The sequence below is a fragment of the Bufo bufo genome, chromosome 6 (genome assembly GCF_905171765.1).
Source record: "Bufo bufo chromosome 6, aBufBuf1.1, whole genome shotgun sequence".
Lineage (NCBI taxonomy): Eukaryota > Metazoa > Chordata > Amphibia > Anura > Bufonidae > Bufo > Bufo bufo.
In genome coordinates this window covers 135,002,282-135,135,377 of record NC_053394.1, presented here as the reverse complement: position 1 = coordinate 135,135,377, position 133,096 = coordinate 135,002,282, and the positions used below count along the sequence as shown (strand labels likewise).

The window sequence follows — 133,096 nt, the reverse complement described above, 5'->3', positions numbered from 1 at the left end:
CTCTGCATATAGGGTCTCCTAATATGCACACACTATGGTGGCAGCTGAATATCTTTTCCATATTCTGCTAACCTTGGCCTGTGCGCAGAGAAAGTCCTCCAGTCAGTCATACGGTCAGTGGACATTATGCCTGTGCTGTCATTGCTAGTTTTTGAGAAGCAACTGTTGGATGACCAGAGCCTTGTACCGTCTTTCTAATGAGACTATGTACAGTACGTATCCATCAGAAGCTGTGCCTATTGTTAATGCTGGTAATATGTGTTTAGACTGAATTTGATTGAAGAACCTTCAAACCAAGGAAGGGAACTTGCACTGGTCTGCCTAATTGGAAAGTACAGTGCACTGGAGAGAATTCCACAGGCACAGCCTTCTGGTGTATCATAGGATACGCCACTTTATTACTAATGGTAGGTGTTGGTCGTAATACATCCAATCAGCAAGCCATCTCCTTATGGCTCATGCACACGAACGTATTTTCTTTCCGTTTCTGTTCTGGTTTTTTTTTGTTTGTTTTTTACAGGTCCATATGCGGAACTATTCACTTTAATGGGTCAGCAAAAAAAAAAGCGGAAATGACTTCATGTGCATTCCGTTTCCGTGTGTACTTTCCGCCAAAAATTAAAATAAATAGAGCATGTCCTATTCTTGTCCGTTGCGCGGACAAGCACAGGCATTGTTACAATGGTACAAAAGAAAAGGGCTGGGCACTCACTATATCTAGTAGCCGTGGTGCTTTATTAATTAAAATCAAGTATTATAATATAATTAAAAACACATATTCTAACACACATTCATACACATCAATAATAGTATCTAAAATATAAATATAATCACTGTAACACAATGGTAAAAGGACCTATTTGATATATATAAGAGTCAAATATGATCAGTAATTCGCATATGACCAATAGTCCGCATATATGGAGGACGAAAACAGTCCAAAACTATCCGAATGTTCAGTCCAATATCAGAAGTGTGCCATATACAAAAAGGACGGATGAAATAGTCGATCCGATATCCTGAGATCTTTTACAGAGACGAATAGTCCTGAATTCAAATATTCGCACAGTTCAAAGTAACAGCGTTAATTTCCAAATGGATAATGTGTCAGTTGTATTATAGTCTACTCACATAATAAATGTACTTAGGCGGCTCAGATCAGCAATCCGCGGCGTCCCGCGTAATAGTCAGGGTATGATCTCCGCTTGTACGTGTGAGCCACAAGTTCACAATGGAATAGTCTTTGATAACTCCTAGTAGGTTTCACAGAGAGTTTTCAACAAGCTGTTTTTCAATTGAACAATCAAAGTTCCACACTTACTGGCGCCAGTAGTATCTTTGTATTCCACAGCTCTGCAGATATGCGTTCCACCTTCAATTTATTTTCTCCAAGAAGGGGCGAAGCTGCAAAGGTTGGTGGTCCTTAGGTCCAGTCGGGGGGTCCAGTACCAGACGCGTTTCGGGGCTCTTAGTGGCCCCTTCCTCAGTGGTTTTTCCATACAGTAGTGCGACCCATTATCTGTGAATTAATCCTATTGTTACAATGGATCCGCAAAAAAAAGGATGCAATACGGAGGTCATTCTTTGTTTTGCAAACCGCAAATTACATATGATTGTGTGCATGAGCCCTTACCTTGAGTTTCAAGTCACATGATTTAACAAAATAATCAAGCTGAGTTTCCATTTTGCAACAAAACAAAACCTTGGGGTTTTCCAAGACTTTTCTACTGGATAAGTCATCATTATCTGATCTGTGAGGTCTGACACCCGGGATTCCCACCGATCAGCTGAGAGGGACCGGCACATGCAGTAGCATCATGGTCTTATCGCAGCTTAGCCTAGGCCAGGGATGGGCAAACTGCGGCTCTCCAGCTGTTGTAAAACTACAACTCCCAGTATGCCCAGTCTGCCTACAGCAGGGCATGATGGGATTTGTAGTTTTACAACAGCTGGAGAGCCGCAGTTTGCCCATCACTGGCCTAGGCCATATGACATGTTCATCAGTCACAAAGCCTAGTCAGGGATGGCCAACCTGCGGCTCTCCAGCTGTTTTAAAACTACAATTCCCACCATGCCCTGCTGTTGGCTGATAGCTGTAGGCAGTCTTTGCATGCTGGGAGTTGTAGTTTTGCAACAGCTGGAGAGCCACAGGTTGGCTTAGGCCCACCTTAGCCCCATTTCAGAGAATGGACAGTGCTGTGCTTGGTGGGCTAAAAGGAGGCCACGACGCAACTGTGAATGCTGGTGCCTTCTCAATCAGCTGATCGGCAGAGCTCCTGGGCGTCGGAACCCCACCAATCAGATAGGATAGGTCATCAGTAGAAAAGTCTTGGAAAACCCCTTTAAGCATACACAATGGCTGAAGACAAACCTTCTAGTGTACACTTCATCATAGGTTTTCATGTGTCCTTTATAAGGCATTTAGTGGAAGAGCTACAAAAACAACAAAGTACAGGAACACCAATTTTACATCTAAGAGAAGATCTTCATGGAATAAACTGGGCTAGTATCGTCAAAAATAAAAAGTACACAAACTAAATGGGACATAAAGAGAATTTGTCATCCGAACCAATGTGCATGGCTTTAGCGGAGTGATGTATGCTCCTGCCAGTATTGAGCGGACTATGGCGCCTGTTCCTGTTAAACTATACACCACATGCATGACTATGGTGTACAGATTCTGTATACGCAACAGTGATAAGAGCTAAGCATAGACTGGAACTTAAGGGACCTATTTGGACAGGGAAACTGGAAAAATAAATAAAATACATTATAAAAATTAATTTTAGGGCATTTGAAATAGTTTAAAAGCAAGTTTTATGAAAGTTTAGTTAGATTTACGAAATTCAGTTCAACCCTTTCCCCATTGTACAAAAATAAACAACAACAAAAAAAGCATCGCTATTGGCACATTTTAGGGTACTTTCGCATTAGCCGCAGGGGACACCGGCAGGTGAACAGCCTGTCGGATCGGTCCTGCTGCTAGTTCACATGTGCCCCCAGACTTCTGCTCCGTCCCCGTTGACTATAATGGAGGCGGAGTTCCGGCGGCATGGTGAGAGGCAGCTGGACTAAAAGTACTGCATGCAGTACTTTTAGTCCGGCTGCCTCTCACCGTGCGCTGCTGGAACTCCGCCCCCATTATAGTTAACAGGGACGGAGCGCTAGTCCGGGGGAACACGTGAACTAGCGGCAGGATGGATCCGACAGGCTGTTCACCTGCTGGTGTCCCCTGCCGCTAGTGTGAAACTAGCCTAAAACCCAAATCTATTTATTCCATACGTTGAACACCATAACAAAAAAAAAAGAATATAAATTCCCAAATTGATCGTCTCACATTGCAAAAATGGAATACAAGTAATAATAAAGTTATACATACCTGTAAATGGTATCAATAATTACAGCCTGCCCTAAAAAAAATATTTAAAAAAATGTTATGGGTGTCAGAATATGGTGATGCAAAGAAATTTTTAATTTTTTTTCCTTACTTTTTAAAAAGTGTTTAAATATACAAAAAAAAATACAAAAACTAATTTGTTATCGCTGTAAATGTACTGACCTTTAGAATAAAGGAAACATGTCATTTTTACTGCACAATGAACTCTTTAAAAAACAAACATAAGACAAAGGTAGAATTGCGTTTTTTCCCCAATTCTATGCAATATTAATTTGTGCCATTTAGGCTACTTTCACACTAGCGTTCGGGGCTCCGCTTGTGAGTTCCGTTTGAAGGCTCTCACAAGCGGCCCCGAACGTATCCGTCCAGCCCTAATGCATTCTGAGTGGATGCGGATCCGCTCAGAATGCATCAGTTTGGCACCGTTTGTCCTCCGCTCCGCAGGCGGACACCTGAACGCAGCTTGCAGCGTTCGGGTGTCCGCCTGGCCGTGCGGAGGCAAACGGATCCGTCCAGACTTACTATGTAAGTCAATGGGGACGGATCCGTTTGAAGTTGACACAATATGGCTCAATTTTCAAACGGATCCGTCCCCCATTGACTTTCAATGTAAAGTCAAAACGGATCCGTTTGCATTATCATGAACTAAAAAAAAAATTTTTTATTTTTTGTTCATGGTAATGCAAACGGATCCGTTCTGAACGGATCTAAGCGTTTGCATTATAGGTGCGGATCCGTCTGTGCAGATACCAGACGGATCCGCACCAAACGCAGGTGTGAAAGTAGCCTAACAAGTACAACTTGTCAAACAGAAAGGTAGATCAGGTCCTGTTGAGCCAGCAGGAAACAAGTGAAAACCAAGGGCCAGAATGTAATAATCACTATGGCTTCTGTCTAGTTTATTCCTGAGAATTTTTTGAATCCGAAAGAAAGGTGGAAAGGCATAAATTTAGTTTGTTTGACCAACTGCCCGTCTATTGGATGTCCTTGTACTGACCAAGAGCAAAGGTTCTTTGTGTTTGTATTGTTTTGAGTTGCCATGATGTTGGGATCTAAATACCTCATTTTGCAAGTTATCTGTCTGAAGAGTTTGGGGTCAGATTTAATTTTCCCAGATGGAGGAAATTGTAGCTGAGCCATTATTGAGGGTACCTCAAATGTGGACTGCCTGATATTGTGAAGATAGAAATCAACGCTTGGGCTGAATCCAAAAATGTATTTGTTTTTCCTTAGTCCTAACAGCAGTAAAATAAGTGGTATTTCTGTCCCTGTGCACTGGTAGGACAGATGGAACTTTAAATGAATCATTTAATTCCAGCGAAATTCTAACAGAACCTGGCCCTGTCCATCAAGAAAGTAAGAGCACAACTGAGTTTTGAAGTTCTTAAGAATTTCTTGTGGTTACCTGAAGGTACTCATCGGTGAGGTTGGTGAAGTCAATGACATAAAGCTGTCTACTTGAAGGATTGACTGAACAGAGCCTATCATCTCCAATTTCTTCTTGATAAAGATCTTTTGACATAATTGAAGTCTATGATTAGATACCCTTTTTCTTTTTTTTTACAGTCCTGGAATATACTCATAATAAGGAACTTTTTCCAGTCCTTCCTTGTCTAGGAATTATTGAGGAAGATGAAGTATTAGAGCAGGGATCAGCAACCTCCGGCTCTCCAGCTGTTCTGAAACTACAATTCCCAGAATGCTCCATTCACTTCTATGGGAGTTGCAGTTTCACGGCAGCTGGAGTGCCAGAGGTTGATGATCCATGTATTCGAGCATAGGACTTGTGCGATTGATGAGGCTATCCAATGGAACCTGAATTCCAACAAGTATCCTCTCTGGATAGTGAAGAACACTGAGGCATTTCAGGAAGTCCAGATGGAAGAGAGATTACAGGGTTGTCGATTGGAGGACAAAGGGAAAATATCATATACTGCATTCCCTATTGACCATGGCATCCAAGATGTTAAACGTCCATGAACGTAGGTGATCAAGCTGACACCCAGCATGTACGAAGCGTGATGGGGTTAAAAGACAAACAGGCCTGGTTAGCCTAAGAAAGTGTTTCCACCTTGCAGCCAAGTACAGCACAACAAAACCACAGCAGTTTATCACAAATTAGCAGTAAGTAAAGGTAAAACACATAGGGGCAAAACCAGTGATTTACGTCTACGATATCCCCTGTGCAGGCCTCATTATTAATTAGGTGCATCCTCAGGCAGTCCATGCAAGTAAACTGATTTGGTGTAGATTTCAGTCTTTATTAATGCCAAAAAATGGTGTAAAAGAAGATAAATATGTTAGACCCACTGGCGCTGCCCCTACCATGCCCCCTTTTTAGAAAAGTGGCAAGGGCAGCATGGAAATGCTACATGAGGTCTGCAACATTTTTTACATCAGAAAATGAGTGTAGGGAGAATGACAAAAGGACCTGTGATGACGTCATCGCGCTCACCACCCTCAAGGGACATTTTACTTAGCATTCTGTATTAAAGAATGCTATTATTTTCCATTATAACCATGTTATAATGGAAAATTAATAAAGTGAATGGACCTCATCCCTATTTATTATCATCTCCTTAACAACCATCTGCGATTTTCTATGGTGCCTGCTTTGCATGAAAAACGCACAATATAGAGCATGCTGCGATTTTCACGGAACGCACAAGTATTGCGTGAAAATCACTGCTCATGTGAACAGCCCCATTGGAGTGAATGGGTCCTGATTCAGTGCGGGTGCAATGCGTTCACCTCACACATTGCACCAGCATGGAATTCTCGTCCGTGTGAAAGGGGCCTAACTCTGCTAAATCCTTATGTGCTGAATGAAGGCCACATTCTGGTTAGGACTGAACCTCGGTATATCTCTGCTTGCTGATTTGAATGTTCATATTCATCCTGACTAAGGATAAGCAAATTGGTTCTCACATAGTTTTATAGGGCTGAGAAAAGACATCTGCCCATCCAGCTCAGCTTAGGAATTCAGTCCAAATTTCTCAAAAAGGCAAGAGAGAGACAACGACTAGTACACAAATGTCTGTTTCTCATCGGTATATATGTGTTTTAGTACACCAAAAAGTTACTAAGGCCTCTTTCACACTTGCGTTGTCCGGATCCGTCGTGTACTCCATTTGCCGGAGGTGCCCGCCGGATCCGTAACAACGCAAGTGAACGGAAAGCATTTGAAGACGGGTCCGTCTTCAAAATGCGTTCAGTGTTACTATGGCAGCCAGGACGCTATTAAAGTCCTGGTTGCCATAGTAGTAATGGGGAGCAGTATACTTACCGTCCGTGCGGCTCCCGGGGAGCTCCAGAATGACGTCAGAGCGCCCCATGCGCATGGATGACGTGATCCATGCGATCACGTCATCCATGCGCGTGGGGCGCCCTGACGTCACTCTGAAGCGCCCCGGGAGCCGCACAGACGGTAAGTATACTGCTCCCCACTACACTTTACCATGGCAAACAGGACTTTAGCGTCCTTGCAGCCATGGTAACCATTCAGAAAAAGCTAAACGTCGGATCCAGTAATGCACCAAAACGACGTTTAGCTTAAGGCCGGATCCGGATTAATGCCTTTCAATGGGCATTAATTCCGGATCCGGCCTTGCGGCAAGTGTTCAGGATTTTTGGCCGGAGCAAAAAGCGCAGCATGCTGCGGTATTTTCTCCGGCCAATAAACGTTCCGGTCCGGAACTGAAGGCATCCTGATGCATCCTGAACGGATTTCTCTCCATTCAGAATTCATGGGGATAATCCTGATCAGGATTCTTCCGGCATAGAGCCCCGACGACGGAACTCTATGCCGGAACCCAACAACGCAAGTGTGAAAGAGCCCTTAATTAACAGTTAATAACTGATCCCAACCATATGTTTATTGTGTCGATTTCTTAACCTACTACTAACACATAGAATCATGTCATGGACTTTCATTCTAGATTGTATTACCTTTCTTGGCTTATCACAATTGACACTGTTACAGACGATCATGACGTATCACAAACTTATTTCCTGAAGCTTATAGATCAAGTGTTTTAGGTACTATCATGGATTCATCGTGTTGATTATTTGTCCTAATTACTAATATATGGGACCATTCTAGATAATATTATCTTTATAGACTTGTTTCTCTATCACAGAATTCCAGCTATTGTAACTTTTTACATCAGTCTATTCATCAAAATATTGTGCCTATCAGGGATATTATTGTGTTGATGTAAGATCATCCACTTTATTTGATTAATGTAATGTGTTTTCATTGACAAAGGGTATTCATATGACGCCTGAAATGTTCAAATATGTAATATTTTGGATCCAGCCACCGTGTTGCCTCTGGAGCAAGGGGGGAGGGAAGAGTTAGGGCACTTAAACTTTTCTTCCAGACTTCCAGATCTCATGACTGTTTGCAGATAAATGTCACAAGGGACTGTCTGCAGATAAATGTCACAAGGTAAATCAGCTATTAGATAATCCAGATCATGTGCTCTTTGTGGATGGATCGAGGTATGGCCAGGATGGCAGTTACTACACAGGTTGGGCAGTGGTGATTAAACCTGACACTAAAAAGCAGAGTCCTTACCACCACACATTTCTGCCCAAGAAGCAGAGCTAAGGGCTCTGGAGATGGCTTGCAGATATGCAGATGGAAAAGCAGCCAACATTTACGCTGATTCCAGGTACAGCCCATGACTATGGGTCCATTTGGAAGGCCAGAGACTTCCTGACCGCTTTAGGTAAACCCATCAAAATGGGGAAGCAGTGAGGTTTTTTATAGAAGCCCTCATGTCTCCAACTTGAGTGGCGGTGATTAAAAAAACAAAGGTTACTGTAAAACAGACTCAGAGGAGGCAAAGGGAAAAGCCAAGGCAGATCAGGCGGCAAAAATGGCTGCCAAATTGCCTAGGCAGACCCCTGCCTTAAGTGGCCACAGCTAAGGTCCCTGAAATAACTCCTCCTGTCTCGCTGGAAGTTCTTAACACCTTACAGAACCAGGTGGGAAAGGAGGAAAGAGACTGGTGGATGGATAAGGGGGAGGGGGACTACAAATGAGGAAGGCCTAACACAGTTCCAAGGGAAACTCTGCCTTCCCAGGTCCCTCCAATCCACGATGGCAGAGGCAACCCATGGAGTGACGCACCAGTCAGAAGCTGCTGTGTGTAATTTAGTACATAGCGCATTGTAAGCTCCAGGGTTTAGCACTGTAGCAGTTAGATATACTCAAGGATGTATGATTTTTGCCCAGAACAACGTGAGACAAGGTGGTTAAGGTATCCCAGGAACACACATCTTGTTCTTTGTATCTGTTTCAACGCCTGCCGACTACCTTCAACTACCCAAGGTGGGCATGTATGAGTATGTATTGGTGTGTGATGACTTGTTTTCAGGATGGCCAGAAGCATACCCGGTAGCTAAGACCACAACAAAGAAGATTATAGCCGAAGTTGTATGCAGTTATGGGGTACCTGAGACTGCTGAAAGCGACAAAGGTGTTCACTTCACAGGTGAAGTGATGCAGAAGATAATGAAGGTTTTGGGTGTAGAACAGGCCTTACATGCTTCGTACCATCCACAAAGCAGCTGTAGAGTAGGGAAAAAAGGAACTCACCGGGACACTAAAGGTAAAGATTAAAAAAGCCATGGCAGAGACTGGTAAGCCATGAACAGAGTGCCTGCTGGTAGCGTGTTTTCAGTAAGGTATACCCCTAACCGTGAGACAGGCCTTAGTCCCTATAAGGTCCTTAGTGGGTCAGGCCCAGGACAGGATTGTATTTCCCACAGTGGCTCCAGATGCAACATAATTGTCTGACAGATTATGTGATCAGTTTGCACAAGCATTTTCATAAAATACATTCTCGAGTTTTTGCTTCACTTCCAGATGTTGATAAAGCACCAGGAACCCACCCACTTGTGTCTGGAGATTGGGTGGTGGTAAAAAGACACGTTAGAAAAGTCCTGTCCTCAAATCCTGGTAATGCCCTCTTGCGGTGCGTTACACTTATTGCATTTTGAAGAAGACTTGCGCCTCTGATGAACCAGCAGTCTGTAAGAAGAATTCACTGCTTGCTGCTCTAGTACCACTTCCTCCTGGGGGAACCCCAATCTTTGCAAACATCAGAGGAACAATGTTCAGATCACACTAGAGGGACCTAATGCACAGACTGTTTTTTACAGCATTTCTGCTCCATAAAGAAATAGTTCCCTGAAAGGGAAGGAGAAGTTATGTGCATCTATAGTCAGGATGCTGGGAAGCAGATGATGGCATATACTGCACAACCAGTTATGTTACTTCCCCTTTTTCTTCTAGGGAGTCTCACCATCTACAAAAGAACATAAGAAATTATCAGCACACTGACAATCTACAGGCCACCGATGCACAAAAGCATACATCGGAATAACCAGAGCATGGAGTGCAATATACCTATAGGCAAACGTCTGACTGTACCGCTAGTCAGGACTATACATTACTAAAACTAACTACTGCATACATTGTACAGGCTGCAGCCAAATAATCCATTACTAGACCCTACATACACAGAAGAGGCCACAGCTTGGTCATAGGACGCAGAGACAGATTGTAATGATGAAGCAGGTAACAGTCCGCTCCCTTTTTCACCATGTAGCTCAGCCGCCAGCACTCCAGTCTCCACAGCAGCAGCACGATGCCCAAACACATTGCGCTGCTGGTCTCTGTAGGGGAAGCCGGGAATCAGACTCCGTGCTCCTCCTCTACAGACCAGCAGTGCGATGTGTGACAGTACATCGTGCTGCTGCTGGGGAGAGCCAGCATCTGAGCTGTGAGCATCTGAGGAACTATTGTAAAAGAAAGTTGCAATTTCCAACTCACCATAAACGAGGATGCACGGGAGAAGACCAAACCATTCTTTTAGGAAGGAACCTCCATGCTGCAGTTCCTCCGTGCTCTGATAAACTCACCCACCATCACAGACTGGAGGGTATGCGCCGGGTGGTGGCTATCAGCTCTGAGAATGGTGTTGCCCGAGACCTCCTTACGGAAGGTTCTGTCATAATACGGTAGTTTGGTCAGGTATTCCAGGTAACTTCAGGTCAAGAAAACAGATCGAGGATGCATCAAACTGGTGATTCAATTTTAAGATTTTATGGATTGTCATTCACATATGCCATGAAGTCTGGTATGGCAGACACATCGCGGCCCCAAATGAGGAGCAAATCATCGATGTATCTGCCATACCAGACCACGGTACCTGAAAAAGGATTATTCTCAGAAAATATAAAGCGCTCCTCCCAGTAAGCCATACTAAGATTGGCAAGGGATGACGAATATTTGGCACCCATTGAAACACCTCTGATCTGTAAAAAAAACTTGTTATTAAAGCTGAAGTAATTGGAAGTCATGAGCAGTGTAGTCACCTCCACAATATAGTCCACAAAATCTGTCGAGTGGCAACTATATCTGTGCAGGTGATATTCCAGTGCCAGAAGAGCTATGTTGTGCGGGATAGAGAGATAGAGAGAGACCACATCGAGGGTGCGCCAGATGTACTCATCTCTCGAGGATTTGTCATAGAAAGCCCTCAGAACATCCACTGTGTCCATGACAAAACCCGGTAGTCTCTTAACTAAGGGTTGGAGAATGGCATCTAACCACTCCCCTAATCTTTCAAATAACGACCCAATACCCGACATTATGGAGCGGAGGAGGAGGGTACCTTTTTTTTATGTGTCTTAGGAAGAGCATGTATGATGGGGATGACTGGAGTTTCCACACACAGAAAATTATATTCTTTGTCATTAATGAAACCCCTATCTCTACCTTTATCCAACAAGGACAAATATGGCTTTTTAAATTTAATCGGTAGGTTTTCCCTCTTATCTTCTGTATGTGGAAAAGTCAGACAGCATGACCATCATCTGCTCAAAATATACATCTTTGTCCATGACTACCACAGACCCCCCCCCCCCCCCCTTGTCTGCCATCTTGATTACTAGGTCTGAACATTCCCTTAGCTGTTTCAAAGCCTCCCCCTGCGGTCTAGTGAGATTCTCATACCTCTGTTTCTGATCAACCTGGAGAGTGTGGATCTCAGTGAGTTCCCTTTCTAATGTTTCTTGAAAGGTATCCATGCTAGGAACCTGTGACTTCACGAGATAATACCTAGCATTTCTGGTTTTAAATTCCTGACTATCAACTTTAGCATCAAACATTTGATTTTCTTTTTGTAAACGCTCTAGGCAAACAAGTGAACATTGTTCCGCAAAGGAAAGACCGGTAAAGACATTGTAAACTGACTCCCGGGGTTTCTCATTGTCATCCCCGTCATCACATAATGTTATAGAACTATCGGAGAAATGTCTCCTCAGAGTCAGATTACGAACAAGTTTATTAACATCTAAAATTTTAGAAAAAAGGTCAAAGTCCGTTGCTGGTACAAAGTTTAACCCAAGGGGCAAGACATCAAGCTGGTCCTCCGTTAATACCATTTGCGATAAATTGATTACATCATATACAGTTGCAAGAAAAGGTATGTGAACCCTTTGGAATTATATGGATTTCTGCACAAATTGGTCATAAAGTGTGATCTGATCTTCATCTAAGTCACAACAATAGACAATCACAGTCTGCTTAAACTAATAACACACAAAGAATTAAATGTTACCATGTTTTTATTGAACACACCATGTAGACATTCACAGTGCAAGTGGAAAAAGTATGTGAACCCTTGGATTTAATAACTGGTTGAACCTCCTTTGGCAGCAATAACTTCAACCAAACGTTTCCTGTAGTTGCAGATCAGACGTGCACAACGGTCAGGAGTAATTCTTGACCATTCCTCTTTACAGAACTGTGTCAGTTGAGCAATATTCTTGGGATGTCTAGTGTGAATCGCTTTCTTGAGGTCATGCCACAGCATCTCAATCGGGTTGAGGTCAGGACTCTGACTGGGCCACTCCAGAAGGCGTATTTTCTTCTGTTTAAGCCATTCTGTTGTTGATTTACTTCTATGCTTTGGGTCGTTGTCCTGTTGCAACACCCATCTTCTGTTGAGCTTCAGCTGGTGGACAGATGGCCTTAAGTTCTCCTGCAAAATGTCTTGATAAACTTGGGAATTAATTTTTCCTTCGATCATAGCAATCCGTCCAGGCCCTGACGCAGCAAAGCAGCCCCAAACCATGATGCCCCCACCACCATACTTCACAGTTGGGATGAGGTTTTGATGTTGGTGTGCTGTGCCTCTTTTTCTCCATACATAGTGTTGTGTGTTTCTTCCAAACAACTCAACTTCGGTTTCATCTGTCCACAGAATATTTTGCCAGTACTGCTGTGGAACATCCAGGTGCTCTTCTGCAAACTGTAAAAGTGCAGCAATGTTTTTTTTGGACAGCAGTGGCTTCCTCTGTGGTATCCTCCCATGAAATCCATTCTTGTTTAGTGTTTTACGTATCGTAGATTCGCTAACAGTGATGTTAGCATATGCCACAGACTTTTGTAAGTCTTTAGCTGACACTCTAGGATTCTTCTTCACCTCATTGAGCAGTCTGCGCTGTGCTCTTGCAGTCAACTTTACAGGACGGACACTCCTAGGTAGAGTAGCAGCAGTGCTGAACTTTCTTCATTTATAGACAATTTGTCTTACCGTGGACTGATGAACAGCAAGGCTTTTGGAGATACTTTTATAACCCTTTCCAGCTTTATGCAAGTCAACAATTCATAATCGTAGGTCTTCTGAGAGCTCTTTTGTGCAAGGCATCATTCACATCAGGCAATGCTTCTTGTGAAAAGCAAACCCAGAACTGGTGTGTGTTTTTTATAGGGCAGGGCAGCTGTAACCAACACCTCCAATCTGATCTCATTGATTGGAGTCCAGTTGGCTGATACCTCACTCCAATTAGCTCTTGGAGATGTCATTAGTCTAGGGGTTCACATACTTTTTCCACCTACACTGTGAGTGTTTACATGGTGTGTTCAATAAAAACATGGTAACATTTAGTTCTTTGTGTGTTATTAGTTTAAGCAGACTGTGGTTGTCTATTGTTGTGACTTAGATGAAGATCAGATCACATTTTATGACCAATTTGTGCAGAAATCCATATCATTCCAAAGGGTTCACATACTTTTTCTTGCAACTGTATAGGGACATTATGTGAACAAGGTCCTATGTCTTTCGATGTCTGGTCGACATTGTATGTGGTTTTCTTGCTGTGTTTTCTACCTGCCCTTCTTGTCCGTTTTTTGGAGTTGAGCCCCCATGTCTGTCTGTTTCTGGATTTTTTATAGTAAGAGGGCTTGTTTTGCAGAGACATATGCTCCCCCTTATTTTTATCAGCGTCTTCAATGAAGTCCTGAGAATCACTTGTACCCTCTGTGACTTCCAGATCTGATGAATTAAAGCCCACTTTGCGGGCTGCCCCGGCCCTTCTCTGGGACCAGTTTGATTGTTTTTTGTTTTTTAGTATGGATTTCGGGGTGCGTGGTAAATTCTCACGCCTACCCCACTCATATGTCAGGTCATTAATATAGTCAAAAAGATCCTGTTGGAATTTATTTTGTTTGACCTCCATTATAGTTTCCTCTATATTTTTCAGAGTATTGGATGTTTTATCGTGCAATTCTTGGAATGTCCTCCGTAACAGGTACGGCAAGCCTCAATTTCCCGTTGGATTGAGTCAAGTTTCTCCCCTTCCTGTTCAATTATGAGTGCCATCAGCTGAAGTGAACATTCAGATAGGATACCGTTCTATTTGGAAACAAATGATACAGAGAACACAGTTGTGGGAATTCTTTTGATTAGAAGTCCCCTCGGTATCATGGACTTCTCAACATATTTATTAAGTGTGGTAAAATCTAACTATACAATGGAGACAGAGTAATCAGTGAAGACCCCCTGGCTGACGCCCATCCCCGTCGCAGCCTGCTACTGGCAGCTCCCCCCTTCACCAGAGTTTTGATCTGTGTGACAGAGAGATGCAGCGGCGGCCGTGCGGGGATGAGGAGTGACGCAGATGCCGGGAAGCGGGGTAAGTATAACCTACAGTGGGGCAAAAAAGTATTTAGTCAGCCACCAATTGTGCAAGTTCTCCCACTTAAAAAGATGAGAGGCCTGTAATTTTCATCATAGGTATACCTCACCTCAAAATAAGTATTTGGTCAATAACAAAAGTTCATCTCAATACTTTGTTATATACCCTTTGTTGGCAATGACAGAGGTCAAACGTTTTCTGTAAGTCTTCACAAGGTTTTCACACACTGTTGCTGGTATTTTAGCCCATTCCTCCATGCAGATCTCTAGAGCAGTGATGTTTTGGGGCTGTCGCTGGGCAACACAGACTTTCAACTCCCTCCAAAGGTTTTCTATGGGGTTGAGATCTGGAGACAGGCTAGGCCACTCCAGGATCTTGAAATGCTTTTTACGAAGCCACTCCTTCGTTGCCCGGGCAGTGTGTTTGGGATCATTGTCATGCTGAAAGACCCAGCCACGTTTCATCTTCAATGCCCTTGTCCTCAAAATCTCACGATACATGGCCCCATTCATTCTTTCCTTTACACGGATCAGTTCTCCTGGTCCCGTTGCAGAAAAACAGCCCCAAAGCATGATGTTTCCACCCCCATGCTTCAGAGTAGGTATGGTGTTCTTTGGATGCAACTCAGCAGTTCTATTTTGGTTTCATCTGACCATGACATTCTCCCAAACCTCTTCTGGATCATCCAAATGCTCTCTAGCAAACTTCAGACGGGTCCGGACATTTACTGGCTTAAGCAGGGGGACACGTCTGGCACTGCAGGATTTGAGTCCCTGGCGGCGTAGTGTGTTACTGATGGTAGCCTTTGTTACTTTGGTCCCAGCTCTCTGCAGGTCATTAACTAGGTTCCCCCGTGTGGTTCTGGGATTTTTGCTCACCGTTCTTTTGTTCATTTTGACCCCACGGGGTGAGATTTTGCGTGGAGCCCCAGATCGAGGGAGATTATCATTGGTCTTGTATGTCTTCCATTTTCGAATAATTGCTGCCACAGTTGATTTCTTCACACCAAGCTGCTTGCCTATTGCAGATTCAGTCTTCACAGCCTGGTGCAGGTCTACAGATTTGTTTCTGGTGTCCTTCGACAGCTCTTTGGTCTTGGCCATAGTGGAGTTTGGAGTGTGACTGTTTGAGGTTGTGGACAGGTGTCTTTTATACTCATAACAAGTTCAAACAGGTGCCATTAATACAGGTAACAAGTGGAGGACAGATGAGCCTCTTAAAGAAGAAGTTACAGGTCTGTAAGAGCCAGAAATATTGCTTGTTTGTAGGTGACCAAATACTTATTTTACAGAGGAATTTACCAATTAATTCATTAGAAATCCTACAATGTTATTTCCTGTCTCTCATAGTTGAAGTGTACCTATGATGAAAATTACAGGCCTCTCTCATTTTTTTAAGTGTGAGAACTTGCACAATTGGTGGCTGACTAAATACTTTTTTGCACCACTGTATATAAGGGGCCCGGGCATTAGGGGGCATGTTTTATACTTTAACCCATTTAAAAGATACCACGAACCATAACGCAATTCCATGATGGAATGCATAACGGAATGCCTTTAGAGGCATTCCGTTATTCATTCCGTCATAATAGAAGTCTATGGCCTGCATAACGGATCCGTCCGGTTTACGTCATGCTGCAAACCGGACAGATCCGTTATGTGGGCCATAGACTTCTATTATGACAGAATGAACAATGGAATGTCTTTAAAGGGGCATTCCATTATGTATTCCGTCATGGAATTGCGTTATGGTCCGTGGTAACGGAATCCATAACGCAATTCAGTAAATACCACAACACAAACACGCACACGAACTTTAAAATATGAAATTCACTCATCCCTAGTTATGACCACCCTGTAATCCAGCAGAGTTTGCCGTGCTTGCACACTATAGGAAAAAATACTGGTCTCTCTGGTGGCCGAGATTGAGGGAGAGCACTTAGGCTGGTGCCTTTTCCTATAGTGTGCAAGCACAGCCACCGCTGATGGATTACAGAGTGGTCATAACCATGGAAACGAGCAGTGTATAATGGGAAGGAAGAATGAATTCATCCAGCAAAGGAGACAATATGGACAATCACAATACATTAGGAAGTGCCTTGTATTAACTTTCTTTACATGATAAATGCCATTTGCTGAAGTGAGACAACACCTTTAAATGTTATCTGTGGCATAATCATTCATGAACTTTTGACCTTAAGGAATAAAAGTTAAGTTTTTATTGTACAATCCCCCTTCCCAATCACTGTGGGAGGGAGAATGAATGCTAGTTTGCAACTTTTAAATCTAATATATAAAGCTGAGTGTATGTGTGTATGTCCGCTAAAGGAATCCGAACCGTTGCATTTACAATCACGAAATTTGGCACACAGGTATATCAGGTGTCCGGAAAGGTTTTAGACCAGGTCTTAGCTCTCTAGGACGTACCGTTCCTGAGATATATAAAAAAAATGCATTAGCCAATAGAAGTTTGGTCACATGACCCTTATCAGCCAATAGAAGCTCGCAGGTCCGCCAGTCTCCACATACACAGTTTTACGCCAGGTTTCCATAACAACCTAGCCATTTATCTTCATTGCTGTAGGAGAGCTTTAAAGGAAATCTGTCACCAGGATAATTGCTATTGAAGTAAAGCCATGGCCTAATAGCACTTAGTACCTTATTTCAAGATGTGCCTTTGTTCCAGCAATAGATGTTTTTATCCTCTGAAAATCCAGTTTATTTGGTATGCAAATTAGCCAGTAAGGTGCCCAGAGGGGCGTCACTCTTGCAGATCCAAGACACGCCCCCTGCCACAATGTGTCCACCCGCAAAAGACTTAAAACCCTGCCCCCAGGTCCCGCTAAGCCATGCCCCTGATCTGGTTAGGCCACGCCCCCTCCCACTCCTGAGCCGACGGGATAAAAAAAATGAAGGTAAAAATCAACTTCTGTCAGCTGCAGGGGTTGGAGGGAGGGTGACTTTCTCCCTGCAGCTCACACTCAGACAGCACAGTGCTGCTATCTTACAGTGAGCTGTCCAAAAGGACACGCCCCTGAGTCGGTTAGGCCACGCCCCCTCCCACTCAGCCAACTGAGATTGAAAAAATGAAGTTAAAGGGAACCTGTCACCTCCAAAACACACATAAAACCAACCTCATTACCTTACAGTAGCCCCCAGTGTGTTGACAATGATGTTTTTCATTCTTCCATCGGTTGCTGCATACTGTAAAAAAACGCATTTTTAATCACACTTCTCTCTAGACTTCAGAGTCAGCTTAAAGTCAAGGAGGCAACGGCCTCCTTGCTTCAAGTAAAAATAAGCCCGCCCTTTACCCGTCCTCTTCACTTTGATTGACATCCTGCCTAGAGGCTGGGATCGCACAAGTCTTGCGCATGCCCGGTGCGCTCCATGTTACTGCACGATCCCGTCTCCCGCAGTCAGCCGGCAGCTTTGTTCCCACTGCGCATGCGCCAGCCATTTCAAGTGTGCGCGCGCGCCCCGGCATTTCTTTTGAGGTTATATAATATTTGTGCCCCTGTATAATGTGCCTAAATAGTGTAATACCTGATGCTGGTGAGGTCGGGGGCAAAGCGGGACCACTGTCTTGCGTTCTCCTGCGCCTGAAGCCAGTGACCACGCTGACGCTGCGGACAAGAAACGCCGGGTGCGCGTGCACACTTGAAATGGCTGGCGCATGCGCAGTGAAAACAAAGCTGCCGGCTGACTGACGGGATCGCGCAGTAACATGGAGCGCATCGGGCATGCACGAGACTTACACGATCCCAGCCTCTAGGCAGGATGTCAATTAAAGTGAAGAGGACGGGTAAGGGGCGGGCTTATTTTTTACTTAAAGCAAGGAGGCCGTTGCCTCGTTGACTTCAAGCTGGCTCTGAAGATAGAGAGAAGGGTGATTAAAAATTCGTTTTTTTATAGTATGCAGCAACCGATGGAAGAGTGAAAAACATCATTGTGAACACACTGGGGGCTACTGTAAGGTAATGATGTCGGTTTTATATGTGTTTTGGAAGTGACAGGTACCCTTTAAAAATCAACTTCTAGGTCCTGCTAAGCCACGCCCAGATCTGGTTAGGTCACGCCCCCTACACTCCGCAGCTGACAGGGATTGAAAAAATGAAGGTAAAAATAAACTTCTGTCAGCTGCAGGGGTGGGAGGGAGGGGGACTTTCTCCCGGCAGCTCACACTCAGACAGCACAGTGCTGCTGTCTTAGAGTGAGCTGTTCAAAAGGACACGCCCCCGATCCAGTAAAGGCCACTGTTAAGGGGGCGGTCCCCTGTGGAGGTCACTGTCAAGGGAATGGTATGCTGTGAAAGTCACTGTTAAAGGGGAAGGCTGCTGTAAAGGTCAAAGTTAAGGGGGTGGGCTGCTGTGGTGGTCCAATTTTAAGTGACGGGGCACGGTGGGGTGGGTCAGTGTTAAGGGGTGGGGGGCTGTGGAGGTCACTGTTATAGTGGATAGTGTTGATATCTTTTAACGACACACACAAACATTAATTGAAATAGATTAAATATACCCAAGCGAAGCCGAGTCCTTCAGCTAATGTACCTTTAAACTCAGGGTTGAATTGGTGAACCACTCCCATCTAGTTAAGGAGCCAATTACCTTTCCTTAAGGAACACCCCTTTTTGTCTACCTCATACCTACTATATAAGTGAATGTATCTTTAATAAAGTGGGGATGAGAAGTTCTTTCCATGAAACCAACTCGTGTTCTGGTCTCATTATGAAAGTTGTATGAGCGCTCATACTTATACTTCTAAGGCCTCATGCATACGACCGTTGTGTGCATCACTTCGTGAAAACTCAGATCCGAAAGTATATTCTAACACAGAGGCGTTCCCATGGTGATAGGGACGCTTCAGGTTAGAATATACTAAAAGAACTGTGTACATGACTGCCCCCTGCTGCCTGGCAGGTGCTGCCAGGCAGCAGGGGGCAGCCCCCCCACCCTGTAGTTAACACATTGGTGGCCAGTGGGCCCCCCCTCCCTCCCCTGTAGTTAACTCGTTGGTGGCCAGTGCGGCCGGCCCCCCTCCCTCCCCTGTAGTTAACTCGTTGGTGGCCAGTGGGCCCCCCCTCCCTCCCCTGTAGTTAACTCGTTGGTGGCCAGTGGGCCCCCCCCTCCCTCCCCTGTAGTTAACTCGTTGGTGGCCAGTGCCCCACCCCCCTCCCTCCCCTGTAGTTAACTCGTTGGTGGCCAGTGGGCCCTCTCCCCTCCCTCCCCCTCCTAATTAAAATTTCCCCCCCCCTATCATTGGTGGCAGCGGAGAGTACCGATCGGAGTCCCAGTTTAATCGCTGGGGCTCCGATCGGTAACCATGGCAACCAGGACGCTACTGCTGTCCCGGTTGCCATGGTTACTTAGCAATTTGTAGCAGCATTATACTTACCTGCGAGCTGCGATGTCTGCGTCCGGCCGGGAGCTCCTCCTACTGGTAAGTGACAGGTCTGTGCGGCGCATTGCTTAATGACGTGTCACTTACCAGTAGGAGGAGCTCCCGGCCGGACGCAGACATCGCAGCTCGCAGGTAAGTATAATGCTGCTACAAATTGCTAAGTAACCATGGCAACCGGGACAGCAGTAGCGTCCTGGTTGCCATGGTTACCGATCGGAGCCCCAGCGATTAAACTGGGACTCCGATCGGTACTCTCCGCTGCCACCAATGATAGGGGGGGAGATTTTAATTAGGAGGGGGAGGGAGGGGAGAGGGCCCACTGGCCACCAACGAGTTAACTACAGGGGAGGGAGGGGGGCCCACTGGCCACCAATGAGTTAACTACAGGGGAGGGGGGGGGCCGGCCGCACTGGCCACCAATGTGTTAACTACAGGGGGGGGGGGGCTGCCCCCTGCTGCCTGGCAGCACCTGCCAGGCAGCAGGGGGCAGTCATGTACACAGTTCTTTTAGTATATTCTAACCTGAAGCGTCCCCATCACCATGGGAACGCCTCTGTGTTTCACGATGTAACTCAAATCCGACGGTATATTCTAACATAGAGGCGTTCCCATGGTGATGGGGACGCTTCAAGTTAAAATATACCATCGGATTGAAGAAAACTCAGATCCTATGGTATATTAACTCCTGACTTTACATTGAAAGTCAATGGGGGACGGATCCGTTTGAAATTGCACCATATTGTGTCAACGTCAAACGGATCCGTCCCCATTGACTTGCATTGTAATTCAGGACGGATCCGTTTGGCTCCGCACGGCCAGGCGGACACCAAAACGACTTTTTTTTCATGTCCGTGGATCCTCCAAAAATCAAGGAAGACCCACGGACAAAAAAACGGTCACGGATCACGGAAAAACGGAACCCGTTTTTGCGGACCGCAAAAAAATACGGTCGTGTGCATGAGGCCTAATTCTTTGAACACAAAGAAGATGAAAATTGCTAGAGTGGTGATGACAGAGGTTAAAAGCATCCATGATGGCGATCAACAAGCTAAGTCCAGGGAACCCCCCAGGCACGAGTTGTTCTTGATGGCACTGAGGCTCCACATCATGTAATCTGTACAAGGAGCCCCTCCCCCAGACATGAGCTGTACACGGTGCCATAGTCCCCTCTTTAACGTAGTCTGTACATAAAGCCTAGGAACCCCCCAGGCATAATCTGTACATGTTGCCGTAGATGCTTCTCTTTGCATGGTCTGTACTGAAACCAGGGGCACACCCAAGGCATAAGACCATATTGCATTGCTTCATTGCATGGTCAATACTTCATAAAAGGATTAAAAACACACCGTATTGCATAGTCTGCACCTGATGTCAAAAGCAACCATGTTAGAATGGTCTGTGGCTGAAGGAATAAATCCACATTGCAAGGAGCAATCCAAATAGCATGCTCTGAATTCAGTGCCGGGTTACTGGCAAACGATATGCCCTAAACAAGCATAAATTAAGATAAAAAAGAAAAGAAAATGTAAAACAAAATTGGTGAGACAACCTCCACCTGCCGGGATAAGGACAAAATTAAACTTGGGTGTGAACTGTGAATGAGGGTTCATATTGCGCCAGCAATTAAACATGCTATTTCTTTATTCACTCTAGGTGAGCTGGTCCTAGGGTGGAGACTGGGGTACAAAATACCCCGCTCTGTGCTGCCTGAGGACGAAGAGAAAAGTAGTTATATTCTTGTACATAGAGGCAGTATTATAGTAGTTATATTCTTGTACATAGAGGGCAGTATTATAGTAGTTATATTCTTGTACATAGGAGGCAGTATTATAGTAGTTATATTCTTGTACATAGGAGCAGCATTATAGTAGTTATATTCTTGTACATAGTGGCAGTATTATAGTAGGTATATTTTGCACATAGGAGGCATTATTATAGTAGTTATATTCTTGTACATAGAGGACAGTATTATAGTAGTTATTCTTGTACATAGGTACAGTATTATAGTAGTTATATTCTTGTACATAGGAGCAGCATTATAGTAGTCATATTCTTGTACATAGAGACTGTATTATAGTAGCTATATTTTGCACATAGGAGGCATTATTATAGTAGTTATTCTTGTACATAGGTACAGTATTATAGTAATTATTAGGGATGAGCGAATCGACTTCGGATGAAACATCTGAAGTCGATTCCCATAAAACTTTGTTTCAATACTCGAAAAGAAGGAGAAGTCCAGCTCAGTTCGGGTGCAAATAAGTGGCTCTTTTATTCCAGCGGTTTTAAAATTTCCATGCAACAAGGTGTAAACAGTGACGCGTTTCAGACCTCTATAACATAAGGGTCCTTCCTCATGACAAACACAAAATGTAATGGGAGCCCCCTCTGATAAATACCTGTCCAATCGCAGACTGATCTGTATCACCTGGGAGAGGGAGGTATCAGGGGGAGGTCCCGCAATGTCTTCAGTGAAAAAGTACAAAATGTGGCTAGTTGATTAAAATCATAAGCGGCAGTGGTGCGTTCATAGATGTTTTGACAAGTGAATATATATGTCTCAACACCTGCCTTCAACCCCTGGTTCAGTTGATTCCTGGATTTTTACAGGACTCACGGTCTGTATTACAAGTTTTTTCAGGTTTTGAGTGGAGGGAGGATTTTGTGTGGATCACAGCAGACATTAAGTCTTTATATACCAACATTCCACACAATTTACCCCTCACGTCCCTAAGTTGGTGGATTTCCTCCTCAGGCACAACTATTTTTTATTTGATAATACCTTTTTCTTGCAGTTGTCAGGGGTGTCGATGGGGCTATATTCTCTCCCTCCATCGCCAATATATTTATGGCATGGTGGGAGGGTTGTTTCCTCCTCATTGACACCTCTCCTTTTATGGGGTATGGACGTTACATCGATGACCTACTTCTGGTGTGGTCTGGTGGTGTGGCGTCTATACCAGAGCTGACTGCTTATTTTAATTCTTGCTTGGATCCGATACAATTTATTTTTCATTTTGACACTACAGAAATTCAATTTTTGTATTTGTGCCTGAGGGGCAACCCTTTAACTTGTAGGGTTAATACATCAACCTACCGCAAAGAACTGGCTGGTAACACTAAGCTATTCGCACATTCATGCCACCCACCCCACACCATCCGCAATATTCCAAAGGGAGAATTGATACGGGCACGCCGCAACTGCTCGGACATTGACACTTACAACAGGGAAGCTTCTGAAATACAAACTAGATTGTTGCGTAGGGCATATACACCTAGCAACATAGAACGAGCTATGTTAGATTAGTCTCGGACATGGATAGACATCAGTTAGTATTTCCCAAGCTTCGTTCTAACCAGACATGTGCTAGTGCTCCCAACATGGGAAAACGTACCACCTATTTTGTAACACAATACAGTCAGGAATTTCCTGAGATCTGTAAAATCATGAAAAAATATTTTCACATTTGGGATTTTGATGGGCAGTGGGCTAATGTTGTATCTGATGGCATGAGATGTGTTGCCAAAAGAGCTCCCACTGTGGGTAATTTAATTAGTCCGAGTTTTTTCACAGAAGAAAAACCCACACAACCCACATGGCTTAATTTCAAGGGTAGTTTTAAATGCCGACACCGTAAATGTATTTGCTGTGAGCATATGGTCACCGACAAGGTTTTCAAGTCCGCAGCAGATGGCAAAACATTCAACATACAATCATATATTAATTGCAATACCAAATATGTGGTGTACTTGATTACCTGTGAAATATGCTCACTGCAATATGTGGGCTGCACAATCAATCCATTGAAAAACAGGATACACAAGCACATTTCGGACATACCGCATGCCGCAACGTCTCAGCTGCTAGTCTACATTTTGCGGTATTGCATGCAGGGGACATATCTGGCCTGAAAGTGCAGGGTATAGAGAGGGTCTTCTTACCACAAAGAGGAGGGGACCACAGAAGGAAACTTCTTAATAGAGAGGCCTTCTGGATTTTTCAACTGGGATCTCGCCAGCCAGCAGGTCTCAATAAACATCATGACCTTATTTTGCAATATTAAATATGCCGATATTATGTTGCAATATTGAATATGCTGATATTATTATTACCAGTATCACCATTTTCTGCCCTTCTTATTTACTCTATTTTTCTTTTTGTTCCTGTTTTTTGTACTTGTGTTGAGACATATATATTCACTTGTCAAAACATCTATGAACGCACCACTGCCCCTTATGATTTTAATCACCTAGCCACATTTTGTACTTTTTAGGCTACTTTCACACTAGCGTTCGGAGCGGGTCCGTCTGATGTTTCATCAGACGGATCCGCTCCTATAATGCAGACGTTTGCATCCGTTCAGAACGGATGCGTCTGCATTATAACTTAGAAAAATTTCTAAGTGTGAAAGTAGCCTGAACGGATCCGTCCAGACTTTACATTGAAAGTCAATGGGGGACGGATCCGTTTGAAGATTGAGCCATATTGTGTCATCTTCAAACGGATCCGTCCCCATTGACTTACATTGTAAGTCTGGACGGATCCGCTTGCCTCCGCACGGCCAGGCGGACACCCGAACGCTGCAAGCAGCGTTCAGGTGTCCGCCTGCTGAGCGGAGGCTGAACGCCGCCAGACTGATGCCTTCTGAGCGGATCCGCGTCCACTCAGAATGCATTAGGGCTGGACGGATGCGTTCGGTGCCGCTTGTGAGCCCCTTCAAACAGAGCTCACAAGCGGAGCCCCGAACGCTAGTGTGAAAGTAGCCTTAACTGAAGACATTGCGGGACCTCCCCCTGATACCTCCCTCTCCCAGGTGATACAGATCAGTCTGCGATTGGACAGGTATTTATCAGAGGGGGCTCCCATTACATATTGTGTTTGTCATGAGGAAGGACCCTTATGTTATAGAGGTCTGAAACGCGTCACTGTTTACACCTTGTTGCATGGAAATTTTAAAACCGCTGGAATAAAAGAGCCACTTATTTGCACCCGAACTGAGCTTGACTTCTCCTTCTTTTCGATCTATTTCATCCATCCCCGCGTCCAGGCGCGGTGTCCGTGCCCAGAGGGTGTTGTGGAGCAGGTGAGAGCTGCCTTACGCTTAATTATTTGTTTCAATACTGTACGGAGCGAGCGCTCCGTACAGTATTGGCTCTGATGAGCCGAAGTTATTACTTTGCGAAGTCTCACGAGACTTCGCATAATAACTTCAGAAATTGATTTGTACTGTATAACCATTTCCCGAACTCGGGATCGGTTCCAAGATACCACTTGGAACCAAACCCGAGTTCGGGAAATGTTTTTTTACAGTATAAATCAATTTCTTGCGAGACTTCGCAAAGTAATAACTTCGGCTCATCCGAAGTCGAGAGTATTATAGTCGTTATATTCTTGTACATATGTATAGAAAATAAATTTAGGCTTCGATTCTCATCACTCTGTATATACCTAATGTACCTGCAGAATGATATTAGCCAGATAAATACTGCAGAAAAAGAGAATGTCATATATAACAAGTACCGTATATAGCTGCATATATATGCCATATACACTCACCTAAAGAATTATTAGGAACACCTGTTGTATTTCTCATTAATGCAATTATCTAGTCAACCAATCACATGGCAGTTGCTTCAATGCATTTAGGGGGGTGGTCCTGGTCAAGACAATCTCCTGAACTCCAAACTGAATGTCAGAATGGGAAAGAAAGGTGATTTAAGCAATTTTGAGCGTGGCATGGTTGTTGGTGCCAGACGGGCCGGTCTGAGTATTTCACAATCTGCTCAGTTACTGGGATTTTCACGCACAACCATTTCTAGGGTTTACAAAGAATGGTGTGAAAAGGTAAAAACATCCAGTATGCGGCAGTCCTGTGGGCAAAAATGCCTTGTGGATGCTAGAGGTCAGAGGAGAATGGGCCGACTGATTCAAGCTGATAGAAGAGCAACGTTGACTGAAATAACCACTCGTTACAACCGAGGTATGCACCAAAGCATTTGTGAAGCCACAACACGCACAACCTTGAGGCGGATGGGCTACAACAGCAGAAGACCCCACCGGGTACCACTCATCTCCACTACAAATAGGAAAAAGAGGCTACAATTTGCACAAGCTCACCAAAATTGGACTGTTGAAGACTGGAAAAATGTTGCCTGGTCTGATGAGTCTCAATTTCTGTTGAGACATTCAAATGGTAGAGTCCGAATTTGGTGTACACAGAATGAGAACATGTGTCCATCCTCTGATGGCTACTTCCAGCAGGATAATGCACCATGTCACAAAGCTCGAATAATTTCAAATTGGTTTCTTGAACATGACAATGAGTTCACTGTACTTAAATGGCCCCCACAGTCACCAGATCTCAACCCAATAGAGCATCTTTGGGATGTGGTGGAACGGGAGCTTCGTGCCCTGGATGTGCATCCTTCAAATCTCCATCAACTGCAAGATGCTATCCTATCAATATGGGCCAACATTTCTAAAGAATGCTATCAGCACCTTGTTAAATCAATGCCACGTAGAATTAAGGCAGTTCTGAAGGCAAAAGGGGGTCCAACACCGTATTAGTATGGTGTTCCTAATAATTCTTTAGGTGAGTGTATATTGGTTGACATGTATGCCAGAACATGGTGGCCTGAAAGGTATTTCGCAATATCTGCCCCTCACTCTGTAAGCAGACATTCTGGGGTCAGTCAGTTAGCGTGTGTCATTTCTCTGCTGGGGTTTCAGTTCTCAGTTTTTTTGTATTATAAGACTTCCTGTAAAAGCGCTGCAGCCAGGAACTTTCTACAGAGTTAAAACTGGTGTTTTGTGGGGACAAAAAGAGAATTATTTGCTCTAGCACAACATTATATGAGTCACAAGGACAAACAAAAGCTACAGAAACCACCTGTGACCGAACACCTGGACGCAGGAGAGTGTCCCTGAGGCCTCTTGCACACGATCGTTTTTTCAGTTCCGTTTTTGCGGATTCCGTTTGCGGTCCGTATGCGGAACTATTCATTTCAATGGTTCACAAAAAAAATGGAATGTACTCTGTATGCATTCCGTTTCCGTATTTCCATATATCCGAGACATGAGAAGCTTAGATACATGGCTGAGCAGACAGTATCACACATGATAGGATTAGGTATAGTAGTTCAGCAGACAGTATGAGACATGAGAAGCTTAGATACATGGCTGAGCAGACAGTATCACACATGATAAGCTTAGTTGTAGCAGCCTATCGAACAGTATCACACAACATGGGCTTGGGTACAGAACTGCCTGGGAACATTCTGTCCTGGCTTCCTTGCAGTACAGTAGATATGGCTGCAGGTCAGGGTGTAGCGCGAAGTGTCTTGTTCATTTGGAAGGTCACTAACATTCATTATTTGTTCTCCTTCCCCTGTCACAGCTGACTGACGTCTCTTTATTTCAGTATTTCTCCTCCCATATGCAGTTCCTGCTTTCATTTTTTTAAATATTTTGTCCCATTAGAAGAAAGTGTTTACTAGCTGCAGCTAAGACACCTACAAGAGACGAGGCTGAGATCAGTGAGGGCTCTGTCACAAGGTGAGTGTCCCCTAAATACTCTTCACAAACTCTTACAAACTTTGGCAATACTGACAACCTTTCACAATTTATGACATCTTCTGACAACTCTTGACAATGCATGATATCTTCTGACAACCTCTAACAACTCCTGACAACCTTTGACAATTTATAACTCCTTTTAAGCCTTAATCTCACTTAATCAAATAGCATTTATCATGCAGAGAAAGTTAATACAAGGCACTTACTAATGTATTGTGATTGTCCATATTGCCTCCTTTGCTGGCTGGATTGATTTTTTCATCACATTATACATTGCTCGGCAGGGACTGTGGGCATGCATATAGGCATGCATGTGTAAGCCGTGTACTGGGGTGGGCTCCCCAGGATACAGCGAAGTCATGAACAAGGAAAACAACTCCACCACCAGCTTTTGCCAAAACAAAATTTTACTTAAACATGGTAATGAACACAACCACAAATGCTGGGAACATACAATAAATTTACATACACCCAGCCCGAAGGCTGAGACCCTGCTGCACAGAGCGGCGCCCTCCGATGGATGCAGGAGGAAAGCGTGGTAATTTACCACGCTAAGGAAATATATGCAGTCTGTAGCTGTGTTTAGGAAACAGCGGCATCTTGTGACCAAACTGCAGAATGTCAGTTCCGATCATTTAATTTAATCTACACAAACAGTGTTCAGACAAGGAGAGCTGTTTCCCCATCTCACACATGTGCAGCAGCTCCCGGCCACCCTGTATCTGCCCTAGGGAAGGTGACCATAACCTCTGGATACGAGCAGTGTATTTAACAATGTATGGTATCTTCTAATGACCCCTGACATTCTCAGAAAACATCTGACGATCCTTGACAATCTATGAGATCTCCTTACAACTCCTGACAACTCATGGATGCCTCTTTCTCCCGACACCCTCAATATATGCTGTGTTCACCTTTCCTTGTGTGATCCCTTGGTGACCAGAAGCTGGCTTTTCTCTACTGAATGTTATGTAGTTGATCATCTCTAACCATCCCCTTTGTGAATCTTGGGGACTTGCTTGAAATCTTTTTATGGTTGTTGAATGAAACCTCGATGGTTGTGAGAACAATTTAGAATAATAGTAAATCATAAGTTGTTTCCAGAATTGTGACGTGTATGGTCCTTTAACAACCTCCATAGTTAAGATTACTGGAAATTTGGTTTGACCAGGGCAGATTGACTGTACATGACAAGAACGTCACTGACCAGGGGAAGAGCATTCGAGAGTAAAGCTGCAGCACAAGCAAAGTCTTGGATACTTTAGTGGAAAGGATGATGGGAACAGTAGTTGTAGAGTATTGAAGAGATGTAGGAGAGCCTCAGCAGTCATCAGATGTCAGGGAGATCCTCATACTGTGCCTTAAGCCTCATGCAGACATCCGTGAAACACGGTCCGTGAGATACCGGACTGGCATTGCAGGAGCGCATGGCGTCATAGCAACCAATGCTGCTGTGCGCTCCTGCAACGGACCGTGTTCCACGGACATCTGCATGAGGCTTTACTCTAGCAACCTTCAGCACTCCAGCTGCTGTGAAACTACAACTCCCGGCATGCAAATATACTTGGCTGTTCTTCTAACTCCCATAGAAGTGAATGGAGGGTTCTGGGAGTTGTAGTTTCAGCTGGAGTGCCGGAGGTTGCTGATCCCTGCTCTAGAAGTTTGTATGTTGTCCCTGTGCCAACAACCTGGGATTTTCCCCTGAGTATCCCTCGTCCTTCCACAATCAATAGCATACTGACTGTTGTCTGCAGGCGGCAGGGAAATGACATTTTTAAAACGCCCTTGGGATGGTGAGTGATTATAACCTGTGTACAGCGCTGCAGCATGTGTTGAAGCTATACAATTAGAGATAAGCGTCTTTCAGACACCAATGGTGCCGCTCAGGAGGAAGTAATTGGATATGATAAGTTGTCTGCCAAGCTCTATACAAATTACCTCAATTCTACGTATAAATCTATTTTACTATCTTAAAGGGAATGTGTCATCAGAAAATGACCTATTGTTTTAATCGTGTTAAACATATTTTAAAATAATTTTTGGTAATGTTTTTTTTATATTTTCCATGTCAATATCTATATTTAAATGAAGAACCTAAAATCCTGCAGTTCTCCCTCTGGCCACTAAGCCTAGTAACAGGCGCACTTCTTGGTCGGTACTGATCGCTTTACTGTAGTTATCTGCTTATCATTACAAGCAGGATTAGACTGACAGATATCACCTATATATGCAGATAACACCCAATCCACCATTCACAATAGGTGACATCACAGCTTATCTACTCCCTCCTGACCTCCGCAGAGGTCACAGAGCATGCTTTGAGACAGCCAAATGCTGTTAAGAACAGCTGGGGCAAGATTGCCTCCCCCAAAAATCTAAAATCAGAAAATAACAACAGAAAGAAATTGTGTTGCTATCTTGTTTTCACTGCCAGAAAAAAATGTCTGTGATACATTCCCATTAACCCCTTCGCAACCTCCGCCGCACATGTATGGCGGAAGTAGTCACTTTAATGATAGAGCCCACTTGCAAGTGCATAAGGCTGATCGCAGACATTTAACCCCTCAGATGCCATGGTCAAATGTGAGTGGTGAAGACACAGGAGACGCCTGCTCCTGAATCGGGGAAGCGATTATATGCCTGTGACAGCCCAGAGCCTCGAGTAGGCTCCGAAACCTATCACTGGTATATTGCAATACAGGCCTGCAGGTGGCAGCACTGTATTGAAATACAGTAAATGGTGTGATCTCAGATGGATAAGTACCCATTACAAAATACAATTGTAAATCTGATGATTGCTGGTTATAGTCACCTAGTAAAAAAAAAGAAAAGGAAAAAAAAAGTTTCTAAAAATGAAAAGTTAAAATCAACCCCTTTTCCCCCAAAATAAAAATAAACAATAAAAAAAAAACATCAGAAGCATCACTGCATCCGGGAACTACTATTCAAATATAATGGATGTCGTAACAGAAAGAAAATTCAAAATGGTCAAATCGCCATTTTTTGTCACTTTACCTCCTGAATAAAAAATTAAAAGTGATCAAAAACTCACACACACTGGTATTACTGAAAAGTACAGATCGTCCTGCAAAAAAAACAGCTCTGTATACATAAATATAAAAAATATTAAATATTATAAAGTTATAGGGGTTAGAACATGGCAGTAAATAAATAAAAAATGTTTTCAGTATTAAAGCACAAGAAAAATGATGGTATTGTTGTAATCGCACTGACCTGGAGAATGAACAGGTCACTTTTACCGCATAGGGAACACTGAAAAATCAAAACCCGTAAAACTGTGGCAGAATTAAATTTTTTTCCCAATTTCACCCCCTTTGGAACTTTTTTCCTGCTCCCCACTACATCATGAAAAATGAAAATGCAAAAATGGAAAATCGCCGAGTCCTCTAGGGGTTAAATGGCGAGTCCAGTCTTCTGTAAAGAAATCACTGATTCCTAAATAGTTCTGAATTGTCTTTGTATTTTAATTCCTCACCATTTCCAAGATCTCTGCTTGCTGTCAGTGAATGGAAGTTGTTTTTTTTTGTTTGTTTATTTGTGTGTGTTTTTGTTTTTACTTCTCACAGCTGAGGGTTTGCTACATTTTGTGTCCAGTCTAGATAATTCCCCACACTGGCACATTTTCGCCTGCACTGATATATTGTAGTATCTATTAGGACTGAAGAGAGATTTGTGCTGCTGATGTGTTTGCCTCACAGAGGATTGTGTAGACTGGATGCAATTGTGACAACCCCTCAGCTGTGATGAGTGATTGGTCTTATTTTGGATATAAATAAAAATGTTCCCATTTACTAACAAGCAAAGGAGAAATGAAGCACAAAGTCATCTACATGCTGCAACGTGTGGTTCATTTCTTGCATTTTCCCCGTCAGATAATGGAGCTCAATCTGATCCTTCTCACTTTTGGTTTCATCCTGTCCAAGACCAAAGCCACTGACCCTGGAATAAAGGGCAGGCTGACCATGAAGGGACTGCAGTACGGTAATAACATGTCAATACAGATTAATCATCATATCATGGAAAGTTCTGCAACTTGTTCTACTCATACAGTTAAGGGTTTGTTACAATGTGTCAGTTTAGATAATACTGGCATGGCAAAAAAAAAGCCAGGAATTTTGTACCACCAGCCCCTATTGAATGTGTGAGACAATGCCTGGAGATGTAGAGTAGTCACCCACTGGGTGAGTCCTCCGTTACTAAGCAACAGCACCCCAATTTTCTCCAGTTGAATCCATAACATAAAAAAAAGGTGTCCCAACAAGCAGCTGTACGTGGATTCAGATCCAGTAGATGACAATACTATTGATTTTCATGTTGGTTCCTGTGTCTCTTTTTTCCTACTTAGGATGGCAGGTGGGTTTAGAGGAGATGCACAAGCGACTCGAGACCGTTCACATCCCTGACGTCAGCGGCTCCGTCTCTGTTGCTGTTCTTGGACGCATTTACTATTATGTAACAGAGTAAGTTGTGGACGAGTGGAAGGGGAAATACACAGTGCGATGTCTAATGCAGGGCCTGAGCGCAGAACTGGCCACTGGAATAAAAGGATCACCAAAGATGAACTCCTGTGTCACGCTCCACCCCTAAGGCCGCCGCCGTAGACATCACAGTTTCCTGTTTTGCTTAGATCTAAAATAGAGCCAACGTTCTCTGCTGATAAATTCATATCATGTCTTTATAGCAGTTGGGGCTCATTAAAGGAGATGCCAAAAATGCCTGATAGGTGCAGGTCCGGCACCTCTGGCACCCGCTCCTGAATGGGCCATGTCTAGTGGCTTCTGTTAATGAAGAAGAGTCTTGCATGCGTGGCTTTCTTGGCCAAGCATAATTTGGCTACATGCACACGACCGTATGTGTTTTGCGGTCCGCAAAAAAAAAACCAGATGACATCCTTCTGCCATCCATTTTCTTTTTTTTGCGGATCCATTGTAACAATGCCTAAAACGGACAAGAATAGGACATGTGCTATTTTTTTGGCGGGGCTACGGAACGGACATACTGATGCGGACAGCACATGGTGTGCTGTCCGCATTCTTTGCGGACCGATTGAAATGAATATGTCCGCATCCTATCCGAGAAAAAAAACGGAACGGACACGGAAACAAACAACGTTCGTGTGCATGTAGTCTTTTACTCTGCTATAGGGTGGACCCGCACCTATCAGACATTTATGGATTTATGGCTTATCCTGTAGATATATATATGCATACCTCCACACTTTTGAAAAATAGGAAGAGGGACATTATTTGCGACACGCATTGCAAATTTTTTCATACAAGGCCACGTCTTTAACTCTGCCCAAAACATAACTATACACACCCAACCCCACCTAAATGCCCCCACATAGTAACGTTTCCCCCTTTATGGACTACACAGTAGTTAGGTCCACATTGTGCCCCCTTCACAGTAGTTATGCCCAGGTATGTGCCCTATTCAAGAGCTTATGGACAGATATGTACCCCCTCACAGTACGTATGCCCACCCCCCTCACAGTAGTTATGCCCAGATGATGTGCTTGCTTCAAAGTTGCTATGTCCAGATATATTCCCCCCTCAAAATAGTTATGCCCAGATATGTGCCCCCTCACAGTAGTTATGCCCAGATATGTGCCCCCTCACAGTAGTTATGCCCAGATATGTTCCCCTTCTTCACAGTAATTATGCCCAGGAAGTAAAAAAAAAAACTATATACTCCCTTAGGGGGTCATTTACTATACTGAAATATGCCTAAATTAGACAAATTTCCGGCGCAGATGGCGGCACAACAGTTGCATCACTATCTGCCGCTTCGCCCCACTCACGCCAGATCTAAAATTGTGGGCATGGTGTGGGCAGAGAAGGGGGCAGGCCCGCAGGCCCTTCACATTCATAATTTTCTATGCCTGGTTTAGGCATAGAAAATGGTCTAAATGTAAGACAGCAAGGAAGCGGTCTTACATTTAGAACTGGCGCTGGATGAGCCGGAGTTATAGAGAGGCTGGCGCCTCTTCATAACTTTGACGGAACCACCACCAGCTATGGGCCTTTATTAAGACCGGCTTCTAAGAGGCCGGTCTTAATAAATGTGCCCCTTATGCTGCATTCACATGTCCGTGGTGTGTTGCGGACCCGCAAATTGCGGGTCCGCAACACACCAGCCCGGCACCCCTATAGAAATGCCTATTCTTGTCCGCAAGCTGCGGACAAGAATAGGACATGCTCTATCTTTTTGCGGAGCTGCGGACCCAAAATCGGGGCCGTGCTCCGCAATTGCGGCTGCAGACAGCACACTGTGTGCTGTCCGCATCCATTCAGTCCCCATAGAGAATGAATGGGTCCGCACCCATTCCGCAAAATTGCGGAAAGGATGCGGACCCATTTTGCGGACGTGTGAATGGAGCCTTAGTTCCTCCAATGATCTGTGCTTCCCCGCAGCAGCAGGATACACATCGTCGGGTCCGGGACAGTTGGGAGGTATGATATATGCCATAAATCTCCTAGATGGGAACACCCTTTTAATCCCTTGTAGATGCACCTACATCATGTCCTTGGGTGGCTGTGTACAAGGCACATCACATCTGTCTACAGGTTATGTCTGGTATTGCAACTCAGTGAATGTAGTTTGTCTGCCATATCACACATAACCTACAGACAGATGTAGCGATGGAAGAAAGCAGCCAGGTTTTTCTAATCCTAGACAACTCCTAAACTCTATGGGGGAGATTTATCAAAACTGGTGGAATGGAAAACTGGCTTAGTTGTCCATAGTGCAACGGACGGACTCCCCCCGGGGCCCTCTCTTTAACACGCATCCCAGGTATAGGAAATGCTGAGTGGTATGTTGCGGCTTAAAATGTCTCTTTATGTGTGTCACGGTGCTCCTACCTGGATACAACTGAACCCCAGGCTTTGGCTCCGAAGCAATAAATAGGGGGAATAATTGAGGGATTTGAAGAAATAACTTGTCCAGACCTTGAGATGAAGTTCAATGGCAGCTTTATTATGAATAAATGTTTCTTCAAACAGTTTACAGGCCTTGTCTTGGTTCCAGCAGGCTTCAGCTTCAAAGTGGCAGGCAAACTCAACTCTGCTATATCCTTCTCTCACTCTGCTGTACTGACAAGCTGACTCAGTAATTTGGCTTCTTCTTTATGCTGCACTTCACTTTTTAGTCAGACTTATCTTCAGCCAAGGAATAGGTTAGAATCCTGGCAGCCCCAACATGGAGTCTCAACCAACACAAACCAGAACTGCCCTGACTCCTTCTGGTAGCACTTCTGACCAAAGGGGGGGGGGGGGGGGGGGGGGGGGGGGGGGAATGGAATGGTAAGTTCCATTCTCTCTAATAATAGCTCTGCCATTTACGCTGCCACCTGCTGGTGAACCAGGCACATTACATAAACAGTTACATAACAAGTTTATGAATGCACATTGTGGAGGACCTTGTGAAAGACATACATAAGTTGATATTATATTAGCTTATTAGAGATAGTAGCAGGGTGCAGGAGTGGTAACACCACTCTGGGGTCTTACAATAGCGACCAATCAGATTCCACCTTTCATTTTCCAAAGAAGCTCTGAAAAATTAAAGGTGGAATCTGATTGGTTGCTATGAGCAACTAAGCCAGTTTTCCTTTACACCAGTTTTGATAAATCTCCCCTATGTCTATACAGGGGATATTGGGACTGTGTATGAAAAATGGAAATGCAACTGCTATACATTAGTGGGAGGGGAGATGGGGAACTTGAAATTTCTTGCTGCTGATAACAGGGAACAATAGATTATATTCAACTGCACAGCAAATGAAGAAAATATAGCCAAAATACTGCAGGGATGACCTGAAATTCGCTGCACTATCTCTATCTACTTATCAATGCCATGAAACCCACCAGGGACCTTACAATACAGCAGACTCTGATGTATTGCATTGAGAGTAGAGATGAGCAAATCAATTTGTAAGAAACAGGGTCCTTCACTTATGAAGGGGCGTCCCAGAAGCTGAGGACACTCTCCCTGCTGCTTGATTGACAGAGCCAGACATCTTGTCCGGCTTTGACAATCTAGCGCCTGTGCTGGTGCTCCAAGTAGCGACACACGCACATTCGGCTTCCACTACCTGGAAGTGTAGCGCTGCGTGTACAGTCAATGCTCCATGCTTAATGAGCTCATCTCTAATTGAGAGACGTAGTTGTTTTCTACATTAGGTGGCTTGATGTGAACATTATATGTTATACAGCAGGGAATGACCTAGTAGATGTGCAGTCATCCAGACTCCTGCACGCAGCTTTAGATGTGACTAAGTATTCTGACTCCGATTGTTGTAATAGCGATTGATCCCTAGTGAGACCTCTATGCCTGGCCTGTATAAGCAGATATAATCACTGCGGACAATCCTTATCAGATAGCTTGAACTCACTAACACCGAGTTTATCCGTGTAAGTTGCTTTATTCTGTAAGCCAGATAACAGAGTACAGCAGAACAGATGGATTCCGGTATTGTGCAGTCAAAAGATGATGCTTTTGTAAGCTTACATGAAAATACCTGTGTACCTTGTGCAAATGCCGGGGAGCAGTATAAAGAAACAGGAAGTGAGGTACACAGAATGAAATGAATGACATATGTCATGAACCAGAAAAACAAGTGCGATACCAAAAACGGCCACTAGATGGGAGCATATAACCAAATATAGAATATCATATGAATTAAACTATATAGATTTAACTGCGTAGAAGCACACTAAGGTTGACATGATGGAAGATTTACTGCTGTAAGTTGTTGCTTATGTTACAGGTTAAAGATAAAGAACCTGGATCTCTCAGCTTCAGAAATTTCATTCGCTCCAGACACCGGAGTTAACGTCTCCATTAACAACGGGGAAATCCACGTGACAGGACATCTGAGAATAAAGACAGTGCTCTTGTGAGTGTATTAAAGGGTGGAAGAGGGAAACTATCTTCTCTGTGACAGGGCTTAAAGATAAAAGTGCTCGACTCGTTCCTTCATATAAAAAGTCATTTCTTACTTACATGTGGTGCTGGGAAAGGTCATACGGCCACCATGAGAGCCCGATGCTGACATCACACAGCTTTCCCAAATAAAGACACAACTAAGAAACTGACTGTAGAACAATGCAATGTTTTTGTCCTCAGCTCCGCATCATCCTGGCTGGAGCTCCAAGTCCAAGGTCTGACTCTTAATGGAGTTCTGGGGATCACATGTGATGACACAGGACATGGAGCCGTGTGGAACGCCGGGTGCTCCTCCTCTGCCAAATATGTCAACCTGCAGTTCCATGGTGGAGCAGGGTGGGTAGAAACTATCTATCGATCGATCGGTCTACCTATCTATCTATCTATCTATCTATCTATCTATCTAATCTATATATCTCCTATAGTTCTATCTATTTATCTATATATCTAAATGCAGAAGGGATCACAGCACTCCAGCAATAAATCACAACTTGTACATTTTGTCCATAAAAAGTGCAACGTTTCAGCTCCCACCTGGAGCTTTCTTCAAGCATCAGGTTCTATCTATCTATCTATCTATCTATCTATCTATCTATCTATCTATCCATCTATCTATCTATCTCATATTTATCTATCTATCTATCTATCTATCTATCTATCTTCTATCTCATATTTATCTATCTTCTATCTATCTAATATCTATCTATCTATCTATCTATCTATCTATGTCATATCTTTCTATCTATCTATCTATCTATCTATCTATCTATCTATCTATCTATCTCCTATCTATTAATATATTTGTCTCTACACACACAGATGGCTATTTGACATGTTCAAAGATACAATTGTGGAACCCATACATGATGCTCTACATAAGCAGGTAAGTACTAGGTGCACACGTGTCATCATCAGTGGGTGAGGTGATGTCATCTTCACATATCCTTTGTTTCCTATAGATTTGTCCTGCGTTTTCAAATGCAGTTGAAAATATGGAGAAAACTCTGAGCAACTTCCCAGGTAACCATTCGATAATGACACCTGTACATACTGTCCACTGTTTCCACCACTATCCCATTCTGCCAGTGAAATATGCCCTTTTACATGTCCTCCATAGGCCCATGCAGTGCAGAGCCTTTAGACAGTTTCCTCCTGACAGTTTATGAAAAGAATACCAAAATTACAGTAATGACCGACAGAGCAGACACAATCCTTGACCCGGAAGGGACTATACAGTATACAAGTGCAGTGTTTGACTAGGGTTCCATGGGCCCACCAGAGGAAATTATTCTTGGGGCCTAACCCTTATATCATCAATAAAGTTTAATTAGTGGCGTACTAATGGGGACAGGAGCGGATTAAGTGCATGATAGACCTGGGGCTGTCTACCCAACTCGGCCCCCATTTTAGTTTTTTTTTTTCTGTATGAAGAGACTGCGGTGCTTCGTGAGCACCACAGTCTCTTCCTAACCCATATGACATTGTTCACATGGCCTCAGTGCAGCTCTGTCCCATCTGAGTGATTGGGTCTGAGCTGTAATACCAAGCACAGTGCTCTCAAATGGACAGCGCTGTGCTTGGTAAGGAGCAAAGAGGCTGCGGCGCTCACTGCAACATCGCGGTCTCCTCAAACAGCTGATTGGTGGGGGTGCCAGGAGTCGGACCTCCACCATCTCATAACTCTCTGAGTACAGATTTCATAGATGTTACCTGCAGTCCTATGTAACACCCCACATAACACATTGAACACAGGGAACATCTACTACATTATCTGCACACAGAAAGTTATCACTGTTGTCTGGGCTGTTACATAGGACTGCAGGTTGCCAAATTTAAAATACATATGATTATGATAAAAAAAAGACTTGGAGGAGAAGATGAGACGCAGGTCACAGTAGTGAGCCAGCTATACATATAGGGAAGTACAGCACCACATACCTCTTACATCCAGGGATATCTCCTGTCATGTAGATCTTCTCTTTCCTCTTCTCCGTTTGACCCAGACCGCCATGACAAATTCTTTCAGCTCCATCTCGTCTCTACAGAGTTTGTTACACAGACATGTTAGATTTCTCATAATTGTGGTCATTTATCGAACTGGTGTCAAGTAGAACTGGCTCAGGTGCCCATACCAACCAATCAGATTCCACCTTTTATTTTCCAAAGGAGCTGTCAAAAGTGAAAGGTGGGATCTGTTGCTATGGGTAACTAACCCAGTTCTACTTTATCACCAAGGTCTGATTTAAGACTAAATCAGAATAGGAACCTGCGCTTGTTCTGATACAAGCAGGGGTTAAAAGTGACGGGTGAATCTAAAAAAGAAGAAGGTGATATTCACAGTAGTGTTTAAAGTGATTACCTTCTTGGACAGACAATGTGTCCGTGGAATGTTCTTCTCGTAGGATCAGAGATGTTGGTATCCAGGTAACTTCAGATCCCTGACGAAGGGGCCCGACTGGCTCAGAAACGCGTCGGATTAACTTTGTCCCCTGAAGGCTTCCATACTCAGTGCGGTGACGTCACACGCCAAGTTCCCGGACTTCAACTGGAGCTCCCTCGCGCATGTGATTTGCTGCCGACCGGAGCACCACCTACGCTAGAGGTTGAGCCTGAAGTTACCTGGATACCAACATCTCTGATCCTACGAGAAGAACATTCCACGGACACATTGTCTGTCCAAGAAGGTAATCACTTTAAACACTACTGTGAATATCACCTTCTTCTTCTTTTTTAGATTCACCCGTCACTTTTAACCCCTGCTTGTATCGGCGCAGGTTCCTATTCTGATTTAGTCTTAAATCAGACCTTGGTGATATCTTATTTTAACGGTCACAGCAGCAGACCGTGGCAAAGAAGCCTAGCAGCGATTCCCTTATTGATACCTAGTGGTGAGTGAGTTCGGGAGCGCGGGTGGGCTTGTACATATTCTACACCAGTTCTACTTTACACCAGTTTGATAAATTACCCCAAAGGTCCCTATAGTGTCTACAGTAATTATAATGTCCTCTAGAGTGCCCCCAGTAATAATAGCACCCTATATTGTACTCCAGGTAATAATGCCTGTACAGTGTCCCCAAAAATAATGTCCCCTAAGAGCAACGCCCCCACACTACCCCCACATAGTAATTTCCCCCACACTGCCCAATATAGTAATTTCCACCACACTGCCCCCATATAATAATTCCCCCCACACTGCCCCATATAGTAATTTCCCCACACTACCCCATATAGTAATTTCCCCAACTCTGCTCCATATAGTAATTTCCCCCACACTGCCCCATATAGTAATTTCCCCAACTCTGCTCCATATAGTAATTTCCCCCACACTGCTCCCTATAGTAATTTCCCCCACATTGCCCCATATAGTAATTTCCCCCACATTGCCCCATATAGTAATTTCCCCCACATTGCCCCGTATAGTAATTTCCCCCACACTGCTCCATACAGTAATTTCTTCCACACTGCCTCCCATGTAGTAATTTGCCCCCCACCAAGTAATAACCCCCCACACTGCCCCTCATTAAGTAATTTGCCCCGACACTGCCCTTCATTAAGTAAGTTGCCCCTACAGTGCCCTTCATTAAGTAATTTTCCCCCACACTGCCATCCATCAAGTAATTTGCCCCCACACTGCCCTTCATTAAGTAATTTCCCCCCCCACTGCCCTTCATTAAGTAATTTGCCCCCACACTGCTCCCAATTAAGTAATTTCCCCCCACACTGCCCTTCATTAAGTAATGTGCCCCCACACTGCCCCAATTAAGTAATTTGCCCCCACACTGCCCCCAATTAAGTAATTTGCCCCCACACTGCCCCCAATTAAGTAATTTGCCCCCACACTGCCCCCAATTAAGTAATTTGCCCCCATGGAAACATTTGCCCCCACTGTCCCTGTAGTAATATGTCCTCCTCTGCCCCCCAAAGTTGGCACACACACACAAAAAAAAAAAAGCTAATACTTACCTGTGTCCGGAATGGTGAGACAGGCGCGCGTACGTCAAAGCCCTGCGTGCGCTCCTTTATAGGCGTGCGATGACGTCATCACGCATGCCGCGCAATGACATCACCACGCACACCGCACCGGGCTTCTACCACCCCATAGGCCTCAGGAACTATGCACTCCCGTGCCCAGACGAAGTTTTTGGGAGTTTGGGTCGGCGTTGGGCCCCCCAGCGATGCCGGGCCCGGGGCTGCCGACCCAAACTCCCCAATTATAATCCGCCACTGAATGGGGGGCAGTCCGTCCCGGGTGCTGGCTCTGAGGGGGTGCCAAAAGCAATGAGCGCTTCCATCAATACAGATGGAAGCGCTCATTGCTGGAGCGCAGGGAGCTGTGTCCTGTCACTCACCGCTCAGGCCGGCGGTGCACAGAATGGTGAAGCACGAACACTTCTTCCCGCTCCACCATTCAGCCTGCAGGCACAGATCGTGCGGCCGGCCTCTATGGGCGGAGCTTTTAGCATGGAAATCTGCATAAGCTCCGCCCACACAGTGCTGCAAAGCGATCTGTGCCTGCAGGGAAGAGAGGACTGTGAGCTTCAGGAGCGGGACCAGGTGAGTAGTTCTTTTTTTTTTTTTTTTTTTTTTTTTATACAGAGGGGGCACAGAGAGATTTATTACTATGGGCGGGGGGCACAGAGGTCTTTATTACTATGGAGGGGGCACAGAGGGCATTACTTCTATGGAGGGGGCACAGAGGGCATTACCAGTGGCGGATTATAATAGGGACGTTTGAGTCGGCAGTCGACCCGAACGCCCACATACTGTGGCGGGCCACGGGAGCACATAGTTCCCTGTCCCGCCGCCTATCATCGCCATAGGCTTCATGCCTAGTAGGCCTGAGGCCTATGTGGTAGTAAAAGCCCGGCACAGGTGTGCGTGATAACGTCATCATGTGCGATTACGTTATTGCGTGCCTGTGCTGGGGCGCAGGGCTTTGATGTACGCGCGCCTGCCTCACCATCACAGACACAGGTAAGTATCAGCCTTTAGTTTTCTTTTTTTTTTGTGTGTGTGTGTGTGCCAACTTTGGGGAGAGGAGGTTATATTACTGCAGGGACAATAGAGGCAAATGATTAAATGGGGGCAAATTACTTAATGGGGGCAGTGTGGGGGCAAAATACTTAATGGGGCAGTGTGGGGGTAAATTACTTAATGGGGCAGTGTGGGGGCAAATTACTTAATGGGGCCAGTTTTAGGGGCAAATTACTTAATGGGGCCAGTTTGGGGGCAAATTACTCAATGGGGCCAGTGTGGGGGCAAATTACTCAATGGGGCCAGTGTGGGGGCAAATTACTTTGTGGGGGCAAACTACTACATGGGGGCAGTGTGGGGGAAATTGCTATGTACGGGCAGTGTGAGAGAAATTACTATATGGAGTCAGGGTGAGGGAAATTACTATATGGGGGCAATGTGGGGGAAATTACTATGTGGTGTGGGGGATGTTGCTATTGGGGAGGCACTGTAGGGGCCTTTCTATTACATGACATATTAGGGGACATTATTTTTGGAGACACTATTCAGGCATTATTACATGGAGCACAATATAGGATGTTATTATTACTGGAGGGCCATCTAGGGAACATTTTAATTGCTGTAGACACTATAGGGATCTTTGGGATAGTTTATCAAACTGGTGTAAAATAGAACTGGCTTAGTTGCCTATAGCAACCAATCAGATCTCACCTATTTTTTTTACAGCTCCTTTGGAAAATGAAAGGTGTAATCTGATTGGCTGCTATGGGTAACTAAGCCAGTTTTACTTTACAGCAGTTTGAAAAATTATCCCATTATGTCTACTGGGGTCACTATTTTTTAAGCAGTACAGTACCTGGGACATTGGGGAGCACCACGGGCACAGTATTGAGAGTGGCAGCAGGATGACATTGTTGGGACACCAGGATGGGGAGGTTGATGGAAAAATTTAGAAATCTAACGTGTCTGTGTAACAAACTCTGTAGAGACGAGAGGCGGCTGAAATAATTTGTCATGGTGGTCTGGGTCAGACGCAGGAAAAGAGAAAAGAGAAGGTCTACATGACAGGAGATGTCCCTGGATGTAAGAGGTATGTGGTGCTGTATTCTCCTCCAAGTCTTTTTTTATTATACCGGTAATCATATGTATTTTAAATTTGGCAAATTTGTAACAGCCCAGATAACAGTGATAACTTTCTGTGTACAGATAACGTAGTAGATGTTCCCTGCAGTCTTATGTAGCACCCCGCATAACACAATAGTTCACTGTGTTATGTGGGGTGTTACATAGGACTGCAGGTAACATCTATGAAATCTGTACTCAGAGTTATGAGATGGTGGGGGTCAGACTCCTGGTACCCGCACCAATCAGCTGTTTGAGGAGACCGCGATGTTCCAGTGAGCGCCGCAGCCTCTTTGCTCCTTACCAAGCACAGCGCTGTCCATTTGATAGCACTGTGCTTGGTATTACAGCACAGACCCAATCACTCAGATGGGACAGAGCTGCACCGAGGCCATGTGAACGATGAATGTGATGTCATATGGCCTAGGAGGAGACTGTGCCGCTCACAAAGCACCGCAGCCTCTTCATACAGATTTTTAGGCCTGAGTTGGGTAGACTGCCTATCATGCACTTAATCCGCCCCTGGGCATTACTAATGTGAAGGGGGCACAATGGGCATTTCTACTATGGAGGGGGCACAGAGGGCATTATTACTGTGAAGGGGGCACAATGGGCATTATTACTGTGAAGGGGGTACAATGGGCATTATTACTGTGAAGGGGGCACAATGGGCATTATTACTATGAAGGGGGCACAGTGGGCATTATTACTATAAAAGGGGCACAATGGGAATTATTACTATGAAGAGGGCTCGATGGGGATTATTACTGTGAAGGGGGCACAAAGAGGGCATTACAACTTTGAAAGGGGCACAAAGAGGGCATTACAACTTTGAAAGGGGCACAAAGAGGGCATTACAACTTTGAAAGGGGCACAGAGAGGGCACAATTGTACAAAACTACTGTAAAGGTTGTACAATGAGGGCAATACTACAGTGAGAGGGTGCCAAACACTCTAGGCACGCCACTGAGTTTAATGTATTTTTTTTTCCTCCTGGATCTTTGGGACCCACTATGGCTTCAGAGACTGTGCCCACCGCAGGATTCTCTGGTAGTCTGGTGGGCCAGCCTGACCCTGTATCCATGCAGATTTATACAATGCCATTCAGGCTTTGCTATACGCCTACTGACAACTCCTATATGCACAGTAATGGCTGCCATTACTGGCTGTCACCTATCATCTCTTACCAGAACCACACAGGTCAAGGACTAACATTTCCAACCCCCCCCCCCCCCCCCCCCCCACACTTCTATCTGCAGTTTCCTTAAATGTGGACATGGTTTCCTTATTTGAGATCTCGTTGCTGGGTCCTCCACTCATCACAGAGAAGAGGTTTGATCTCCTGGTAAAGGTAGGTAGTGTGGGGGATAGGTGTGGGTGAGCGGACATAGAAGCCCCCTAACGGTCTTTTTTGCTCTCCAGGGTGACTTTGTGGATCGGTCTCATCACTGGGATCTGCCATTTCCTCCAGAGAAGCTTGTCCTGCCAGACGTCGACTCCCGCATGTTACTCCTGGCGCTGTCCGAATTCACTGCAAACTCAGCCGGGTTTGTCTACTATAAAGCGGGGGCGCTGAGGAGTAATGTCACTGATGAGATGGTGAGCGGAGGTGCCCTGTAGTTAATATCTAACTAATATTCTATCATTCCTGAAATTTCAGACCCTCTCTGCAAATTCAGTCCCCAGACCAGACCTGGTAAATACAGCGTTCAGGATGAGGCTGTGGGGCATTTCCCAGGAGTTCATTAGGCCTCCCGATTTTTGGGAGCCTCCTAGACATTGCCATAGAAAGACTGACCAGCATTGCCACAGAGAGCGGTATTAGAATTATATCAGACAATCGCTCGTAAGACAATTAGCCCATATTTTCAATAAAGCTGCTCATTAAGGCCTCTTTCACACGACAGTATGGATTTTTCAGTGTTTTGCGGCTCGTTTTTCACGGATCCGTTGTTCCGATTTTTGTTTCCGTTGTGTTTCCGTTTCTGTTCCGTTTTTCCGTATGGCAAATACAGTATACAGTAATTACATAGAAAAAATTGGGCTGGGCATAACCTTTTCAAGAGATGGTTCCGCAAAAACAAAGCATTTCCGTATGTGTTCTGTTTTTTTGCGGACCCATTGACTGGAATGGAACCATGGAACGTGATTTGCGAGCAATAATAGGACATGTTCTATCTTTCAACGGAACGGAAAAACGGAAATACGAAAACGGAATGCATACGGAGTACATTGAAATGAATGGTTCCGTATACGGACCGTATACGGAACACAAAAAACGGCCCGTAAACGGAAAAAAAAAACGGTCGTGTGAAAGAGGCCTCAGGGTTCTTTCACACCGCCGTGTGCTGGGGACCGCAAATTGCAGTCCACAATGCACGGGCACCAACCGTGGGGCAGCCACATGCGGATTGCGGACCCAATTCATTTGAATGGGGTCCGGGATCTGTCCGTTCCGTAAAAAGATAGAAGAAGTTCTATATTTTTGCGGAACGGAACACCACGGATGCACTCAGCGGAATGCACACGGCTGGTGACCCGTGTATTGCGGACTCGCCATACACGGCCTGCAAAACGGCCACGGAACGAATAAGTTCGTGTGAAAGAGGCCTAACTAAAACATAAAGTATATCAATTTAATGGGGGGAGGGGGGAGGGGGGGTTTGTTGGGTGATAACCTCCGTAGAAGTTTGACTAGTGTGGACTGAAATGCTGATTAGTAACTACTGTATGTGCATTCCCCATTTAATAACAATTCCAGCGCATATTTTTATAACCTATGTTGTACTATTCCTTTATTATTCCTCCTAGAAGTTTATGAATGAATTGCCAGTAGTCTGCAGTAAATGTCCATCTGGGGGGGGGGTCCTTGCACAGTCTGACACTGGCAGCACTAATTGGATATTGTCAGACTGCGCAGAAAGAGGAACACACCCCAAACTGGTAAAACCAAGTTGGACCTATTTGTCAATTCATTCATAAACTTCTATTAGGAATAATAGAGGAATATCACAAAATAGAGATATCATAAATGGTGATCTACAATCGGAGAATGTAAGTAGTTACAGAACAGACAAGTCAGGAAAGGTGACAGGTCCTCTTTAATATTGTTCTTGTTTTAGATCCCGAAGCAATCTCCCCTGCGCCTGAATGTGAAGAGTCTAGCCATGTTTGTGCCAGAGGTAAGAGTCACTTGTGTATCTGCCGCAGTTGTGATTGTGTGTGATGATATTACTGGAGATGGCATAGTGATTATGGTGACCACTATCAATAATCATTATTGATTTACTAACCAAATGGCACCAAAAATTGGAATGGTGACAAAAAAACTTCTGGTGTGTTTTCGACACTTTTTGAACTTTAGGGTCCAGGCCTTAGACAAAAGCCGTGAGGAGACATAAAATGCATCAATCTTGTTGAAGATGTGCGCCATTCTTAAAGTGAAATATTAAAGGCCCATTCACACAATGGTTACCTTTTGCGGTCCTCCTAAACAGTGATGGTCAGTTCGCAGTGTTCGCCAGCGAACACATGCGGGCTGCCATCTTTAGTAAGGTAGACTCACCCGTCCGGCGATGCACAGGTAAGCCCTTACCTGTGCCGGGAGCCGGTCTGAAATCAAATGCAGTCACCGGGAGCAGGCAGTTCCGAGAACAGCCGCCGGGGGCCTTCATCGGGCTGTTCTCGGAACTGCCTGCTCCCGGTGACTGCATTTGATTTCAGACCGGCTCCTGGAACAGGTAAGGGCTTACCTGTGCATCGCCGGACGGATGAGTCTACCTTACTAAAGATGGCAGCCAAGACAGTCTTTTTTTTTAAACATATTTTTATTAATTTTTGTCACAAAATTACAAAGTTATCTGTAATACATGGCTTGCATAAGTTTACATATACACTTGTGATCAAGACAATTGTGTAATACAGATCATTTCAGTATTCCAAGCATCTATCCCTCCCCTCCCCCCCTCCCTAAATGAATAATCCCACAGTGCAAATGAACAACCCATTTGGGTTAATAGAATACCATCCTTCTAAACTAAGCTCCTGTTTCATGCCATCACTATCACTTTGTGAAAACAACCCTTGTGCTGTCCTAGCCCCATGCCTTTGTTTATATCAAATCCCTAGTGTCATTTTCGGAAAAGAATGCCAGTATAAACGCAAGCCATTTTGCTTGATATCTTTTTGTGGCTTTCTGGCCTTCCCTGTCTGCCGCCCATTTATCTGCCAGTATGCACTTCTTTGTATGCTTTATTATTTCTTCAATTGATGGGATCGTTGGCTGTAACCAGTGTGTTAGGATACACCTTTTTGTGGCTAGTAGAACTACCTGTACTGCTAAGGGAACCCGTGGGCCTGTATCTTGGAACAAGATGTCTTTTGGATCCATAGATAAGTTTGTTTTTAACTTTATATTTAATTCTTTGGTTACCTTTTGCCACAATTCCCCAATGTCCCTGCATTCCCACATGCAATGATACATGTTTGCATCTGGAAGCGAGCATTTAGGGCAAGCGTTCAGCAAGACCGTCTTTAATATTGATTGGACCCCGGGCAAAAATTTACTTGGGCCCTCTGGATCCCGCCTTCCCACACCCTAGCATGCAATCACGGCCTTCACCACAACACACACAAAAAATCCACACACCTGGTAGAGTACAGTGATGTAAATACTTCCAGTTCTGAAGACTCCAGCGGCTCAGGATCAGTGCTCTGGGCAGCTGGGCTCAGGCTGGCACCGCTCTGCAGGAAGGAGACCGGGGCTCGGTGCCCCCTAGCGTTACAGTGCACCCCAGAGTATGCAGTATAGCACCCTATAGTATACAGCAACCCACAGTATGCAGTGTAGCACCCTATAGTATACACAGGGCCGGGGCAAGGATTTTTGCCGCCCTAGGCAAGATAAAAAGTGCCGCCCCCCACCCCCCCTTATCAGATGATCTGCCCATATCATATTCCACCCCTTTCTTAGCATTTAAATTAAAAGAACTGCTATGTTTCCCTTGGGGTTAATCAAGCTTCTTGTAGCTGCCTCCCTGACAGCCGCTAGAGGTGCTTCCGCGATTCTCACTGTGAAAATTACAGTGGGAAGACGCGGAACATAGTTTTGAATGCGTGCGCATATGTAACCCTCTTTTCCTTACACCATCTGCGACACCTCCAGCTTTCGCACTCACTCGGTCACCAGCTCCTCCAGGCATAAACTCTAAGTGGACTCTAAGGGACGACACTCAGGTCTTCTGTGGGTTAAAGCTTTATTGAGGTGGAGTGCACTTGGCGGGAGCCTGTAATACAACAGGGAAACACTGCCACTATCTGGTATACAGCCAGGTCACCAGCCCACTAGTGATGTCCGGATCATGAACGAATCGTTCTTTTGAACCAATTCAGTTCACTGATCCGGAAGAGTCGGTTCCTCTGACTGAGCCGATCCGAATGAAACGTCTCACAGTCAGATTAGCAGAGGCAGCAGCAGGCAGTGTAATAGGAGCCGACAGTGGACGCTAGCCCCGCCCCTCCCCGCTCTCCAACCAATCAGAGGCAGCCAGCACTGACTCACAGCACAGGGGGAGTCGCAGGGACTCAGAGAATCGTCTGAGTTTATTAGTTAAAAGAATCGAATGAGTCAGAGACTGTGTCACCGAGTCCCTGCCAGGCTTCCTGCTCTGCGGCTCCCTGTAAGTCCGTCCGGGGGGAAGGGGGCATTAGTCTAGCATGTAGCAGAGCTGTGTGTGTACAGGGTGCATGCTGTGTGTGCACAGGCCTGTCACTTACCAGTAGGAGGAGCTCCCGGCCGGACACAGACATCGCAGCCTCGCAGGTAAGTATAATGGTTCTACAAATTGCTAAGTAACCATGGCAACCGGGACAGCAGTAGCGTCCTGGTTGCCATGGTTACCGATCGGAGCCCCAGCGATTAAACTGGGACTCCGATCGGTACTCTCCGCTGCCACCAATGATAGGGGGGGAGATTTTAATTAGGAGGGGGAGGGAGGGGAGAGGGCCCACTGGCCACCAACGAGTTAACTACAGGGGAGGGAGGGGGGCCCACTGGCCACCAACGAGTTAACTACAGGGGAGGGAGGGGGGCCCACTGGCCACCAATGAGTTAACTACAGGGGAGGGGGGGGGGGCGGCCGCACTGGCCACCAATGTGTTAACTACAGGGGGGGGGGGGCTGCCCCCTGCTGCCTGGCAGCACCTGCCAGGCAGCAGGGGGCAGTCATGTACACAGTTCTTTTAGAATATTCTAACCTGAAGCATCCCCATCACCATGGGAACGCCTCTGTGTTAGAATATACTGTCGGATTTGAGTTTCACGATGTAACTCAAATCCGACGGTATATTCTAACATAGAGGCGTTCCCATGGTGATGGGGACGCTTCAAGTTAAAATATACCATCGGATTGGAGAAAACTCTGATCCTATGGTATATTAACTCCTGACTTTACATTGAAAGTCAATGGGGGACGGATCCGTTTGAAATTGCACCATATTGTGTCAACGTCAAACGGATCCGTCCCCATTGACTTGCATTGTAATTCAGGACGGATCCGTTTGGCTCCGCACGGCCAGGCGGACACCAAAACGATTTTTTTTTCATGTCCGTGGATCCTCCAAAAATCAAGGAAGACACACGGACAAAAAAAAGGGTCACGGATCACGGAAAAACGGAACCCGTTTTTGCAGACCGCAAAAAAATACGGTCGTGTGCATGAGGCCTTTAACACGTTTTTTTCACTGATGCCTTTCTGAGAAATGGACATTAAAAACAGACCCATTCAAATGTATGGGGGCGGTCGGTCAGTGAAAAAGGACAACATAGAACATGATCTATTTTTTGACGTCCGTTATTGACTGGCAGTTAAAAAAAACAGTTGTGTGAATAGCCCCAAAGAATAACATTGGTCTTAAAATGGATGTGCGATGGCGGTTAAAAAAACATCCATCACATGTCCGTTTTTCACTGTCATGTGCATGTAGCCTTACCGTCTATGGCGAGACATGGTATTCACATGCAGGGATACGATGGGGGGCAGATTGACCAAACTTTGCATAACTGAGTAGTTACCCCTTGCAAGCAATCGTTTTGCAAGGAGCCTTTGAAAGATGAGATCTGATAGGTTGCTATGGCTAACACCATGTCTTGCTTCTTCCTGATGTCTTCTCCTTCATCCGCAGCTCCCCAGCCATTTCCCCGACTCTCCGCCAATCGTCCTCCAGGTCTCTGCCCGATCAGCCCCGACCGTTACCTGCCAGCCAGACTCTCTAACCGTTCAGGCTTCTGCAGACATCCAGGCCTTTGTCACGTATCCAAACCAGACGTGGCTCCCTATTTTCCAGATACAGGCTGTGAGTTACTGGTATTGGAGATTATATGGATTTTACCAGGTTATCTATTTATTGTGACCCCAATGTTCTCTGCACAGGATTCATTGACGGCGGTTAATGTGGTCTTATCTAATGATACGCTGGGAGCAACCATATCCGTAAAAAAGTGAGTCGCCAACATATTTGTCACTGTTCTGCTGGAGGAGTCAATTTGTACATACATAATATTATATGTACTTACTGTATCCTGTACTGAACCTGAGTTATACCCAGTATCATACCCCTGAGCTGCGCTCACTATTCTGCTGGTGGAGTTAGTGGCGGATACACAAAACACCCGGCCAGCACCCCCATAGAACTGCCTATTCTTGTCTGCAATTGCGGACAAGAATAGGACATGTTCTATTTTTTTCCGGAGCCGCGGACCGGAAGATAGGGGGCGTGCTCCGGAAATGCGGAGAGTACATAGCATGCTGTCCACATCCATTCCTGCCCCATAGAGAATGAATGGGCCCGCACCTGTTCCGCAATTTGCGGAACGGATGCGGACCCATTCTGCGGACGTGTGAATGGACCCTTACTCTGTACATACTTTACATTACTTATGCTGTACTGATCCTGAGTTACATCCTGTATTATACTCCAGAGCTGCAATCACTATTCTGCTGGTGGAGTCACTGTGTACATACATTACTTATCCTGTACTGATCCTGAGTTACAGCCTGTATTATACTCCAGAGCTGCACTCACTATTCTGCTGGTGGAGTCACTGTGTACATACATTACATTACTTATGCTGTACTGATCATGAGTTACATCCTGTATTATACTCCAGAGCTGCACTCACTATTCTGCTGCTAGAGTCATTGTACACATATATTACTTATCCTGTACTGATCCTGAATTACATCCTGTATTATACTCCAGAGCTGCACTCACTTTTCTGCTGCTAGAGTCATTGTGTACATATATTACTTAGGCTACTTTCACACTAGCGTCGGGGCTTCGCTTGTAAGCTCCGTTTGAAGGGTCTCACAAGCGGCCCCGAACGCATCCGTCCAGCTACCAATGCATTCTGAGTGGATGCGGATCCGCTCAGAATGCATCAGTCTGGCAGCGTTCAGCCTCCGCTCCGCTCAGCAGGCGGACACCCGAACGCTGCTTGCAGCGTTCGGGTGTCCGCCTGGCCTTGCGTAGGCAAACGGATCCGTCCAGACTTACAATGTAAGTCAATTGGAACGGATCAGTTTGAAGTTGACACAATATGGCTCAATTTTCAAACGGATCCGTCCCCCATTGACTTTCAATGTAAAGTCTGGACGGATCCGTCTGAACAACTTTCAAACTTAGAATTTTTTCTAAACTATAATGCAGACGGATCCGTTCTGAACGGATCCAAACTTCTGCATTATAGGAGAGGATCCGTCTGTGCAGAAACCAGACGGATCCTCTCTGAACGCTAGTCTGAAAGTAGCCTTATCCTGTACTGATCCTGAATTACATCCTGTGTAAAACTCCAGAGCTGAACTCAGTATTCTGCTGGATACATAGGATCAGCAAAGGATAAGTAATGTAATGTATGTACAAACTGACTTCAAGGAATTTTCCAGGATCAGAATATTGACGGCAATATGGCAGGCCCTCAATATGCTGTCTTTAGAAAAAAACCTTAACAATTCTTATAGGATAGTTTTATATATAAATTGTAGCATGGTGGACATACATTCTTAAAAAATACAGTAACGCCAGTAACATCACAACCATTGACATCTATGGTTCCATGAGAATGAGCGAGTAATTACCCTGGTGGTTTCTGTGATCAGAACATGTCACTGGCTCCTGTAATGATAGCGGTGCAGCCTCGGAGTTCCTCTTTAGCGCTCACATTTATCACAAATCTGACACCTCGGTAGCAATGTTGATATCAACATATTAAGGGGAACCTGTCATGAAGGAAATACAGCGCAATCTGCAAGTATCAAGTCATAGGGTCAGTTCACACGTATTTTGACGCCGTAATAAGCCTGTAAACTGCCTCGCATTCGTTTCAATGGGAGTCAGCGGTTGCAGCAGCATGCCCTATCTTGGGGCAGAATCAGTGCTGATTTTCCCATTGTAATTAATGGCAAGCAGAAAAATACACATATAAAACGCACCTAATTTTGAGGCAGAAAAATCTGCTTGGATTCAGCGATGATTTTTTACACGTGTATTTTAGAAATCAGCCATGTGAACTGACCCATAGAGGAGATGGAGCTGAGCAGACTGATATATAGTTTTATGGCAAAATATTCAGTATCATTTTTATTTTATTCATTTAACCACCTCCGGACCGCCTAACGCAGGATCGCGTTCCGGAGGTGGCAGCGCTGCGCACAGTCACGCATATACGCGTCATCTCGCGAGACGCGAGACTTCCTGTGAACGCGCGCACACAGGCGCGCGCGCTCACAGGAACGGAAGGTAAGAGAGTTGATCTCCAGCCTGCCAGCGGCGATCGTTCGCTGGCAGGCTGGAGATGTGTTTTTTTTAACCCCTAACAGGTATATTAGACGCTGTTTTGATAACAGCGTCTAATATACCTGCTACCTGGTCCTCTGGTGGTCCCCTTTGTTTGGATCGACCACCAGAGGACACAGGTAGCTCAGTAAAGTAGCACCAAGCACCACTACACTACACTACACCCCCCCCCCCCGTCACTTATTAACCCCTTATTAGCCCCTGATCACCCCTAATCACCCCTGATCACCCCTGATCACCCCTTATAGACTCCCTGATCACCCCCCTGTCATTGATTACCCCCCTGTCATTGATCAACCCCCTGTAAAGCTCCATTCAGACGTCCGCATGTTTTTTACGGATCCACTGATAGATGGATCGGATCCGCAAAACGCATCCGGACGTCTGAATGAAGCCTTACAGGGGCGTGATCAATGACTGTGGTGATCACCCCATATAGACTCCCTGATCACCCCCCTGTCATTGATTACCCCCCTGTCATTGATTACCCCCCTGTAAAGCTCCATTCAGACGTCCGCATGATTTTTACGGATCCACTGATAGATGGATCGGATCCGCAAAACGCATCCGGACGTCTGAATGAAGCCTTACAGGGGCATGATCAATGACTGTGGTGATCACCCCATATAGACTCCCTGATCACCCCCCTGTAAAGCTCCATTCAGATGTCCGCATGATTTTTACGGATGCACTGATACATGGATCGGATCCGCAAAACGCATCCGGTCGTCTGAATGAAGCCTTACAGGGGCATGATCAATGACTGTGGTGATCACCCCCCTGTCATTGATTACCCCCCTGTAAAGCTCCATTCAGATGTCCGCATGATTTTTACGGATGCACTGATAGATGGATCGGATCCGCAAAACGCATCCGGACGTCTGAATGAAGCCTTACAGGGGCATGATCAATGACTGTGGTGATCACCCCATATAGACTCCCTGATCACCCCCCTGTCATTGATTACCCCCCTGTCATTGATTACCCCCCTGTAAAGCTCCATTCAGATGTCCGCATGATTTTTACGGATGCACTGATAGATGGATCGGATCCGCAAAACGCATCCGGACGTCTGAATGAAGCCTTACAGGGGCATGATCAATGACTGTGGTGATCACCCCATATAGACTCCCTGATTACCCCCCTGTCATTGATTACCCCCCTGTAAAGCTCCATTCAGATGTCCGCATGATTTTTACGGATGCACTGATAGATGGATCGGATCCGCAAAACGCATCCGGACGTCTGAATGAAGCCTTACACGGGCGTGATCAATGACTGTGGTTATCACCCCATATAGACTCCCTGATCACCCCCCTGTCATTGATCACCCCCCTGTCATTGATCACCCCCCTGTCATTGATCACCCCTCTGTAAGGCTCCATTCAGATATTTTTTTGGCCCAAGTTAGCGGAATTATTTTTTTTTTTTCTTACAAAGTCTCATATTCCACTAACTTGTGTCAAAAAATAAAATCTCACATGAACTCACCATACCCCTCACGGAATCCAAATGCGTAAAATTTTTTAGACATTTATATTCCAGACTTCTTCTCACGCTTTAGGGCCCCTAGAATGCCAGGGCAGTATAAATACCCCACATGTGACCCCATTTCGGAAAGAAGACACCCCCAGGTATTCCGTGAGGGGCATATTGAGTCCATGAAAGATTGAAATTTTTGTCCCAAGTTAGCGGAACGGGAGACTTTGTGAGAAAAAAATTAAAAATATCAATTTCCGCTAACTTGTGCCAAAAAAAAAAATTTCTATGAACTCGCCATGCCCGTCATTGAATACCTTGGGGTGTCTTCTTTCCAAAATGGGGTCACATTTGGGGTATTTATACTGCCCTGGCATTCTAGGGGCCCCAAAGCGTGAGAAGAAGTCTGGTATCCAAATGTCTAAAAATGCCCTCCTAAAAGGAATTTGGGCACCTTTGCGCATCTAGGCTGCAAAAAAGTGTCACACATCTGGTATCGCCGTACTCAGGAGAAGTTGGGGAATGTGTTTTGGGGTGTCATTTTACATATACCCATGCTGGGTGAGAGAAATATCTTGGTCAAATGCCAACTTTGTATAAAAAAATGGGAAAAGTTGTCTTTTGCCAAGATATTTCTCTCACCCAGCATGGGTATATGTAAAATGACACCCCAAAACACATTCCCCAACTTCTCCTGAATACGGCGATACCACATGTGTGACACTTTTTTGCAGCCTAGGTGGGCAAAGGGGCCCATATTCCAAAGAGCACCTTTAGGATTTCACAGGTCATTTACCTACTTACCACACATTAGGGCCCCTGGAAAATGCCAGGGCAGTATAACTACCCCACAAGTGACCCCATTTTGGAAAGAAGACACCCCAAGGTATTCCGTGAGGGGCATGGCGAGTTCCTAGAATTTTTTATTTTTTGTCACAAGTTAGTGGAAAATGCTTATTTTTTTTTTTTTTTTTTTTTCATACAAAGTCTCATATTCCACTAACTTGTGACAAAAAATAAAAACTTCCATGAACTCACTATGCCCATCAGCGAATACCTTGGGGTCTCTTCTTTCCAAAATGGGGTCACTTGTGGGGTAGTTATACTGCCCTGGCATTCTAGGGGCCCAAATGTGTGGTAAGGAGTTTGAAATCAAATTCTGTAAAAAATGACCTGTGAAATCCAAAAGGTGCTCTTTTGAATATGGGCCCCTTTGCCCACCTCGGCTGCAAAAAAGTGTCACACATCTGGTATCTCCGTAATCGGGAGAAGTTGGGGAATGTGTTTTGGGGTGTCATTTTACATATACCCATGCTGGGTGAGAGAAATATCTTGGCAAAAGACAACTTTTCCCATTTTTTTATACAAAGTTGGCATTTGACCAAGATATTTATCTCACCCAGCATGGGTATATGTAAAAAGACACCCCAAAACACATTCCTCAACTTCTCCTGAATACAGAGATACCAGATGTGTGACACTTTTTTGCAGCCTAGGTGGGCAAAGGGGCCCACATTCCAAAGAGCACCTTTCGGATTTCACAGGTCATTTACCTACTTACCACACATTTGGGCCCCTAGAATGCCAGGGCAGTATAACTACCCCACAAGTGACCCCATTTTGGAAAGAAGAGACCCCAAGGTATTCGCTGATGGGCATAGTGAGTTCATGGAAGTTTTTATTTTTTGTCACAAGTTTGTGGAATATGAGACTTTGTATGAAAAAAAAAAAATCATCATTTTCCACTAACTTGTGACAAAAAATAAAAAATTCTAGGAACTCGCCATGCCCCTCACGGAATACCTTGGGGTGTCTTCTTTCCAAAATGGGGTCACTTGTGGGGTAGTTATACTGCCCTGGTATTCTAGGGGCCCAAATGTGTGGTAAGGAGTTTGAAATCAAATTCAGTAAAAAATGACCTGTGAAATCCGAAAGGTGCTCTTTGGAATATGGGCCCCTTTGCCCACCTAGGCTGCAAAAAAGTGTCACACATCTGGTATCCCCGTACTCAGGAGAAGTTGAGGAATGTGTTTTGGGGTGTCTTTTTACATATACCCATGCTGGGTGAGATAAATATCTTGGTCAAATGACAACTTTGTATAAAAAAATGGGAAAAGTTGTCTTTTGCCAAGATATTTCTCTCACCCAGCATGGGTATATATAAAATGACACCCCAAAACACATTCCCCACCTTCTCCTGAGTACGGAGATACCAGATGTGTGACACTTTTTTGCAGCCTAGGTGGGCAAAGGGGCCCACATTCCAAAGAGCACCTTTCGGATTTCACAGGTCATTTTTTACAGAATTTGATTTCAAACTCCTTACCACACATTTGGGCCCCTAGAATGCCAGGGCAGTATAACTACCCCACAAGTGACCCCATTTTGGAAAGAAGAGACCCCAAGGTATTCGCTGATGGGCATAGTGAGTTCATAGAACTTTTTATTTTTTGTCACAAGTTAGTGGAATATGAGACTTTGTAAGAAAAAATAATAAAAAAAGAAAATCATCATTTTCCGCTAACTTGTGACAAAAAATAAAAAGTTCTATGAACTCACTATGCCCATCAGCGAATACCTTAGGGTGTCTACTTTCAGAAATAGGGTCATTTGTGGGGTGTTTGTACTGTCTGGGCATTGTAGAACCTCAGGAAACATGACAGGTGCTCAGAAAGTCAGAGCTGCTTCAAAAAGCGGAAATTCACATTTTTGTACCATAGTTTGTAAACGCTATAACTTTTACCCAAACCATTTTTTTTTTACCCAAACATTTTTTTTTTATCAAAGACATGTAGAACTATAAATTTAGAGCAAAATTTCTATATGGATGTCGTTTTTTTTGCAAAATTTTACAACTGAAAGTGAAAAATGTCATTTTTTTGCAAAAAAATCGTTAAATTTCGATTAATAACAAAAAAAGTAAAAATGTCAGCAGCAATGAAATACCACCAAATGAAAGCTCTATTAGTGAGAAGAAAAGGAGGTAAAATTCATTTGGGTGGTAAGTTGCATGACCGAGCAATAAACGGTGAAAGTAGTGTAGGTCAGAAGTGTAAAAAGTGGCCTGGTCTTTCAGGGTGTTTAAGCACTGGGGGTTGAGGTGGTTAAAGGGGCTTTCCAGGTCTTCTATACTGATCATCAAAATGTGATCGACTCCCGGCATCGCTGACGATCAGCTGTTTGAAGGGCTGCAGTGCTCTGATGAGCGCCCATGCCTTCTTCCTGCTCACCAAGCACAGTGCCACCCATTGTATAGTGGCTGTTCTTGGTATCACAGCTCAGCTTCATTCACTTGAATTGGGACTGAGCTGCAATTAGGCCATGTGATCGATGACCGTGACATCACTGGCCTTTTACTGGTAGTCGGACCCCCACCGATCAGATCTTAATGACCTGGGTCTTCTACTAATATTGAAAACCCCTTTAAATCTCTGCTCTTTCTGTTATTAGAAGTGAAGTCCTAACTGGCGGATAACTCTATCACGTGACTCCTAAGCATAGAAAGAGCAAATGTTTAAATGAATAAAATACTAGTTATACTGAATCTTTTCCCATAAAACTATAGATCAATCTGCTCAGCTCCTCCTGCTCTATAACATGCTGCCTGCAGATTACACGGCATTTTCATACTGACATTCAGCCTATACCATGTATGACCCTGAGGGATCCTCAGTCCATAGTCCTATACTGCCCATGTCAAGAACATTTGACCAAAAACAGTGCAGCTAGTGCTTTATTCAAACCACACCATGGGGTAATCTCCCAAATATAAAGCCCCAGCGTATGTGTAAAGGGATGGTCTAGTGGCGTAATATTGATGACTTATCCTCAGGATAGGTCATCAGTCTCAGATCAGCCATGGTCCAGCTCCTGGCACCTCCACCATCAGCTGGTTGAAGGGTCACAGCGCTTATGCAACACCCTCTTCACTATAAGCGTGCGGCCACACGGTCAGTTTTTTGCGCGCAGTTGTGGAAGCCAAAACCAGGAGTGGATCATAAAGTATGAAGGACAGATACAACTTCTCCTTATTTTAGAATTCATTCCTGGTTTTGGCTTCCAAAACTGCAGATGAGAGATCACAGTGGTGATTGCTCCTCCATATACTGAGGAGATGATTGCTGCATGTAAGTGCATCTCTCACCTCCGCAGGCAATTATCATTCCTGATAACTGACAATATCTCAGGAATCTGAGATGATGGGAGCTGTTTGCTGAGTCCTTAAACAGGAAGAGATACTGTAGCTGTCGGTGACATGGAGGAACACAGTGGTCACCATTGTTTCTAGAGGGACAGCTACAGCATCTCTGGTACATCTTGAGGACCTAACAGTCTCAGCTTTCTGCACCCCTATGAATGTGACAGTCACCCCTGACGTTTCATTTTCGGAGTGGAGTTACACGTTAAAGGGAGGTATATTTTATCTACAGTGGTTTCCAGACTGTGGCTTTCGGGGCATACTGAGAGTTGTAGTGTCTTAGCTAAAGAGAAACAGGTTGGAAACCGGTGTTCTGTATCAACAATGTGAAGATGGGAGTTGTGTCTCCTTGGCAGTTGACTGAATTTTTTCTCATAGCTTTTCGCTGACGCTGGTTCATTCCAATGTGGGTCCTATCAAGGTGAGTCCCTTATGCATAGACTGACTATCTATCTATCTATCTATCTATCTATCTATCTATCTATCTATCTATGTCATATCTATCTATCTATCTATCTATCTATCTATCTATATATCTAATATCTATATATCTATCTCTGTCTGTCTAATCTATCATCTTTTTCATCTATCTATCTACACCAATATACACTGCTCAAAAAAATAAAGGGAACACAAAAATAACACATCCTAGATCTGAATTTATTAAATATTTTTCTGAAATACTTTGTTCTTTACATAGTTGAATGTGCTGACAACTAAATCACACAAAAATTAAAAAATGTAAATCAAATTTTTCAACCCATGGAGGTCTGGATTTGGAGTCCCACTCAAAATTAAAGTGGAAAAACACACTACAGGCTGATCCAACTTTGATGTAATGTCCTTAAAACAAGTCAAAATGAGGCTCAGTAGTGTGTGTGGCCTCCACGTGCCTGTAGGACCTCCCTACAACCCCTTTGCATGCTCCTGATGAGGTGGCGGACGGTCTCCTGAGGGATCTCCTCCCAGACATGGACTAAAGCATCTGCCAACTCCTGGACAGTCTGTGGTGCAACGTGACGTTGGTGGATAGAGCGAGACATGATGTCCCAGATGTGCTCAATTGGATTCAGGTCTGGGGAACGGGCGGGCCAGTCCATAGCATCAATGCCTACATCTTGCAGGAACTGCTGACACACTCCAGCCACATGAGGTCTAGCATTGTCTTGCATTAGGAGGAACCCAGGGCCAACCGCACCAGCATATGGTCTCACAAGGGGTCTGAGGATCTCATCTCGGTACCTAATGGCAGTCAGGCTACCTCTGGCGAGCACGTGGAGGGCTGTGCGGCCCTCCAAAGAAATGCCACCCCACACCATTACTGACCCAATCCCAAACCGGTCATGCTGGAGGATGTTGCAGGCAGCAGAACGTTCTCCATGGCGTCTCCAGACTCTGTCACATCTGTCACATGTGCTCAGTGTGAACCTGCTTTCATCTGTGAAGAGCACAGGGCGCCAGTGGCGAATTTGACAATCTTGGTGTTCTCTGGCAAATGCCAAACGTCCTGCACGGTGTTGGGCTGTAAGCACAACCCCCACCTGTGGACGTCGGGCCCTCATATCACCCTCATGGAGTCTGTTTCTGACCGTTTGAGCAGACACATGCACATTTGTGGCCAGCTGGAGGTCATTTTGCAGGGCTCTGGCAGTGCTCCTCCTGTTCCTCCTTGCACAAAGGCGGAGGTAGCAGTCCTGCTGCTGGGTTGTTGCCCTCCTACGGCCTCCTCCACGTCTCCTGATGTACTGGCCTTTCTCCTGGTAGCGCCTCCATGCTCTGGACACTACGCTGACAGACACAGCAAACCTTCTTGCCACAGCTCGCATTGATGTGCCATCCTGGATAAGCTGCACTACCTGAGCCACTTGTGTGGCTTGTAGACTCCGTCTCATGCTACCACTAGAGTGAAAGCACCGCCAGCATTCAAAAGTGACCAAAACATCAGCCAGGAAGCATAGGAACTGAGAAGTGGTCTGTGATCACCACCTGCAGAACCACTCCTTTATTGGGGGTGTCTTGCTAATTGCCTATAATTTCCACCTGTTGTCTATCCCATTTGCACAACAGCATGTGAAATTGATTGTTACTCAGTGTTGCTACCTAAGTGGACAGTTTGATTTCACAGAAGTGTGATTGACTTGGAGTTACATTGTGTTGTTTAAGTGTTCCCTTTATTTTTTTGAGCAGTGTATATTTATATAGAGAGAGCATTGTATAGTAATGATACAGAAAGTCTGACACCTAGCTGTCATAGATGGTAATACCGTTTTCCCCAAATTATAGAGTTGCCCCATGCCACCTAATGATTTCAAATTTTTAAAAAATTAGAATATACTCATCTTTTGCTGCCCCGTTTGTCTCAGTGCCGCCAATGTGGTCCTCCTCCTTCTGTTTGCATAAAAAAGCCACAGCGGTGACATGCAGACATATGGCCAGGGCCGGCGTTGCCCTGGGCCCCCATCACCAATGTAGCCCCCTTCCAGTGCTCTTTCTCCAATATTTAGAGAATACAATTAGAGATGATCAAATGTCCGCTTATGAAATTAGTTTGCGATTAGTTTACTGGTAAAAGCAGAATTGCGTTATGGATCCCGTTACCACGGAATATGTTTATATGTATGTTGTGTGAGTATATATGTGTAAACAAATATACTGTATGTTCATATGTATGTGTGTGTATATATATATATATATATGTATATATATATACATATATATATATATATATATATATATATATATACACACACACTGTGTATGTTCTTATATATGGTGATATGTGAGTATATACAGGTCCTTCTAAAAAAATTAGCATATTGTGATAAAGTTCATTATTTTCTGTAATGTACTGATAAACATTAGACTTTCATATATTTTAGATTCATTACACACAACTGAAGTAGTTCAAGCCTTTTCTTGTTTTAATATTGATGATTTTGGCATGCAGCTCATGAAAACCCAAAATTCCTATCTAAAAAAATTAGCATATCATGAAAAGGTTCTCTAAACGAGCTATCAACCTAATCATCTGAATCAACTAATTAACTTTAAACACCTGCAAAAGATTCCTGAGGCTTTTAAAAACTCCCAGCCTGGTTCATTACTCAAAACCGCAATCATGTGTACGACTGCCCACCTGACTGCTGTCCAGAAGGCCATCATTGACACCCTCAAGCAAGAGGGTAAGACACAGAAAGAAATTTCTGAACGAATAGGCTGTTCCCAGAGTGCTGTATCAAGGCACCTCAGTGGGAAGTCTGTGGGAAGGAAAAAGTGTGGCAGAAAACGCTGCACAACGAGAAGAGGTGACCGGACCCTGAGGAAGATTGTGGAGAAGGACCGATTCCAGACCTTGGGGGACCTGCGGAAGCAGTGGACTGAGTCTGGAGTAGAAACATCCAGAGCCACCGTGTACAGGCGTGTGCAGGAAATGGGCTACAGGTGCCGCATTCCCCAGGTCAAGCCACTTTTGAACCAGAAACAGCGGCAGAAGCGCCTGACCTGGGCTACAGAAAAGCAGCACTGGACTGTTGCTCAGTGGTCCAAAGTACTTTTTTCGGATGAAAGCAAATTTTGCATGTCATTCGGAAATCAAGGTGCCAGAGTCTGGAAGAAGACTGGGGAGAGGGAAATGCCAAAATGCCTGAAGTCCAGTGTCAAGTACCCACAGTCTGGACTGGTGTTGGTCCACTGTGTTTTATCAAGGGCAGGGTCAATGCAGCTAGCTATCAGGAGATTTTGGAGCACTTCATGCTTCCATCTGCTAAAAAGCTTTATGGAGATGAAGATTTCATTTTTCAGCACGACCTGGCACCTGCTCACAGTGCCAAAACCACTGGTAAATGGTTTACTGACCATGGTATTACTGTGCTCAATTGGCCTGCCAACTCTCCTGACCTGAACCCCATAGAGAATCTGTGGGATATTGGGAAGAGAAAGTTGAGAGACGCAAGACCCAACACTCTGGATGAGCTTAAGGCCGCTATCGAAGCATCCTGGGCCTCCATAACACCTCAGCAGTGCCACAGGCTGATTGCCTCCATGCCACGTCGCATTGAAGCTGTCATTTCTGCAAAAGGATTCCCGACCAAGTATTGAGTGCATAACTGAACTTAATTATTTGTAGGTTGACTTTTTTTGTATTAAAAACACTTTTCTTTTATTGGTCGGATGAAATATGCAAATTTTTTGAGATAGGAATTTTGGGTTTTCATGAGCTGTATGCCAAAATCATCAATATTAAAACAAGAAAAGGCTTGAACTACTTCAGTTGTGTGTAATGAATCTAAAATATATGAAAGTCTAATGTTTATCAGTACATTACAGAAAATAATGAACTTTATCACAATATGCTAATTTTTTTAGAAGGACCTGCATGTGTAAATATCTGTACATACTGTATATATACACACCGTATATATATATATATATATATATAGATACTGTATATACAGTATAAATATATATTCTCTTATAGAAGTCCACAATAGGCAGAAGTGGTCAGTCAAGTCTTGTCCCTCCTCACTAGCTGAAGACTGGGTAAGGCGGCAGGCCTCATGCACGTGACCGTATCTGTTTGCGGTCCACAAAACACGGATCCCGGCCATGAACATGCCACCTGTTTTTTCCAGTCTAGAGAAAAGAACATGTTCCGTTTTTATGCAGGGACACGGAACAGAAGTACGGATGTGGACAGCTCATGGTGTGCTGTCTGCATTTTTGCGGCCCCATTGAAATGAATGTGTCCGCATCCGAGCCGCTAAAAACGTGGAATGCATGCAGATCATATATACTGTCATGTGCCTGAGGCCTTATAGAAAGTCTGTGATCCAGTCTTTGGTTAGTGAGGAGGCACAGTACAAGGCAGCGTATTTCTGCCTCCTTGCAGGGTCTCAATACCCCAATTCCCACCAATCAAAATTGGCAGGTCACTAGGACATGCAGAAAGTGTTTTTAAAGGAGAGTTACACTTTAAATGTAGTATATTGCTTTTTTATTTTAAAGCATTAGATGGCGTGGCACAAATTTGTAATGAATTTATAGTTTCTTTGAATGAGTTGTGCAGGTTAGAGAAACACGTCTTCAGTTCCAAAAACAACGCCACACCTGCCCTCAGGATATGTGTGGTATTGCAGCTCAAGGCCAGATGCCACCCATGGACAGGTGTAGCGCTAAAAGATAGTTCCCATGATTTTGTTGAGACCTTTGGTGTTCCTGAACATTATCAGGGAACTCTTGTATGTATACTGAGGGGCGTAGCCTTGACTAAGGGGGAGGAGCCTAGATGTACACAACAATAGGTTTGGTTGTGTGTTTTCACCTACAGGTGATGATTGGAACTGCAGCCAGGAAATTTACCTGTGGGGGACCTAATGCACCTTATATGAACCATATGTCATGTATCTTTTCATCAGATGGATGCTCTGCAGAAAACTCTAAGTTTTGGCCTGAAAATAATGACCCCAGTCCTGAATGGTAAGTTTTATGTTAAGAAGGGCCGATATGGACACACAGAAGTGATAATAGGGTGGGGCCCCCTCTATCTATGTGTAGCGGTGGGTCCCCCCTCTATCTATGTGTAGTGGTGGGTCCCCCCTCTATCTATGTGTAGTGGTGGGTCCCCCCTCTATCTATGTGTAGTGGTGGGTCTCCCCTCTATCTATGTGTAGAGGTGGGTCCCCCCTCTATCTATGTGTAGCGGTGGGTCCCCCTTCTATCTATGTGTAGTGGTGGGTCTCCCCTCTATCTATGTGTAGAGGTGGGTCCCCCCCTCTATCTATGTGTAGCGGTGGGTCCCCTCTCTATCTATGTGTAGCGGTGGGTCTCCCCTCTATCTATGTGTAGAGGTGGGTCCCCCCTCTATCTATGTGTAGCGGTGGGTCCCCCCTCTATCTATGTGTAGCGGTGGGTCCCCCCTCTATCTATGTGTAGTGGTGGGTCCCCCCTCTATCTATGTGGAGCATGGGCACATACATGCATTACACAGACAGTTCATTATAATGGCTCACTAGCTGCAGTGCCAGTCACCACCACAGGCTCATAGGACATAGCCCAGGGAACACCGAATGATTCCTGCAGGGAACCCCTTTAATAACGCAGCTTCTCACTGACCTCTATAATCTGTCTACAGAGCGACTCAAGAAAATGATCCCACTGCCAACACCTCTGGTCCGTCTCCAAGACCCCACCGTTCGTGTGCTGCAGGTGAAAACACTTCACTGGCTCCATAGACCGTATCACACAAAACAGGATTAGATACAACAGCTGAACACGTGATAGTATCACACATTACACAATTAGCCACACAACTCAACAGACGGTATCACACATGATAGGATTAGATTAGATACAGTAGCTGAACACATGATAGCATTAGATACAGTAGCTCAACAGACTGTCACGCATGATAGGACCAAGTAAACAGCTCAGCAGTTAGTATCACACATTATAAGATTAGATACAGCAGTTCAGCAGACAGCATGATACATGAAAGGCTTAGATACAGCTGCCCAGCAGTCAGTATCGTACATCACTGGGTTAGATACAGTGGTTTATCAAACAGTATCAAACATGATAGGATTAGATATAGCAGCTCAACAGACTATTAACACATCAAAGATATGCTGGCTCAACAGATAGTATCACCTATGATAGGCTTAGATACATAGGTGCAGGAGGCAGTATCACACCTTACAGACAGATGCAATATCTCATTAGACAGTAATACATATATGATATAGGCTTAGGTACAGTGTCTAATCAGATTGTATCACACATGATATGCCTAGATACAGTGTCTAATCAGACAGTGGCACGCATGATAGGCCAATTACAAGCTTAGATACAGTGTATTTTCAGGCAGTACCACACAGGTTAGTCTTACCCAAGCTAAGCACCACATTTGCCATAGTCATTGGGGGAGATTAATCAAAACTGGTGTAAAGGAAACTGGCTTAGTTGCCCATAGCAACCAATCAAATTCCACTTATCATTTTCCATAGGAGCTAATTGGTTGCTATGGGCAACTAAGCCAGTTCTGCTTTACACCAGTTTTGATAAATCTCTGTCTCGCCATATTTCCATCCTCCCTTTGTGCTTGGGTCCTGACCAGTATCTTCTCTCTCTCTCCTCTCAGGGATATTTGGTCATCATGACTGATCTCCAAGTGACTCCATTCTCCCACCATGTCATGAAGCCTTAAAATCAGCTTTACCACCAGAGGTTCGCCGTGCTTTGAGCTGCAGCTCTCAGATTTGATAAAGATATTGTTGGATAACTGACAGTGGAGAATCAGTGTACCGCAACTGTGATCATCATCAGATTAAGGGATTGTTCACACAAACGTGCCGTATTTTGCGGTCCGCAAATTGTGGATCCAAAAAAACATGGATGCCGCCCGTGTGCCTTTTGAAATTTGCGGAACGGACGGCCCTTTATAGAAATGCCTATTCTTGCCCGCAAAACGGACAAGAATAGGACATGACTCATAATTTTTGAGGGGCCACGGAGGAACAGATGCAGATAGCACACGGAGTGCTGTCCGCATCTTTTGCGGCCCTATTGAAGTGAATAGGTCCGCACCAGAGCCGCAAAAAATGCGAAGGGAAGGTACGCCGTGTGCATTCCGTATATATCTGTATTTCCGTTCCGCCCAAAAATAGAACATGTCCTATTATTGTCTGCATTACGGACAAGTATAGGACTGTTCTATTAGGGGCCAGCTGTTCCGTTCCGCAAAATACGGAATGCACACGGATGTCATCCGTACTTTTTGCGGATCCGTTTTTTGCGGACCGCAATGTACATACGGTCGTGTGCATGAGACCTAAAACTGACTGTACATTTTGTGTCTGTTCTCTGTTATCAGCCACACAGGCTGGGGAGATGCTGGTGTAACACCCATGAGTGGTATTGCCACTTCTGCACTCTGCTACTGTCTTTTTTGGTCTAACCTCATGTCATCTTGTCTATTTATTCCAGGTCCTCCACAATGTGCATTCCTATTTTGTTATGCAACTGTTATGTTCATATGTAATGTGCCTGGTTCACCAGCAGGTGGCAGCAAACACAGCAGAGCTGTACTTAGGTAGAATGGAACTTACCATTCCATTCAACCCCCCTCTGGAGCAAAGTGGGCTAGTCCTACTTCCTGCAGGAAGGGTGGGGACCAGTTCTAGTTGGTTGCAGTTTACCCCTGTAAAGGGGAAGGGTGTGCAGGGGCACGTCTCTGCTGGACGTGCCCACGACAGCCAGAGCACCCTAAGCTCTGTTGGCCATGGAGGCCAAAGCTTGAAGCCTCAGGAGCCAGGAGGAGAGTTCCCTGGCATAACCTAGAGTTAGACTACAAAGTGAAGTGCAGCATACAGAAGAAGCTGAGTTATACAACCTGTCAGTACAGCAGAGTCAGAGAGAAACAGATATAGCAGAGTGTAGTTTGCCTGCCATTTTAATGCTAAAGCCTGCTGGAACCAAGATAAAGCCTGAAATCTGTTTTGGAAAAATGTTAACTCAAGTAAAGCTGCCATTGAACTTCATCTCAAGGTCTGGACTCAGGTTCTTCCTTAATCCCTCAATTATTCCCTTTATTTATTACTTCGGAGCCAAAGCCTGGGGTCCAGCAGTATCCATGTAGGAGCACCGTGACACACATAAAGAGACATTTGGGTCGCACCATTACACCACTCTGCATTTCCTTCACCTGGGACACGCGATATATAGAGGGCCATGGGGAGAGGCCGCCCGTTGCACTGGCTATTAGAAACATTAAGGGGGTCATTTATCAAACTGGTGTGAAGTAGAACTGGCTTAGTTGCCCATAGCAACCAATCAGATTCCTCCTTTCATTTTCCAAAGGAGCTGTCCAAAATGAAAGGTGGAATCTGATTGGCTGCTATGGGCAACTAAGCCAGTTCTACTTTGATAAATGACCCCTAACTCGCCATGTACTGAAGTTCTTCACAGTTTGTTCTTTTACACTGCAGCCTATAGAATAGGGTATAAGCTTTAGACCCGAGTGGTATCTGTAAGAACTTTCAGTCCTGTCTCCTATCATCCTTGAGGTCTATTCCAGGGTCCTGAGCTGAAGGCATCTACTAGTTTTACTGGGAACTCATTATTCAACAGTTGAGTCAAATAACTAATTAAAGGGAGTCTGTCAGCACTAGGTAGGGGCATGGGAGAGGAGTACAAACATACATTTTATGGAGTTTTTATCATCAAGAGTAAAGTACTGTGAATATGAAGATTTATTCTGCTAGATTCTGCTTCTGCAATTGCCTAGGAGGCGGAGCTTCACTGTGACATGTTCTCTGCATTGAGCTGCTTCACAGTCCCTCCCTTCTGCTCTTGGAGACCATACTTGATGGCTGAATTGGAGTCAAACTAATCAAATGGCAGTCACCAGGAAGAAATTAAAGGATAACTGTCACATTTAGACCCTAATTATAATTTTCATATATGTAGTTACTAATAACATGATATTCCAGAATCAGTTACTATTAGACTGACTTACCCCATATTTAACCACTTCAGCCCCCCTAGCTTAAACACCCTTAATGACCAGGCCACTTTTTACACTTCTGCACTACACTACTTTCACCGTTTATTGCTCGGTCATGCAACTTACCACCCAAATGAATTTTACCTCGTTTTCTTCTCACTAATAGAGCTTTCATTTGGTAGTATTTCATTGCTGCTGACATTTTTACATTTTTTGTTATTAATCGAAATTTAACGATTTTTTTGCAAAAAAATGACATTTTTCACTTTCAGTTGTAAAATTTTGCAAAAAAAAACGACATCCATATATAAATTTTTCTCTTAATTTTATTGTTCTACATGTCTTTGATTTAAAAAAAATTGTTTGGGTAAAAAAAAATGGTTTGGGTAAAAGTTATAGCGTTTACAAACTATGGTACAAAAATGTGAATTTCCGCTTTTTGAAGCAGCTCTGACTTTCTGAGCACCTGTCATGTTTCCTGAGGTTCTACAATGGCCAGACAGTACAAACACCCCACAAATGACCCCATTTCGGAAAGTAGACACCCTAAGGTATTCGCTGATGGGCATAGTGAGTTCATAGAACTTTTTATTTTTTGTCACAAGTTAGCGGAAAATGATGATTTTTTTCTTTTTTTCTTACAAAGTCTCATATTCCACTAACTTGTGACAAAAAATAAAAACTTCCATGAACTCACTATGCCCATCACGAAATACCTTGGGGTGTCTTCTTTCCAAAATGGGGTCACTTGTGGGGTAGTTATACTGCCCTGGCATTCTAGGGGCCCTAATGTGTGGTAAGTAGTTTGAAATAAAAATCTGTAAAAAATGGCCGGTGAAATCCGAAAGGTGCTCTTTGGAATGTGGGCCCCTTTGCCCACCTAGGCTGCAAAAAAGTGTCACACATGTGGTATTGCCGTACTCAGGAGAAGTTGGGCAATGTGTTTTGGGGTGTCATTTTACATATACCCATGCTGGGTGAGAGAAATATCTTGGCAAAAGACAACGTTTCCCATTTTTTTAATACAAAGTTGGCATTTGACCAAGATATTTATGGATCATGCCATGTACAGTGGACAAAAATGTGGAATTGAGGGGTAATTGAATACACAGTGAAAAGTTGAAATAGGGCCACCAAGGAGATATTAATCACCACAATCCAATACTCCCAAAAATATATATATGACAGTTTTCCTTTAAAGGGCTTCTGTCACCCCACTAAACTGTTTTGTTTTTTTTGGGTTACTTTTAATCCCTATACTGCGATTTATGCATACATACTGTAATTAATCATTTTGGTTCAGCAGATTATGTTAAAAAAAGTACTTTTAAAATATGCAAATTACCTTGCTACCAGCAAGTAGGGCGGCTACTTGCTGGTAGCAGCCGCATCCTCCTATCCTAAAGATGCCCCCTCCGCATGTTGATTGACAGGGCCAGCGGACGGGATCTCTCTCTGCTGGCCCTGTTTGCACTGAGAGGCGGACGCTCGCTCGGCGCGCCTTCCTCAATGCGCCTGCGCCGGGTGTAGATGTGACGTCATCGGCGCAGGCGCATTGAGGATGGAGCGGCCGAGCGAGCGTCCGCCTCTCAGTTCGCCTGCGCCGACTGAAGACAGGTACGGCGCAGGCGCCAGATTTTGAATGCAAACAGGGCCAGCAGAGAGAGATCCCGTCCGCTGGCCCTGTCAATCAACATGCGGAGGGGGCGTCTTTAGGATAGGAGGATGCGGCTGCTACCAGCAAGTAGCCGCCCTACTTGCTGGTAGCAAGGTAATTTGCATATTTTAAAAGTATATTTTTAACATAATCCGCTGAACCAAAATGATTAATTACAGTATGTATGCATAAATCGCAGTATAGGGATTAAAAGTAACAAAAAAAAAAAAAACTGTTTAGTGGGGTGACAGAAGCCCTTTAAGCTTTACTTAACCCCTTAGTGACCACCAATAGGCCTTTTTAAGCGCTGCATGGGCAGAGCGGGGGCTCGGCTCTCACATGAGAGCCACGCGCCTGCCCTAACAGCTCGGACTGGCAAGAGTGCTGATCCAGGCTGTTTAACCCCTTACATGCAGCGGGTAATGACGGACACCCTCTCTCTCCCATCGGCACCCTGCTGGCTGGGACCTAGTGTAGGCCCCCAAGCCTACCTTGAGTGTTCCTCAGCAAATTGCAAAAATGCAATTCAATATAGAGACATTGCATTGTGTTTTAGAAGCAATCAAAAGATTGCCTGTTATAATCCCCTTGTGGGACTATTAAGTGGTTAACAAAAAGGGAAAAAAAATTGTTAAATTGAAAATATGCTTTTTAATGACAAAAATCGCTAAAAAAATCTCCTCCACATGTTTGGTATCGCCGCGTCTGTATCGACCCGCACTACACATTTAAAACTGGCACTGGGTGCGCCGAAGTAATGGATAGGCCTGCACCTCTTCATAATGCTGGCAGAACCACCGCTGGCATCTAAAATGTCGGTCCTAATAAATGTGCCTCTATATGTATTTGGTATCGCGGTAATCGTAAGAACCCAGAGAATAAAGATATCATGTTAGTTATGTCAAAAAATGAACGCTGCAAAATTTAGAACGTAAAAACTCACTGGCATTATTGCTGTTTTTTCAGATAGTTATATGTACCCCAAAATGGCACCATTAAAAACTACAACTTGTCCTGCAAAAAAACAAGTTCTCATACAGCTATGTAGACGGAAAAATAAAAAAGTTATAGAGAGGATGAAAAAAGGAAGAAAAACGCTTGGTTAGTAAGGCCCAAAACAGGCTGGTCTCTAAGGGGTTAAAGGGAAACTCTAGTAAAATACCAATTATTAATATGAATGTGGAACCTTTTGTCTTAAATAATTTATTTGTGTTTTCTAATAAAAATCAATTTATTTTGAACACAGCCTTAGGCTACATGCACACGAACGTTGTTTGTTTTCGTGTCCGTTCCGGTTTCTTTGTGGATAGGATGCGGACCCATTCATTTCAAGGGGTCCGCATCAGTATGTCCATTCCGTTGCCCCGCAAAAAAAATATAACATGTCCTATTCTTGTCCGTTTTAGGCATTGTTACAATGGTTCCGCAAAAAGAACAAATGGCATACGGATGTCATCCTTTTTTTTTTTTGGTGGATCCGCAATTTTCGGACCGCAAAACACATACGGTCGTGTGCATGTAGCCTAAGACTGGATTTATAGGTGTCCAACCCCTAAAAGCAACACCAAAAATGCAGAAATTAAAATGCATATAGTACCACTGATGACCACCAGGTGGCTGCAGAGAGCATTAATTTACAATGCTGCTTTGATATGTATGTGACTAAGGCCTCTTGCACACGACCGTATGGCTTTTTCAGTATTTTGTGGTCCGCAAAAAACGGATCCACAAAAAATACAGAACAGCTGGCCCCTGATAGAACAGTACTATCTTTGTCCTTTAGGCCTCTTGCACACAAAGTTTTTTTTTTTCCGTTTCCGTACTGTTTTTTTGTGTTCCGCATACGGACCATATACGGAACCATTCATTTCAATGGATCCGCAAAAAACGGAAGGTACTCCAAATGTCTTCCGTTTCTGTATTTCCGTTCCGTTCAAAGATAGAAGATGTCCTATTATTGTCCACATAACGGACAAGGATAGTACTGTTCTATCAGGGCCCAGCTGTTCCGGAATGCACACGGACGTCATCCGTAGTGCTTCCGTAGGGTTCCGTTCCGTGCTTCCATTCCGCACCATTCTGCATCTCCGGATTTGCGGACCCATTCAAGTGAATGGGTCCGCATCTGTGATGCGGAATGCCCACGGAACGGCACCCGTGTATTGCGGATCCGCAAATGCGGTCCGCAATACGGCAACGGGGTGCACACGTTTGTGTGCAGGAGGCCTTATCCACATTATCCCCTTAACAGTGACAGCCACAGAGCCCCCACAACAGTGACATGCACAATACCTTCATAACAGTAAGAGCCATATAATCTCTCTAACAGTGACAGCTACAGAGCCTCCATAATATTGACAGCCACAGAACTTTTATAACATTGACAGCCAAAGAGCCTCCATAACATTGACAGACAAAGAGCCTCCATAACAATGACAGCCACAGAGCCTCCATAACATTGACAGCCACAGAGCCTTCATAGCAGCGACAGCTACAGAGCCTCCATAGCAGTGACAGCCACAGAGCCTCCATAACATTGACAGCCACAGAGCCTATTGATTGCCACAGAGCCTCCATAGCAGTGACAGCCAAAGAGCCTCCATAACATTGACAGACAAAGAGCCTCTATAACAATGACAGCCACAGAGCCTCCATAACATTGACAGCCACAGAGCCTATTGATTGCCACAGAGCCTCCATAGCAGTGACAGCCAAAGAGCCTCCATAACATTGACAGACAAAGAGCCTCCATAGCAGTGACAGCCACAGAGCCTCCATAACATTGACAGCCACAGAGCCTATTGATTGCCACAGAGCCTCCATAGCAGTGACAGCCAAAGAGCCTCCATAACATTGACAGACAAAGAGCCTCTATAACAATGACAGCCACAGAGCCTCCATAACATTGACAGCCACAGAGCCTCCATAACATTGACAGCCACAGAGCCTCCATAGCAGCGACAGCTACAGAGCCTCCATAGCAGTGACAGCCACAGAGCCTCCATAACATTGACAGCCACAGAGCCTATTGATTGCCACAGAGCCTCCATAGCAGTGACAGCCACAGAGCCTCCATAGCATTGACAGCCACAGAGCCTCCATAACATTGACAGCCACAGAGCCTCCATAACATTGACAGCCACAGAGCCTCCATAGCAGTGACAGCACAATACCTTCATAACAGTAAGAGCCATATAATCTCTCTAACAGTGACAGCTACAGAGCCTCCATAATATTGACAGCCACAGAACTTTTATAGCAGTGACAGCCACAGAGCCTCCATAGCAGTGACAGCCACAGAACTTTTATAGCAGTGACAGCCACAGAGCCTCCATAGCAGTGGCAGCCACAGAGCCTCCATAGCAGTGACAGCTACAGAGCCTCCATAGCAGTGGCAGCCACAGAGCCTCCATAGCAGTGGCAGCCACAGAGCCTCCATAACATTGGCAGCCACAGAGCCTCCATAGCAGTGGCAGCCACAGAGCCTCCATAGCAGTGACAGCTACAGAGCCTCCATAGCAGTGACAGCCACAGAGCCTCCATAGCAGTAGCAGCCACAGAGCCTCCATAACATTGGCAGCCCCAGAGCCTCCATAGCAGTGGCAGCCACAGAGCCTCCATAGCAGTGACAGCTACAGAGCCTCCATAGCAGTGACAGCCACAGAGCCTCCATAACATTGGCAGCCACAGAGTCTCCATAACATTGGCAGCCACAGAGTCTCCATAGCAGTGGCAGCCACAGAGTCTCCATAGCAGTGGCAGCCACAGAGTCTCCATAGCAGTGACAGCCACAGAGCCTCCATAGCAGTGGCAGCCACAGAGCCTCCATAACATTGGCAGCCACAGAGCCTCCATAGCAGTGACAGCCACAGAGCCTCCATAGCAGTGACAGCCACAGAGCCTCCATACCATTGACAGCTACAGTGCCTCCACAGCAGTGACAGCCACAGAGCCTCCATAGCAGTGACAGCCACAGAGTCTCCATAGCAGTGACAGCCACAGAGCCTCCATAGCAGTGACAGCCACAGAGCCTCCATAACATTGACAGCCACAGAGCCTCCATAGCAGTGACAGCCACAGAGCCTCCATAACATTGACAGCCACAGAGCCTCCATAGCAGTGGCAGCCACAGAGCCTCCATAACTATAACAAAGTGTGCACATGACAGGTAACGTCTTCCAGACCAGCACTATACTAATTACAGTAAAAGGCTTCCAATAACTTGGTAAACCTGGTGATGTGGAATAGTAACATTATTTCTATAGCCCCCTGTATATTGAATTACAGGAAGGCGGAATGTAATTGACCTAGGCTGAAGCGGAAAGTTGAAAAGTGGCCAAAGACAATCCTGATCGATAAATCACTCACTGTAATAAAGCCGCCTGGAAAGTACTGGACATAATCTCCTCTTTGAAGTTGTGTATACAAACCATAATCGAGTTAAAGGGAACCCGTCATCCACTTTATGCTGACCTCACTGAGGGCAGTATAAAGTAGTGACAGAAATGCTGATCTCAGTGGTGGGTCACTCATCAGCTAAAAGTAAGTGGTTGCCGAGAACCAGCATCATAATCATTGCAGTGCAGGCCTTGATAAGAGTCAAATCTACCTGAGAAGAGTCCTGGTTATTCCTAATCTCCTGCTCTCCCCGATCTGCTGATGACTGGCAGTTCTCTCCTAGAGAGAAAGGGAGAAAACTAGGTAGAAGACTGTCAGTCATCAGCAGGTGGGCAGGAGAGCAGGAATGTATGAATAACCAGGACTCTTCTCAGGTGGACGTGACTCTTTTCCAGGCCCAGTCTGCAAGGATTGTGATGTTGGTTCTCGGCAACCACTTACTTTTAACTTTTACATGACAGACCTCTGAAATCAACTCACCTGTCTCTACTTTATGCTGCCGTTAGTATGGACAGCATAAGGTTGATGACAGGTTCCCTTTAAACTGTGACAGTGTATGATGGTCAATAAAGTGTACCATCGCGGATAAGGCTCCCCAGGACATTCATAGCCCCTAGGGACCTGCACAGTACCTCCTGCTATGATAGTTATACCTATATTCAAGGGAGTTTGTCAGCAGTTTTGACCCTCAAAACTACTGACTGTGCTATATACGTGATGGGGGCGAGCAGGTTAATTATACCAGGGGTGATGACCATGCAGCTTCCAGCAAGAAATCTGTTAATCCCATTGGCGCTGCGATTGCAAGTGTCATAGAAGTGGTCCCTTCCTGTTCAGTGCCCTTGGCTCTAAGTAATGACTGTAGCATCCAACCAAGAGGCTGCTAGAGCCACTACTCAGAGCAGAAAAGAGGAGCAATGGACGTGATCAGTGCACTTTGTTCACAAACTGCCTCCATGTCACGGGAGAGATTATAGGTTTGAATTACTTGGTCATGCAACCGGAATGACTCTCACTGCAGGTACCACTACATTACTCCCCCATCAACAATAAAGTGCAAGCAATTTTGACGGTCAAAACTGCTGACAGACTCCCTTTAACCTGAACCAGAATTTCTGCTGAAACTAAAGGGCATACCTCCAAACTTTGTTAAAATGAAAAGAGGGACAAGAGCAGTGGTTGACATAACGTGCCATGACAAATGTTTTTTTACATTGCATTTTTTACAATTCCTGTTCATACAAACCCAATCCTACCCGGTCCCCTATGTATCCCCACATAGCGATCGTAAGGATGCCCCCAGACAATTACAATGCTTCCTTAGTGCCCCTCATACAGTAATGATGCCATCTTAGCGCCCCTCACACAGTATGATCTCCTTTTAGTGCCTACGATAATGATGCCCCTAAGTGCCTTCCCATGCAGTATGATACCCCCTTAGTGTCATCATGCACTATGGTGCCACTTAGTGCCTCCTCCTTCTCTATTATTATGCCCCCTTAGTGCCCCTATAAGGTAGTATACCCCTTAGTGCCGCCAAGGAAGTATTATGCCTCATTAGCACCCTTATGAAGTATTGTGCCCTCTTTGTGCCTCCAGATTTAATACTGACCTAGCCCCGCTCCCACAATATATGGAGCTCACCTCTCAGTGCAAGTCTCTTCTGGTCTGTGCTGCCTACAGCTTAAGGCCGAGTTCACACGAACGTGTGTGACCCGTGCCCGTGCTGCGGCCCGCAAATTGCCTCATCGGATCGCGGACCCATTCAGTAGGTCAGCCACATCGGATCGTGGACCCATTCACTTTAATGGGTCCGCGATCCGCCCGTTCCGCAAAAAGATAGGACATGTTCTATCTTTTTGCGGAACGGAAGTACGGGACGCAACCCCACGGAAGCACTCCGTAGTGCTTCCGAGGGGTCCCGTTCCGTGCGGCCGTTCCGCAATTCCGGATTTGCGGACCCATTGAAGTGAATGGGTCCGCATCCGTGATGCGGAATGCACACGGAACTGTGGCCGTGTATTGCGGATGTGTGAATGGAGCCTGACAGTCCCTGATTTTAGGGACAGGCCACTGATCACACACGTTCGTGTGAACTCGGCCTAAGGCTTTCTGCACACGAACATTTTTTTTTCCCGCTTACGGGCCATTTTTTGCGTTCCGTATACGGTCCGTATACGGAACCATTCATTTCAATGGTTCCGCAAAAAAAACTTAATGTACTCCGTATGCAGTCTGTTTCCGTATTTCCGTTTTTCCGTTCTGTTGAAAGATAGAACATGTCCTATTATTGCCCGCAAATCACGTTCCGTGGCTTTATTCAAGTCAATGGGTCCGCAAAAAAAACGGAACACATACGGAAATGCATCTGTATGCTTCCGTATCCGTTGCGTTTTTTCCGGAACCATCTATTGAAAATGTTATGCCCAGCCCAATATTTTCTATGTAATTACTGTATACTGTATATGCCATACGTAAAAACGGAACGGAAAAACGGATCCGGAAAAAACGGCCTGCAAAACACTGAAAAAGCCATACGGTCGTGTGCAGGAGGCCTAAAACAGTTGTGATCACATCACGCCTTCACAAGGCTGCCGGTAGCAGTGGTCGCATGCAAGTTGTATGGTGGATCAGTGGGATGACTGGTTTCTGCCTCACCAACGTATTTAACTGTATCTGTATCCTGAGGACCTAGATACAGATAAAAGCAGGAAATGCTGCAGCCCACCTGGGACCACAGGACACTGCCTAAAATCAGGGACTGTCAGGCTCCATTCACACATCCGCAATTCCATTCCGCATTTTGCGGACCCATACATTTCTATGGGGCCGCACGACGTGCGGCCCCAATCCGGAATTGCGGACCCGCACTTCTGCGTCCGCAATTCCGATCCTGAAAAAAATAGAACATGTCCTATTCTTGTCCGCAATAGCGGACAAGAATAGGCATATTCTCTTAGTGCCGGCAATGTGCGGTCCGCAAAATGCGGAACGCACATTGCTGCTGTCCGTCCGCGGATCCGCAAAACACACACGGATGTGTGAATGGACACTCATGCTGAATCCAGGACAGTTGGGAGGCATGCTCAGGAGATATACACAGGCACTTCTAGTAAGTCTCCGTACAGGACTGATCTCTTTAGAGAGACCCAGGACCCTGCGTAAACTGCATCCAAGGCATCGCACTGAGCCAGACAGAATCCTACTCCATACTGATGAGGGGCAAACACCCAAAAACAGCTACAGATGTATATTTCGCTTGGCTATATTCCCCTTTTTCATATCCCAAGGCTTAGTTAAAAAGTTGCATTCCACAAAGTGGCACTAGTGAGATGGTCCTCTTTCCTTGGGAAATACCTCTTTGTATATCCCCTCCATCAGTAATGTCTTCAGTCTACTACTGATCTTCAGGTTGTAAAACAAAACATGCATAATAATTGCTAATGCTATACTTATAAATTAGAGATGCTTGGCAAATACATTTTGTACAAAAATACAGTGTTGTTCTCAGCCATAGCAACGTGCCCCTGCGCTTTGGGATGTGCTGACTGACCCCCTTTTTCTTTGCAGTTTGTACTGGAGGTGTGGCTGACACCTCAGTCGTGCACTCCTCTAGCTCGTCTGCCCCATAGGCTGATTTTAATTAGTGTGAGTATATAGCTTGGCCTGCTCCCCCTCCCTCACTCACTGGAAACCATTTGGCACCAGGAGAGGTATAGTGTGGACTCGCATTGCATCAGGAGAGGTATGGAGCGGGCTCGGCATGCATGTTGGTACCTGGATATTATGGAGGCCATTTTGGCACCAAAGATGACAGAAATAAAAGCAGGCCCAGCATGCATGTGGAACCTACACTTCCTGAATTGTATGGTGGCCGTCATGGCACATAACAGGTAGAATTTAGTGTTAGGAACCCGTCTTACAGAGATCGCCTTGACGTGCGGCAGACTGGCTCAAATAATTTTGCACAAAATGATTTGCCAGGCATCTCTAATTTATAAGTATAGCATTAGCAATTACTGTGCATTTTTGTACTTTATTTGGTTTGCAGAGAGCTGCTGCATTGCATGTGGTGTTCTCAGCCATAGCAACGTGCCCCTGCACTTTGGGATGTGCTGACTGACCCCCCTTTTTCTTTGCAGTTTGATCTTCAGGTTGTTTTGTAGAAGACACCACCCCCAGGGGAAGGGGACAGAATATTAAGTATGCCCCCTGTAGACCCTTAGATCGTAGGATCCTCTTCTATTGCTTGTGTGACCTTGTTGCTAGATATAAATTGCTGACAGGTCCCCTTTAAGAGTCCTTGTATGGAGGTCGATAGAGTAACCAGGGATAAAGAATAAGACTGTCATGGCTGGTGGCAGACTGAAAGGCGGAAGGAGACAAAGTATTAGGAGGAAACCTCGGAGAAGGTGGTGATTATACGTGACCCCCTCCTTCTGATTTCCTGCTATAATGTTTGGGGGGGGGGGGATTAAAGCAACTAAGGCGTCTCTTGCTCTTTCTGTCCCAGAATGCCCTTCGCCTGGCTTTTTCTCAAAATCTGTTTCTGGCTGTGCTCCCAGATCCTGTCCCTGAGTCTCTCTCCATTTTACAGTCTGCAGTTCGGCTCCCTCGCTGTCGCTGTGAGTACTGTAATGGCCTGAGTGGGGTTCTGCACTGCAATCTCTTTAAATGTGGGTGTTGCTCACTATATGGGGGGGCTGCTGAGGCTTGGGAGGGGGTTAAAAAGATTTTTTTCGTGGAATTGATACGGGACCTTCAGCTGAAGGCCATGACATTTTACCGGCTATGCCAGTGCATGCAATAGCTTCTCACGTCAACTTCAAAGCAGATCCCCCCAAACCCTCCCCTTCTATCTGCAGAGAAGCTATCGCTACTGTATCAAAAGAGCTGGTAATGTAACTATATAGACAGGTGAGAAAGAGACATGTTGACCTTTCCCTGTTCCCAGAGGTCAGAAGAATACTCAACTCAGGTGGCAGTGCCAGGATGTCCGACACAGCGCCACTCTGTGGTAGGAACATGGAACAGCTACTTAGTCTTCATAGGACATGACCCTCATTCTCCAACACATAGGGGCAGGAAAGTACAGCAGATGATGACCTACAATTTTTTCCATTATAGATGTTGTCGGTTCTGGCACAGAGGTCGCCGCTTTTGGCTAAAATGAGGGTTCTAGGAGCCATCGGCGTAAGAGCAGCCCACAGCCACGGGGACCACGGTAAGTGCTGGGAATAAAATCATACGACAGTAGGTAAGGGTTTCACAAGAGGAAGTGAGGCACAGAATCGGGTGAGAAGGAAGACAAAGAATGAGGTACCAGGCATGAGTTTTGTGCGAACCATTTGTTATACGGAAGGAACTGTAGATGGCCCAAAATGATGTGTGCGGACCATAAAAGAGCCTCAAATGAGGCATGGGATACAAATAATAATGTTGGAAAAGTATGGAGGGCCTGGAATGCCATGTTAAACTGGTAATAAGTTTGAAGAAGAGGGAAGGATCCTTGAATGAGCTACCTCTTATAAGATTTGTTAAGTAGAGAAGAGCTCTGATGGGTACCTATCAGAGATCCAGAAAGTCAGGAGAGCCCCTGAATGGGGTGAAATACTGTAAACAATGTTTAGGTAGAATGAAGGAATGGATTGACTCGTCAGGTAGGTAATTAATATTTAGGAAGATAGGAGTATCTGCATTGAGAATTAAAGCATCTATATTAAAACAAAGTGATGGGACATCGACACTGACCTGAGGCTTCAGACACAAATGAAAGAGGCACAGAATGAGGCATGAGGCACCTGTGATAAGAATAAGTAATTATCACATGAAATAAGGTGTGAGGCACTTTTATTGAACTCTGTGGGTTAAGTGTCCGAGAATGAGACATCAGGCAACTAATTGACAAGGACACAGGCCAACGTATAAGGCACCAGTAATTAGACAAGGAAGTTAAGACTGAGGTATAGGAAGTGATACTGGCACAAAATTAAGAGCGAGGCACCTGTAATAAGACACAGGTCATTATGTGGGCATAGAATGAGGCATGAGGTCAGGGGCGGATTGGGAACTTAAAGGAGTTTTCTCATCTCAGACAATGGTGGCATATCGCTAGGATATGCCCCCATTGTTTTCTAGGTGCGGGTCCCACCGCTGGGACCCGAACCTATATAGAGAACGGTGCCCCGAAAGTGAAGGAGAGCGCACTGCGCAGCCGCCCTCGATTCATTTCTATGGGGCCGCCGAAAATAGCCGAGTGCTGGCTCGGCTATTGCCATCTGCCCCATAGAAATGAATGGGAGCATGGGCCGCGCATGTGCGGCACGCTCCCATTCACTTCTATGGGAGAGGCGGGGATTAGCGCTTGGTGGTGGACGGACCCCGGGAAATCTGGGGTCCTCCAGCCACAGCGCTCCCCGCTACTTTCTCGATATAGGTGCAGGTCCCACCGCATCAGACAATGGGAGCATATCCTAGCGATATGTCCCCAGGTCTAAGATGAGAATACCCCTTTAAAGTGACCCTGGGGGGAAAAAAAGTGGCCCCAATGTTGTAGGCGGGTCACAATCGACAGAAGGTGGTATTTAGAATACTATCCCACAGACCCAAATACCCCAGTGCGGCACAAAATACCTCTCCAGAACTGTCCCTCTTCAATGGCCATCAATAGCTGCCACTTTCTGTCCTCCTCCAATTGTGTCTAATATGGAGCAGGATGCTTGAGATGTGGGCCACAGCACCTGGACTTCCTCTAATAATGACCCTTATTGTTTCCCTAGTAGTATGTACCCAGCCAGCAACAATGAGGAGGGCTAGGGTGGGCCTATGGCATCGGCCCAACAGGGAAATTCCCTGTAGGGTCTATGGCCAATCCCCCCCCCCCCCCCCCCCCCCCCCCCGCATGAGGTGCATCTTAGGATACAGACAGGGTAAGGCAGCTATTTTGTAGGCAGCTAATAAGAAAAAGGAATTGAGAAAGGCACATTAGTTGCCTGTTATAAGTTGCTTAAGCAAGAATGAGACGGGAGGTACCTGAAGCAAGAGATAAGATGAGGACAGTGAGTGGAAGGAGCGTGCCATGGGCAGAGTGCCATGAGTCATTAGTGAATACTGTACTACAGAGCAGTTTCTGCAAGACCATGGGAAGCACAAGTATGTGACCCTAACGTCTTCACTTTGAGCTTACTAATCTGTAGTGCCTTATAATGATGTTATTAACAAAGTCAACAGTTCCTCCATCAAAACCCCCTAAAAACACTAAACGGCACATCATGGATGATAGCTAAATGGAGAATTTCAAGGTAAGGAGACAAGAAACCCTTACTGTTATTTCTTTACCGGTAAAGATGAACAAGCTTACATCTTCCCTAGATAGTCAGTAATCGGGGCTATTTGTATTTAAAGAGCTTCTCCTGGAATTATTTAAAATGGATGCAAGCAACATGTCCTAGAATGTGAGAAGGACTGGTGGGTTCTACTTCCAGAGTTGCCTAGAGGGTGAGAGGTCGAGGCCACACTACACACTATACTCTGGCACTTGCCTATACTACACATTCGTGATGGCTCCTGTCAGGCTGCTCAGCCATGATGGCATTTCATAGGTAGGATCGCATCATTACCATTTATTGTAGAGCAGTGTACTGAGGCCCTAGACAGCTCCACAACTGGCGGCAAGCAACTACGCAAGCAGTTGCAACCAGTCCTACTGACATTCTAGGACAGGTTGCTGGCGGCCATTTTAAATCCTTCCTGAAGAACCCCTTTAAAGGGCAATTTCAGTAACCGCTGATATTATCATCGATCATCAATAATACAGTAATCCTTTCTGAATTACTATACGGGTATACTGCCTCATATGTGCAAGAATATACAGTAACTACGACAATCCTGCCCCCATGTACAATAATATAACTACTATAATAGTTCCTCATATGTGCAAGACTATAACTACTATAAGGCCTCTTTCACACGAGCGTGATGGATTAGGTCCGGCTGTGTTCAGTGAAACTCGCACCATTTTGCAAGTTCAGTCAGTTCTGTCTGCGATTGTGTTCAGTTTTCTCCGAATGCAAAAACGCATCGCATCTGCACTTGCTTGAGGATGCAATGCGTTTTTCACTGAAGCCCCATTCACTTCTATGGGGCCAGGGCTGCATGAAAAACGCAGAATATAGAACATGCTGCATTTTTCACGCAACGCAGAACTGATGCTTGAAAAAAAAAACGCTCATGTACACAGCCCCATTGAAATGAATGGGTCCGGATTCAGTGCGGGTGCTATGCGTTCACATCATGCATTGCACCCTCACGGAAAACTTGCTCGTGTGAAAGAGGCCTAATAGTGGATAAACCTAATATACTTTATTGATACTAGTTAAAAACAGGGGGAATATATAACATTTTTCACTCATATAAAATCAAAAATACCTAATAATCGGGTTGGGTCTATTTTGCATGCCCATTCCGATATTGAGGTGGATTACAAGACTAAATTGTGTGGATGGTGTCTGTAGGTACTGTAAGTATGAGCACCTAATGGTCAGTATTCTGCTCACTGGAGTATAACCAGCTCCCACAGACTGACACTGACCCCTTATATATGATTCCCACCGGATGGTTATTTATGCCAACAACCAGCCAAAATGGGAAAACTCTCAAGACACCTCACCACCTGCCTACCACTAACAAAAGCTCCCATATACAGTATGCTGCATCACAGGCATGACGCGCTTCATCAAAGAATCATCAGGAGTGGATGTAAAGCAAAATCAAAGAGCATGTAGTGGAAACATATGCTGCCACACTGGTGTTCTGTGACAGCACCTCCGGCTCTGTAGCGGCCGTGTAATACTATAATAGTGGCCCCTATGTACAAGAATATAAATGCTATAATACTGCCTCATATTTGCAAGACTACAACTACTATAATATTTGCCCCTATGTACAAGAATATAACTACTATAACACTGCCCCATATGTACAATATAATTACTATAACACTGCCTCTTATGTACAAGAATATAAGTACTATAATACTGCCTTCTAGGTACAAAAATATCGCAACAATACTGCTTCTATGTACAAGAATATAACTACTATAATATTGCCTCCTAGGTACAAGAACATAACTACTATATTACCCCTATGTACAATAAATAATTATTTTAACACTGCCTCCTATGTACAAGAATATAACTACTATAATACTGCCTCCTATGTACAAGACTATAACTACTATAATATTTGCCCCTATGTACAAGAATATAAGTACTATAACAGTACCTCTTATGTACAAGAATATGACTACTATAATACTGCCTCTGTGGGACAAGAATATCATGACTATAATACTGCCTCCGAAGTACAAGAATATAACTAATATAACACTGTCTCTATGTACAAGAATATAACTACTATAATACTGCTTTCTATGTACAAGAATATAACTAATATTACCCCTTATGTAAAAGAATATATACCTGCTATAATACTGCACCTATGGGCATATGAAAATATTACCAGTTCTAATGGCATCTCTTACATCATTAGATGCAGTACCATATTACACCAAGCCGGCATATTTTGACCACCGGACTCTTCCTCTGCCTGACATCCCCTTTCATGATGGTCTGAGCTCCCAGGAAACTGCGCTTAAGGAAAAGGAGAAAGGACCTTGGACGCAGCTGAGTGCAGAGGACAAGATATCACGTAATGTACAGTGTGTTCAGGACCAGTGGTCTACTAGTTCCCATAAGCATTCTGTTTGACTGGTATGGCCATTTGTTTAGCATGTAGTGCCAGAGCTTAGTGATGAAAATCTCTGGGATTTCTAGACACCCTGCAATTTTTGAAATTGCCACAGATCCAAGCCTACAGACCACCATTATGATCTGTTGATATGACCCTTATATATGATACCCAGCAGACTTTCTCTATGGCTGATGCCCCCTTAATCTGAGGGCCTTCCTTAATTGGGTGCGTCTTTAACCCTACCTTTTTTTCATTGCCACTCAGTTTACCGTATCAAGTTTAACCAGACATATGCAGAGATGAATAAACCGACCAATGAGTGGAAAACTGTGATTGGTGGCATCCTCTTCTTGTTTGGCGTAACAGGACTCATAGTGTGGTGGCAGAAAGTACATGGTGAGAATACTATTGGAAAACTGGCTTCTTTGGGGGACTGTCTTGGGGTAGGACTAACACCATGTTTTCTGTCTGTGTAGTCTTCCCTCCTCTCCCGCACACCCTCCAGGAGGAGTGGATACAGATGCAGATTCGAAGGATGCTGGACATGCGCGTGGGGCCCATTGAAGGCTTCTCCTCCAACTGGGACTATGAGAAGAATGAGTGGAAGAAATGAACCGTGATCTTCGAAGGAACTAGATCCGAGCCAGCACAAACTCTCCATATAGAACCTAACCGCAATGTGTCCATGTACTAACTAGTTCAACAATAGTCCGTTATTAAACTCTTGTCAATGAATCCACGTAACACGGGTGTAAAAGCGTCTTCTGTCTCTCATAACAATGCCATGGTCTGCAAAATGTAGGCCTGCAGCCGCTGTGAGCCTGGATCCTGAGTTACATACTATATGATGCTCCAGAGCTGCACTCACCATTCTGCTTCCAGCACTGGGTAAAATAAAATTACTTGTTTAAGCACCATCCCTCCGAGGACCTCCTCCCCCACATTGTTTATAAGTATTTGAAGGAGGGGCCTCCACGAGTCCCCTCAGTTAGTTTAGTGACGTGAAGGACTTGCTTAAAAGGGGGTTGTCTCATCTCGCCATTACTAAGTCAAGATTAGAGATGGCCAGTTCGCAGTGTTCGCCAGCAAACACATGCGATCTGCCATCTTAACTGACAAGTCCGGCGAGGCACAGGTAAGTCCTTATCTGTGCCTGTGCGCGAGCCAGTCTGAAATGAAATGCGGTCTCCCGGAGCAGGCCGTTCCGAGAACGGCCCCCGGAGGCTGTTCTCGAAACTACCTGCTCCCGGTGAACGCATTTCATTTCAGACCAGCTCGCGCACAGGCACAGATAAGGACTTACCTGTGCCTCGCCGGACTTGTCAGTTAAGATGGCAGATCGCATGTGTTTGCTGGCGAACACTGCGAACTGGCCATCACTGGTCAAGATAAGGCACGGTCCTGACCACCAGCCAGGAAACGGACAGTGGAGAACGCCGAAGCGTGGAAACTATGCCATTTCCTATCCGGCTGGTGGTCATGACTGTAACAGTGAGATGAGACAACCCTTTTAATAAGTAAGATTAGGGGAGGGTCAGTTGGAGATGCAAATGCATGAGTGGTAGGGGAAGACAACCCTCAGTAAGGCGGTTTTCCTAGGTCCTATAAATTAGAAAAGGTTATATGCATGGTGGTCACATTGAACATGGCCCACAACCATCTATCAGTGCTGAATGCGGCTCTTGGGGTACAAAAGATTGGGGACCACTGGCCTGTATCATACTTCACAGCTGCACTCACTATCCTGCTGGTGGAATCATTGTGCACATGTATTACACTCCAGAGCTGCACTCACTGTATACATTTGTTACTTAACCTGTATTATAGAGCTACACTCACTATTCTGCTGGTGGAGTGGCTGTGTAAATACATTATTTATCCAGAGTTATATCAAGTATTATACTCCAGAGCGGCACTCACAATTTTTCTGGTGGAGTCACTGTGTATAAATACACATTACGTATCCTGTACTGATCCTCAGTTGCATCCTGTATTATACTCCACAGCTGTATTCTCTATTCTGCTTGTGGAGGCACTGTGTACTTATATTACATTATTTATCCTGTACTGATCCTTAGTTACATTCTATATTAGACTCCAGAGCTGTACTCACTATTCTGCTGGTGGAGTCACTGTGTACATTACTTATCCTGTACTGATCCTGAGTTACATTCTATATTATACTTCAGAGCTGTAATCACTATTCTGCTGGTGAAGTCACCATGTACATACATTTATTATCCTGTATTATACTTCAGAACTGCACTCAAGATAAGAAATACAATGCATTTAGAAAGGTGGAGGTTTGCTTTAAAGGGGATTTTGAGTTTGGACAACTTGCCTCTGTTATCTTTAGGGGAAATAAATGATTCATGAGTTATTCAATGAAATAAACTGGCCACCCATCTGGACCCTCAGAATCAACCGCTTCCCATCACCATATGCCAGGGGTGGGCAACCTGCGGCACTCCAGCTGTTGTGAAACTACAACTCCCAGCATGCATACTTGCTCTGCTTTTCTCAGAAATAAACTGAGTATGCTGGGAATTGTAGTTTCACAACAGCTGGAGTGCTGCAGGTTACCCACCCCTGGCATATGCTTTCTGGAGAACTCCTTTAATTTACCAATCACATTTTCCTGCAGCTTACTGTCAAATATCCAGAGCAGGTCAAATATCCAGGAGACAAAATAATTGTATTAATGGCATTTTATTGAAACTTGTTACATGGAAAATCAAAAATATGTAATAAATAAAACTCATATCTGAGTTACAGTAATCATCCCGACAATAGTTATATTAAAAAATAAGTAAAAATGAAATAAAGACAGGCAGGAGTAATCTATTACAGAGAATGCGTTTATTATTTTGACAATTGAATCTGTTGATGTGAAATGATCACGGATCAGATCTTACTGATCATTACTGAATATAAACCAACCAATCATTCCTATGTGAAGTGCGCACAGTCTCTCAGCGGAGGGCGGACATTGATGATTCCACATATAGGGGGCAGAATCGGCATCACCTCTAGGTGACTGTTTTGTGTAAACAGGTCATGAACCTATAAGGCTCCATTCACACGTCCGCAAAATGGGTCCGCATCCTTTCCGCAATTTTGCGGAAAGTGTGCGGACCCATTCATTCTCTATGGGGACGGAATGGATGCGGACAGCACACAGTGTGCTGTCTGCAGCCGCAATTGCGGAGCGCCCCCCCGATTTTGGGTACGCAGCTCCGCAAAAAGATAGAGCATGTCCTATTCTTGTCCGCAGCTTGCGGACAAGAATAGGCATTTCAATGGGGGTGACGGGCTGGTGTGTTGCGGACCCGCAATTTGCGGGTCCGCAACACATCACGGACGTGTGAATAGAGCCTAAGGGTCAGAGTTCCGTTTTTCTGATGCAGAGCTCCAAACCCCTGGGGACACAGAATTACATTGCCCTAGGCCTCTTTCACACGGGTGTCCTAGATTTGCTCCAGATGCGTTGCATGTGCATTGCGGGAAACCTGCGCGAGTAGGCACACAATTTCAGTCAGTTTTGACTGCGATTGCGTTCCGATGTTCAGTTTTTTCCACACGGGTGCAATGCGTTTTGCACGCGTGTGAGAAAAAACAATGTGGTACCCAGACCGGAACCCGGACTTCTTCACTGAAGTTCGGGTTTGGTGCTCTATTCATTTTATTATTTTCCCTTATAACACGGTTATAAGGGAAAATAATAGCATTCTTAATGCAGAATGCTTACTAAAATGTGGCTTGAGGGGTTAAAAAATCTATATATATAAAAAAATTATAATTAGCTCACCTCATCCACTTGTTCGCGCAGCCGGCATTGTCTTCTTTCTTCATCTTTCAGGACCTGCAAAAGGACCTTTGATGACGTAATCGCGCTCACACGTGTTGAGCGCGATTACGTCATCAAAGGTCAAAGGTCCGTTTGCAGGTCCTGAAAGATGAAGAAAGAAGACAATGCTGGCTGCGCGAACAAGAGGGTGAGGCGAGTTAATTTTTTTTTTTAACCCCTCAAGCCACATTTTAGTAAGCATTCTGTACTAAGAATGCTATTATTTTCCCTTATAACCGTGTTATAAGGGAAAATAATACAGTAAATTGACTTATCAATTTACTTACATCATCTCCTAGCAACCATGCATGGAAAAAATTGCACCGCATCCGCACTTGCTTGCGGATGCTATGCGATTTTCACACAGACCCATTAATTTCTATGGGGCCTGCGTTGCGTGAAAAACGTAGAATATAGAACATGCTGCGATTTTCATGCAACGCACAAGTGATGCGTGAAAATCACCGCCCATTGAAGTGAATGGGTCCGGAGTCAGTGCGGGTGCAATGCGTTAACCTCACGCATTGCACCCACGCGGAATTCTCGGCCGTGTGAAAGTGGCCTTATACTTACGAATAAAACGCATTATACAGTAGTCTCTTCCTACTGGTGGCCGCAGAGGATCTGGAGCTCTGTATCAGATAAATGGAGCCCCAACTGCTAGAACGATATATTAAGATAAGAAAGCAATCAGCACAGGATATTGAACCTAAAAATGATCTGGTGAAGACTTTATTATTTAGCATGATTTAGACTGGTGATTAAGAATTCTGACATTGTATTACTATTATTTTTTAGGTTTATATCGCTTTTATTTTATGCAGAACACATTCACAATAATCTGGTTATACAATTTATGGTCTCCTGGAGACTGGGTCAGCAGACCTCAGACTCCTTAGGCCTCTTTCACACGAGCGTGGCTGATTGGCTCCGGATGCGTTAAGTTGTTTTTTCAGCGCGGGTGCAATGCGTTTTTCACGCGCGTGATAAAAAAACTGAATGTTTACAAACAACATCTTCTAGTAACCATCAGTGAAAAACGCATTGCATCCGCACTTGCTTGCGGATGCGATTTTCACTGAACGCCAATTCACTTCTATGGGGCCAAGGCTGCGTGAAAAAACGCAGCATATAGAACATGCTGCGATTTTCACGCAACGCAGAACTGATGCGTGAAATTTTTTTTATAAATCGGTCAGGATTCAGTGCAGGTGCCAGGCGTTCATGTCACGCATTGCACCCGCGCGGAAAAAATTTGCTCGTGTGAAAGGGGCCTTACTCCACTCACATACTGAAAATTCAGGTGTGCCTCCAGTTAATAGGAGTCATTTATGAACGCCAGTTTGGTGTATAAAAAACCCAAAAAAACTTGCAAGCCCCTTTTTTGTGCCTTTTTGTCACACACAGCGTTTTTGCACCATCTTTGCCACTGGGCCGTGAAGGGGGCTTGGTGGCGCCAACGACACTGTCAAATTCACTAACATGTACACCTGAAAACAGGTGTAAATGTTGGAGAAAACCACTCCACTCAGGGAATGGAGTAGTTTCTCAATCCCGGCGCACAAACTGCCTTAGGATGCGCCTCGTCATAAATTAGGTGTATCCTCTGCCAGCCCAGGGGGGAACCAAAGACCTGCGTAAAATGCTAGTCTTAGTAAATGACCCCCAATATCTTTTGCCTCCCACGTTACAATATCCCAGGAAGCTGACATAGGAGGGTTTTGTTTTTGCAGGTTCCTCACTGTACAGGTGAGACCAGCAATTCTACACTGTGATGACCCTGCAGACAGCTCAGCTTCATGTGAGGGACATGGATGGAGACACCATATATGCCGTCACCCTGGGGGGACACACCTTATAGAAGCTTCAGAAGTATATTCTATACACAGTGGTCTCCAACATGTTGCCAAACTACCATTACCAGCATGCTCTGAAAGATGGAGGCCACTATTTTAGAAGTGATACTTACCAATACCTACACATTTTTTTTATAGTTTGGTACCCAGCTATATGCAGGGTGGTAAACTATATACTTATAGCACCCCTAAAGAGTAGCTAATAGTACTCTACTGACTGGGATCCCATTTATGGTTCCAAAACGTGCAGATCTAGACTTCTGCTGCACTACAAGTCAGGCCAATTTGACGATTATGTGAAGGTATATTATCCGGAACCTCAGTATTGTGATCATAGAGACCTACTGTAGTGCTTCTAGAGAGGATAGTGCACCAGAAGGGTGTTTTTCACCCCTCTGCACCCCTTTACTATCCCAGTACAGAAGCATCCAACTCAGGTTCACCTATTCTATCCCATACGACAATCTGGACGGTGCTCCTCTCCCCCGTTTGCTAATACTGAAGTGCATATGGAGAAGGGGGGCTCTGTGCCATGAGGGTCAACTAGAGCTACTCCCCCATCTCCATCCACATGTCCTAAAGGGTTTACCTTTATGGTACGTACTGCCTCCCATGTGAAAGGTCTGGTCACTAGATTTCATTCTCTCCTCTGTCCACTCCGAACAACCCCCATACTTCATATGCATCATAGAGCGTAGTGATGGGGGGGGGGGGGGGGGGGGGGGGTAGTTCACTGCCTGGGACACCCTTGTTATGGGACCACTAGACAAGACCGTGTATTACATGGCTGCCCAATTACTTTTCCCACAGTGCGGTTCCCAGCAGCCAGACCCCTTTGCCATCAGTTGGGGAAGCTTCCTCAAAAAGGGAACTCTAAACCTTTTGGGTAAACAGTTCTTCAAAGCTTAAAGGGGTTCACAATGACCCCCCCCCCATGAGATGATCAGTTTCATGAAGATATCCAAGGGGTGGATAACCCCACTGCTAAGCAAAGTAACGCCTAGGAGAAACAATGGATGACCCTGTAATAGAGGGCCCCCCAGGACTTGCATTGCATTGTGGATCAATCACAGTGATGTTGCAAACATCAAGGTCAAGGAAACACAGGGACTTCCAGCATGAAAAGGAAAAAACAAAACAAAAAAAAACCTATTTATTTAAATACAGATTATGGATCTGATCCACAGAACAGGAACTTAAAATAAACTAACAAATGGTTAACAAGGATCTGGAGTCTGCAGAGTGGGAGTCCCAGTTACTGGGACATCCTGTATGAGGAAGGGGGGATAAGACATTCTTTGTCAAGGGTGGACATTGAGAACTCCCCACCTTCCCGACATCTTTTCTTATATCTGGGTCCAGTGGACGGAGGTCTATCTGCGGACGATGTAGGAGGCCAGCAGGGCCACTCCAGCCAGTGTCGCACCAGTGAGAAGCCACCTCCCGAAGCGTTCCTGGCTCTTTCTGGATTTAGCTGCGGCATCGCTTCCATAAAGGCCGACAAAAGCTTCCTGTGGGGAAGGAAAAGGAGGTTAATAAGACAATACTGTCCAGTGCCAACAGGATCCTCCGCAGCAAGGAGCCTAGGAATCAACCCTGAGTGAATCTGCTACACAGGCTGTGGGATGCATGGTGGTCTATGCCGCCATTGTAACTTTTCACTGACCCTGAAACTACAACAGCAACGTTATACCAATGTATCCCCCATCCCTTTCATCTACTCATCTGTCAGTCTTAACAGCAAATTTAGCATTCTATTCATTATCTATGAAGTGCTCTTTATGTTTCCATTACTCCACAGTCAGTGGAAAATTACAATATTCAATGGATACGCGTGCAGTCCGTGGAGAACATGGGCAGTACACGTCCGGGATTCACTGAAGTCTGAATGAGGCCCCATACACACGACCGTATCCAGTCCGTTTGCAGTCTGAGTATCCACAAAAAAAAATGGATACTGGCCACATATTTTCCTGTTCTGCACCTTCTGCCCTAAGTTAAAAATGCCTATTTTGCGGGGTGGCGGAATGGACATACAGATGTGGACATCTGGAGTCCCCAAACTTCAAAAATATCAGTCAGGTCGGATATGGCCTGGCTATATACAGTGGATGTAAAAAGTCTACACACCCCTGTTAAAAATGTCAGGTTTCTGTGATGTAAAAAAAAATATTTAATAAAAATAAATCATTTCAGAACTTTTTCCACCTTAAGGGGGACCTGTCACCAGTTTTATGGTGTCCTAACTAAGGGCAACATAAATAAGTGACTGATTCTCTTAGCAAAATGCTGAGTCACTTTCTTTAATTGACCCAGTCAATCTGCCAACATCTTGTATTGAAAAGCTCCAGCTGATAATGATGAGTCATGAATATTCATGAGCTCCTGACTCTCCCCGCCCACCTGCTGCTGAATGACAGTTTGTTTCCATAGGAATCAGCAGCAGGTGGGCAGGGGAGTGGCTATAGCTCTGAATTAAATACGCTGGACTCAATGACATCACGCTGGACTCAAATCAGCTCATTAGCATGCAGCATCTTTGTGTGTATATTATGAGGTAACCATCTGTCACACCAGTAAGTGAATACATCTAAGGCACTTTTTAGTAGTTAATGATTGTATATAATTAGTTAGATTATAATCAAATATCCACATGACAGGTTCCCTTTAATGTGACCTATAAACTGTACAACTCAATTGAAAAACAAACTGAAATCTTTTAGGTGGAGGGAAGAAAACAAAAAAAAACTAAAATAATGTGGTTGCATAAGTGTGCACACCCCCTTAGAACTGGGGATGTAGCTGTGTTCAGAATTAAGCAATCACATTCAAAATCATGTTAACCACTTCCCATCTGGGCCATTTGCCCCCTTCCTGACCAGGCCAAATTTTGCAAAACTGACACATCTCACTTTATGTGGTAATAACTTTGGAACGCCTTTATTTATCCAAGTCATTCAGAGATTGTTTTCTCGTGACACATTGTACTTCATGATAGTCATAAATTTGAGTCAAAATATTTCACCTTTATTTATGAAAAAATCCCAAATTTACCCAGAAATTTGAAAAATTTGCAATTTTCTAAATTTCAATTTCTCTGCTTTTAAAAACAGAAAGGGATACCTCATAAAATATTTATTACTTAACATTCCCCATATGTCTACTTTATGTTGGCATCATTTTGGAAATGTCATTTTATTTTTTTAGGACGTTAGAAGGCTTAGAAGTTTAGAAGCAATTCTTCATATTTTTAAGAAAATTGCCAAAACCCACTTTTTAAGGACCAGTTCAGGTCTGAAGTCACTTTGTGGGGCCTACATAGTGGATACCCCCATAAATGACCCCATTGTAGAAACTACACCCCTCAAGGTATTCAAAACCGATTTTACAAACTTTGTTAACCTTTTAGGCGTTCCACAAGAATTAAAGGAAAATGGAGATCAAATTTTTAAATTTCACTTTTTTGGCAGATTTTCCATTTTAATCAATTTTTCTTCTTTAACACATCGATGGTTAACAGCCAAACAAAACTCAATATTTATTACCCAGATTCTGCGGTTTACAGAAACACCCCACATGTGGTCATAAACTGCTGTATGGGCACACGGCAGGGCGCAGAAGAAAAGGAACTCCACATGGTTTTTAGATGCCATGTCCCATTTGAAGCCCCCTGATGCACCCTTACAGTAGAAACTCCCAAGAAGTGACCCCATTTTGGAAACTAGGGGATAAGGTGCCAGTTTTATTAGTACTATTTTTGGGTACATATGATTTTTTGATCATTCATTATAACACTTTATGGGGCAAGGTGACCAAAAAATTGGTTGTTTTAGCACAGTTTCTATTTATTTATTTTTACAGCGTTCACCTGAGGGGTTCAGTCAAGTGACATTTTTATAGAGCAGATTGTTACGGACGTGGCGATACCTAATATGTATACTTTTTCTTATTTATTAAAGTTTTACACAATAATAGCATTTTTGAAACAAAAAAATTATGTTTTAATGTGTCCATGTTCTGAGAGCTATAGATTTTCTTATGTAGGGGCTCATTTTTTGCGGGATGAGGTGACGGTTTTATTGGTACCATTTTGTGGGACATACGCGTTTTTGATCACTTGGTGTTGCACCTTTTGTGATGTAAGGTGACAAAAATTGCTTGTTTTGACAGTTTTTGTTTTTTTTACGGTGTTCACCCGAGGGGTTAGGTCATGTGATATTTTTATAGAGCTGGTTTTTACGGACGCGGCAATACCAAATATGTCTATTTTATTTTTTACATTTTTTTTTCATTCCTTACTTGGGGACTTTTTTTTTTTTACATGTGAAACTTTTTTTTTTTACACTTTTCGTCCCCCATAAGGTCATACAAGACCTCTGGGGGACATTTACTTCACTTTTTATTTTTATTTTCAATGTTGATTTCTCCTGTAACTGGGGCTGACATAGTAGCCCCAGTTACAGAAGAAATGCACCCCTAGAGAGGCTGTACAGCGTAATTCAGCGCTGTACAGCCTCAGTGCAGGGCTGATCGAGGTCTGTGAAAGACCTCACACAGCTCCTGCACTCTTCGGTCCCGGCGGTCACATGACCGCCGGGCCGGAACAGGAAGCGCACAGCGCTTCCTTCTCTGCAGACACAGCGCTCGGTGAGCGCTGTGTCTGCAGCGATCTAGAAGGCAGGGACACCTGGGCACTGTCCCTGCCTTCTCTAAGGGTTGCCCTGCTGTCACTGACAGCGGGCAACCCGATCAGCAGCTGCACGATTAGCGTGCAGCTGCTATTTCTGAACGGACGTTTTAAAACGTGCTTTCAGAAATAGAGATCCACCCATAGGACGTTTATATCCTATGGGCGGACGTAAAGTGGTTAAAGATTTCAGTTTGTTTTTCAATTGAGTGGTGCAGTTTATAGGTCACATTAAAGGTGGAAAAAGTTCTGAAATAATTTATCTTTGTCAAAAAAAAAAATTTACATCAATGAAACCTGACATTTTAACAGGGGTGTGTAGACTTTTTATATCACATTATATACTTCGGTTGGAGCCGAAATGTCGCGTCACCCATGGGTGAATAAAGATCCCACTTTTTACTGCTACTTTGGAGTGCTGCTCTATTTTTCCATTATACAATTGGGCAAGTTTTTTCCCTTTGAGCTAGCACCCACCTGTGTTTTTTTTTTTGGTTGGTGCTGCCATATTATTTTTTATATATATATATATATATATATATATATATATATATACACACACACACACACACACATACATACATACATACATACTTCACAGAATGCAAATCATCACAGCAGCAAGCCATGTATGTGCAGACACTGAACCAGCAGCAGCTCTCGGGAGATTTCAGCTCTGCCAGCAATATGGTAGGGGCTGTGACCTCAGTCCTTCTCACCTTTCTAAAATAAGGCCAGATGATTATGTTATTAGAGAGGGTTTCGTCACAGGCCTCATATTTTCGGTCCAGCTCTCCCCTTGCTGGAATGTCTCAGTGATAGCTGTGTACACGAGGCAACAGAAGAATGAGCTGCGAGCCCCTGGCTAAGTCCAGACATGAATCCCTGTTATGTTCTCAGGAGTGTCCTCAAAGAGAGGTGAGGAGAAGACAATGGCATTCTTCACATTGCTCCAGGACTAATCATCATCCTCCGTGAAGTCAAGCCTAGCAATAAGGCTGTAGCAAAGGTGAAGAGCACCTATCAATGCATTGCATCCGCACTTGCTTCCGGATGTGATGCCTTTTTCACTGAAGCCCCATTCACTTCTATGAGGCCAGGGCTGCGTGTAAAACGCAGAATATAGAACATGCTGCATTTTTCACGCAACGCAGAACTGGTGTGTGAAAAAAAAAAAACAGACCCATTGAAATGAATGAGTCAGGATTCAGTGCGGGTGCTATGTGTTCACGTCACGCATTGAACTTGCGCGGAAAACTCACTCGTGTGAAAGGGGCCTAAGAGACTGTTCAGTACAAAAACTGTCTCCCATTGTAATTATCCTTTAGGCCCCTTTCACATTAGCAAGTTTTCCGCGTGGGTGCAATGCGTGACGTGAACACATAGCACCCGCACTGAATCCTGACCCATTCATTTCAAAGGGTCTGTGTACATGAGCTTTTTTTTTTTCATGCATCAGTTTTGCGTTGCGTGAAAAACGCATCATGTTCTATATTCTACGTTTTTTACGCAGCCCTGGCTCAATAGAAGTGAATGGGGCTTCAGTGAAAAACGCATCGCATCCGGAAGCAAGTGCGGATGCGATGCGTTTTTCACTGATGGTTGCTAGGAGATGTTGTTTGTAAACCTTCAGTTTTTTATCATGCGCGTGAAAAATGCATCAAAACGCATTGCACCCGCACGGAAAAAAACTGATCGACTGAACGCAATTGCAGACAAAACTGACTGAACTTGCTTACAAAATGGTGCGAGTTTCACTGAACGCACCCTGAACGCATCCGGAGCCAATCCGTGAAAGAGGCCTTCGGCTGAGTTCACACGGGCGTGACGGATTTGTTCAGGATGGGTCCTGGGTGTCCATTTTGCACGCGCGTGATAAAAACCTGAATGTGGTACCCAGACCCGAACTTCTTCACTGAAGTTCAGGTTTGGGTTCTGTGGTGTGTAGATGTAATTATTTTCCCTTATAACATGGTTATAAGGGAAAATAATAGCATTCTTTAATACAGAATGCTTAGTAGAAGGTCAATTGAGGGTTAAAAAAATAGATTGATCGTGTAGCTGCCGGTCTCTTGTTCTTTCTTCAGGACCTGTCAAAGGGCCTGTGGTGACGTCACTGAGATCATCACATGGTCCATCACCACGGTGATGGACCATGTGATTGTACCATGTGATGTGACGTCACCACAGGTCCTTTAGCCAGCAGCTCATGATTAAAGAAGTAAGAAGAGATCGGCAACTACGCGATCAAGAGGAGGAGGTAAGTTAATTTATTTTATTTTTTTAACCCTCAATTGACCTTCTACTAAGCATTCTGTATTCAGAATGCTATTATTTTCCCTTATAACCATGTTATAAGGGAAAATAATACAGTGGATAGACTGTCATTTTAGCAACCATGCGTGAAAATCGCACAGCATCCGCACTTGCTTGCGATTTTCACTCAGCCCCATTCACTTCTATGGGGCCTGCGTTGCGTGATAAACACACAATATAGAGCATGCTGCAATTTTCACGCAACGCATAAGTGATGCGTGAAAATCACCGCTCATGTGCACAGCCCCATAGAAATGAATGGGTCAGGATTCAGTGCGGGTGCAATGCGTTCACATCACGCATTGCACCCGCGCGGAAATCTCGCCCGTGTGAACTCAGCCTAAGGGCTCTTTCACACTTGCGTTGTCCAGATCAGTCGTGCACTCCATTTGCCGGAGGTGCCTGACGGATCCGTAACAACGCAAGTGAACTGAAAGCATTTGAAGACTGATCCGTCTTCAAAATGCGTTCAGTGTTACTATGGCACCCAGGACGCTATTAAAGTCCTGGCTGCCATAGTAGTAGTGGGGAGCGGGGGAGCAGTATACTTAGTCCGTGCGGCTCCCGGGGCGCTCCAGAAAGACTTCAGAGCGCCCCATGCGCATGGATGACGTGATCCAATGCAATCACGTCATCCATGTGTGTGGGGCGACCTGACGTCACTCTGAAGCGCCCCGGGAGCCGCACGGACGGTAAGTATACTGCTCCCCCGCTCCCCACTACACTTAACCATGGCAAACAGGACTTTAGTGTCCTGGGAGCCATGGTAACCATTCAGAAAAAGCTAAACGTCGGATCCGGTAATGCGCCGAAACGACGTTTAGCTTAAGGCCGGATCCGGATTAATGCCTTTCAATGGGCATTAATTCCGGATCCGGCCTTGCGGCAAGTCTTCAGGATTTTTGACCGGAGCAAAAAGCGCAGCATGCTGCGGTATTTTCTCTGGCCAAAAAACGTTCCGTTCCGGAACTGAAGACATCCTGATGCATCCTGAACGGATTTCTCTCCATTCAGAATGCATTAGGATAATCCTGATCAGGATTCTTCCGGCATAGAGCCCCGACGACGGAACTCTATGCCGGAAAAGAACAACGCAAGTGTGAAAGAGCCCTTACGGAGCCTTTCAGTTAAGCCAAATATGTTTGGTCACATAGTATCAGCAGATCTGGATGATGGGCAACACTGGGTTTCCACATTGTTGCAGATTAATAGCACAACCCCCAACAAACTTGATTCATGTGGCCAAGAAGAGATGGAAGGATGGGACGCTGAGATCTAGTATGTTTTTCTGCAAGGAGCTTTCACGTGGGGTGGCTGCAATACGGATGGCCATTAGTATCAATGTAAAGGTACAAGCACTAGAGGCTTCGGAGCCATGCACCGTGCAGAGCAAAAGCCTTAGAATACAAGATAAATATATTTAGTGAACGGCAAACCTGGATTTTCCCTATTCCATAAAAATTCTCCCAGAGGTATGAGGAACATGACTACATGAAACCGCTAGCACTATTGGCAGCGTGTAGAGACTCTCCACGTCATGTCATTCGCAGTCAGACGCTCTCCAATAATACTATGCCAGGTACACTGCCGCGCTGCAGGGAAGTGCATTTGTATCCTACTTGTAAGGCAACACTCGCTGAGCAGAACATGCAGCACTGACATGATCATGTGATTTAAAGGGCTGGTCCACGAGATAAAAATAACTTAGAAAAGCCTCAAAAGGGTGTAACAGAAAAAAAAAAAAAAAAATACCTCACCCATCTGCTCCCGTTCTGCTCCCCTAGTCACTCACAGCCCTCTACTTCCTGATGCCTCTCAACAAGCAGGTGACCATTCAGCCAGTCACCGGCCGAGGCAGATCGCTGCTGTGGCCAGTCACCGGCCGAGGCAGATCGCTGCTGTGGCCAGTCACCGGCCGAGGCAGATCGCTGCTGTGGCCAGTCACCGGCCGAGGCAGATCGCTGCTGTGGCCAGTCACCGGCCGAGGATTATTTCCTGTGTGCTGAGAGGCATCAGAAAGCAGGGACCAGGAACTGGGGAAGCACTGGAATGGGAATGGAAGGAGATCCGTTAGGATGTATATTTTGGTGGACACCAATTCTGAAGCTTTTCTAAATAATTCCAACAAGCCCATTAAGACTTAGAGGATGTGTTATTAGCAGACAACCCCTTTATGCACAGAAGAGGCGATAACTGATCAATAGTGGTCCGACCGCTGGGACCACCAGTGAGTGCAAGAACAAGGGGGCAGCAAGCATCACCGAACGAACCATCTTGTGAGAATGGAGCAGTGGTACACATGCGTGACCACTGCTCCATACACTTCTATAGGAATGCTAAGAAAAGCATCCCTTGTGGCTGGGGGATAAGTGTCATTGGTGGGACACCCCTTTTATAGCAACAGCCACATGTCACAGCCATTTGTGGTGAAGGGGAATTTAGTTCACACTGATTTATTAAAACCTTCCCCTCCCCCAACCTCCGTCTTACTTCTGTACCACTCAGCCTTGCATTTATGTGAAAGAAAAGGAAAAAAAACAAAAAAAAAAAACAAGAAGATAAAGTGACCAAGACATTTTTCTTCTTCATGCCACCCCCACCCCCCTTTGTCAGAGATGACCACTGCTAACCCCACACTGAAGCTCACCTATCATTCATTCTCCATGCCACAAACAGAGCAACTGCCCATTCACCCACAGTCCATCACTCACCCTGACCCAACGCTCAACCACCCCACTTGCCCACTGCTCACCCAGCCTCCATTTGTTTGTATCCATGGTCCTAAAGCTGTATCCAGATAGGTGGCCATCCATTCGATAATCCTAGGTATCAGTACTTCCATTTCCTTGTTTGCACTTTCAAAACACAGTGCCCCCCCAAAGGAGAAAAAGGCCACAATGCGTCCCCAGTTTATGCCATCCCTGAACAGCTCGTGCACCACCTGCTCAAAGCTCTGATACGCAGTGTCCAGGGTGATGTGCAGCTGGCAGGTGAGGTCGCTGAACGCCCTGCGATACCTCAACTCAAACTCTTCTGAGGCTTCCAGCAGCGCCTGCTGCAGCACATCTTCGACCACGGCACCCTGCGGGGGCGCAGCGACTTGGGCTACAGCCTGAGCAGAGGGCGAGGTTCCATTCAGCAGTGTTCCAGGCTCGGGATCAGCACAACAACTTGGGTTGAAGCCTTTCTGCAAGAGTTTTTTGCATATAAAGTTTTGTACAAGAACCTGATTGCCTCCGTCCATCCTCAAGGGTGAGAGCTTATCATGTCCTGGGACAGAGAGGCAGCAGCTGAACACAGCAGCACATGGAAGCTCAGAGGCTGACAAAGCCGTGCAGGGTGCCGTGGAGCTAGGGTTCCCAGGGCAAGGACGTAAGACGCGTCACTCAGCCTTGATGTCAGTAAATCCACGACCACTCGTGACTGATGGGAGGACAGAGATCATCTGCAGAAAGAAAGACAAACAGCATCAATAAGAGGGACACCAGGACCAGAAGCTCATGCAGAGATCTGCACCTCCTGCTCGACACGTTCCTCACACCAGACCTAGGACGCAGCACAGATTTCATTTTCTTTACCCAAGGTGGAGTTTTCTCCTGTGCTTAATACCATGCCCTGCTATTAATGCACCATCTATGAGCTGCCAAGATCGGGGGAAGGGAAGTGACAACCGATCGGAGTGCATCTGCAACACTACAGTGGTTGTCGCTCATCGAGAGGGTCAGTAAACCACCACCGCTTGCTTTGACTTTGGGTCTTTAGATTTGTAAAGGCGTTTTTATGGGTAATATTATTAGGGGCAGAATGTAAAATGATGCACAGTGCGCCAATTAGAGAAGCACAAGTACAATCAGCTCATGCACGCAAAACGTATTTTTTTGTCTGTGTCCGTTGTGGTCTGCAGGCGAAACCATTCATTTAAATGGTGGGACCTATTAAAAAAAAAAAAAAAAAAAAAAAAAAGATTCCGCATCCATATGTCCGGAAGTCTGTTCCACCCAAAAAATAGAACATGTCCTATTTGTGTCCGTTTTGAGGACAAGGATAGGCATTGTTAAGATGGATCCACAAAAAAAAACAAAAAAAAAAACATTTAAAACGGACGTCATCCGTTTTTTTTGCAGACCACAAAGTACATACAGTCGTGTGCATGATCCCTTATGCAGACAAGGGCGCACATTTACTAATCCTAAAGGTGGCGTGAGCCTAGACATGCTATGAGGACCGGCACCAGATTGATCATAGGGGCTCAGGCTGAATGATGAATCTCTCGCAGGGTTAGGCCTCTTTCACACGGGCGTTGCGGGAAAAGGTGTGGGTGCGTTGCGGGAACATGCGCGATTTTTCCGCGCGAGTGCAAAACATTGTAATGCGTTTGCACGCGCGTGAGAAAAATCGGCATGTTTGGTACCCAAACCCGAACTTCTTCACAGAAGTTCGGGCTTGGGATCGGTGTTCTGTAGATTGTATTATTTTCCCTTATAACATGGTTAGAAGGGAAAATAATAGCATTCTGAATACAGAATATAGTACAATAGTGCTGGAGGGGGTTAAAAAAAAAAATAATAATTTAACTCACCTTAATCCACTTGCTTGCGCAGCCCGGCATCTCTTCTGTCTTTTTCTTTGCTGTGTGCAGGAAAAGGACCTGTGGTGACGTCACTCCGGTCATCACATGATCTTTTAACATGGTGATGGATCATGTGATGACCGGAGTGACGTCACCACAGGTCCTTTTCCTGCACACAGCAAAGAAGACAGAAGAGAAGCCGGGCTGCGCAAGGAAGTGGATTAAGGTGAGTTAAAAAAATATATATATATATATATATATATTTTATATTTTTTTTAACCCCTCCAGCACTATTTTACTAAGCATTCTGTATTCAGAATGCTTTTATTTTCCCTTATAACCATGTTATAAAGGGAAAATAATAAAGATCGGGTCTCCATCCCGATCATCTCCTAGCAACCGTGCGTGAAAATCGCACCGCATCCGCACTTGCTTGTGGATGCTTGCGATTTTCACGCAGCCCCATTCACTTCTATGGGGCCTGCATTGCGTGGAAAACTCACAATATAGAGCATGCTGCGATCTTCACGCAACGCACAAGTGATGAGTGAAAATCCCCGCTCATATGCACAGCCCCATAGAAATGAACGGGTCCGGATTCAGTGCGGGTGCAATGCGTTCACATCACGCATTGCACCCGTGCGGAAAACTCGCCCGTGTGAAAGGGGCCTTAGACACTTTTCTCTGACTACTGACTATTTCTATGCCAGAATTGTGGCACTATTTTGAATCAAAATGGAGCAGTGAAGACCCAGCCTCTTTCCTATGAAACGCAGCCACTTTTCTACTAAGTTCCCCCCCCCCCGCCCCCTTGTCAAGCATGTCAGAAAAAAATAAATAAAAAATAAACCCTAGATGCACCAAATTGCTCCACTTTTTAGACAAATCTATAGTGCGGACACATTAGTAAAGCTGGACCAAAGTGTTCCTGAAAAGGTAAGTGGTGGACAGTACATGCCGGGATTAAACAATTTATTTTACATCATGGTATCCTGACAGGCTGAGTGCAATATATTTGCATCAAAAGTGATTAAAAAAAACTACCCTTCATGTACAAGAATAAAATACTGTCCCCTATGTACAAGACTATAACTAATATAATACTGTCCCCTATGTGCAAGACTATAACTAATATAATACTGTCCCCTATGTGCAAGACTATAACTAATATAATACTGTCCCCTATGTACAAGACTATAACTAATATAATACTGTCCCCTATGTGCAAGACTATAACTAATATAATACTGCCCCCTATGTACAAGACTATAACTAATATAATACTGCCCCCTATGTACAAGACTATAACTAATATAATGCTGCCCCCTATGTACAAGACTATAACTAATATAATGCTGCCCCCTATGTACAAGACTATAACTAATATAATACTGCCCCCTATGTACAAGACTATAACTAATATAATACTGCCCCCTATGTACAAGACTATAACTAATATTATACTGCCCCCTATGTACAAGACTATAACTAATATAATACTGCCCCCTATGTACAAGACTATAACTAATATAATACTGCCCCCTATGTACAAGACTATAACTAATATAATGCTGCCCCCTATGTACAAGACTATAACTAATATAATACTGTCCCCTATGTGCAAGACTATAACTAATATAATACTGCCCCCTATGTACAAGACTATAACTAATATAATGCTGCCCCCTATGTACAAGACTATAACTACTATAATACTGCCCCTATGTACAAGACTATAACTAATATAATACTGCCCCCTATGTACAAGACTATAACTAATATAATACTGCCCCCATGTACATGAATATAACTACTATAATACCGTCTCCTATGAAGAAGAATATAACTACTATAATATCACTTCTGTACGGTCATGTAATGTCACTGGGTGACATTATTCGAGGTGAACTCTTACATTGAGGTAACTTCCATGAAAGTGAATGACTCAGAAAGTTAACATCCTGTGATGATAGACAAGCCTTTTCTAAACAAGCAGAAAGCAGCATTCTTGAGAAATACTGCAATATCATGATCCGGAGCAGAATAGGCTTATTACACATCTGCCCCCCTATGTGCACTGAGTGTAAATCAGTTCTGTTCATCGGAGTGGGACTTGCAGAAATCCATGGCCCTGACGTCAAAACCCGACTCTGATGAATTCAACGGATTTTCTGCGGCAAAATCCGCAGAGTGTGAATGCTCCCTTACTGCGCCGTGCTCCACGCAGCGAGCAGACGATGGAGGACTCCAGGTAGACGTCCGCAGAGGACGGGAGGTCGGTTACTACCAGCAAACTGGCCAGTCCACTCATTTATCCCCACTAATGAGTAACGCATGAGTCAGCGCAGCCGTACAGCGTGCAGGACGGATCAGCAAGCATGCTGGGACTTGTAGCTCCACAGCCAAAAACCATATCTACAGGAAGGACCCTGTGATCGGCTGCAATCACTACAAGAGGGGAAAAAAAGCATGACATGGCAGAAATTGACTGATGGACCCCTAAACCAGGAGCAGGGTTCAGATCAGGGAGCGAGGGGACCCTCCAATCAGCTCAGAGTCGCGCAACCTGTTGGGAAACTACAACTTCCAACATTCCCTGCATACTGGGAGTTGTAGTTTTGCAACCGACGGAGAGCCACAGGGTGCAGGTCACACAAACGTATAAAATGGATATATACGGCCCAAGGGGCATCATCGTGGTGCAATTTAAAGGGGAACACTCCCTAGAATCCACTGAAATGGAGAGGCTGAGCCTTCATGTCAGTAGCTGGGGAAGGTGATTCTCCTATGCATGCCATGTATAGAGCCGGTGCACATAGGTAGACAGGTTAGTACATAGCACATAGAGCACTGGAATAAACACCACACACGCCCATTATAAATATGCGCTCACACCCCACACACACAGGGAAGCAGAAGGCCCCGGGATACTCACACAGCAGGGGCCCCACTGGGCTCTCCGTCTGTCACTCCGAGGACACCAATGTCCCCCTCACTACCCCAAGAGAGGCTCTTGTCGCCTTGCAGCTCCGCCCCTTCCCTCGGTGATCATGGATACCCAATCAGGGTGTGAGTGGGCCGTTGCCCTGGCAGCGCCCCATTGATCTGCGCACTCAGAGCATGGACAAGAAGACTACGCTTCCCGAAATGCTTTGCTTCTTGACGTCAGGCTGACGCACTGAGCGGGGAGAGGGGGGGGGGATTAGTGAAAGGTATTAAAGTACTGCGTCATGTCCGGGATTGGCCATTTTGTCGTAGACTTATAGGATTTTTATTTATTTCTTTATGTTTTTAAAAAGATAAGAGTTGAAAATGGTTGTTGCAAATTTACTTATAGCAATAGTGGGGTCTTTAGAGTGTAATATTAAACATGGAAAATGCCTTTTAGACCATGCTTGCCTGCTTTTCAGAAAACAGAGATTCAGAGAAGAGATGTAAAGGGATTGACCAATTTTATATATATTTTTTATATACCCCCTACCACCACCACCACAGGAACCTGTTGATGGAAGCATAATTTCCTGCACCCTGGCGCTTGGTTCCTGCTCCATGGGCCCAACGCGTTTTGGGTCACGCATGTAAACTTCTGGCATGGACGGGGACGAGTGTGCCACAGAAGTGATGCGTCCCCACATCACTACTGGGTCATACGCCACTGCTGTGGCCCATCATTGACTGCTGCAGTACACATGTCCCTGTCCATGAAATTTACACACAGGAACTGAAGTACAGAGAAGATAGCTGTAGACACACAGAGGCAGGACAGAATGGTTCTCTCAACCCCTTTAAGCAGCATGTGTAGTATGGCATACGATCTTATGCCTTGCCCATTTAAAAATGAAATATCCTGAAAACTAAAGCATTTGTCTCACAAACTGCACTTATGACCCCTTTTGACATGCTTCAAAATGAATATGGACCCCCGACCGCCACCTCTACATAAATACAGAGCTCTGATCTGACAACTATAATGCTAAAACCCACCCAAAAAAAGACACTAGACCCAAGCCCCTAAACAATACAGAAACGCTAAAAAAATACAGACTCTAAAATAAATTGGGCCACCAGCGCTTGGTAAAGACTACAAGATTTCTGTCTGAACTTGGACTGCCTGATATTGTTGGGCCTGCTGCACTTGGGGAGCAGCTCTGGAGACTGTGACTGGTTAAGGACCAAGTTCCGGTCTGAAGTGATTTTGGGCGTCTACACCAGAGAAGAACCTTAGGGTATGACCACGTGTCGCGGTTACAACGTGGCCATGTGAGCCAAAGCAGGCTCAAATTAACTAATTTGGACCACACTGTTCAGTAAGTCAGTGTCGCAACCATGTCATGTCCACGCCCTGTGGTCGCACCCTGAGAGTAGTTATGGAGACTACCACACTGTTGTCTCCCATAGGAGGTGAAGGGAAAGGCTGTATTGACACAGTTGTCAGACACTTTTCTGCGACTCCATCGGTTGTCTTACTTTGAGAAAACTTTTTACGCCAGAATTGTGGTGCAATTTTAACGCAAAATGGTGCCTCTTAGGCCTTGCCCTGTTTCCAACAAAGCCACCCTTGTTGAGCATGTTGGAAAAAACTGTAGGAACCCTATATGAACTAATTTGCACCAATTCTTAGATTTTTGGCTCAGACACATTAGTAAATCTGGGCCAGTGTGTGGTGAAGCAAAACTCACAGAGACTAATAAAGTGTGGTGAATCATGGCCTACAACCGTGCGCCAAATTGCACAAAACCAGTCATCTGAGACTGCTCTGGATGGGTACTGTGAACGAGACTGTGGCCCATTCTTCTATGAAAGAGCCTGTGACTACAGTGAGTCCTGCGAAGTGGAGTGCCGCCTGATACCCAGGCAGAGGTGAGTTCTAAGGGACTGTTTGCCTGCTATTAATCGCCAAGCACGGTGCTTGTGCCAGGAACTGTAAGCTTTGTAGAGAACTGTGTTGTAATGATAAGCCTGTATCCTCTGTGAAGAGGAACTATAACCTCCACGCCAGTTACATCAAAGCTGAGTAAACACCGATTCCTGTTAAAGGGTATCTGTCAGCAGATTTGTACCTATGAAATTGGCCGGCCCTTGGTTGGTCCCATGTACATATCTGCCCGCACTGCTGAGAAAACTGAGAAGTTTTAATATATGCAAATGAGCCTCTAGGAGCAATGGGGGCGTTGCTATTACTCCAAGAAGGTCATTGTTCCCTGCACTTCGATTGACAGGGCCAAGCAGTGAAAATCTGATCACCCCTGTCAATAAAGTGGAGAAGGTGCAGCAGTTTGAGAGAGCAGAGCCTCTACGTGTAATGACAACGCCCCCGTTGCTCCTAGAGGCTCATTTGCATATATTAAAATAAATATTTTTCTCTGCAATGAGGGCACATATAAACATGGGACCAACACCGATGTTGTCAGCTACCAAGTGCACATGTAACAGGTCAGCCAGTTTCATACCGTAGGTAGAAATCTGCCCGAGTCCTTAAGGACCCATGACGTACCGGTACGTCATCTATAGTTCCGATCACCGCCGCCCGGCGGGCGGTGATCGGAACACGGTGCCTGCTCAAATCATTAAATGTGCGGGGGGGGTCCCGTGACCCCCCCGTGTCGGCGATCGCCGCAAACCGCAGGTCAATTCAGACCTGCGGTTTGCGACTTTTACCTGGTGCGGCTGCGGTGGTCGGTGCCATCGGGTCCCCATGGGGCTGTGGGGGGGATCCGATGGCATGGAAGGCAGCGCGATGCCTAAGGAAGGCAGCGCGATGCCTTCCGGTGAAGAGCCTGTGAGATCCAGCCCCCTGGATCTCACAGGCCGAAAGCTGTATGAGTAATACACACAGTATAGAAGTATTGGAATGCATTGTAAAGGATTAGACCCTCAAAAGTTCAAGTCCCAAAGTGGGACAAAAAATAAAGTGAAAAAAAAGTTGAAAAAATAAAGTTTTCCCCCCAAAAAATTAAGTTTCAAGTAAAAATAAACAAAAACGTAATTTTCCCCAAATAAAGTTAAAAAAAATTGGTAAAAAATAGGGGGGGAGGGGGGAGTATACAAATTAGGTATCGCCGCGTCCGTATCGACCGGCTCTATAAACATATCATATGACCTAACCCCTCAGATGAACACCGTAAAAAATAAAAAATAAAAACTGTGCTAAATAAACAATTTTTTTGTCACTTTACATCACAAAAAGTACAACAGCAAGCGATCAAAAAGGCGTTTGCCCACCAAAATAGTACCAATCTAACAGTCACCTCATCCCGCAAAAAATGAGCCCCTACCTGAGACAATCGCCCCCAAAAATAAAAAAAAATATGGCTCAGAATATGGAGACACTAAAACATTTTTTTTGTTTTAAAAATAATGTTATTGTGTAAAACTTACATAAATAAATAAAAAAGTATACATATTTGGTATCGCCGCGTTCGTATCGACCGGCTCTATAAAAATATCACATGACCTAACCCCTCAGATGAACACCGTAAAAAATTAAAAATAAAACTGTGCTAAATAAACAATTTTTTGTCACCTTACATCACAAAAAGTGTAATAGCAAGCGATCAAAAAGTCATATGCACCGCAAAATAGTGCCAATCAAACCGTCATCTCATCCCGCAAAAAATGAGACCCTACCTAAGGTAATCGCCCAAAAACAGAAAAAATTATGGCTCTCAGACTATGGAAACACTAAAACATGATTTTTTTTGCTTCAAAAAAGAAATCCTTGTGTAAAACTTACATAAATAAAAAAAAGTATACATATTAGGTATCGCCGCATCCGTGACAACCTGGTCTATAAAAATATCACATGATCTAACCTGTCAGATGAATGTTGTAAATAACAAAAAAACAGTGCCAAAACAGCTATTTCTTGTTATCTTGCCTCACAAAAAGTGTAATATAGAGCAACCAAAAATCATATGTACCCTAAACTAGTACCAACAATACTGCCACCCTATCCCGTAGTTTCTAAAATGGGGCCACTTTTTTGGAGTTTCTACTCTAGGGGTGCATCAGGGGGGCTTCAAATGGGACATGGTGTCAAAAAAACCAGTCCAGCAAAATCTGCCTTCCAAAAACCGTATGGCATTTCTTTCCTTCTGCGCCCTGCCGTGTGCCCGTACAGCGGTTTATGACCACATATGGGGTGTTTCTGTAAACTACAGAATCAGGGCCATAAATAAGTTTTGTTTGGCTGTTAACCCTTGCTTTGTAACTGGAAAAAAAATTATTAAAATGGAAAATCTGCCAAAAAAGTGACATTTTGAAATTGTATCTCTATTTTCCATTAATTCTTGTGGAACACCTAAAGGGTTAACGACGTTTGTAAAATCAGTTTTGAATACCTTGAGGGGTGTAGTTTATAGAATGGGGTCATTTTTCGGTGGTTTCTATTATGTAAGCCTCGCAAAGTGACTTCAGACCTGAATGGGTCCCTAAAAATTGGGTTTTTGAAAAATTTCTGAAAAATTTCAATATTTGCTTCTACACTTCCCCAAAAAATAAAATATCATTCCCAAAATGATCCAAACATGAAGTAGACATATGGGGAATGTAAAGTAATAACTATTTTTGGAGGTAATACTATGTATTATAGAAGTAGAGAAATTGAAACTTGGAAATTTGCAATTTTTAAAAAATTTTTGGTAAATTTGGTATTTTTTTATAAATAATTATTTTTTTTTTTACTTCATTTTACCAGTGTCATGAAGTACAATATGTGACGAAAAAACTATCTCAGAATGGCTTGGATAAGTCAAAGCGTTTTAAAGTTATCAGCACTTAAAGTGACACTGGTCAGATTTGCAAAAAATGGCCAAGTCCGTAAGGTGAAATAGGGCAGAGTCCTTAAGGCTCCATTCACACGTCCGCAAATGGGTCCGCATCGGTTCCGCAATTTTGCGGAACGGGTACGGACCCATTCATTTTCTATGGGGACGGAATGGATGCGGACAGCACGCAGTGTGCTGTCAGCATCTGCATTTGCGGAGCGCGACCCCGATCTTCAGGTCCGCAAAAGATAGAACATGTCCTATTCTTGTCCGCAGCTTGCGGACAAGAATAGGCATTTCTATAGGGGTGCCGGGCGGGTGTATTGCGGATCCGCAATTTGCGGATCCGCAACACCACGGACGTGGGAATGGAGCCTAAGGGGTTAAAGGGGTTGTCCAGGTTCAGAGCTGAACCTAGACATAAGCTCCCCTTCACTCATTTAGCCTGTATGAGTGGAGCATTTCTTGCTCTGCTGCTCCCCCTTGCCCTGCGCTGCATCGGAAGCCTCCGCCTAGCAAACGGAGAAAAAGCCGGATACGTCACCGGCAGTAAACAAAAACAGCCCTTGTCCTGCGCTATGCAGGGCAAGGGGGAGCATGGGAGCTAGAAATGCTCCGAGGCTCCACTCATACAGGCTAATGAGTGAAGGGGAGCTTATGTCCGGGTTCAGCTCTGAACCTGGACAACCCCTTTAAGCTCGCCATCTGTATCATTCACTACAACATCTTGCCAAGAGCAAACCATAAGGACTGACCCCCTTATATACTCTTCCTGGATGTCCCCCGTTTCCCTGCTGCAGGACCATGGGAAAGATTTATCTACATCTCGTCAATGCCTGTATTATATCAGTTGTTTTTTTTTCATTGTCAGTCGCTGCGCCATTGAGATTAATGCACCACACCAAAAACTGTAGGAAAATAGATGCATTTTTTTGCTGCTGTTTTGCAGCATTCATTGGTTGTAGCCCACACTGAGAGGCAGTAACCAGCACTAGAATTCCCTCCATGGAAAACTGTGGCTATGTTCCTGCAATGCTCAATTCTAGTCTCCCATATTTTCAAGATCTCTTTTTGCTGTCAGTGAATGGGTATGTTTTTACTTACATACGTAAGGTGGAAACTAACTCCAAGTTGAAGGTCTACTACAACTGTATCCAATGTAGACAATCCTCTGTGTGCAAACTACATCAGCGGCACAAATCTCTATCCTGCCTCGATTACTTGTCACAATCCGCCACCATTCCTACCTTACCAAAGTAAAGCATAGGGGCAATCCCCAACAACTCCTATACAGAAAGTAGAGGAAGAATAGAGGCGGTCATTTACAATCAGAAATACGCCTCTATTCGGCAAGGGTTATTTGCGCCACAATCTGCGACTTCTCCCCGTTCACGCCAGGTCCAAAATAGTGAGCATGGGAGGGGAAGGGCCAGCAGGTCCGTCTCATTCATCATTTTCTACGCCTGGTCTAAATGTAAGACAGCAAGGAAGCGATCTCACATTTAGACCGGCGCTGGATACGCGGATCGTCTCTACATACCTTCGGCAAACCCACCGTCAGCACAGGGGCTTATTGAGACCGGCGTCTAAAACGCCGTCCTAATAAATGACCCCCAGAATGTCTAAAGGTGAGGGAAAGGAAAAGCTCACAGGTTTGCCCCCTGAGAAGCACAAAGGACTTGCTTTTTGAAAAAAGAATAAGGGATGGGTTGAAGGATAGGAGAGAACATGCTCATCTGGGTCCAATTGACGCTATTCTAGTACTCAGTTTATTCCGGAAACAACATCCAAGGGCACCAGATATTCACAAATTTATTAAAGTCGCCAGAGCTGTTAGCTAAGAGCTTATCTATCACTATCAGAGGGTTCATTTCCTAAAGACATTGTAACATTGATGGTGCACACAATGGGAGCACTAGTGACAGGAATAGTATAGTTATAGGGGGCACAGACGTTGCTGTCTGCCTTTGTCCTGTTTCTCTAGTAATTTGGGATGGGGGGTTTAGGGCAATACAGATTTTGCATTTGGATCCAGGGGGCTTGAGTGACATCTATGATGGCAAAAGAAACTTTCAGCTTAAAACGTTTCCTAAATTGTTGCAATTTCACACTGCAGTTCTGTCTGAATTGTGCCTGCCCCAATGACAAAAGTTATTTTGTTAATAATAGATTGTCCATCCAGATTGTATATATGTGTAACACCCCAGAGTTGTGTTACTACTAACCACCTCAGCCCCCCTAGCTTAACCACCTCAGCCCCCAGTGCTTAAACACCCTGAAAGACCAGGCCACTTTTTACACTTCTGCACTACACTACTTTCACCGTTTATTGCTCGGTCATGCAACTTACCACCCAAATGAATTTTACCTCCTTTTCTTCTCACTAATAGAGCTTTCATTTGGTGGTATTTCATTGCTGCTGACATTTTTACTTTTTTTGTTATTAATCGAAATTTAACGATTTTTTTGCAAAAAAATGACATTTTTCACTTTCAGTTGTAAAATTTTGCAAAAAAAATTAGATCCATATATAAATTTTGCTCTAAATTTATTGTTCTACATGTCTTTGATAAAAAAAAAATGTTTGGGTAAAAAAAAAAAATGGTTTGGGTAAAAGTTATAGCGTTTACAAACTATGGTACAAAAATGTGAATTTCCGCTTTTTGAAGCAGCTCTGACTTTCTGAGCACCTGTCATGTTTCCTGAGGTTCTACAATGGCCAGACAGTACAAACACCCCACAAATGACCCCATTTCGGAAAGTAGACACCCTAAGGTATTCGCTGATGGGTATAGTGAGTTCATAGAACTTTTTATTTTTTGTCACAAGTTAGCGGAAAATGATGATTTTTTTCTTTTTTTTTTCTTACAAAGTCTCATATTCCACTAACTTGTGACAAAAAATAAAAACTTCCATGAACTCACTATGCCCATCACGAATACCTTGGGGTGTCTTCTTTCCAAAATGGGGTCACTTGTGGGGTAGTTATACTGCCCTGGCATTCTAGGGGCCCAAATGTGTGGTAAGGAGTTTGAAATCAAATTCTGTAATAAATGGTCGGTGAAATCCGAAAGGTGCTCTTTGGAATGTGGGCCCCTTTGCCCACCTAGGCTGCAAAAAAGTGTCACACATGTGGTATCTCCGTATTCAGGAGAAGTTGGGGAATGTGTTTTGGGGTGTCATTTTACATATACCCATGCTGGGTGAGATAAATATCTTGGTCAAATGCCAACTTTGTATAAAAAAATGGGAAAAGTTGTCTTTTGCCAAGATATTTCTCTCACCCAGCATGGGTATATGTAAAATGACACCCCAAAACACATTCCCCAACTTCTCCTGAATACGGAGATACCACATGTGTGACACTTTTTTGCAGCCTAGGTGGGCAAAGGGGCCCATATTCCAAAGAGCACCTTTCGGATTTCACTGGTCATTTTTTACAGAATTTGATTTCAAACTCCTTACCACACATTTGGGCCCCTAGAATGCCATGGCAGTATAACTACCCCACAAGTGACCCCATTCTGGAAGGAAGACACCCCAAGGTATTCGCTGATGGGCATAGTGAGTTCATGGAAGTTTTTATTTTTTGTCACAAGTTAGTGGAATATGAGACTTTGTAAGAAAAAAATAAAATAAAAGAAAATCATCATTTTCCACTAACTTGTGACAAAAAATAAAAAATTCTAGGAACTCGCCATGCCCCTCACAGAATACCTTGGGGTGTCTTCTTTCCAAAATGGGGTCACTTGTGGGGTAGTTATACTGCCCTGGCATTTTCCAGGGGCCCTAATGTGTGGTAAGTAGGTAAATGACCTGTGAAATCCTAAAGGTGCTCTTTGGAATGTGGGCCCCTTTTCCCACCTAGGCTGCAAAAAAGTGTCACACATGTGGTATCTCCGTATTCAGGAGAAGTTGGGGAATGTGTTTTGGGGTGTCATTTTACATATACCCATGCTGGGTGAGATAAAAATCTTGGTCAAATGCCAACTTTGTATAAAAAAAATGGGAAAAGTTGTCTTTTGCCAAGATATTTCTCTCACCCAGCATGGGTATATGTAAAATGACACCCCAAAACACATTCCCCAACTTCTCCTCAATACGGAGATACCACATGTGTGACACTTTTTTGCAGCCTAGGTGGGCAAAGGGGCCCATATTCCAAAGAGCACCTTTCGGATTTCACTGGTCATTTTTTACAGAATTTGATTTCAAACTCCTTACCACACATTTGGGCCCCTAGAATGCCAGGGCAGTATAACTACCCCACAAGTGACCCCATTTTGGAAAGAAGACACCCCAAGGTATTCGCTGATGGGCATAGTGAGTTCATGGAAGTTTTTATTTTTTGTCACAAGTTAGTGGAATATGAGACTTTGTAAGAAAAAAAAAAAAAAAATCATCATTTTCCACTAACTTGTGACAAAAAATAAAAAATTATAGGAATTCACCATGCCCCTCACGGAATACCTTGGGGTGTCTTCTTTCCAAAATGGGGTCACTTGTGGGGTAGTTATACTGCCCTGGCATTTTCCAGGGGCCCTAATGTGTGGTAAGTAGGTAAATGACCTGTGAAATCCTAAAGGTGCTCTTTGGAATGTGGGCCCCTTTGCCCACCTAGGCTGCAAAAAAGTGTCACACATGTGGTATCGCCGTATTCAGGAGAAGTTGGGGAATGTGTTTTGGGGTGTCTTTTTACATATACTCATGCTGTGTGAGAGAAATATCTTGGCAAAAGACAACTTTTCCCATTTTTTTATACAAAGTTGGCATTTGACCAAGATATTTATCTCACCCAGCATGGGTATATGTAAAATGACACCCCAAAACACATTGCCCAACTTCTCCTGAATACGGCGATACCACATGTGTGGCACTTTTTTGCAGCCTAGGTGGGCAAAGGGGCCCACATTCCTTTTATGAGGGCATTTTTAGACATTTGGATCCCAGACTTCTTCTCACGCTTTGGGGCCCCTAAAATGCCAGGGCAGTATAAATACCCCACATGTGACCCCATTTTGGAAAGAAGACACCCCAAGGTATTCAATGAGGGGCATGGCGAGTTCATAGAATTTTTTTTTTTTGGCCCAAGTTAGTGGAAATTGATTTTATTTATTTTTTTCTCACAAAGTCTCCCTTTCCGCTAACTTGGGACAAAAATTTAAATCTTTCATGGACTCAATATGCCCCTCACGGAATACCTGGGGGTGTCTTCTTTCCGAAATGGGGTCACATGTGGGGTATTTATACTGCCCTGGCATTCTAGGGGCCCTAAAGCGTGAGAAGAAGTCTGGAATATAAATGTCTAAAAACTTTTACGCATTTGGATTCCGTGAGGGGTATGGTGAGTTCATGTGAGATTTAATTTTTTGACACAAGTTAGTGGAATATGAGACTTTGTAAGAAAAAAATACTAATTTCCGCTAACTTGGGCCAAAAAAATGTCTGAATGGAGCCTTACAGAGGGGTGATCAATGACAGGGGGGTGATCAATGACAGGGGGGTGATCAATGACAGGGGGGTGATCAATGACAGGGGGGTGATCAGGGAGTCTATATGGGGTGATCACCCCCCTGTCATTGATCACCCCCCTTATAAGGCTCCATTCAGATGTCCGTATGTGTTTTGCGGATCCGATCCATCTATCAGTGGATCCGTAAAAATCATGCGGACATCTGAATGGAGCTTTACAGGGGGGTGATCAATGACAGGGGGGTAATCAATGACAGGGGGGTGATCAGGGAGTCTATATGGGGTGATCACCACAGTCATTGATCACGCCCCTGTAAGGCTCCATTCAGACGTCCGTATGCGTTTTGCGGATCCGATCCATCTATCAGTGGATCAGTAAAAATCATGCGGACGTCTGAATGGAGCTTTACAGGGGGGTAATCAATGACAGGGGGGTGATCAGGGAGTCTATATGGGGTGATCACCACAGTCATTGATCACGCCCCCTCCATTCAGACGTCCGTATGCGTTTTGCGGATCCGATCCATCTATCAGTGGATCCGTAAAAATCATGCGGACATTTGAATGGAGCTTTACAGGGGGGTGATCAATGACAGGGGGGTAATCAATGACAGGGGGGTGATCAGGGAGTCTATATGGGGTGATCAGGGGTGATCAAGGGTGATCAAGGGTGAATAAGGGGTTAATAAGTGACAGGGGGGGGAGTGTAGTGTAGTGGTGCTTGGTGCAACATATTACTGAGCTACCTGTGTCCTCTGGTGGTCGATCCAAACAAAGGGGACCACCAGAGGACCAGGTAGCAGGTATATTAGACGCTGTTATCAAAACAGCGTCTAATATACCTGTTAAGGGTCAAAATCACATCTCCAGCCTGCCAGCGAACGATCGCCGCTGGCAGGCTTGAGATCTACTCTCTTACCTTCCGTTCCTGTGAGCGCGCGCGCCTGTGTGCGCGCGTTCACAGGAAATCTCGCGTCTCGCGAGATGACGCATATATGCGTGACTGTGCGCAGGGCTGCCACCTCCGGAACGCGATCCTGCGTTAGGCGGTTCGGAGGTGGCTAAAAGGACCTTTGGTGACGTCACTGCGCTCATCACATGGTCCATTACCATGGTAATGAGCATGTGATGGACCATGTGATGAGCGCAGTGATGTCACCAAAGGTCCTCTTCCTCCCAGGTCCTCAAAAAAGAAGAAAGAAGACAAGCCGGGCTGCGCGAACAAGTGGATGAGGTAAGTTTATTTATTTAGGCGGGGCTGAGGTGAGGAAGGCGGCGATTTCAACTGGGAAGGCGGCGCTGGGCAGCAGACGGAGATGGCTGCAGCCGGGCACCCTGTATGAAGCGACGTCCTCTTGGGCACCTTAGGTAGGCAAATGACAGGTTATAAAAACCTGTTTTATGTGCTAATAGAGCCATAGGCAGATTTAATAAGTACAGTTTCGGATTCATACTATTTGGACGGACCTGGCCATATGTTTAGGTTATAGGCCTAAAATGTCATGACAGAATCCCTTTAAATTTATTTTCATTGAAATTTTTATTAAAGAAAAAAACAACAAAGGCACATGCTGGAGATACCAGAAAAAAGGATATTACATACATTGAAGTGAGTTCTTCACAAACATGGTACCATTAGCACATAGCAAAACACAACTGGAAAAAACAGAGAAATAATGGACGTTAGGTATGCTGTGTCTCTTGATCTCTATGCACACATGAACAAAAAAACAAATACATTGCTCTCCACTGGTATAATCCTGCCACAACGACTTTAGGAAAGTGGAAATCCCCAATTAACCAAATTATTTATTTTCTAAAAGGGTGTATAGCAAGGGCGTTGAAGGGGGCGTGGCCAGACATAGCGACAAACTTATCTTTATTTACGCCAATTTTGCGGCGTAAATGAAGCCAGAATCGTACAGAAGCTCTGAGCTGCTGTAGATTTCTAGTTAGTCACATGGACTGCAGGAGGATGCCCCTAATTTATGATGAGGTGTGCAGGGCTGGCGCTTCCATACAGGCAAGGGGGGCGATTGCCCCCGGGCCTCCGAGTCCTTAGGGGCCCCCAAGCCCACCACCCGACACCTTCCCGTTCCCGAGCCTTTTTTATTTTTTTGCGAGGCCTCGTGCTGGTGGGGGCATCGCTCTGGCTCCGGGACCGGGGGCCCGCGGCGGCGGCAGGTCACAGGGAAATGAACGCTTCCCTTGTGGAAGCGTTCATCTCCATAGTCATCTGTATCGCCGTCCTCAGGAAAGCGATACAGATGCCTGTGCTGTGGGGCAGGGGAGGGAGAGGAGTCTCCCTTCCCTGTTCCTCTGATAGGCTACGGGCCTTGTGCCAGCAGCCTATCAGAGGCCAATGCAGGCTTAGCCCCGCCCAGGCCAGTGATACTAGTCGTGACATCACTGGGCCAGCAGTAAACAGTGAGAAGGCCGCGGCGCTGGGGCGCCGCTGCCTTCTCAAACAGCTGATCGGCGGGGGTCCCGGGTATCGGCCCCCCGCCGATCAGATGCTGATGATCTATCCAGATGATAGATCATCAGTTTAAACAAAGTGCAGAACCCCTTTAAAGTCCAGTACGCGGCAGCTGGTGTGGATCGTCAAGTGATATAAGCAGATCCACCAGATATTGTAATAGGTACTGGCTGTCGTCCCACACTTCCAGATAGCGTCCGGATAGATAGGATCAAAGCTATGGATTTTTGCACGGGTGAGATACCACACCAGAAAGTCTTAGGCCCTTTGCACACGGGCAAATATTCCGCGCGGGTGCAATGCGTGACGTGAATGCATTGCACCCGCACTGAATCCTGACCCATTCATTTCAATGGGGCTGTGCACATGAGCGTTGTTTTTCATGCAGCACTTGTGTGTTGCGTGAAAATCGCAGCATGTTCTATATTCAGCGTTTTTCACGCAACGCGGCCCCATCGAAATGAATGGGGCTGCGTGAAAATCGCATAGCATCTGCAAGCAAGTGCGGATGCGGTGCGATTTTCACACATGGTTGCTAGGAGAGGATGTTAGTAAATAGGGATAAGCAACCCCGGACCCCATTAGAGTCAATTCACTGTATTATTTTCCCTTCTAACATGGTTATAATGGAAAATAATAGCATTCTTAACACAGAATGCTTAGTAAAATGTCCATTGAGCGGTTAAAAAAAAATAAAAAAAATAAACTCACCTCATTCACTTGATCGCACAGCCGTTATCGTCTTCTTTCTTCTTCCTGCAGAACCTGCAAAATGACATACGCTGATGTCACTCGCGCAGAAAAAAAACGAACAACGGAACGCAATCGCAGACAAAACTGACTGAAATTGCGTGCCTGCCTGCGCGGGTTTGCTGCAACGCATCCGGACAAAAAGAGTGACGCCCGTGTGCAAGGGGCCTTATATCACTCTTAACTCAAATGCATAGGGACACAGATTTTAGAGCAGATTTGGGAGATCTTGCGCATTCATTTTTTTTCAAGCAGGGGGGCAAAACAACTAATGGAATCGACAAAAACAAGACAATTAGGAAAAACATTTGAATCCAGGGCATGCTGTGATATGATTTAAAAAACTGGCAAGGAAAAAAAAAAAAGCACCTCAAGAGTGAAAAAATGTCACTACAAAAAAATGCTTGTTAATCATGTGTTTAAACTTTCCCATAAACTTTCATGCAAAAATGCGCCAAAAAACGCAAAAACACCTCAAAAACAAAAATCCTATTGGGTGACATCAGCCTAATGTCTTGTGAGGCCTCATGCACACGAACGTATTTTCTTTCCGTGTCCGTGCCGTTTTTTTTGCAGACCGTATACGGAACCATTCATTTCAATGGGTCCGCAAAAAGAACGGAAGTTACTCTGTGTGCATTCCGTTTCCGTGTGTCCGTATTTCCGTTCTGCAAAAAATAGAACATGTCCTATTATTGTCCCGTAAAGGTCAAAAAGCACTCCCCATATTACCTATCATGCAAGGACCAGGTCGTTTCTATCTATCAGATCTTAATCATGGTATGATGCATTACTGACAAGGATAGTACTGTTCTATTAGGGGCCAGCTGTTCCGTTCCGCAAAATACGTAATGCACACGGACATCATCCGTATTTTTTGCGGATTCATTTTTTGCGGAACGCAAAATACATACGGTCGTGTGCATGAGGCCTGATTCTGATTATATTTACTTATTGAGGGATGGGAATCATTACTTTATTCCTATTGGGGGGTTTCGCTCTGGTAGAAAGGGTAAGCGGACGCAGTACAGAGGCAAAATACAAGTTCTTAACTCAAAACGTCAGTGTTTATTCACACTTGAGGCAACTGCACAAAACAGCACGTAACTTTGCAGTCTTGGCGTTAATTCACACACAATGGAAAGTTCATGTAACACAAGTCACCTTTCTGGCAGTTCTGCCTCCAGTAGTCCACAGCAGGCTTTGGACAAAGCCTCAGATCCCAAAAACAGAGACATCTTTGCTGAGCCCTGCTGCCTATTTAAGAACAGCCAGTTGCTGCCAAAACCCAGACCGGCACTTAAACTCCGGTCCGGTATTTGACCTCACCTGGCTGGAAACCAGCCCAGCCGCACATGCTGGGAGGAAAATACCTGCCTTTCCAGACACAACCCCTCACTGTGTCACATACCCCCCCCCCCCCCTTTTGTTCAACCCTGAGGGAGTGGACACACGCCAGACAATGCACCTTGGACAGGGCATCTGCGTTTCCCTGCAACCGGCCTGCTCTGTGTTCTACCGAGAACTTAATGTTCTGCAAAGACAAAAACCATCTGGTGACCTGTGCATTCCTGTCTTTGGCCTGGCTCATCCACTTGAGAGGAGAGTGGTCGGTCACCAGGCGGAACTTTCTCCCTAACAAATAGTAGCGGAGAGACTCGAGTGCCCACTTGATAGCCAGGCACTCTCTCTCCACTATACTGTACCTGGTTTCGGCTGGGGTGAGCTTGCGGCTTAGGAAGACAACGGTATGCTCCTCCCTGTTGACTTCCTGAGACAGTACAGCACCGAGGCCTACTTCGGAGGCATCCGTTTGTACCACAAACTACCTCTTGAAGTCGAGCGTCACCAAAACCGGTGACCCACACAGGGCCGACTTCAAAGCTGCAAAAGCCTCTTCCGTCCGATCATCCCAGCTAACCATCACTGATTTTCGTCCCTTCAAGAGCCCTGTCAAGGGCGCGGCTTATTTGCCTAGTGGTGACAGGTCGGGGCCAATACCGTATTGCCTCTATTTTGTTCACTTGGGGTTTGATGACTCTGCGCCCAATGACATACCCCAGGTACTTAGTCTCTTCTAACCCTATCACACATTTTTTTGGGTTAGCGGTTAGGCCAGCTTTCCGAAGGGAGTCCACTACAGCCTGCACTTTGGGTAGGTGACTTTCCCAGTCGGTACTATGGATGACAATATCGTCCAGGTAAGCCAAAGTGTACCGACGATGTGGACGAAGAACAATGTCCATTAGTCGCTGAAAAGTGGCGGGGGCGCCATGCAGACCAAAGGGTAAGACCTTATATTGCTACAGCCCCTCAGGCGTGATGAAGGCAGTTTTCTCTTTGGCAGCCTCCGTTAAGGGCACCTCAATGTCGTCTAGCTGCAATATTAGCTGCACCTCTCCAATTTTCTCGAGTACTTCATAGGGCCCCTCCACCTAGCCAGGAACTTACTGTCCACGGTCGGCACCAGAACCAAAACCCGATCACCCGGGTTAAAGATCCGTACCCGAGCCTGCCGATTATAGACCCGACTCTGGGCTCGCTGCGATGCCTCCATATGCTCCCTAACAATAGTCAACACTGTCTCTATCCGTTCTTGCATCTGGGTAACGTACTCAATGACACTTTTATGTGGAGTGGGTTGTTGTTCCCACTCCTCTTTGGCCACGTCCAAGAGACCGCGAGGGTGTCTGCCATATTGCAGTTCGAAGGGTGAGAACCCAGTAGAAGCATGGGGTACCTCTCGCACTGCGAACATGAGATAGGGAAAGAGGTCCTAGTCCTTCCCATATTTAGACACTACCTTTTTCAACATATTTTTTTATGTTTGGTTAAACCGTTCTACCAGACCGTCTGTTTGCAGATGGTAAACGGACGTCCGTAGTTGTTTTATGTGCAGCAACTTACAGAGTTCCCTCATCACCTTGGACATAAAAGGGATCCCTTGGTCGGTCAGAACCTCTTTAGGTAGTCCCACTCAGGAAAACATCTCCATTAACTCCTTAGCTATGAGTTTGGCCGAGGTATATCGCAGTGGCACCACCTCCGGGTTCCGAGTGGTGTAGTCTAGAATGACTAAGATGTGTTGATGCCCTCTGGCGGACTTCGGTACTGGGCCTATGAGGTCCATAGCTATTCGGTCAAACAGTAGTTCGATAATGGGGAGAGGTACTAGGGGACTATGGAAATGTGGCTGGGGGATAGTTATTTGGCAGGACGGGCAAGACTTACAAAACTCTCCCACTTCTTTGAATATGCTAGACCAGTAAAACCGCTGTAGAATACGATCCTGAGTTTTCTGCAGCCCCAGGTGACCCCCAAGAACGTGTTGGTGGGCTAGATCTAACACAAGCTTGCGATAAGCCTTGGGGACCACCAACTGTTCAATAGGCTAACCCCGTAGTTCGTCTACCCGATACAACATATCCCGATGAACCATAAAACGGGGAAACACTGACTCTGCCCCAGGTTGTTGTGGTTCACCATCTACTATTAAAACATTTTCCCAGGCGCAGCATAGGGTTGGGTCCCGACGTTGGGCGGTACCAAAGTTATCCCCGGAGACATTGAGGTCTGCCAATTCAGGATTCGGCGACAAGTCCTCCACATCTCTCACCATCACACTTAGCGGGGTTGTCTCTCCCTCTTCCACCGAAGTGGCGGTCACCCCTACCGCTGGCCCTTCGGTCTCAGGTTCCCAGGGTTCTGATCTCCCCCTGCGCCTGGCCACTCTGCTAGGGTTACCCCTGTCTCATGGGTATCAGTCACTCTCATAGCAGGCCACAGTGCCAGGAAGTCTCTCCCTATTATAAGTTTGTAGTGTAAATTTGGGGCAACTGCCACTTCGTGAGTCCATCTGCCAGCCCCTGTGGTTAGAGACACCAGGGCCGTGGGATAGTCTTTTAAGTCTCCATGGATGCACCTGACCCCGACTTTCCGGCCAGTATACTCCGCTGACCATACCAGGTGAGCCCTTACTAGGGACACCAGACTCCCCTAGTCAGGCAGAGCCTCCGCTGGAGTGTCTAATACCTCCACCTGGCACAGGTGGCTTAGAGTTTTTGGGGTACCTGTTGCACACAGCTTCCTGGCATATAGCGACTGATGGTAGCCATAGTTAGTATCCATGGGTTCCACCTGATGGGGACAGTCAGCTCTTACATGGCCTGGCTCCTGACACCGCCAGCAGACTATCGGAGCCAGGTCCGTAGAGGGTACACCCGGGTGGGTTTGGTTGGCACAAGTCGCCGGGTCTGGGATGGAGATTTACAGGGTTTGACTGCCCCCCTCCCAAAAGAACGCCCTGTAACAGTCTTAGTGGCCTTGTAGCGCTTCACCAGGTCCACCATTTCTAGGGCGTTGCCAAGAGACACCTTGCCGATCCAGTGCTGGAGAGGGGGTGGCAGAGGTTTCGATGTCGTCTGTGGGGGTCATCTTAGGAATCGTGGCACTGACAGCTTTCCGGGCATCGTGGACTCTCAGGGTTGCTACTGCTGTCTGCAAAGCCATCACGTGTAGCATCAACTGGTTAGTCTGCTGCTGCTGCTGCTTATTAGCCTCGCATTGCTGCAGGTTTGTCTAACGCTGCTGCAGATTAGCCTCCATGAGGGCCTTCACAACAGCCTCCATTCTGTCGTGAGGCACTGGTTGTAATACAGCTGGAAATCCAGTGAGGTCAGGAGGAAAAAATATCCCTGTTGATACCCTAAGGTGTCTACCCCTGCCTACAGGCAGAGCACCCGCCCCGAAAGGGGCGACCCCACCTCTCGGTGGCTAAACCCTTTTCTTACCCTCACGTGACCCTAAATGTTACCTCACGGTGGGTTCAAATGTTCTCCTCTGTTGGATAGGACAAAGGTATCGCGTATCATCAGCCACTGCCAGCATATAGCCACCATCCTTCGGCTACGTGAATTTAACCATCATGGTCCCCTGAGGAACCAAGGACTGACTTGGGGAAACGCGTCGGGACAACTTAAAACTTCCATCATTTAGGACTGATACCTTTGTCCTATCCAACAGAGGAGAACATTTGAACCCACCGTGAGGTAACATTTAGGGTCACGTGAGGGTAAGAAAAGGGTTTAGCCACCGAGAGGTGGGGTCGCCCCTTTCGGGGCAGGTGCTCTGCCTGTAGGCAGGGGTAGACACCTTAGGGTATCAACAGGGATATTTTTTCCTCCTGACCTCACCGGATCTCACTTAGAAAACATCTAACTGTAAGTGCTACACCTCTTACCTTCCTTATCATATGACCTACTGCATTGAAGTCCACGGTGGGTCTTGTTTCTACCTTTAATCTGGCAATTGATAGTATCAAGATAAAATATATCAGATTGATAATATCAAGTGAAAATATATCAGGAATTTTGGAAAATTATACCTCTATTAACATTATCTATTAAAAGTTAAATTTTAATTGAATAGCTTACAATTTCTGTGACATATTGATGATAGCTCTTCAGCATATTATATGACACTCTGTGATTGCGTTGTAATACAGCTGGTTTAATGTACGACATACAACTGTCGGAAGAACGTATTTAAAAGAAAATAATGAAGTTTTATTACAATCCAATTAACCACCTCCGGACCGCCTAACGCAGATTCGCGTTCCGGAGGTGGCAGCGCTGCGCACAGTCACGCATATACGCGTCATCTCGCGAGACGCGAGATTTCGCTCCAAGCCGGCCCGCGCATGCGCATCGCGGGCCGGCAAAAGTTAAAGAACAAGTTAGTCACCAGCCTGCCAGCAACGATCATTGGCTGGCAGGCTGGCGATTTTTAAAAAATCCAATCACAAGCCATATAACAGATCATATTAGTAAATATGATCTGTTATATGGCTTGTCTGCTCCTGTGCTGGTCCTTTTCGTCGGTTGGATCCAGCACAGGAGCAGACTTCACAGTGAGTAGCACCAACACTACACCTTAGCCCCAGATCACCCCCCTGCACCCCAATTAACCCTTTGATCACCCCTTTGATCGCCCCTGTCAATCACCAGTGAAAGGAAAAAAAGTGATCAGTGTAAACTGTCACTTTTTTTTTTTCACTAGTATTGGCTGTTAGGTTTTAGGGATAGTTTAGGCCCCTTGGTTAGGTAGTTAGCGTCAGTTAGCGCCCACCCCACCGCACCGCAGTCACTTTTATTCGCTGAATAGCGTATCGCTAATCAGCATTTGTACTTTTATAGTATCTGTAAGTGATCAAAACTGATCACGGTCAGATCTATAATAGTATTAGTGTCACTTTAGTTCGCCCTCCACCCAAAACGCAGTGTTTGCCCGATCAGGCCTGATCGGTCGCCCACACGTGCGTTCACCCACGCCCGCCCCACCGCAGTGACAAAAAATATATATTTTTTGATCACTGCACATTCATTTTACACGCACTGCGGCGATAAAAAAATCAGTTTTGATATTTTTTATCAACCGCAGCGGCCTCCGGTACTTCGCTAGCCTCCCCTTTGTAAGACAGGTTTGCTTTTTTTCTTGGGTAGTCTCAGGGAATACCCCTAAATTTAGTAGTCCAAAATGTCAAACAGGGGGTATTCTTCTGAAGAGGCCTACAGGATTCTGACCCAGTCGGATGAGGAGTGGGAACCCTCATCTGATGAATCTAGCGGGTCAGAATATGAACCTGTGGAAAGCAGTGGCTCTCTGACCCAAAGTTCGGACGAGGAGGTGGAGGTCCCTGGCAGCACCAGGCGTACCCGGCCCCATGTCGCTAGACCACAGGTTATGCAGGATCCGCTTCAAGAGCAGCAGAGTGGGGCTGTCGCTGCCGGATCACGTGGTGAGGCATACACCAGCAGCGCAGCCCTCCCTGGACCTAGTACCAGCACTGCCGTACAACATGGTGACGTGGCGAGCACCAGAAGGGCAGTTGAAGCTGGTACGGTGGCACGTGCACTAGTTACCCCGTCGCAGCCACCGCAAAGACAGGCCCGTAGAGCCCCTAGAATCCCTGAGGTGCTGGCAAACCCTGATTGGCAGTCACCAACTTCAGCCGCACCTGTAGTTCCCCCTTTCACCGCCCAGTCTGGAGTTCGGGTTGAGACGGCTCAAATCGGTTCGGCCCTGGGATTTTTTGAGCTGTTCTTGACTGCGGAGCTCTTGGACTTAGTCGTGGCAGAGACCAACCAGTATGCCACACAATTTATATCCGCCAACCCGGGAAGCTTTTATGCCCAGCCTTTCCGGTGGAAACCAGTCCAAGTTTCCGAAATTAAAATTTTTTTGGGCCTTCTCCTCAACATGGGCCTGACAAAAAAGCATGAATTGCGGTCATATTGGTCAACGCACCCGATTCATCACATGCCCATGTTCTCTGCTGCTATGTCCAGGGCACGATTTGAGGCCATCCTCCGTTTCCTGCATTTTAGCGACAACACCACCTCCCGTCCCAGAGGCCACCCAGCTTTTGACCGGCTCCACAAAATTCGGCCCCTCATAGACCATTTCAACCAGAAATTTGCAGATTTGTATACCCCCGAGCAAAACATCTGCGTAGACGAGTCCCTAATACATTTTACCGGGCGCCTTGGCTTCAAACAGTACATCCCAAGCAAGCGTGCCCGGTATGGGGTCAAATTGTATAAGCTCTGTGAAAGGGCCACAGGCTATACCCACAAATTTCGTGTCTATGAGGGAAAAGATCAGACCCTGGAGCCGGTCGGTTGCCCTGACTACCTGGGGAGCAGTGGGAAGACAGTCTGGGACTTGGTGTCACCCTTATTCGGCAAGGGGTACCATCTTTATGTGGACAATTTTTACACAAGTGTGGCCCTCTTTAGGCATTAGTTTCTAGAACGGATTTGCGCCTGTGGCACCGCGCGAACTAGTCGCGTGGGCTTCCCCCAACGGCTTGTAACCACCCGTCTTGCAAGGGGGCAGAGGGCTGCCTTGTGTAACGAAGAACTGCTCGCGGTGAAATGGAGAGACAAGCGTGACGTTTACATGCTCTCCTCCATTCACGCAGACACGACAATCCAAATTGAGCGAGCAACCCGTGTCATTGAAAAGCCCCTCTGTGTCCACGACTATAATGCGCTCATGGGAGGGGTGGACTTCAATGACCAGATGTTGTCTCCGTATTTAGTTTCCCGCAGAACCAGACGCTGGTATAAGAAGGTGTCTGTATATTTAATTCAATTGGCGCTGTACAATAGTTTTGTTCTCTACAGTAAGGCTGGGAGAACACGATCTTTCCTCAAATTCCAGGAAGAGATCATCGAGAACCTCCTTTACCCAGGAGGTTCCGTGGCCCCATCCCCCAGTGTAGTTAGCCGTCTACACGAGCGACATTTCCCCAGTGTCGTTCCTGGTACCTCAACCCAACCGTCACCCCGAAAAAGATGTCGTGTCTGTAGCAGGAGTGGAATAAGGCGTGACACCCGCTATTTCTGTCCTGACTGTGCTGACCACCCTGCCCTATGCTATGGAGAGTGTTTCCGGAAGTACCACACACAGGTACACCTAGCATAGGGATTGCATCTCACAGGACAGGCACACAGGGCTATTAGGGCCCTTTTACTCTCAGCTGCTGCAAACCTCTCCTTTCACCTGGGATAAAGTGCATAACGTACTTCGCCACATCTTTGGGCGATTTGCGCTTTGCACATTGTCCCATGGGGAAGGAGAGGTTTGTTCTATAAAGGTAAAAAAAACTAAACAAAAAAAAAATTACCGGTAAGTAAAAAAGTTAAAAAAGTTTAAAAAAGTTAATATGTTCTGTTCTAAAGTTAATAAAGTTATTGCTTTGCGGCCTGGTTTTTTCTTTTTTGTTTTGTTTTTTTTACCTTCCAGGTGGACCAACCGATCGACCAGCTGCAGCACTGATGTGCATTCGGACAGAAGCATTGTGCTGCTGTCAGATTACACGCAAGTCGGTGTATGCGGCGCTGCAAGACGAGATTTCTCCTCTGCAGTAAAAGATATGTTTGCCGAGGCATATGAGCTGAGGAGGTGGCGGTGTTCATATACTTTGGCAAACACTTTGTATATATAAAAAAAAAAATCCCGGCAATGATTTATTCATCCACATCGATTGATGTGAATGGAGAAATCTGGTTTGCCAGGGCATACGAGCTGAAGTGGGTATGGATGTTGGGCGGAGCTCCTATGTCCTGGCAGACGCCTTTCCCCTCCTTTTTCTTTTTTTGGCAGAGATTTTTTCATCCACATTGATCGATGCGAATGAAGAAATCTGTGCCGTTCATTTTTTTCTTTCAGCCCAGAGGCTGAACGGAAAAAAAAAATCTCATTACCCGTATGCTCAATATAAGGAGAATAGCAGAAACTCCTAATGCTGGGCATACATGTAATGATTGCGGAGACCCTCAAATGCCAGGGCAGTACAAACACCCCACAAATAACACCATTTTGGAAAGAAGACACCCCAAGGTATTTGCTGAGGGGCATATTGAGTCCATGAAAGATTGAAATTTTTGTCCCAAGTTAGCGGAAAGGGAGACTTTGTGAGAACAAAATCCAAAAAATCAATTTCCGCTAACTTGTGCCAAAATTTTTTTTTTTCAATGAACTCGCCATGCCCCTCATTGAATACCTTGGGGTGTCTTCTTTCCAAAATGGGGTCACATGTGGGGTATTTATACTGCCCTGGCATTTTAGGGGCCCCAAAGCGTGAGAAGAAGTCTGGTATCCAAATGTCTAAAAATGCCCTCCTAAAAGGAATTTGGGCCCCTTTGCCCACCTAGGCTGCAAAAAAGTGTCACACATGTGGTATCTCCGTATTCAGCAGAAGTTGGGGAATATGTTTTGGGGTGTCATTTTACATATACCCATGCTGGGTGAGATAAATATCTTGGTCAAATGCCAACTTTGTATAAAAAAATGGGAAAAGTTGTCTTTTGCCAAGATATTTCTCTCACCCAGCATGGGTATATGTAAAATGACACCCCAAAACACATTCCTTACCTTCTTCTGAGTACGGAGATACCAGATGTGTGACACTTTTTTGCAGCCTAGCTGGGCAAAGGGGCCCACATTCCAAAGAGCACCTTTCAGATTTCACAGGTCATTTACCTACTTACCAGACATTAGGGCCCCTGGAAAATGCCAGGGCAGTATAACTGCCCCACAAGTGACCCCATTTTGGAAAGAAGACACCCCAAGGTATTCCGTGAGGGGCATGGCAAGTTCCTAGAATTTTTTATTTTTTGTCACAAGTTAGTGGAAAATGATGATTTTTTTTTTTTTTTTTTTTTTTCATACAAAGTCTCCTATTCCACTAACTTGTGACAAAAAAAAAAAATTTCCATGAACTCACTATGCCCATCAGCGAATACCTTGGGGTCTCTTCTTTCCAAAATGGGGTCACTTGTGGGGTAGTTATACTGCCCTGGCATTCTAGGGGCCCAAATGTGTGGTAAGGAGTTTGAAATCAAATTCAGTAAAAAATGACCTGTGAAATCCAAAAGGTGCTCTTTGGAATATGGGCCCCTTTGCCCACCTAGGCTGCAAAAAAGTGTCACACATCTGGTATCTCCGTACTCAGGAGAAGGTGGGGAATGTGTTTTGGGGTGTCATTTTATATATACCCATGCTGGGTGAGAGAAATATCTTGGCAAAAGACAACTTTTCCCATTTTTTTATACAAAGTTGTCATTTGACCAAGATATTTATCTCACCCAGCATGGGTATATGTAAAAAGACACCCCAAAACACATTCCTCAACTTCTCCTGAGTACGGCAATACCACATGTGTGACACTTTTTTGCAGCCTAGGTGGGCAAAGGGGCCCATATTCCAAAGAGCACCTTTCGGATTTTACTCGTCATTTTTTACAGAATTTGATTTCAAACTCCTTACCACACATTTGGGCCCCTAGAATGCCAGGGCAGTATAACTACCCCACAAGTGACCCCATTTTGGAAAGAAGAGACCCCAAGGTATTCGCTGATGGGCATAGTGAGTTCATGGAAGTTTTTATTTTTTGTCACAAGTTAGTGGAATATGAGACTTTGTATGAAAAAAAAAAAAAAAAAAATCATCATTTTCCACTAACTTGTGACAAAAAATAAAAAATTCTAGGAACTCGCCATGCCCCTCACGGAATAGCTTGGGGTGTCTTCTTTCCAAAATGGGGTCACTTGTGGGGTAGTTATACTGCCCTGGCATTCTAGGGGCCCAAATGTGTGGTAAGGAGTTAGAAATCAAATTCTGTAAAAAATGATGAGTGAAATCCGAAAGGTGCTCTTTGGAATATGGGCCCCTTTGCCCACCTAGGCTGCAAAAAAGTGTCACACATCTGGTATCTCCGTACTCAGGAGAAGGTGGGGAATGTGTTTTGGGGTGTCATTTTATATATACCCATGCTGGGTGAGAGAAATATCTTGGCAAAAGACAACTTTTCCCATTTTTTTATACAAAGTTGTCATTTGACCAAGATATTTATCTCACCCAGCATGGGTATATGTAAAAAGACACCCCAAAACACATTCCTCAACTTCTCCTGAGTACGGGGATACCAGATGTGTGACACTTTTTTGCAGCCTAGGTGGGCAAAGGGGCCCATATTCCAAAGAGCACCTTTCGGATTTCACTCGTCATTTTTTACTGAATTTGATTTCAAACTCTTTACCACACATTTGGGCCCCTAGAATGCCAGGGCAGTATAACTACCCCACAAGTGACCCCATTTTGGAAAGAAGAGACCCCAAGGTATTCGCTGATGGGCATAGTGAGTTCATGGAAGTTTTTATTTTTTGTCACAAGTTAGTGGAATATGAGACTTTGTATGAAAAAAAAAAAAAAAAAAAAAATCATCATTTTCCACTAACTTGTGACAAAAAATAAAAAATTCTAGGAACTCGCCATGCCCCTCACGGAATAGCTTGGGGTGTCTTCTTTCCAAAATGGGGTCACTTGTGGGGTAGTTATACTGCCCTGGCATTCTAGGGGCCCAAATGTGTGGTAAGGAGTTAGAAATCAAATTCTGTAAAAAATGATGAGTGAAATCCGAAAGGTGCTCTTTGGAATATGGGCCCCTTTGCCCACCTAGGCTGCAAAAAAGTGTCACACATCTGGTATCTCCGTACTCAGGAGAAGGTGGGGAGTGTGTTTTGGGGTGTCATTTTATATATACCCATGCTGGGTGAGAGAAATATCTTGGCAAAAGACAACTTTTCCCATTTTTTTATACAAAGTTGTCATTTGACCAAGATATTTATCTCACCCAGCATGGGTATATGTAAAAAGACACCCCAAAACACATTCCTCAACTTCTCCTGAGTACGGGGATACCAGATGTGTGACACTTTTTTGCAGCCTAGGTGGGCAAAGGGGCCCATATTCCAAAGAGCACCTTTCGGATTTCACTCGTCATTTTTTACTGAATTTGATTTCAAACTCTTTACCACACATTTGGGCCCCTAGAATGCCAGGGCAGTATAACTACCCCACAAGTGACCCCATTTTGGAAAGAAGAGACCCCAAGGTATTCGCTGATGGGCATAGTGAGTTCATAGAACTTTTTATTTTTTGTCACAAGTTAGTGGAATATGAGACTTTGTAAGAAAAAAAAAAAAAAAAAAAATCATCATTTTCCGCTAACTTGTGACAAAAAATAAAAAGTTCTATGAACTCACTATGCCCATCAGCGAATACCTTAGGGTGTGTACTTTCAGAAATGGGGTCATTTGTGGGGTGTTTGTACTGTCTGGGCATTGTAGAACCTCAGGAAACATGACAGGTGCTCAGAAAGTCAGAGCTGCTTCAAAAAGCGGAAATTCACATTTTTGTACCATAGTTTGTAAACGCTATAACTTTTACCCAAACCATTTTTTTTTTACCCAAACATTTTTTTTTTATCAAAGACATGTAGAACTATAAATTTAGAGCAAAATTTCTATATGGATGTCGTTTTTTTTTGCAAAATTTTACAACTGAAAGTGAAAAATGTCATTTTTTTGCAAAAAAATCGTTAAATTTCGATTAATAACAAAAAAAGTAAAAATGTCAGCAGCAATGAAATACCACCAAATGAAAGCTCTATTAGTGAGAAGAAAAGGAGGTAAAATTCATTTGGGTGGTAAGTTGCATGACCGAGCAATAAACGGTGAAAGTAGTGTAGGTCAGAAGTGTAAAAAGTGGCCTGGTCTTTCAGGGTGTTTAAGCACTGGGGGCTGAGGTGGTTAAAAGAAGGGGGTATGTCTGTCACTGTAACCTGGCAATAACAAGCATCTTATCACCATTCACACTCCTGCATTAGCGCTGTGGGACTGTATGGCTCAGACCACATCCACACTCATTGCCAGGAACGTATATTTTTTGAGGTAAGCTGCCCATTCACTCTCACACCCTACCTAAAGAACCGTGTCCTACAGGATTAAACACCGGCTCGCTCAACGCGTTTCTACGTGACACAATTCGCCATGTATCATCAGGAGCTTGTTACAATTATAATAGCCTGTAAGGAAAAATGTCCTGCACTGTTGTGTGCACGGGCTCCGGCGTTGTGATGGCCGTACGCGGCCGAACACACGCCGGGTAGAGATTACAAAAGCCCTGCCTCTCGGGGGTGTGCGCCAGTGCAAGCGCCCAATCAGTATTAAGGGCATGTCAGAGGCTCGCGCCCTCTGACTCCGCAAGCGCACAGTTAAGCAACAACACTCCCGGGAGGCAGCGCATGCGCACTTATGTAAAGGAGGAACCCAAACCGCGGCAAAAATCTAAAACCTAGTACTAATGTGGTTCCAAACAAAGGGCCCGCCGGAGAAATATGCTTTATCATATTATAGATCTCTAATGGCGGACAGATATCTGCATACCTATTATATTCAATCAAATAAAATATGCAGTAAACCGATCCTACCATTCAGTTGGTAAGTGCATTGGCAGTTCAAACCCCCTGTGAATCAAAGAGCAACCACAAGGGGGAACTGCATTGTATGATAAACCAGATGAATGTGTACATATACAATGTGATGAAATGACAAGTGAGCAACATCCTCAAGTGATGCTCCAAGATGTAATAAACACTCCCTAACAGCACAAGATGGCATTGCTGCCTATATGGGGGCATATATAGAGAGGTGACAGATGGAACATGGTCCTGACATGATAATACATAGTCATGTCACAAATACTGTAAGTAAATCCATCCCATATCTGTTGGACCAGAATATCAACCATCCTATTGTGCCATTATATGAAACAGGCATATGAGATTGCCTCATTTAACCCTTTTGGGTGAACAGTCTGCAACTTAAAAATGCAGCCATTTGTGGCTAGCCTGCCATCGTATGCCCGGGACACTATGGACGTGCTGCAGCGGTTAGATGGTATTCAATGCGAGGATGATGTGTGGTTGGCTAGTTTGGATGTGGAGGCCTTGTACAGCTCTATACCTCATGACATTGGGTGTAGAGCTGTCGAGGCCTTCCTCCAACAGAGAGGTGAACATTGCCGTCGCCTCAACATCTTCCTGATGCAACTGTTGGACTTTGTCCTTAGGCGTAATATCTTTCTCTTTGATCATCATATCTACCACCATCTCAGGGGAGTGGCGATGGGTAGTCCCTGTGCCCCCACGTTCGCAAATCTCTACCTGGGCTGGTGGGAGAAGTTGTGTTTGGTGAGATGATGGAACAGTACACATCATCCATACAATTGTGGATCAGCTACATCGATGATGTGCTGATACTATGGAAGGGAACGAGAGAGAGCTTCATTGGGTTCGTGGCAGCGTTGAATATCAATCAGCTAGGCCCATTTTTTTACGTTAGAGATGCAGGAGGGTCAAATTGCATTTCTAGACATTATGATCACGATAGGCACGGATAGAAGAATAACCACCAGTTTGTTCAGAAAACAAACATCTACCAATAGCCTCTCACATTGGAAGAGTGGGCATCCGCTGGCCCTGAAAAAAGGTATCCCGAAAGGGCAATACCTCAGGGCTAGGAGAAATTGTTCAGAACTTGCTGAGTTTAAAGCAGTTGCATCGGATCTGAGGACTCGATTTACTAATCGGGGGTACCCGCAGCACACATTGAAAACGGCATTTCATCATTCTATGTGTGCTGATCGTAGTCAACTTCTTGTCCCCAGAACTAGGGCCAAAGATGACTCTACCCTCAGAATTATAGCTAAGTATGATAAGACTGACCAACAGATACGTGATATTCTGCAGTGCCATTGGACCATTTTACAGTCTGATCCAGACATCGGGTCATTGCTACCGGATCGCCCCTCCATAACTTATGGCCGTAGTTCCAACTTACGCGATCGGTTAGTGCGCAGTTTGTATACACGCCCAATGCCTTAAACATGCTCAAAAATACGCTTAAGGGAACTTTTCCTTGCGGCTCCTGGATAATATGTGGTAACATCATGAGAGGGGCCTCTTTCACTAGCTACACTACTAGAGAGAGATATAACATTCGTTCCTTTATCAGGTGCACATCAATGGGCGTTGTGTACCTTATTGCCTGCCAGTGCAGCCTACAATACGTAGGTAAAACCAAACGAATTGGCAAACATCTTTCGGACATTCGAAATCAACGTGACACGTTCGTGGCACGCCACGTGTGTGATGTTCATAATGGCAATCCTGATGTACTGAAGGTGCAGGGGATGGAACATATTAAGAAGATCCATCCAAGGCGGGGACGTTGATATACAGGGAGTGCAGAATTATTAGGCAAGTTGTATTTTTGAGGATTAATTTTATTATTGAACAACAACCATGTTCTCAATGAACCCAAAAAACTCATTAATATCAAAGCTGAATATTTTTGGAAGTAGTTTTTAGTTTGTTTTTAGTTTTAGCTATTTTAGGGGGATATCTGTGTGTGCAGGTGACTATTACTGTGCATAATTATTAGGCAACTTAACAAAAAACAAATATATACCCATTTCAATTATTTATTTTTACCAGTGAAACCAATATAACATCTCAACATTCACAAATATACATTTCTGACATTCAAAAACAAAACAAAAACAAATCAGTGACCAATATAGCCACCTTTCTTTGCAAGGACACTCAAAAGCCTGCCATCCATGGATTCTGTCAGTGTTTTGATCTGTTCACCATCAACATTGCGTGCAGCAGCAACCA

At 44.9% G+C, this 133,096-nt stretch overlaps 3 protein-coding genes across 5 annotated transcripts; 2 read left to right on the top strand and 1 right to left on the bottom strand.

Moving 5' to 3' along the window:
• Window positions 1-27,177: 27,177 nt before the first annotated feature.
• LOC121004626 (bactericidal permeability-increasing protein-like) lies at window positions 27,178-65,415 on the top strand. 2 transcript variants are annotated; one of them, XM_040436857.1, is made up of 16 exons: window positions 27,178-27,346; window positions 31,261-31,369; window positions 31,734-31,848; window positions 36,159-36,287; window positions 36,518-36,673; window positions 37,157-37,220; window positions 37,297-37,357; window positions 43,693-43,784; window positions 43,856-44,032; window positions 45,556-45,615; window positions 49,616-49,786; window positions 49,864-49,931; window positions 58,341-58,383; window positions 63,377-63,437; window positions 64,093-64,166; window positions 65,098-65,415. In XM_040436857.1, the coding sequence occupies exons 2-16, from the start codon at window positions 31,264-31,266 to the stop codon at window positions 65,161-65,163; spliced, it is 1,443 nt and encodes a 480-aa protein (XP_040292791.1). In that variant the 5' UTR covers window positions 27,178-27,346; window positions 31,261-31,263; the 3' UTR covers window positions 65,164-65,415. The 2 variants fall into 2 exon arrangements, with proteins under 2 accessions (XP_040292791.1, XP_040292792.1); XM_040436858.1 differs by lacking the exon at window positions 27,178-27,346 and adding an exon at window positions 28,079-28,098.
• Window positions 65,416-77,996: 12,581 nt separating this feature from the next.
• LOC121005916 lies at window positions 77,997-84,010 on the top strand. Of its 2 annotated transcripts, XM_040438751.1 has the most exons (6): window positions 78,016-78,141; window positions 78,471-78,533; window positions 78,644-78,740; window positions 83,066-83,224; window positions 83,531-83,662; window positions 83,743-84,010. In XM_040438751.1, exons 1-6 carry the CDS (start codon window positions 78,031-78,033, stop codon window positions 83,877-83,879), a joined length of 699 nt encoding a protein of 232 aa, XP_040294685.1. In that variant the 5' UTR covers window positions 78,016-78,030; the 3' UTR covers window positions 83,880-84,010. The 2 variants fall into 2 exon arrangements, with proteins under 2 accessions (XP_040294687.1, XP_040294685.1); XM_040438753.1 differs by lacking the exon at window positions 78,471-78,533 and having other exon boundaries at window positions 77,997-78,141.
• Window positions 84,011-88,503: 4,493 nt separating this feature from the next.
• Window positions 88,504-103,666, bottom strand: BCL2L1 (BCL2 like 1). The gene is made up of 4 exons (XM_040438754.1): window positions 103,478-103,666; window positions 99,302-99,417; window positions 98,725-99,267; window positions 88,504-90,480 (listed from the first exon to the last, which is right to left on the bottom strand). Exons 3-4 carry the CDS (start codon window positions 99,214-99,216, stop codon window positions 90,343-90,345), a joined length of 630 nt encoding a protein of 209 aa, XP_040294688.1. The 5' UTR covers window positions 99,217-99,267; window positions 99,302-99,417; window positions 103,478-103,666; the 3' UTR covers window positions 88,504-90,342.
• Between the last annotated feature and the right edge of the window lie 29,430 nt (window positions 103,667-133,096).

Bases quoted from the DNA above. Each gene is read 5' to 3' on its own strand.
- LOC121004626 (XM_040436857.1), top strand. From the start codon at position 31,264: ATGGAGCTCAATCTGATCCTTCTCACTTTTGGTTTCATCCTGTCCAAG. The intron at 37,221-37,296 runs GTAAGTACTAGG...TGTTTCCTATAG, and splicing joins ATGATGCTCTACATAAGCAG to ATTTGTCCTGCGTTTTCAAA. The intron at 64,167-65,097 runs GTGAAAACACTT...CTCTCCTCTCAG, and splicing joins CCACCGTTCGTGTGCTGCAG to GGATATTTGGTCATCATGAC.
- LOC121005916 (XM_040438751.1), top strand. From the start codon at position 78,031: ATGCCCTTCGCCTGGCTTTTTCTCAAAATCTGTTTCTGGCTGTGCTCC. The intron at 78,741-83,065 runs GTAAGTGCTGGG...TTACATCATTAG, and splicing joins CCACAGCCACGGGGACCACG to ATGCAGTACCATATTACACC. The intron at 83,663-83,742 runs GTGAGAATACTA...CTGTCTGTGTAG, and splicing joins GTGGTGGCAGAAAGTACATG to TCTTCCCTCCTCTCCCGCAC.
- BCL2L1 (XM_040438754.1), bottom strand. From the start codon at position 99,216: ATGGACGGAGGCAATCAGGTTCTTGTACAAAACTTTATATGCAAAAAA. The intron at 90,481-98,724 runs GTGAGCAGTGGG...CCTTCCCCACAG, and splicing joins TACAAACAAATGGAGGCTGG to GAAGCTTTTGTCGGCCTTTA.